The sequence below is a fragment of the Xiphias gladius genome, chromosome 21, assembly GCF_016859285.1.
Source record: "Xiphias gladius isolate SHS-SW01 ecotype Sanya breed wild chromosome 21, ASM1685928v1, whole genome shotgun sequence".
Lineage (NCBI taxonomy): Eukaryota > Metazoa > Chordata > Actinopteri > Istiophoriformes > Xiphiidae > Xiphias > Xiphias gladius.
In genome coordinates this window covers 28,042,143-28,186,321 of record NC_053420.1, presented here as the reverse complement: position 1 = coordinate 28,186,321, position 144,179 = coordinate 28,042,143, and the positions used below count along the sequence as shown (strand labels likewise).

Genomic DNA, 144,179 nt, shown 5'->3' with positions numbered 1-144,179 from the left:
AACTTGTTGGTTTTAACCCAGACGACTGAAGCCCCAGGGTTGTGTAACATACTCTGACATGCATACATAAAAAAAAAATTAATAGCAAAGAGGCCATGTGGTAGACACAGTAAGGAATCATTTTTTACAGTTAGGACAGGCGTTCCCAACCATTGGCTATGGAAACATATTGAAATATCTATTCTATTAGTTATTCTAATCACTGACTTCTGAAGAACAAGCTAGATGAGTAAGCTAGTAAATGTTTAAGGGCCAGCTCATATCCAGTTGTCACCGTTCTATAAAAGAAGAATAGTTTGCAGACAATTATGAGACAGGGGTCAGTGGTACAAATAACGTATTTTGAATAAAACTGAGCTTATGGTCCCTTCTCAGCTAATGAGCTAACTAACGGTTAGTTAGCTCATTAGCTGCAAAGCTTTATTTTCTCTCTTCAATAACTTATTGATTGGAATGGTGTACAGTAGTAAACAAAATGCCAGGTGCAGTAAACAGAACAATAGAGAGAAAATAGAGAGAATCTCTGGGAACTATTGTGAGCAAATTTAGATATTTACCCAGCTGGCTAGCAAGTGCGCTGTTAGCTCACCAGCCAGAGCAGTTCAACAACTTTCTGCACAAGCTAGTTGCTAACATTGTATGCTAGCAAGATAGTGTAAAGTGGTAACAGCTTATTTGCTGAAAACAGATGCCTTTGGATCAAGTATGTATGTTGCTCATAATTTGCTATTTACTAAATAAAGTTACTTCATTTGAGTAAATTAGCATTAATATAAAACATATTATTGGTGGAGCCCTAAAATCAGCCCATTTTCAACACATTTGTTGTCTGTTACGGTTCCCGTTTTAAAATGTACAGTGTTCCAAGGATGACACATAAATGTGTTAATAAAACATATATTTTCAAAAGCAAATTTCCTAAAACAGTCATTCATTTACCAGTGACATAATCACAATTGTCCCAGACCAATGTCCCTGGTCTCTCCTACATTTGGTGTGTTCCTTAAACCTTGCATTTATCATCTCTTTAAGCATCCCCACTTTTCTCTTCCCCCTTCTTTCTTTTCGTCTATCTCTAATGTTCCTCGTCTCCTCCTCTACCTATTTTCCACCTCCGTGTCCTCCTCTTCCTCTCCTCCCTCCTTTTCTTCCAGTGAGACTTTGTCCCCTACATGTCTAAGCCTGTGCTCACCGGTGTTTGATGTCAGTTAATTTGCTGCAGTGTTGACAGGTGGATGGCTGTTCAGCACAGCATGTGTGTGTGTTTATCTATGTATTTTCATGTGCGTGCTTGTATGTACATTAAAGTATGAATGTGAGAGAGAAAAGGTAAAGACAGACAGGAGAGCGAAAGTAAGTGTTTGAATTTAGGCATGTGTCAGGACTATGTACGTATGCGCAAAGAACATTAAGCTGTGCATACAGTATGTTATACAATAGTGTGTGCGCGTGTGTGTGTGCGTGATTAGGTTCCCAAGCTGTTCGCTGTGGTCTAATTGCTGCGTCTGAATTCGCTGCTCTGGATTACCACAATTTACTCCCAAGGGAGGGCCGAGCACTGTGGGAAAACCGTAAGCAAGAGTGCGTCTGTGCGCACGTGTGTATTTGTGTGTGTTTTAGCTCTGTGGGAAAAGTGTGCTGTTGCAGAATGAGGGCACAATACAGCCTTTTCTCTTCCATGCACATCCATGGAGTCATATTAAACTCACTTACCATAATCCTATAGTGTCCTTTAACATGCAGGGGTCTCTACCTGTTTTATGCAGAGCTCATATAGTTCCAGTGGCTACTGTGCAAGTGAGTGTCTGGCACATTTGCACAACAGTTGGTTAGTTACAGTGTTTGGTGCAGGAAATTAGGACAAGGTATCCTTATCATTGTTTTTACTGTGCTGAGTGTGTGAATGTTTCTACCGGATTTGGAAAACACCAAGATGCACCTGTTCCCACAAAGAGAGCCTAAGCAAGTGTGAGAAACAAAAAGCTATGCTGAAAGAATAGCGCCCCCTTCGTGCAAAAAAGCAATCCAGCAAATTTCCTATCGAATCTTAGTTTCTGGATGGAAACTTGTACTTGGCTCCCAACACCTCAGAAACATGTTATCTAATGATATAGTTACTCTAGATGGCTTTGCCCTGGCCTCCAGCACCACTTTTAGGAATCTCAGGAGTTCTCTTTGATCAGGATATGTCCTTTAAGTCCCACATAAAACAAACCTCAAGGACTGACTTTTTTCACCTATGTAACATTGCAGAAATCAGGCACATCCTGTCTCAAGAAGATGCAGAAAAACTAGTCCATGCTTTTGTTACTTTTAGGCTGGATTATTGCAACTCCTTATTATCAAACTGTCCCAACAAATCTTTGAATGCTCTCCAGCTGATCCAGAACGCTGCAGCGCGAGTACTGACAGGAACTATGAAAAGAGATCATATTTCTCCTGTGTTAGCTTCTCTGCATTGGCTCCCTGAAAAACCCAGAATCCCCCCCTCAACTACAAAGCCCTTAATGGTCAGGCACCATCATATCTTAAAAAGCTCATAGTACCCTATTACCCCACTAGAACACTGCACTCCCAGAATGCAGGCTTGCTTGTGGTTCCTAGAGTCTCTGAAAGTAGAATGGGAGGCAGAGCCTTCAGTTATCAGGCTCCTCTACTGTGGAACCATCTTCCAGTTTTGGTCCGGGAGGCAGACACTCTCTCCACATTTAAGAGTAGGTTTAAACCTTCCTCTCTGATGAAGTTTATAGTTAGGGCCGGCTCACGCTTGGCTTGAATCACCCCCTAGTCATGCTGCTATAGGCCTAGACAGCAGGGAGACTTCCCATGATGCACCAAGCTCCTCTCTCCTCATATCACATTCATATCGCATCCGTGCTTGTTACTAACTTGGCTTCTTCTCTCTCCCATAGTTTTGTGTTTTCTCGTCTCTCTCCTCTCTCTCCCTGTCGCTTTCTGCAGGTAAATCCTGCCCCTGGTGCTGCAGAGTCTGGATCTGTGACTGTAAACTACCTACTGCCCCCGTGATCTTGCTCAACACCCACGGCATCAATTATTATGATTATGATTATGATTATTATGTTTAGTTTTATTAGTATTCTTATTCACCTTATATTATGATTATTAGTTTTATTATTAGTCTCATTATTATCATATATATTTATTTGGTACCTGTACTGTGCTATTTTCTCTTTCCTCCCTTCTCTCTCTCTCTCTCTCTCTCAACCTAACCGGGTTCTGTTCAAGGTTTCTACCTGTTTAAAGGGAGCCTTTCCTTGCCGCTGTCGTCAAGTGCTTGCTCATGGGGGAATGTTGACTCTCTTTAAATGTAACTATAAAGAGTACGGTATAGACCTGCTCTATATAAAAAGTGCCTGTTATGATTTGGCGCTATATAAATAAAACTGAATTTAATAAAATTGAATTGAAACTGTTGCCAATCTTCTTTTTATTAATTTATGTTAAAATGTTTGGTTTTAACTTTGTTAGACTGGATATGTCTTGTCAGATGACCAAGATGCACAGTTGTGAATGTTTTTATCTTCTTATTCACAAAAAACTTTGCTTTTGTTCAATATGTACATGCTAATGTAACTTCCCTAAAACAGGACTTGTTTCATATGATTTTTTTCTCTGATTTTAAGCAGATAATTTATTTTATTAGTATCGCCTAAATCAGAGACATAAAATGTATATTTAAAATTTATGTAAGATAGATTTTTCACAATAATGTTACAAGAAAATAAATGGATAATAACTAGTAGGTCATGTGCTGCTCTTTTTGAACCAACATTGTAACGCTTCCAAATTCACAGCCATCCTCACAGACATTACTTTCAGTGCTACAGCTAACTGACAATGAGTATACACTGGCTTCAGGTAACCCTCACGCTGCACAGTGGCTAAAGAAAGTAGTAAGATTCCTTTACTTTTTCCACACACTGTTCTGTAAATTTTATTTTTAAATGGAATTTGCCATTTTTGCCCATCAATCTAAATTCAATACCAATAATGAGAAAACTGAAAACAATGTTTTATAAATTTTTGCATATTTATTAAAAATCAAAAACTGAAATCTCTCATTTACAAAATTATTCATACAACTTGCTTTTGTAGTCCAAATTGTGGTCTGGTGCATCCTCTTTGCTTTAACTATTTTTTGAGATGTCTTTTGAACTTGATTGGAGTCCACCTGTGGAACATTTGTGTATAATTGAATTGATTGGACATAGTTTCGAAAGGCATACACCTGTGTATATAAGGTCCAACAATTCACTGCCTGGCAGGACAAAAACCAAGCCATGTAGTCCAAGGAACTCTCTGTAGACCTCCAAAATAAAATTGTGGTGAAGACATAGACCAGGGCAAGGACATAAAACCATTTCTAAAGCTTTGAGTGTTCCCTCGTGCGCAATGGTCTCAATAATTGTGAAATGGAAGAAGTTTGGAACCACCGGACCTCTTCCTAGAGTTGGACATGTGGTCAAACGGAGTAACCAAGCAAGAAAGGAGGTGACCAAGAACCAAAAAGTAATTCTAACAGAGCCTCAGAATACCTCTGCAGAAATGGGAGAACCTGTTAGAAGGACGTACATCTCAACAGCACTCCAACAATCAGGCCTTTATGGTAGAATGGCTAGACAGAAGCCACTTTGAGTAAAAGGCATATGACAGCATACTTGGAGTTTGCCAAACAGCATATAAAGGACTCTGAGAGCATGAGGAAAAAATTCTGTGGTCTGATGAGACAAAAATGGAACCCTTTGGACAGAACTCCAAACACTTTCTTGCAAACACTGCTCATCACCTGGCTAATACCATCCCTACAGTGAAGCATGGTGGTGGCAGCATCTATGCCATGGGGGGTTTCTCAGTAGCAAGGACAGGGAGACTTGTCAGAATTGAGGGAAGGGTGAATGCAGTCAAATACAGAGAGGTCCTTGAAGAAAACCTGCCCAAGAGTGCATGTGACTTGAGACTGGGGGGATGGTTCACCTTTCAGCACAACAATGACCAGAAGCATACAGCCAAGACAACTCTGGAGTGGCTATGGGACAACTCTCTGACTGTCCTTGAGTGGCTGGCCATAGCCCTGACTTAAACCCCATAGAACATCTGTGGTGATACCTGAAGATGGCAGGTCACGCACACTTCAGATCCAATCTGATTGAGCTTGAGAGGATTTCTGTCAAAGGGAGTTCTACAAAGTACTGAAATAAGGGTTTGAATACTTTTGTAAATGAGGTATTTAAATTTTTGACTTTTAATAAATTTCCAACAACTTTGGAAAATAGGTTTCTCATTTGTCATGACCGTTTATTGGCTGTCAATTTATGGTCAAAAACAGCAATTTTATCGATTTCTTTTATTGATCTGCTGGGAACCTCTGTAGACTTTACCGGTAATACTATGTAGAGTAAAATGACAAGATCATTTGACATCAGCAAAAATATTTGAAGGGATAATTCAGCAGACACACCCAAATCTATGCATATGGCTAACATACAGCAATATATACCTTGCATGTTTAAAGCCCATATGTGTGGAGTTGAACTGTGGACAGTGAGAATGGAATGGTTGAGAGCAACACATAGACTACAGAGGTTATCACAAGGAACGTCTCATACTATTACAAGCAAAAACTTAAAACCAAAAACAGTAAACATGCATAAATCTAGTAAAAAGTTATAGAACAAAAGACAATCCTTATAATACCTCCAGAACCTACCTGAGAATCATCACATTGGTGAGATTTTTTCAGTATCAAAGTAATCCAGTGTTAGTTGTGTGTACATCATCAATATAGTTTAAAATAAAGGACAGGCAGTTGACTTGATGTTGTTTGAGAGGTTCCTAAAGTGTCAGGTGTCAGATTTTTGAAAACTCCTGGCCTCTGATTTTCATTATGTAGCCTGAATTAACTTTCAGCTTGGTTTCTAACAGCTTCTATCTAGGGAGCTACTGTATGTGGAACCAGTGCTGGGGCCTGACTGAAGAACTGACCCCATTCCACAACATAGATGATGTGCAACAGCGCATTATTATTCTTGTGTTTCTTCTTCTTGCCATCTGAGGACGTCTCTGGGCTTTGTTGATTCATGGCAACACTAAAAGAGGAAATGACTGATTACTTTACAACAGTCTATATCATTTTCTAAAGTTGGTTCAGTGACTCTCCAACAGTCTCATCATTTATGGGTGGCAGCAGCTGACAGTAGCATGTGAATAGTCCGTGATGGCATGTGTTTTTGTATCAGTGTTTACCTGGCCACTAAAGGAGGTCTGCGTACCCAACACAATAACAAGACATATGACAGAGACCTACGGCTTGGGAAACACACACACAAATGTGAGCATATGCACATTTCTTAAACAAATGCTTAGCCCTGGGAGTCCAGGGAGATTTGGAAACCATTCAGAGTTGTGTTCACAAGGCACCAGCAGCCTTTATCCTCCGGTGTTTGTTAAGGTCCTTTAAAACAAATCTATTAGGATCAGGCGCCACAGCGTTTCACTGTCCACTGTGGGCACACAGATGGCCTGGCTCAGTTTCAGACATACACACACACGTTATGATTGGCTTGTTCAGGTACAGATGATCCAGACCCAGCAGGGATCTTGGGCTGTTTGGACAGGATGACTTCTCAGGGTGGATGAAGCAAGCCAGAGAGGGAAGATCAATGGAGAGGAACTGCCAGGAGAGGAGATGTGCTCATGGGAGGAGAAACACCACAAGAGAGACTGACTCATTTAACCAACAGAAACCGAAAATACCACTAAGTCGGGGAAATAGTCCAGCTTACATGCAATGCTCTTTTCATAAAACTCACTGCTCTAAGAATAAATCCATACAACTTGCTAAAATCTAATGATCATACCACTGGCCTGATGCAGTTGGATCCTATTAAAGTTGCGGGCAACTGCTAATCTTCAAAAGAAATACATCAAACAAATTATAGTTTTTTTTAAATGTTTCATGCACAAGCACACACTTACATAAAGTATGATTTTTTTTCTTTTTTTTCTTTAATGTTGCTCCATCCAGGAGCCATTTGCAACAGCTGTTAAATTCAAACTCAGTTTAGTTTAGAGGTTCCCAACCTTGGATTAGCAGCCCCTTAAGGGTCACAGAATAAACCTGAAGGGTCACAAGTTGATCAACAAGAGTAGAAATAAGATAATAAACATATTCTGCTAGATATTTTTTTACATTAATTTTCCTCATCTTTCAATTACAAAATACTTCTTCTTCATGCCTCTAAAACCAATTCATATAAACAGTCTGAAATAATACTTCATATAGTTTGGTTGGACTGCTCGCAATTCATAGACATTTGTAACCTGTGACAAGGTCATTAGGGTTTAAAAGCATACATAGCTTTATTTAAAGGGTCATAGGTCAAAAATTAAATGAAGACAGGCTGTGCCAAAAATAAATAAATAAATAGTTCTTGCATTGAGCAACCTTTTCCCCCAGGCTAAATGACAAAACTTGCTAGCTAATACAAAAGTCCGAGACAACTTTCCCATTCATGGGAAGAAATCGGATATTTTGCACTCACTCTAAACAACATTAATACTAGTAGTTCTGAAACACACATATATCTCCATGTATGCATATACAAATAAATAGCATAGTAACTGTTATATCCGCATTATAAATATTGTGTCAGGTAAGGTCGATATGTCACTTGGATCCTAAATCTAAAGTTGCAGCATGCTGCAGCTCTCCTCTGTGGCCCAAAAAGCATTTTCCTCATAGACCACCATTATAAAAGAGATGTCTGTAAATTGTTGAGAGGTACCCTCAACTGCAAACAAGGTAATTTATTATTCTTTGTATTATGAATTTTTAAACCACAAAAGTTTTATATTTGTAAAACTTTTTGATTTTCTTAAAATACATCCATGGTGATGCAAAAGTGACTTCCTGTTTATACATAGTTGATTGCTTTTGATAGGACGGCACTGCAGATGTTTTTTAGCACACAATTTACAAGATTTTGCTACCTCAGAAATATCTTTAGTTGTAATGGTGCAACGTGATTTAGTAAATAATTCCTTTGACGGTACCTACTAGTTACTAAGATATTGAGAAGGACTTTACACATGAACTTAGAAATGTATTTAAGAATAGGTGGCATATGCACAGTTAACTAATTACTTTACAGTGCATGTGTTATGTAATTTTGAGTGTTACAGTGTGCTTCCTTTAACCTCAAAATTAGGGATGGAAAATGTGCAGAGTCCAAAGAACAATATGTTGTTTGAAAGGGAAAACAGAGACCAACCTAAAGAAAGCTTTATATCTCATAAAACACATCTGTCTTAATGGCTGCTAAAGCAGGTTACCTGGCTACAGCAGCGGGAATCCTGCAGGACAATAGCAGTATACCGGTGTGTGTGTGTGTGAGAGCGATTGGTTGGTTTAGTGAGGGCAAGTCATTCCTCAATGGTCTTTAGTGTCCACTCTACATCAGACTTTTATGACCTTTTCATGTGGGGTTCAGAGCTGCTGCCCTTTATATTCACATAAAATTTATGGCTCTAATACAAATGGACAGATGGGATTGACACTGTGGTCACAAACGGCCAAAAAAGACTACCCAGGCCCATTCACAAAAATTCCATTGAGGAATTCACTACAAGCCCATTTATGGTGAACTGAGAGAACATCATCCAGCCATATAGGACTTAAACATTCCCAGTCAAACCGAGTTGAAGCAAACCAGCACAAACCAGGACCCACTTATACAAACATATCAAACACGATGTTGCAAATAAATTACAATAGCTTGTAACATTTAATATATAGTACCAACAAAGGAAATGAGATAAATTCATATTTGTGCACATTTAAACACCCATTAGATTGATTTAAAACAGCTTTTCCATGCAGTGACTTTACAAATGCAGAATCCCTGATGGAAGCATGATTTCTTCTAAGGGGTTACAACAGTCTGTGTCACCAAAATGCTGCTGTCACATGGAAAGATCGTGTACACTGGTAACGGGGTTGGGATTATTCATCATCATCCATCTTTGAGAGCAAAATAGACTAAATGCATATGAACACTTCAAACTGGCAAAAAATGCTTTCACTTCTATAGATACTGAAACTTAAGATAAAACTGTGAAAATCTTCAAAATAAACCATATGTGACCTCTTAATGTGAAATGTAATGAAGACCAACATTCACTGATGGTAGTGCCTCCATAGCATGCAGCCAAATAGAGGAGAGTCAGTCATACCTCATCAGCTTTAATATATTATGGAATTCAAAATCCTGATCCTGTCATTATTATAATATAAAATGAGCTGTGTCACCCAAAAAGTATTATGCTGTTCATGGGGTAGTTTGTTTTTGAAGATTGCTGTCAGTATAGTAATTTCCCCCATGACTTGCATGTCTGTGTTGATAGGTAGGCAATATCAGTGGGCCAAACTAAAATAACTAACTTCTCCTTGTTTTGAGAACACAGGCATTTACCTGTCAATTTCCCCTCACACAGTATCTTTGCCTCATGTGTCTCCTTCCATCAACATCTGAGCACCAGTGGTTGTAAATTTTGAAATGGACGCCTCCTCCTCCTTTCTGTTAACCTGCTTGTTTGGACTGGTCAGTTTGAAAGGAGGAGAAACGGCACTGCTCAACTGCCATATTCAGTTTTCCATCATTCAGCAGTGTAGCACATCACTGAGCTGTTTCTTGTGTTTTGTTTTTCCTTGCAAATGTGTACTATCTACTACAAACATAAAATACCTGGAAGTGTATATACTTAAGACAGAATCACTAATCAGCAGATGCATTTGTATGAATGATTGAAGACTGTTTTAGCATCTCTGAGACTTTATTTTCTTGTCTTCCTGTCTCCTTAGCTTTCCTCAGGTTGTGTACTCTGTAACCTCTCAGTTCATTAGTGTCATTTATCATAGCTGGATTCTGCAATCAGTCTCTCTTCACACTAGTATTCGCCAAGCAACACATCAACAGCCAAGTTGAGGCTTGAGAGAGAAGAGTGTGAGTGTAAGCAAGAGAGAAGGGGATGCTGAAATATAATGACACCTCTATCTCAGTGACGAGTATAAATAGTCGTCTACTCCTTTTTATCTTATTGCTTCCAAGGGACTGGTGTCTTCCTCCCTGATCCAGACAAATTGCACATCCTCCCGACATCCTTAAATCTGTAGATCTACAGGTCATAGCTGTAGACCTGCAGGTTTTGTGTCTATCTGTGTACGCACTGTGTACCTAATCTGAAGTGCCTTTATCTCATAAAGACAGGCAACAAGTTTTTTGCCAGTTTACTGCCAACAGAAACCTTCCACTCACCTTCCACACATGTTAAGATAAAGGGCTGAGACCGACTGACATTAGGGAGAATGCAAATACGACATGATGACGTCATGAATATGCGTATCAGCATATTACATCATCTAGTGACATTTAACAACTTTTCAAGCAGGCTTTAGCTACTTTCCATTGAAAGTAGTTTTTTACAGCGGTGCCACAGTAGTTTTCAACCACATCCTCAATTTCGCACAATGACGATATATGGTCCAGCCATATACTAGGTTTTGACCTAGACTTGTTTAGTCTTGTGTTCCCGCATTACTGACTGTGTGATTCTCAGTTTGTTTTATACCCCCAAAACTGCGCCCCCCAAAAACTTTTTAGCACTGACCATCACTGCATATAGTGTTGAAGAAATCAGATAAAGTCCTGTTCCAAAGTTTGCTGTGGTGGGATGTTTATTGCTATACCGGTACACCGCGAGCTTACAGACACAGAGAGTGGGTATGGGAAGTTAAGTCACTCAGAGTATTGGCAGAATACAACATTTTATACAGGAGATGGAAGGGTAGGGAGGGAACAGTTCAGACTAGTGTTCCCTCACAACTGACAGTGTGATTTTACGTTTGTTTGCCATCCCCAAAATTGTGCCACCCCAAAAAAATTTTAGCACCAGCTTGCCACTGCCTACAGTATAAGACATTAAGGAGTGCATGTGCCAAACTAACTAAATCAAGGATTTTTACTGTAGCAGTTCATGGATCCCAGGTCATTTTGTGATGTCAAACTTCAATACCATTTACAAACACGTTGGGAGAGTGGTGATTTATAAATCCCCTTTGTGATGGGATGCAGTTTAAAATGCAAAGTTAATAATAGGATATCTTTGTTATCTGAAACTGACTTGCAAATCCATAGGCGGTTTGCAGGTGCTGGATAATAAACATAATTAATTATTATTATAATAAATGTATTATCATAAACCAGGACTGGACTTACCTACTGCATGCTACTCAAATCGCAGTTGACCCAATCCAAATTCTTTTAAGTTAAGTTCTATTTTGGGCCCTGTTCACTGCATGCCTAGCCAACATGAACGACTAAATAATGTGATCATCACTGAGGATGTTTTAAGCAAAGGTCATCATCTAGTTGGGATCAGGGTGACATGATAGAACTGCACCTGATGTTCACTCAACAACATGTGGGAAGATGTTTTCATCACCATTTATTCACACTATGTGAGAGCAGTTACAATAGCATGATGTTTCCTAGCCCTTACATAAAAATAATAACAAGTTAATACTGAGAGATGTGCACTGTAAATTTTCAAATGCACAGCAATTCACAACCAAATACATAAGTAGAAATAGTAGCATAGCAGTCATGAAGCCTCCTTAATGACTGCTATGCCAGCTGCATGTCAGCATACCATTGTTGATGAAACTCCTAGAGATATCGTCAGTCATAACAATGAGAACCGATTGTTGGTTGAAAGACAGTAGGATACTCCCTACTTCCTGTTTCCTGTCAGGCAGGGCAGGGCAAAACTAAAGAGAGAAAAAGAAAAAAAGCAAGATTATTCTTCGGTCTCTGCTTCAACTTATTTGATAGAGGATGCTTTCACAGCAGAAATTTAATTTAAATATCTGCCTCAAGATGACAAACAACCTGAGATATGTCATTAAATGAATACTCTACAAAACACTTTTGAGTACGAAAAGGTCTGAAAAGTTTGCTGTAGTCAACTTGGGGTCATAGTGCAAAAAAAAGAAAAAAAAAAAAAGCAAAACCAACATTCACACACGTCTGTCAAACCAAGCACAAGCCTTGCACAATCCTCCATAAATTCGCACCAAAATCAAAACAGAGGTTATCTCAGGGCACTTTTCATGTTGAGCAGGTCTAGACCGTACTTTTCATAGTTATATTTACAGAGAGCCAACATTCCCCCATGAGCAAGCACTTGGTGACAGCAGCAAGGAAAAACTCCCTTTTAACAGATAGAAACCTTGAACATATGGTGGACGGCCTTCTGAATCACACATAAATAACTAACTGTGCTATCATTAAACATGTTATGTTATGTGAAGTTATGTTATGTTATGTTTTAGTGTATCTTGGTGAAAATGTTTGGAACATACTGAGCGTATGCCCAGTGTCACCTTTATTATGGGTCACAATGGGTCACATGTTTTCTTTTCCTTACTGTTGCTCTGCAGCTGCTCTTGTGATAATCTCTGTTGTAACAATTTGTGGAATCTCTGACATTTTAGGAATCAGATGAAGACAGACTGCATGTGGCAAAATCCAGATATTTGTTGGGGCTTGTGAAAAGTGTGTTATCTGTTCATACTATTCAAAAAAAAAAAATATCATGAGAAAGACCAGTGTACAGCCAATACACAGTGGTATTATTTTCAGTTATATAACTTTTAATAAAAGCTTTTTTTAGCTTCCCAGTTCTGTCTTAATAAATGAGTTTTACTTTGCAAATACATATCCCCATTACTCAACCACCACATACAAATTCACACACATTTATGTATGTATATTATTATAGTTGTAGGAACCTTTTATGACAAGATGAATTCCCTCAGTCCCAACCCTATTGACCTTGTGCAGCCCGGCCCTCTTTTCGTTTGTTCCATTTCCGGTTTTGTCACTTAACTTCCCCTCGCTGTTGCTGGCCATAGTATACACATGTCAAAACTTGTGGCCCTGATTGGGCCAAACAGCCTACTAGAGATTTCTCATCGTTGGGAACACACGTCCAAATTTATGAGGGAGAGGTTATACGGCCGGACAACACCACACTCACCACCGGTATCAGATTAAAGACAATCTTTGGCACAAAGTTACATATGGCGTTAACTAGGTTACAACTAGCTCAACCAGCTTATTGTATGTTGCAGCAGCAGCTCGATGTTCTATGGTGTCAACAGCTGTGATGCTTAACTTAACAGTACAATGATGTGGGTTATTAAATTATTAATATTATCTGGATCGTTCAAAAACAATCACAAATCCAGATGATTTTTACTCTATTGGGCTGGAAGCTGATTTTTTCATTCAACTATGCAACAAATACTTAATTAATAACATAATTTGAAATAATCAGCTTGTTACAAAATAATAAGCCCATGTCATAGAAAAACTGGACTTTGTGTAATAGTGTAACTAACCAAATGAGTTTTCACTATGACTATGTGTATTAACAGTTTTGAATTGCCACTCGGACAACTTCTGCTATGACATCATATTGTTATTAACACATGATAAAACCAACACATTCTGGCCAATCACAGTGACTACTGTATCATCAAGGTGACCAGCTGATCCTGGCTGTGTGCGGGACAACTGAAAGTGTTTCATTTTCTTCCAGCTCTGTCGTGCCTTCACGCTGTAGGTTATGATATAAAACTGATCAGACATTTGTCAAAATGCAGGAGCAAGGTGATCATAAGCAGCAGATGTTCACCTTAGTTACACAACACAATCACACTAAATTTCGCATAGTATCTTTTTTCAACTCTAACTCAAACTTAAACAGGACAATTTGATAGATTGAGCTTGTTGATGGCCATACGCCGCTTGGCACTGCTCACGGCAAAGAACCTAAAAACTGCATGAACCCTGCTCCCCATGTGTTCAGGAGTTCACAAGCATGCGGCAGTATGTGTGTGTGTAGTTTGATTCTGAGGATGATGAAGTTGGAGTCGGGCTCTGTGTGTTTTTCAGTGAGAGCTGTCAGGCTCTTGTGTTTCAGACACCAGACAACAGAGACGTGGATGTTGTATGTGTCTCAACCACACTGTGTTACAGAGTGAAAACAGGAACTAGGACATCCCACTGACACGACATACTTGGCCCTGTTTTATACAGTGATCATCTGCATATGTGTATACATATATATGTGTGTGTGTGTGTGTGTGTGTGTGTGTGTGTGTGTGTGTGTGTGCTCAGTATCTGTATATTTGTACATATTTATGTACATGTGGTGTACATATGAGTGTGGAGTATTTCAATATCTGTGTTTGTCTGTATGTGAGCTTTGCATATGTGATTCCCCGGGATAGTGCGTGTGTGTCCATGATTTTATTGATATTTTGTGTCTGCATGTGTGTTCATGTGCAATATGTTAGTTGGGTCTGGAACACACACTCATAGGCTCACACATACCGTGTGTATCCTCTCACTTGGGCACATATTAGGACGTGATGCTCTCTCTCAGCATTTACGAGCAAGTGGCTTTGCATGTGTGTGGCTTGGATAGTTGTCCCTTTTTTTTTTTTTTTTAACTATCTTTATTAGCATGTGACAGGCTAATTGAAGGCATTTGCAGGCAGTGTTGTCTCTTTAGTTACGTTCCTGAGGGTTTTACAACCTCACAGCAGATTCCTATTGTCTCAGAAAGTCAGTGGGGAGAAGAAAGGCAGTCAGACAGAGACAGAGGAGGTGAGTGCAGAGAAGTGAAGAGTGATAGCACTCAAAGCTCCCCAGTATCCTCCTTAACCAGGACAACACATACCAGGTTGCAGTCTGCTTTTGGAAATTCACCTTGATCCAGTGCTGGGGCTGAATTATGTGCGGAATTTCACACATATGTTGACCTGTGATAAACAGCAGATATTTTATTGTTTAAATTTAGCAAAACCATCTGTTTGTTCTCAGCTTGATTTTACTGTTTAAAGCTGCACTGGATGCTTTGGATGTTTGTGGCTCCAAAACTGCAGGACATTTTAAGACTTCAATACACAGTAATCCTGCAACATGTCATGTGTGAAAAGGGCTTCTTTTTTCAGAAAAGCTAATGTGGCAGTTTACTTTAACAGAACCTTTTAACATTTCCATTAAAATTTACCTCCGTGGTTCAAGTGTGAATTACCCAGTTACAGAACACACAAGGTGACGTGTGCTAAAAGTCATTCATGCCCCTTACACTCTAAATGGAATTGTTCCATGTCAAGTCCACATGTTCCAAGCCTAACAAGTCTAATTAGGCAGTGGCTTGTTAGTTAGTGGTATGCATACCAGACCTTTGTTGTCATGGTAACAATAAAAAATATGCAGTTACGGATTGTGGAGCAGTCACGGTTTGGTTCAGGTTTAGTCCCACTAAAACTACCTGGTTAGGTTTAGGAAAAGATCGTGGTTGGGGTTAAGCACTTCCTTATGATTACGGGAACTTTGTGATCATGGATACGACATAAACGCGTGATTAAGCTTGTGGAACAGTCATGGATAAAAGAAACGTTGACTATCAGTTTCACATTAGAAATGAATAGCAGTCTCCTGTGTGAAAGTCCTACATTTGCCTTGTCCTCTAAATCCAGACCTCGTCACTCTTTATACTTTATTACCTGACTTCCTCCTTTGCTCCCGTTATAATCACTATGGACGCTAGAGGTCGACTAACAATAAAACATTGCTGTCTGTTGTAATACTCTGCTTGACCAGACGACCCATGGGCTCGTTTTTACAGGACAGTCCCCAATTAAAATTAGTAAATCGATAAATAAAGACAAGATAATTTTCCTTCTGTATACCTTCCATGAAGCCAACTTAAAAGATTTTGTCCACTGAATTTTTATCTTATATAGCCTGGAACAGACCATTTGTCCAGTTGTTGACTTGTCCTCGAGAGCTGCACTGTCCTCTAGTCTGATTTACCACCATAGCTACCACTGAGGTTCCTGAGGACCTCTGTAACTTTTACCATAGCCTTCTCTTTTTTTTTTCTTTCTGTTTTTGTGAATGAAAACTGATGATTTATGTAGGCTAACTAACATAATTTTACTTGGCCCCTAATAGACAAAGCCTATTAGGTCTTACGATTGTAAGAGAGTCATATAATTTCTTAAATGTGACAAATACAGTGTTTGCATAGGTTTACATGTGTACATAGATATGCAGTGTAAATATACAGTGTTTCCCTGGATTTTAGATAAATAACCTGCCTCATGCTGCTGTAAAATGTGATGTGGCTGACTTGAGAAGAATGGTGTTGATGAACGATTATTTCCATTTGGTGGTCAAAAGCAAACAACTGTCAATATGAGCAGTAATGTAACATGTATCAAAATGTTTAATAAACTTTATGCAATTATTGTCTGACATAAAGCCTAAACAGGTGGTTCTTCAGTTGGCTAAACTGAATTTAGGTTAGTTTACTGGAGTTTAGCTAAAAATGTATGATAAACATCAAATGTGATGCCCCTATCCTTGTATCCTTATCCTACTCTCTCACTATCTCTATCTCTGTCTCACACTAAAACACACACACACACACACACACACACACACACACACACACACACACACACATACACAAATCTCAGCATGCCATCTTTTCCTTATGGCTGTTGTCCTGTTGTCACAAAGGCCCAGCCTTAGATGCTTGTCACAATTCATGGGAACGCCACAAAATGCCTTTACCCGACGACGTGGTCGTCCATGGTGATGGAACTCTGACTGTGGTTGTGTGTGTGTGTGGGTGTTACCCAATATAGTTTACCTTCCCATGGCTGGGGGCGAGCAGTCAGTTAGGGTCTTATGTGTCAATGTAAAATCCTACCTGACTGTTTCACCCATACTCATGTTCACCTAAAACTCTTAAAGTATCTCCCTGTTGGTCTCGTCATGAATTTCTCTATAACTATTATAATCTGTGATGGAATGGAGTCTTGCCTCAGTCTTCTAGTTTGTACATGCTCCAAACTATTGACAGCATTTAAGGAATTTTGGACTGAGTTCCTTCTACCTGCATTTTTCCATTCCTTCCCAATTCTCTTTCTTTCTTTAACTCCTTCACTCCTTCGTCTGCTTTACGATGAACTAGGAGACAACCTGATTTAAATAAAGAAAAATTGAAAGCTTTTGTGACTAATGGGTGTGTAAAATCTCTTCTTACGACTGACAGTGCACTGTTCAGTTTGTTCTTAAGCTAACTTTCACACTGATTTACAGATAACAGAGGTTTGGTTCTCAGTAACTGACACCCTGCAGAAGAAAAATCACACACTAACACACACTCCCCACATGCACACAGATGGAAATCCCTCTGAGGTCAAGCATTTTCAGGCTCTTTAACACGTCACTTCCCTCCAGGGAGCAGGTACTCCACCATAAAACACACACACACACTCACACACTTACATACGCACATTACTCTTGATGCAGTGATTAATATCCTGGGCGACCACCCGGAAAACGAACAGGCAGAACTTTGATGAGACACTCCGTCACAGCAGAGATAACAGCAGTGTGTGTGTGGGTGTGTGTGTGTGTGTGTGTGTAATGGACAAGTGCAGCAGGGTTACACTGTATGCATGCAATTCTTTGCTTAAACACACTCTCAGACACACATACTCACACTTTCCACAAACTTTCTGAACCCCCGACAGATGCAGACTGACAGATTTCCACCCTGATTGTGTTGACTGTTTTACAGTATGCACTAAACTGTAATAGTTTCCCATAGAAGCCAGAGAGTGTGTGTGTTATCATTGTGCTGGGTGGCTCTGGGTGTTGCCTCCGAATCCCTGTGAGGCTATTTGTGCAGCCTGTCAGTCCCATTCCCAGGCTTCAAGTACAGGCTGGTTATTGAATTGCTGTGAACTTGTGTGTCAGTGAGGATAGAGGCAGTGGGTGTGTGTGTGTTTTTGTCTGTGTGTGCACGCATGGCGCAATTAGTGCATGTAGCTTTACCAATTTTATAGGTCCTTCTTGGGTTGTATAGTAATGCATGCCATACAGTTGCAGCTATTTTTTTTCATTGTAAATTAACCTAACAATAAATTTCTCAATTAATCAATTATCACTTGGTCTATTTACTGTAATAAAATTGTGAAAAAGATAGTCAGGGTGTCAATTGCAGAATAATGTTAGAGCTTTGGGTTATATAAACGGGAAGTGTAACGTTGCATGGAGTCAGTGAATTAACTCTGGACTACGACTTGAGCCCTGTTTTTAAGTCTCTATTTTTTTGTAAGTCGAAACCATTGAATGTAAACCAAATGAGCTATTAGCAGTTCCTCTTTGAAATGCCCCCATGTACAGACAACTGTCGCTGGATTACACTGATACTTTAATTCTCAGGCAAGTTCTGCAATTATAAGGAGCGTCTTTTTCTATGATTTCCGAATGGATACACTGTAAGGACTTTTATTTGCAAGGGAGATTCTGAGATAATGAATTCCCAGAAAGGTCTGAGCATCACTGAATCTAAAAATCTTTGTATCATCTCTGTGTGTTCAGATTTGACTGAGTTCTGACTCCATGAAGGAGTGTGATTTTTGACGCAAATTAGTAGCTTAGCTGCCTCCGCAGTCTCACAGCCACTGCTGCTGCTGCACCTGCTGACCGTGTTGATAAGCAGTAGCCAAACTACAATTACCAACTTTCTGTTGTTTTTACAAGGCCGGCCTGCACCTGTCCCTTTCACCTCACGCATGATCTTTGCCCAATGTCTCTCTCACTCCCCTCTGTGGCGGTGCACCTCACAGTTTGAAAACCTTTGGATTATTCTGTTGAGTCTAGCCATCCACCATCTTTCTGGCAGAGTCATCTTTTCACACTTGATTAAACAATAGAAAAAATGATTAAAAATGATTTTTGGTGGACATATTGTAATTGTTTTGTTTTTATCAACTAAAAAATGGTCACAAACCCTGACCATGATCATACCAGATTTTATAAATAAGGGATATCTGCATTTTCTTTACATATTATTGAGGGAATGAGAAACATATTATTCTCACAATCTGGATTATTGAGTATTAGCTTTTGTTTGCATGTGTGTGATCACTGTTTGCCTCATAATGTGTGAAGACAGTGACATTCTCAGATGAGGGCTTGTGTGCTTATGGGAAAGTTCGTGGAAAGTCTTCAAGCCATGCCCCTCAAGCTATGACCTTGTGATGTCAAGATTTAAAAGTGATGCCAGGGTGTCCATGGCAACAACGCACCAACAACAGCGGGTGATAAAGAAAGGAAACAGGATGATATAACTGCAGTGATCACACACCAATGGCACACAATAAAAAAACCACACAGAAATATGTATGTACAGAACGTTACACATTCCCTCTTTATTATTTGAGAACTTCAGATCTGGTTTAAATCCATATGTGTCCATTAAATGAGCTAATCACACTTGTATGTATTTTATAGTGGGTTGTTTGTCTGCAACTTTACGTTTGTTTTAATGCGTCTGCCTTGCCTAGAACTCTCTTAAGAAAAAGGATTTTTAAAAACAGAGGCCTCACATACTTAGATAAAGGTAAACATGATATGAATAAGTCAAATTCTAACAGTGATGTTTTTGTTCCATAACAGATTATAGACTGGAAAGTGAGTTCTAAAAGCCAGAAATCTCAGCATCTAGCAAAGAAACGGAGTCAGTGGTATTGATCTCTTACCTAACCAATTGCCTACAGTTATATTTTGGTCATTTAGTGGTATAAAAATCTCCAAAATATATACTGTTTTGAGTTGTTGTTGTTCTTTGTATCGTTTTTACTTCATTTGACTGTGGAAACAGGCAAAAAGCATGGAAAAGGAAGAGAGAGGAGTGACTCTGCATGCAAAGAGTTCCTGGACGCAACAAATGGGGGACAAAGTTTCACCTGGCCTTATTTCACCTGGATATGTTTGGTAAAATTCTATATTTTCCTTCTTGTCAACAAATGCTATGAATAGACCAACAACAATGAAACACACCAATGAACAAGTAATGTCTGTCAATTCAACATACACATACACACATTCCTGTGCCCTGGCACAGGAACTACTCACTAGACCACCAAGTGTGTATTAATCCACAGCTGAAACTAGTCCCTCACAAACGCTCTATTTACTTCTGTTAGAGTAATGTTTGCTAAAAACCACTTTGTCCACCCATTTTTGCAAATAATTATTTAGCCATTTTTAAAATGAAACTATATGTTACCTGTTTTTTAAGTTTTCCGTCTTGATTAAGAACAAATGGGCTTGGGGCTGAGCGCCCCACCTAGGCTGCAGAAGTCAGAAAGTACTGAAAGTCAGACTAACAGTTAGGTTTTGCTCTTTTCATGCGATTTGTTAACAATAACAAAAATAAGGTGTATTGCCAGCCTTACCCTTTAATTATCTGAAGCCAGCTGCACCACTTGTTTTTAACCTGAAACTTAGCTTAGTTACAATCTAAGTGTTCACTAAATAGAATTTTATCAGTCAATTACAATGGGTTGTACCACACAAACTAGTCCTTACACAGAAATGAGCCGTTACTTAATATATACATATTCTAACTGGCAGCTGTAACTGTTGCATAGCTAAATGAACCATCTGACAAAGCTACTGCTAGCATGCTAATGTAGTATGACGCATTTAGATTGAAAAATAAGAGAGGCAGTGAACTGTGGCTGATATATCTGACCTTACAATTGATCAAAATTATGTTTAAAATATGAGAAGATGTTAAATTACATTTCACAAAAACATTATACACTTAAAATTACAAGTAATGCCCATGGAGTTAGACTAAATGACCCAATGTTGCTGGGTAAGTTAGCATAATCATATATTTCCCACTAATTCTAAAATGCATTTATACTACTTCTCTGAAACACACATATTTCTCCATATGAATGTGAATGAATATATAATTAAAACAAATTCATAGATACATTTACAGAGGACTGGCTGTTGGGTTTAATATATCACTAATATCTATGTCTATCTATATCTCTATTTACTGTTTTTATTTTGCCGAGGAACGTACAGAACCTGAATATGACCAAGGACTGGTCATAGGATAGTTATCCTGTGTAAGAGTCTTGCCTCCCATGAGCTCAACATCTCCTGGAGTTGTCCTGGTACCTCTGGCAACCGTAATGTAATCTTTGTGATTATCCTTAGCGAGGAGGCTAATATCTCCAGTCTGGGTGAGAGCTGGACTCCTGCTAATAAGGCTGAGTGAGAGCAGTGTTTAAACAGTGGGAGAATGATCGCTCTCTGGCACTACTCCCTATGATTTATGACCTCCTTAATGAGTCCCTCTCCCCTCTGTGTGTGTGTGTGTGTGTGTGTGTGTGTGTGTGTGTGTGTGTGTGTGTGTGTGTGTGTGTGTGTGTGTGTGTGTGTGTGTCTGAGTTTATCACTAGAATATATGTAATTTTGCTCAAGTACCTCCTTGAGTTTCACCTCTTTCTTCTGGCTGACACTTGTGGTAACACTTGAGGGACCGATTCACGTTGAGCTCCCCATTGCCTAAATACTACAGCGGGTGGTATTTTCAAACAAACACGGACAAAAAATATTTCTTGGGTTGACGGCGCATTCCATTAAAGGTGACAGTGCACGCAATATGGATACAACAGACCGCAACAAGAATTTCTGACAGGACACGTGTCACATTTTGAGTAATCAGAATTGCATCCAGAGTAAGTAATGCAGTTGCAGCAGCATAAGTGAATGACGCAAAGTAATTCCAGTATTTCATCATCAACAGAAAAATTGTGTTTGACTGGTGGAGAATTTGGGAACAAGACAGAGGGACAGATAGGCAAACAGAGTAATGAGACAGAACAAGGTGAAGGGAACAGCTAAGCCAGGCTGTGTCAAAGAGCTAGAATCCAACACTCACAGATTGAGGAGAAATCAAAATAAAGTCTAAATTAAGACCCGGAGCTGTGTGTGTGTGTGTGTGTGTGTGTGTGTGTGTGTGTGTGTGTGTGTGTGTGTGTGTGTGTGTGTGTGTCTGATGGTAGAGTATAGGACTGTTTGGCTTGGCTGCAGCCACTCTGTAGAGCACAGCAGCCAAGCAAGACGGCAAGGCCGGCCTCGTAACCACACAGGCTGAATGTGCAGCGGCTGAGTCTTCATGTCCTGCTGCTGAGTGGCCCTAAAACCTCCCAGCGCCTAAGCAGCGACCTGGCTTACCCTGCACTCTTTGCCCTTTCTCTTGCATAATCTTTTCCCTTTTGTCAAAAAGGCTTATATTTGTAGCGCTGGCTTCGTCAATCTGCTGTATCTCTTTATTTCACCATAATTACATGGCAATGAGGGAATTAGATGATGGACTGTGACAAATGGAAACATTCTCCATGTGGTAGGGTTGCCGCTGTCTTTCTTCTAATACTGTTTGGGAGGTAGAGGTTTCTCAAGAAAGCATGCTGTGATAGGCTTTTCTCAAACTAATGCTGTCCTCTGTGCAGTGGGAATGAAAACAGCTTGTGTTGCTACCTGAGAAGCCTCACTGCTGTTATCGGTGGCTTGGCACAAAGCCCTGTTGTGTTCAGATTAGCTTTTGAATGCACTACGCCATCTAGCCTCATGTACTGGCGCTGCAACTTGGGGTCATGGGATCATGTGTGGTTACTGGGCACAACACATTTGTGTGTGTGTGTGTGTGTGTGTGTGTGTGTGTGTGTGTGTGTGTGTGTGTGTGTGTGTGTGTGTGTGTGTGTGTGTGTGTGTGTATTTGTATGTAAGACTTGATTCAGTTTTCTGAGTTAGACACCAGCCCCGCAAAAACCTACGCACAGTATTTCTATTCCCTTTTTTTTATTATTTCATCCCCTCATCGGGTTGATTTATAGAGCGGCTGTACTCATGTAGAGATGGATGTTTGAAGAGAAATCTAAGGTATGCAGCTCAACTCCTCTGTCATAAATTCTGCATGTGGCTTGGTGAGCTTCAGGACCTCACACTAAGAAGAGGGTGAGAATCAGGGAGAGAGAGAGACCTGGATATCCCAGAAGTAGATGCCATATATTTTGCCAAGACATAATCTTGAGATAAATTATTTGAACAAAATGGAAACACTGCTTTTGGTTGCTTTGGGGAGTTAGAAATTTCTATTGGTGCAGTTTAGTTGTTGATATTAAGCTAACACAGTCATGTTTTCCAAATTGTACTACAATGCACTGGCATCCGCAAATCAAAATAAGTCTTTACTAGTTTTTCCAGACATACACGTTAACTAAAGAGTCAGACTAACAAAAGCAATCCAGTCATCCATCTTTCATTTATTCCAAAGAAGGACGAAGCAGCAATAAATTAATGCTTTAATGTTGCTTCTTCTTTCATTGATGCATCCTTGTATGATATCCCAGTAGCATGTTAGACTGTGTGCTAAAGCTGCTTTTTTTCTTTCTGTTTCTCATCTCATCTACCTTTATTAGTGCCAATGGACATAAGAAACCCATTGAGAATCTCCACATCCTATATTTAGAAGGCTCTATATTTGTTTTAAAAAATGTAAACACACAGGTGAAAATCTGACAAAAACAATCAATTTAAAAGTTAAAGTGAAGGCCAAATGTTTCATACTTTGTGTTATTACACAGTTTAGATTTAAATAACTGCCTATAGGAGTCTGCCTGATCTGCAGCTTACTCAGCAACTCTTTCAACAACTCATCTGCTCTTTTTTTTAGAAAGTTGGATTTTTAACTCGATTGTTAAAAAACTGAAAAATAGCCACTGCAGATATCAATGGTGATCTACAGGTCTTGTTGTGGGTTCTCTTATTTCTCTTTGTGCTGCTCTTATTAGATAGTTTGGCCCTGTCTAACACCTGAACGCTTTGCAACCAAAAGCAGCCTTAAATTTAGTGGTGAATGATATGTAGTTGTCTATCACGTCTTACAAGTAAAGCTTAAGATATCAGATATCATCTACACATCTAAACTTTTTATACTAATGTTATGGCTAATGTTCGCTAACGTTAGCCTATAAGTTCACAGACTGACAAAACAAACTGCTGCTCAGCTGTATATGTCAGAATCCAGCTCTATCCTGTCAACATTGCAATGTACAAGTCTGGAAAATTGTGTGCACAGTCAGCTAATACTAGATTGTACTATGTGTGTACAGACACATGCATGTATATGAAAACAATAGCAAAATTAGTAATTTTTGGCTAATTTACAGATAGACGTGGATACAGCCTATAAAATCTAAATGAAAGGCCGGCTAGTGCATTGATCCTACCCTTGATTTTATGGGGGACAATTGGAAAGTAAATTGTGTGTGTATGTTTACATTGAATGTTTTAAGAGGGCTCATTGTCAAAGGTGGACTTTGTTATCTGAGCCAGGTTAGCTATTTCCCCATTTGCAGTGTGTGCGCTAAGCTAACTGGCTTTTCACGGTAGCTTCTTATTTACTGTACAGCCATCAGAGGGGTAGCTACCTAACTTCTTACATAACCCATGGCTAGAAAGTGAATAAGCATATGTCCCAAAATGTCAAACTATCATTTTAAATGAATAACAGTGTTCGATGTCTAAAATCTCAGTGTAGTTCATATTTTGTCGTTTTCTGTGACTAAAACAGACCGTTGGTATCATATAGTGGTTGTAGTCTTTTCCCAGCATTACGTCCCAGATTCCCAGCATCAAATCCTGACCCAGGGGAGCTTTTGAGCACCTAAACAAAATGTTACTACCCACTTAGACTTAAACCCTGTCTGACTTCTCCCTTTTTCTCTCTGTAACACTATGTTCTTCTCTGTTTTTCCCTCTTGCTTACATCTCTCTTAACTATTTTTGTCCTCTTCTCATCAGCCTGCACCTTCATTGCCTAGTTCTAAGATAAACTAACTAAACCCCCTTGTGAAACTCAATACTTGACAACACAACACCGAGAGAAGTACACCTCATAAAAGGCATGGGGGGGTTTATGCACTTCAAACAGAGGCAGGGATTAAAAGGCCATGTCTGTTTACTTACAACCCTCTCTGCAGCTCTTTAGATTCCCACAACTTCCTAATTCAATTACAGAGGTAAGCTGAAGACAAGGCTGAATCTTCAAGAAACACTTTGACCTGGAATTTCCCTCCGTCCTACTGACTCACATTACAGGGTCATTGGTGGCTTTGTGGGAGTCATGAGGGTCTGTGATGGGAAAATTTGGCCTAGGTGTGTTTGAGAGCTCAATTTTGGATGTTTTAGGTCCATAAATTTAGCACATAACTACAATAACAGTGATGAAATCCTTATCTGATTCATGAAGTATTGTGTGTTTGCTCCTCCAAGCACCTGGTGTCTGGTCGGTCTTTCCAAGGAACAATCATCTGGAACATAGGAAGTGATTTGTTTTACTTTTATTGTTTACATTGGAAAGACAGGGAAAGAACTGGACACTTTATGAGAAACGACAGCCACCATGACTGAACAGACAAGAGAAAGACCGCCACCTCCTGAAGAAGTTGGAAACAGAAAATCTGCGAGAAAGACATCTCTAAATGGCTGGAATAGTCCAAAATGGACACGGACAATTGACACATAGTCACACATTTGTTGGTGTGGTTATAAATTTTGGGCTGCACACAGACATTTACACAGACATAGACATTTGTAGAAAAGGGCAGATGATGAAATTTTCGTCCTGCAGACCCTCGCAGCCATGTGGACCAAAAAGTATAAATTGGGCTGATGCCACATTCACGTCATATGGATAACTGATTGCAGAGTTGGACCTGTGAGCATTAAATATACTGTGTGTTGAGAATTTAACTCTATGTAAATTAAATTTGGGTCAATTATCTTGAATGATGTCTGATGTAACCATCCATGTTTGACCCATTTACACTTCACTTCATGCGTCCTAGGCAGATCGGATAGCCTTCTGATCCCAAACAAGCCAAGTGTAAATGCATCCAAAAAGCATTCCGAGGAGGTGGTTAGAGAAATTTGTCTCTCCCAGACACATACATGGGTAATTCTTCAACTATGGTTCATTTTGGTCTGGAAACTTTTGAAAATGTAACATATATTTAGAGAAATGTATTTATAAGTTTTATTTCGCCATCCTCTGTAGAAATGCTTCCTGATAGTCGCTGTAATGAAATTATTTAAATAATATACAATTTTATTAACTTTATTCTAACTTATTTATTCAGAGTTAGCATTAAACATACACAAAATACAAAATAAAATGTTAAATTTTCTTATTATTTGTACATTCAAAGGAAATAGACACAGTCAATAAACATATTCTTGATTTAACAAAGATTTACCTTGATTTGTTCTTCTTTCAGAGCTAACTCTGTCCTCCACCCATGTGATCTCCTGCCATATGACTATGCTGTAGTCACCAAGTATACAAACCCTAAAAACTGCCTGAATTTACATTTTGTACAGAGTGGCCAATGACCCCAAGGTAAAGGTGTTCTTTTTATGAAAAAAGAAACAAAATAATAATATATCTTACAACACATGATACTGCACATATCATTAAAATATGCATTTATGTGTCATTTGTATTTTAAGTTAATACTGGATGAATATTAAATTCAAAATTAAGCAGGATTGAATGTCGTGGCTCAGGGACAAAGGAAAAGCCATACAAAAGGCCACTTTTTATATAATAAAAATAATGACTGACATGTCCTCCTGTACATGTACTCCTAACATGTAATTTTTGTATGTTCCTTTTGGTGTTGAGTAATTAAGACAAAAATAAAGAATAAGAAATTTTGTTTTTCTTATTTCTGTCAGGCACACAAGAATTATGATAGATGCAGAATCACCCACATAATCTTTACTCCTCAAATAGTGGATCTATGTCAGTGAGCAGTCTGTGGAAAAAGCCACTTATTGTCTGATTTTCTTAATACATCCATGATGTGTCTCCTCTGTTCTTATGATAATCGCAGCTAAAATTACACTGAAATTAGCCCTTGTTCTCTGTCTTATTAAAGAACCAGCGTGTAGGATTTAGTGGCATCTAGCAGTTTGGTTGCAGATTGCAAACAACAGAGTACCCCTCCCTTTCCTAGCATGTGAGAGAACCTAGGATGGCCTTCAGGTAATGTAAAATGCGAAAGGCCATCTCTAGAGCCAGTGTTTAGTTTGTCTGTTCTGGGATTCTATAGAAACATGATGGTGCAAAATGGCGGGCTCCGCGGAACCGGACACACTGCCTATGCAGATATGAAGGGCTCACTCAAAGCTAACAAAAACACAATTCTTATGTATACACTAATAAAAAAATAAGTATGAATATTATGAATATGAATATGAATATTCCCCGTAAATCTAACAGACTTGTCCTTTAAAGCAACAAGGAGAACCGACTCCAGCGATTTCTACATGTAAGATCAAATACAAATGATCTGATCGCTGTCATCGGTTCAATGACTGAAGGATCTGTATGGCTATAGGAGTGCCGTTAAAGCTGTCAGAGACGATACATTTTTTTCCCACTCATAGTCCATAAATAGGATTCATTCATGTGTTTGTGTTTATCAGTAGTTGCTGTAATCAGTAGACTGTTGTAACTCAAGTTTCCAGGTTTAATTACAACACTTGTTGACAAGAACTGGTAATTACAGTAAATCCAATATGTGACGTGAGATTAAGGGACACACAGAATGACACATGACTCTCTGGGTTGTGCAGTTATTAATCAGTGAGTGCTTAACAACAAAGATGGAGACAAAATAAGTTTTAAATAAATATTTGTAGGTTATCACATGAAATTATCAAATCTTAACTGTATATTGAACATTTTTAGATAAACGCTTGTTGAAAAGCTAGACAAACTACAGAGAAGTGGGTCTGCATTCAAGCTGCTCTTTGTTTTGCAGCAACAGGCCCATATTCAGTGGTGGCATTGTGGGTAGCATTCAGAACAGCGACAGCCCACAGCAGCTGAGAAAACACTGCTCATATGTAGCTCGGTAGGATGCTCGTATGGCTGATATTAGCATAGCTGCTGTTTACTCTGTACTGCTATGGAGCCAACCACATGCACACACACGCACACACACATTACACAGCAACTCTGCTGCATATCCTCTGTTTAACCATATGAGAGCCAAACCCAGAAGATTTGGCCCTGCATGGAAGTGAGACCACAGGCTGTTAACCTCTGGACACACACACACATAAACATACACACACACACAGCTGTATCGTTCAGGTCGATCAGCAGTTCAGTAATGGAGAACATGGTGTAGGTGTGGGACAGTACTGTAAAGTGGAGTTCATGTCAGCAGTAAAACCTGTGATGAGTGACTAAACTAACGACCGGTGGACGGCTCATTGAGGACTGTTGGTTAGCTGACGATGATTTAGCTTCCAGTTAAAGGAAAAATCCACAATAAAACAATTTAACATTGTAAAAAAAAAAAAAAGTATCCTGTGTTCCTGAGTCAACTTTGTTGCTTGGTGGTGCACAGGGGCAGCTTGTGGCATAGGCGACATTGGCGGTAGCCTAGGATGCAGAAAGTCAGGGTGGTGCCATGAAAATGCCACTAACACAATTTGATATTAATCATGGCTACAGTGACAACATTATCAACAAAAACAGCCTTTTAATTACAATGATAAACATACTGCGACCCCGCCACTGTCAGTCACTGGTTGACAACATGATGGAATAAACACTGCTGCTCCTCACAGTTTTTCATCTGCCCTACAGATGTACTGGTAGCTGTGTGCACTGTGCACTGTGCACTGAAGGGGGGGGGGGGGGTACCGTTTGATGCGCAATTGTGCATCACTGAGCCCATGACCTGGACGTTACACTGACTGGGTGTGGGAAATTCTAGACTGGAGCAGCTGGAGGGATGCTTCAATTATTATTAGCTCAAATCATTTCATAACGAAAAGGTCCAGGCCTTCAGGTGCGCAAGCACGAAACAGAGAAAAGAGGAGGAGGAAAAGAAAGCGCAATATAGATGTATTTTGTCTTATGTTAACATTTAAATGCCCTTTTGTTTGTAGATGTTTCATTTGTAGTAGCTAGCTAGCTAAGTAGCAATAAAGGTAATGCTAGATAATGATGCTATGATAGCTGCCAGACTCAGATACAGATTGAACGATATGAATGTAAATGGCAAGTCAGCAGTGGTGGAAGAGGTATGCAGATCCTTTACTTAAGTAAAAGTACCAATACAGCAATGAAAAAAAATCAAAAAAAAAAAAAAAAAAAAGTATTAACATTGTTATTAGTACATTAATAGTAGCAGCAAAATGTAGTTAAAATATTAAAGAGAAAATACTGGTTTGGTCCTTCGGACTGCTATATTATTATATATGACGTCATTAGAACATTAATACGGAAGCAGAAAGAAGCAAAAACAAAGTTCTGTTAACAAATCATAGACATCTGAAATGTGACCCTAACTACACACTGCTTTTTGTAAAACGTCAGAATCGAAAAAGGTTGTAAACCACTGGTTTAATCTTTAATAATGTGTTACATTTCAAAAGCTTGTTATATTATCCATTGTGTAAAATCTTCATCTTAAAAGTAAGGACTAACTAAAGGTGTCAAAGTATAAAGTAGCATAAAATGTAAATACTCAAGAAAAGTACCTCAAAATTATTAATCCTTAATCTTAATCCTGCCTAAGGCACCAAAATGGCTAAAGCCGGCCCTTGTGGTGCTGCTGGATGCGACACCCCGACATTAGTAGCTACAATACAGTATAAAACACCAACTGTAAATACTAGCTTAGAAAATAGTTTTGGTGGCTTTCAGAAGGAACTATTTTTATTCAGTGTTTCATCATGAAGAAGGAAGAAATTCAAGTTCCTCAGTAAAACCAAAAAACCAGGAGGCATTGCAGCCCATTAACATTCTGCACTTTGAGTTAAAAACTGCAATTGTAGAATAGATCCAATCTATGGCACTGTATATCAAATGACAACATTTATGTTTAATATTCTGCATGGTCCCTTAGAGGGGCTCACTATAATCAATGTTTTTTGTTTGTGCTTGTAGTGAGGAGCCCACAGTGAATAATCACCTGACTCAGCAGTTTCCCTCAACTCTACACAGGGTTTCAGCATCTGTCTAATTTTCTCAGTTCTCCATCTTACGACTCGACGGCTTTAGTTCAGATTCACCACTATCTTCAGTGTCGTTTACAGTTTGCTGTTTGCAGTGACAAAGCTCTAAAAAGTCACTACCTATTACACTACGCTGCTTGCTCAGGGACCAAACAACAGAAACACAAAGTTAGTGTCTAGCTGGTAAATATAGTGGAGAGCAAAAACCAGTTGAATACAAATGAATGACAACATTGCTCCATTTATGTTGGATGTGTAAATCGGCACCTGTTTGCTAACAAGTTCGCCATATCAACTTTGTAAGGAGATAATATGTCTGGTTAATGTAGGTTTAAATAAAATATCATAAAATAGATTTTACGTTGTCTTGCTCTCTTTCTCTTTTGATGCATAGGTACCTGTAATCTTTTTGCTGTATTGGTACTTATAAAATAAACTGAATTTAAATCTACAACATACCCGGAGCATCTGACAAAATACCCTCAACGTATTGTTCCGTATTTAAGCTCACACATCTTGACACAGGTTCATTGCAGGTTGACACATGTCAATTCTCCAGAAAAGCAGCAACTTGTTGCAAAGCAGCAACATCACATTTGCTTCCCGAGATTGGAAAAACATGGCTACAGGGACTGTCACCTCTTATTCGAAATTAAAATTACATTCAAATGGGGGAAAAATTATATTAAAACTTGTATTTGATGTTTTAAAATCAATCTGAATTTAAAATTTTCAATGTATGAACGCATCAGGCCATGCCTAGTACTCTAGCTGACTTGCTAAAACGCACTGTTAGTTTTACCCAATGTGTGCCCTGCAGCACTAGAGTAACAAGGCTATTGATGTTACCTTTACTTACATGAAATGGAGAAAACTAGTAAGCCATGCTAAACAGATAATCGTGACAACTAACCCTCTGACAAGTAAAGTGAGGAGGTATTATAGATTCAACAGAACAGTCATAAAAAATCGCAGATCAAGGTTTGTGGACTTGCAAGTCCTTAAAATAACGTTAGCTTGTCTATCATGTGAGCAATGCAAATGAAAGGCACACCTTAATTCTACAGTTTTTTTTTAGGATAGGCTGTGTGGGTTGTTTTCGGTATATTATGCGTTTGTTTGAATTTGTTCAAAGTTGATTTTTCTGAGGTTTTTGCATGACCAAGGATGCCAGATTGGACAGACGAAAAGTAGCTCAAGCATCATTTTTATTGATTATTTAGTAAAGGCTTACATATGTATATATATATATATATATATATATAGATATAGATATATATATATAGATCTATATCTATATATATAGATATAGATATAGATATATATAGATATATACAAACACATATGCATACTGTACATACTGACTGCTATGACTGAATAATAATTGGAGTAGAAAGAAATGTTTCAGCTTAGTTGTAATAAAGTGTGTTCATCTGGTGGCTCACTCCTCTGAGACATGTCAAGCCTAAGAGTGAGTTGCGACAGTTTCATTAATCAACCAATAAATCAAACACAATTTTTTTTTACTCCGTACATAGAGTGAGGCAGGGTTAAGTGGGAAACCTGTGTCAGCAGAATATACAGTAATCTCCTATTCATAGCGTCCCATCCAAACCGCATATTTGTGGATCATCCGCAAAACAAATCATATCATCTTTTTCGTATTTTATTTGGCCTCATGCAGTGTCAGCGAAGCCAATGCTAACCTATTTGGCCGGCTCTGCTGTCAACAGACAGTAAAATGGAGAGAATTGATAATCCGTAATGTAACTGGCATATGGGGAAACTTCGCAAGGATCTATACCAGATCTCCTACAATGAGTTGAGACAGACCTCTGCTGACGTCTAGGATGACCGAAACAACTAGACAGACAATCATGACTCTGTACTAGAAAACACCAGAAATAATGGAAAAGGATACTGATTGTAACCTCTTCCCAGGCTCAAACCAAAGATGTGTGAATCGTACATCAATTTACCATGCAGCATGTGTGTCTGTGTGTTTGCATGTATGAGAGAGAGAGAAAAGAAGGCAGTGTGAAAACATGGATTGGTTTCCAATAGCTCAGCGTTAATTTGACTGATGCTGCTCTAACAATGTGGTACTTGTGGTCAGTGTGTGTGTGTGTGTGTGTGTGTGTGTGTGTGTGTGGATGTGTATGTGTTGGTGGTGGTGGATATCCGTAGTCCCAAATGCAAAAAAACAAGTCTCATTGGAAATCTAGTTACATGCACTTAAATCATCATTTTGGTTTGTGAACGATGCTAAAACAACAGACATGGTCACGTACACACACACATACACACACACACACACACTGTCTCTCACACACACTCAAGCTCTGGTTATATTCAGTATCCTATTAATATGTAGTTGCTGTCAGAATCTGACCATGCAGTTTTAATCTAGTTTCCAGTGTGTGTTTGTGTGTGTGTTTGTGTGTGTGTGTGTGTGTGTGTGTGTGTGTGTGTGTGTGTGTGTGTGTGTGTGTGTGTGTGTGTGTGTGTGTGTGTGTGTGTGTGTGTGTGTGTAACCATCTGTGTCCCACTGCTGGTTAACTGTAATTTCATGTCGGTTTTAATCCCGGTGTGTCAATCTTCATTCCTGGATAATTCTGAGTGGAAACACATAAAGTCAGCACATAGCTATTTCAGTAATCACCTTCTCAGTGTCTCTGTGTGTATGTGTGTGTGCCTGTGTATTTCAAGTTGTAAACAGCACCATTTCTCAAAGCAGTAAAACATTTCAGTAACTTTATGTCTGAAATTGATTGCTATTTGACCCCCACCCCTAACCTTAACATAATTCTTAATCATAGCAAACCCCTCAGACTATAAACCTGTTAGCTTGTAATGTAATGACTAATTCAATGGACTGGCATTTTTACGACTGTCAAATGTTTGTTTGATGCATAGTGATGCCTTTAGTCTACTGTGCCTCCACTCTAGAAGCCAATACAGAAAGTTATAATATGACCCACCTAAGTAAATACTTGGGTTTAACCATAAGTATATGTCTAGCAATAAGCCCTACCCCTACCTTTTCCTAATGAGCTGGGAAAGGTTCGGGGAACAATGAAAATGGCTATGTTTTGGTTAAGTATTTGAATGCTAGGAGGAAGTAAACCTGACACCGAACCTAGCTAAATGCGGACAAGTTGGAACTTGGAAAAGGCGACTTTACCTATTTGGGAAACTTAAATGTCCATAGTTTGGCCTATATCAGCTACAGTAGAGTAAATTTCCTCATCTCTCCAACTAGACCAGAGCTGGTATGGCAGGCTTGAACAGAGGTTTCAGCAAAAAAGCTCACCATAATTGCTAATTCTTTAAAAAACTTGCTCCAAGGTTCAATTAGTGTGTTCTGATATCTTTCAAGTGTGAAAAAGTGAATACACTCTTGGTCGTAGTTCCTATTCTAAATGCTCCTGTTTGCTATGAAAGCTAATGGTACTGGTTCTGCAGCTGTTTCCAAAGGGATTTGCTGTGAGTAGAGCATCTGGTCAGCAAGCTTTTTGGAAGCTCAGTCATCGAAAGCCGTTTGAGCAATTATTCCATATATGTCCAACTAGTGTGTATATATATATATATATATATATATATATATATATATATATATATATATATATATATATATATACACACATGTCCAAGACCCACCTAGTGAAGGAACTGTCTGATATCACAGATATGGAATAAATGCTTCAACAGCTCTCCATAGCTCACTAGTTGACATGTGTTTGCAACCACTTAACTAGTGAAGTGCTGCAACTGTCATACACGTTAACTAGTGAAATATTATCACATCACTAGTTTAACTAGTTGAGCACAAATGTCGACTAGTGAGCAGTTTTGTCGAACTAGTAAGATGTAAATGGCAACTAGCCTGAGGAAAATATCAACAAAAGTCCAATATGTTAAAAAGATGTCTCACTAGTCATGCACAGTCGCTCACTAGTGCTGAGCAAGGCTCAACTAGTTAAAGGAAAGGCCGAACGTGAGAAAAATGTCCAACATGTTCTGTCAAAGTCTTTACATGTTCAGTACAAAATATCCTCTACTAGTAAACTAGTGAGGAAAACATCCGTTTCACTAATTAACTATTGACCCTTTTTGGACCCAACTAGTTCACTAGTAAGAGAACATGTGCGTAACTAGCTTTACTAGTAAGGTCAAAGAGACCAAAACTAGTGTGACTAGTGAAGTGAGGAGCCAATAGGAAGCCTCAATGCACTCTTCTTCCCCACCTCCTCATTAGCATTTCATGCAACTAATGTGACTAGTGAGAATTTTGGTTGTCACTAGTTCAACTAGTAAATATTTTTAACCTCACCAGTTGATTAGTAAGGTCAAAAGAGACTAACTAGTTAACTAGTGAGAATTCAGACTCTCACTAGTTCACTAGTAAGGGAACGTCAGAGTAACTAGTTACTTGTCAGGTTAAAGAAGACCCAACTAGTGTAACTATAGGACATTTTGGCTCTTACTAGTTAACATGTAAACTGCAAAACGCAGATTAAGATCAATATGTTGTGCTGGTGGACTGCATGCAAGTGAAGCAGGCAGGACAAGGATTTTGATTGGCCTGTGTTCAAATTGTGTGCTGGAAAGTGTCCATTCTGAATTGTGATGAGCTAAACCTTTTAGCAGCATTTTTTTTATGGCATAAAAGAATTATTTTAGCAGCTTGCCATGATAAAAACATTATGTTTGATTAAATGAGGCTACATTATATTATTCGGTCATGAAGAAGTATTGTTTCCAAAATAAAGCAGATCTACAATCCCACAATAAACCCCAAATGTATTGAATGGCAGCTTTCCAGTTCTACCCGTAGCTGTGGCTCATATCAATTTTTCTAAACACATCATAAACCAATAATTAATTGTAAAACACAACCCTTTGTTTCTTCAAATTAAAACCAACTACGGAAGTGCATACACCAGAAAACAGAGTACGTAAAAAAAAGTAGACAAACCAATAGATATTTAGAAGACTAATTGATACTGTTTGCAGGAGCAGAAGGATCAGGAGTATATGAGGGAGCAAAGTTTGTTTTATTGTCGCTGACTCCATGTTATTAGTAACACAGAACCTTTTCGACAGCAGTGTCTTTACCACCCTCCCTCCGATGTGAGTGTGCATTTGTGTTTGCTCTTATGTTATGACACCGTAAATGGGGGATATCCTTAGATATGTCAAATAACCTTTTGCATGTTTGGAGATGTTGTGTACTGTGCCCGCTCTATTTAATTCAAAATTTGCAATTTTCGCTGCTTGACAGCTTAACTCTTGCATCCGTCTCATGGATTTGTTGGTCATTTAGTCTCTGTAGACAGCTAAGGGAGTCTGGGTCAACATTATATGCTGTATATCACAATGAGGAGCCCATTAAAACAAATGCTGATCTAGTAATGTTTGATCCCATACAAAGCTTGGTTTAGGGAGTAGGCTGTTGTGTTGAATCTGCAAATTCCAAGTATGTAATGACCCACAAACATAAATAACAGCATGACACTTCAGATACCTGTGCCAATTTTGCTATTAAGACAGTTCCCCAACCTTTCCCTGTGTTTTAAATATAACAACAGCAAAGACTGAATAAATAACTGACAGCATTCTCGTAATATACATACAAAATACATAATACAGCATTTTGAGGTCAATTTTAATTATTACTGTTGATACTTTTGTCATAATTTCTTTGATAATATAACTTATGTTATGTAAATGGTTGTGATATCACTGATTTAGCCATGGCCTTATTTGTTTCGATATGACAAGTTTTCTATGGAAAAAAAAAAAAAAAAGAAAAGAAAAGCTACTCACATCCTTTTTTGTCATTTTGCACTGCCACTGGCAACAGTAAATCTCTACAGTGGGGTCTAAATGTGACCACTTTCCCATGGGAAAAAAGCTGTAAAATGTTTGCAACACGTTAAATCTAACCTCATCAGTCATTTCCACTGCTTTAAGAAAATAAAATTAAAGGCCCAATATGAAATTGCAAATTTATGCTCAAGATCTCAGACAGCCACCTGCTGTATCTATATTTACGCTCTGCTTTATTGTATAAGCCGTTATTACATTATGGATGTATTGTATTATGTTGGCTGCTCAGCAAACTTCCTGTCTCTAAGTCATAATGAATGGAAGGTCCCTTGCTAGTACAAAGTGACAGTAAGGGGTGATTTATCCATCTCATTTCAGGATTGCTATTGGCTCTGTGTGTGCTTGTGTGCTTGTGTGCTTGTGTGCGTGCGTGCGTGCATCCTGAACCTGGCTTTCTTATTTCTTGACTCACTGAGACAAACGACCTGATGTCACCCCGGAGCTCTGAGGGGTGTCTACTACTCTGGGTCTCGCTCAAGTTCCATAAGTGGAGGCTCTTCTTTATGAGAAAATATTCTTATATCTTACAGTGATATAATTAATGTAGTTTGAACACTCTGGTTTACCCTCTAGTTGTAAACCATCAACTGCAATGAATTTGTTAAAAAATTTGGAAAATGCTGTATTAATATCTCTCTCAAACACACGCAAACTAGACTGTGAGATTCTGAGCCCTAAATACTTTTTTAAAGCTTTTATCCCCCTGCCTTGGTCGGTATGTCTGGCCTCTTCTAGTATCTCATTGTGATGTTTTTTTAAAAGATTTTATTTTATTGACAGTATCAAGTCTAGAGAAAGTAATTAAACAAGGGCAGAGACAGAGGGGTATGAAATGCAACAAGGGACCGCCGGACGGAAATTGAAATGTGGACGTTGCAGTTATGTGGTATGCACGACAAGCATTAGGCCACCGGACACCTCGTTGTTCTGATGTTGATGGTGGCCGATGGAACATCTCCACTTCATTGCTGGCATTGGGTATGTATTTGAGTGGAGTGTATGGCCCGTTGAGTGCTTCTCGTGATCGGCTCTGCATGTGCGCCTGCAAACCTCCGCAATTAAATTTGTGCATAACTGGACCCATGCGCATGCCTTTCAAATTCTGAAACATTGCAGTCTGCGGCCGAGCCAACTGTCCATAGCTCCTTGATTATGATGGTACCCCCGATCCAGTCACTTCCTTTTCCACCTCCTTCCAAAACACACCAGTAAGCAGAAAACAAACATATTCATATGACGAGAAGAACCAAAAAACAAGATCCAATTGATCCAGTGCAATTCCAATTGTCCATACATCCTCCACAGGTCATCTGCTGGGGTTTATATTGAAATATGAACATACCATATTAAGTAATAATAAGAAACTGGTAGTATAGTCGTGTTTTTAGACTTTTGATGATAAGGAGATTATTCTTCGGCTTATTAATGACTGACACCTTTGTGCTTGATTGCTAGCTATTAGGGCTATATCTTTTAAAACATTCAAACTGCTGTTTGAATATGGTAAAAAAAATAACATATTCAATCTGTAATAATTTGTCAAGAGTCAGACAACTGGTCCACCACTTCGGTGCAGACTGAAATATCTAAAAAACTATGGAATAGATTGCCATGATATTGTAAAGACATTCATGATCCGCGGAGGATGAATCCGACTGACTTTGGTGACTCCCCCTGCCTTTTTAGTGCCACCATGAGGTTAATATTTTTGGTTTTAGTGAAATGTCTCAACAGCTTTTGGATGGATTGACTTAAAATTTTGTACCGACAGACATGTCCCCCTCAGGCGGAATTGTAATAACTTTGAGGATCCCTTAACTTTTCATCTTGTGCCATCATCAGGTCAAAATTGCAGTTTGTCTAACACTTTGGTTTAAGACCGAAATGTTGGACAAAACCAATGACTATAGCATCAGCCACAGCTACACTTTGTGACTAGTGTTAGTTAGCAATTGACAGCATGCTAACTGAATTAAAATGGTGAACATAGTAGACATTACACCTGCTAAGCATCAGCTTGTTAGCATTGTTATTGTGAACATGTTAGCCTTCTGATATTAGCATTCAGCTGATGGGCCAGAATAGAACATCTTATTGGTGCAATGTAGTTAATGTGTGGAGGTGACTAGTGAAATTACAACAGACATGACGAAGCTGCAAACTGTTTTGAACCACTATGATCCATGTATCATAGGAAAGAATGGTGATGAACAACATATTGCCATAACCTAAAATATGTGGCTGTTCACCAGAGAAAGTTCTAAAGAAGTCATTAAATGAATAATTAAATATTTTATTTAATAAATACTATGTGTTGAGACTGACAAATCAATAGCTGTCATTTCACTATTGTGAATTGTATGTGTAACAGAAAACAGAAAAACAGAAAATGGAACACTAAGCTAAGCTAAGTTTATGCATTGGAGCAATTTGCCAGCCCGTAATGCAGACAGCAGCTCAGAAATCCTGTTCTTACCGTGTAGTTGCTGTCTTTGCACAATGATTTAATGCTGAGAGAGCTGATTCTTGGCTGTATCGGTGGCTATTTTTATAGCTGTTAAGAAATGGCATGTCAGTAAAAGTCAGTTTCGATGTTCTCAAAAGGTATTTTACTTCTTTTTCTGGAGGCTAGCTAAGTGTCTGCAAACTAAACATCATGGGCCTATCTTTCTGCTAAACACAGTTTAAAATAATAATAAAATAATGTGTTTGTCTGACTCACAAATTGAAGAGTGTAGTGGTTGTCTGAAAAGTTAAGCTGATTTTCAACCTAAAGTTCACACACAAAAATAATATTGAAATTTTTTTTTTTACAATGTTACAAGTGCTCTCAAAGATAACAGCAGAAAAACGATTACTGAGAACAAAACACCTGGTACCCACGTAACCTATGATGACTAAAATAGTGCTGGCCAAAAAATTAACAAACTCATCTTTTCTATTGGTGTTTTTTGGGAGTTTGATACGCATCAAGTTTACTGTATGTACTGTTATGTACTGGCTCCAGGAACTATATGCCCACACTCTGACACCAACAAAAGCTTTCAACAAAAGCGTTCTCCAACCTGCCCACCTTTTATATGTTATGAAACTAACTGCTAGCCATACATATGACAGCATTACAAGCTTAAATAGTGTTACAAACTGACTTGAGTTTGACTGTGTGACAAAGTTTAGCTTTAAGCAGTTAGGTAGTGACTGACTGATACATGCGTTGCCCTTGGGGTTTACCGTAGGTGTGTGCACTCGCTGCTGAGACTGTTCAGTACAACAAACCTGTACAAACTGAGTCCGACTTGGCTGCTGCTGATACCAGCTCTAGGACAGACTCGCTGATCTTGACACTTCCGCTACATGCTGAACTGCAGCACGTGCACCACAGAATGCTGAAGACAATGCCTGGGAGCTCCGGCGCTTGCCAGATTGGTTCATGTACCGAAGTCAGACAGTAGACTCAGTGCTCGTTAGGCTGGTAGCCTGTGGACATTATTCCTGATTTTGGTTGCCTTCGGACTTTGGAGAGACTTGCTGCTAGAGTTTACAACAAACATATGAGTTGGTAGAGCTTTCTTCATTTATTGTAAAAATACACACATAGCATCAACACGATTATCAGAATAAGTTAAGTAAACACTCTTCTTGATTTCATAAGCTATCAGCTTTATTTAGCCTACAGCTTAATATTTTGCGAGGATAATTTAGCATATTGTTTTACTTCCCCTGTGTTGTACCTCAAAGGTGCGCAACACCAAATACTGGAACTCAAATACTTGACGTACTTGATACATTTAGAGGCCGAACACGGGATATACTGAGGGAAAAAACACTCAAACATCCCAGCACAAGGCTGCAACTGTGTTCTCATTCATTAATTTCAAATGAAATGTGCTATAGAAATAAAATTGCCTTGCCTTTAAATTTAAACATGTCATACAAGCAGTCCATACAAGGGAAAAAGATAAATTTGACTAATATGGAGCTGAAGGGACTCAGTCTGAGGGTCTCAGTGGAATGTGTTGCTGAACATGAAACGGTGCGATGGAATCTCATTCCCACCGTTCAGCGTAAATAACTTGGCATACCACAGTTGACCGAGGTTGTGTGTTTGGCGGTGGGACGAGTGTTTGTATGTGTATGTGTGTGTTGGGCAGATATACCCTACAAGCAAAGACCCAGCAATACTCTTATGATAATATGTCAATGTCTGACACATTATGTCATGGATGTCAAATTATTCACAGTAACGTAACAGATGTGAATCCTACTGTACCAACTATATCTAGAAACTTAAATTTGTGTGAGTTTTGAGGGAATTACACTTCCACCCACACCAAACCAGACTGAGGGGAAAGCTGAGTGGTTCATTCATGAGGAGGTCCTGGGGGAGCTAGGTTGTGCCCGGCTTCCTCATAAAGGAGGGTTTATAGAGTGCCCTGCAGCCTGTCTCACTCTCTCTTAAATGTTGTGTCTTTCTCTGTGCCTCAAACTCTAAATATCAGACAGAATAACCATTACTTGAAACGTGGTTTTTTAGAATACTGCCTAGAGAAAAATGTGCCCTACTCAAAACCCCACATTTGCTTTTCCTTAGCAGACCTGATTGTGTTATTGTTTATACAACTGACAATTTTGATTTTAACTATCCTGGACTGCTGACAGTTAGATTTATCGCAGAGCACACAAAAGTTTCATCACCATTAGTGATTTGTGACAGTGAGCAGGAGATAATGGAGCTTGAGAAAAAAAGTAATCTGAACATGAAACAGCAGAATGTAATTGATGTGAATTACATAAACTTTGTTAATGGGAGACAGGGTTGAGATGAGAAATAAGATTAAAACTGACCTTTCCTGTGTGGAAAGATTTACTTTACATTCACCATTGTACACAAGAATATCAACATGTTTTGTTTCCTTACCCAATAAACTATATCACTATTATTTTTTAATGGAAGTACAGGATGAGTGACAGAAAAAATAAAATTAAAAAAGCAATTCTGACAAATCTCTGGAGCAAAGGAGTAGTAGCTGAAGTAGTTACTAAAGTAGCTCGACAATCTTAGGGAAGTACATCAAGCTGAGTACATTGCACACAGGTACAATGAGGTCTTGTCTAGCCAGTGAGCAATGTTGATCATGATTGAAAGCTTTTCAGTGATGGGGCCAACTTCTTGTTTGTGTCACTACTGCCAACTTCTTGACCGGCAAATGTTATGCAATAACTTTTATAAGTGTTTATGACAGAACTGCAGGAATGTTAAAACTCGACAGCCACTACTGTACTATGACTGATAAGCCTTTTTACTGTAACGGTCTCATATTGCGACTCATAAGCAAGTCAATTTGTCTACATAATTCATGCTCTAAACTGTTGGATCATTTAAGAAGTTGAAGTCCAGTGAATTATTGGGATGAACTGGACAGAAGGGGGAAAAAATGCAAGCTACAAGTGCAACACATTCTTGGGAACTTCTGCAACAGTGTTTCATTTCCATTGTAGAAAAAACACCACAAGTGTGTTTAGCTGCTGGATGAGTCAAAAATGATGACTTTAGTTCCAACAGAAGATTTCATGATTCCTTTTTAGCTGTACTTTGTGTTTACTGCTAATTACCTGCTAAACATCAGCTTGTTCGCATTGTCGTTGAGAGCCTGTTTGCATACCGATGTTAGCATTCAGCTCAAGCACAGCTAGCACGGCTGTAGACTTGGAAAAAAAGAAATAAAGAGAAAAATATAGAAAATAATTAGAATGGTGCTTGGCACCATAATGAGATATTAGTTCTTTTTGAGCAGTGGGCCAAACACTAGTCCACTGCAGGCTGCAGTCATTACAGCTCACTTATCATAGTCATTCTAACTCATTTCAGGGAGCAGAGACATGATGACTTATCAGCATGTGTTTGCGTCTACGTCAGTGCTTGAGTAATCAGGTGAAAGGGGTTGCTGTGACCGTGACACACTCATTATGGAATGACCTGAAATTGAGTGTGTGTGTGTGTGTGTTTGTGTGTGCGCGCGCGGGTGTGTGTGAGAGAGAGTGAGAGATGCAGGGTCACAGGGTCATGGTCTGAGTCCTGTCCCAACAACACAGCGTCTGTGTCCTCCACCTTCAATAAATAGAGACAGTCATTCATACATACCACCCATCCATCAGAGCTCTCAACATATCGCCTCAGAAAAAAAGAGAGAGAGAGAGAGAGAGTTGGTTTGTTATTGAACCAGACTGAGACCCCTAAATGAAATACTGCATTAAGGCTTTCTGTGATTAAAGATTTTATTTATTAATGAAAAAGTGATTTTTTTCAGGTTTCAGAGACTCAAACAGAAAAAAAAAAATGTCCTGCATCAGAGAATAGTAGTTGATTTTGTGTCAGTGTTACAATGTGTCTAACTACACTAGTTTCAGAAATGGGCATATACAAAACTATTTATGCTATATTCTTAAAGCCAACCCTAAAATCATGTTAATTTTATACATAGAGACCTGACACATTATAATGTATAATGTTGTACAGTATTTGCATCTTGACTAGCACTGTCCTTTTACTGCCTTATCTTTTACTGATTTTGTTTAGCATCTTAAGAATATTAACTGTAAATACAAAAATGGATTGAATTATTCAGTTTTTGCCTGAGTGGTGTCTGAAGTCTGTTTGTGGAAGGCAAACCGGCGAGCAAAAAAAAGTCAGCTGAAAATTTTACCAATGCTTGTTTAACTTGTTTAACTGTTTTTGAATGCACAATAATAATTGAGGTGACTTACGTACATGAGTATATCAAATTTTGTATCAATTCTAAACACTAAAAGCACAATGTTGACAAAAATATTAATAAGGAAATCTAAAAAATAAAACAAAAATGGCTGAGTACATTGTTTCAATTGTTCCTCCCTCACCCTGGAGTTGACATTTGTAACCAGCTCACCATGCATGCTGATATTTCATGGCTCTGAGGGTAATCTGAGCCAGGCTTGAAGTAGTAAAGCTGCCCCTCAAACTTCTTCGCAGCTATAGTACTCTGACCTCTTTCAGAGAGCTCAGAGTATTATAGGGAGCACCGGAGGAATTTATGATATCTTATTCATTAATCATTTATTTATTATAAGTATTATAGGGTTAGGGTTAAATGCTGCACAATTATAGATATGTTCATGGTTAGTGTTTAAAATACAAGCATGCTAGCTGGGCCACTCTCAGCACACCATAATATTACAAATACCCTTCCCAAGTTGATTCTGTGCTTTAGGAAAATAATAAATGGCATCAACAATTAATGATTCTCTGTAGCAAAACAGAAGATGTGTATGCATGGAAATAAAATAGGATCAAAGAGCTGTATACTCTTATCTGTCAGTTGGAAGTACCTTCAGTTTCTCTGAGCTACCAGAGCTTCATGATGATCAACACATGTCCAGCCAAACTCCCAAAGTACACACAAATTATATATATGGATATTTATTCCTGTAGCATTATGTAAGTGCAACTTACTTGAAACTGAAACACTTGGCTGTTTTTAACTATTTTGGATGTTTATCGAAGAAGTTATTGTGTGTAGTAATAAAATTAAAAGAAATGTTACTTGCGTGAACAGTAAACAATGTATATTATATATATATATATATATATATATATATATATATATATATATATATATATATATAAATAACACACACACACACACACACATATATATACACATGAAGAACAGACTTACAGTATACGTGGTCTGTTGTGAAAATGTGGAGGTTGGCCAGGACTGGGCTTGATTTCTGGCCTGAATTATTATCCCAATCCAGCCCTGATATAGTTCAACTGATAAATCAAGAGGTTCAGCTTCTGCACTGTCCCCTCTTCTCCACAACAGTCAAGCCCAATGCCCACTGTTTCACACAGCATCTTGCCCTCACTCATACCAAAAAACACCTCAAGATACTTGAACTTTTTCACTTCGGACAGCAAATCACTCCCAACCAACTGTGGGCATTCCATTGTACTACAGCAGAAAAAGTATGTCCTCAAACATGGAGGCGTAAGCTCAGTGATGTTAGCGTAACACTATAGCTTAAAAAAAAAACAAATCCAGTAAGGGCAGTTAAAAGTTGATTTTGAAATAATATGTGAACACTATCACTTTGATTAAAATATGGGAAACGTGAAATCACTGGCCCCTTTCCCTAGTAACATTCATTACCGGGTCCAGTCCTCTCCTGGCTGAGTGGCCTTGGTTTGAGAAAGTAATAAAATGCATTCCAATCATTAAGACATTATTTCCTTTATCTATTCCAGGAAATGCTCTTTATGTGCTGCCCCCCAACTTACATTTTACTCTCAGTGTCTCTGCCAGGTACAATTATAGATCAATCCAGTCACACAAGTACATGACATGCTGTCTGACTCACACAGACTTTAATTACTTTTACAAGAGTCAAGAAGGTTGATGAGCTTGCAAACCACGCACTATGTATATCTTCAGAAAACAGAGATGATAATGATGACTCCTTTATTACTTTGGATGAGGTCAGTGTAATATCCTAGGCTGTAATATGTCAGGTTATCACATTAACAAGGCTGTACGACACTATGATCATGATCATATCATGCTGCTTCTAAATCATTTCAAGGGAGTCAAGGGAGGGGTTGGACAGGAGAGATGGATTGACTCAACCCAAAGGATTATTAAAAATGGGAGAATGAGAGCGAAATCAAAAAAATTTGTCATCTGAATGTGTGTATTTAAAAAGTATTCACCTCCCTTTAACATCTGGCCCATGTTTAGTATCTTTGTGGATTAGCTTGATCTTGGGAAAGAAGTTCTTTTCCCATGCAGGTAGAAATGCAAGGAAGATGTCAACAATTTTATAGCTTTGGAAAATGTGCAAATAGTCAAAACGGGGATTAATTCAGAAATATTGTGATATTGTTTAAATACAATGACGACGGAAGAAGACATTTTTAGACAGTCTTTCCTTGAAGACATTCATAGTGTAGCACTTGGTTGGATAAATGAAAAGGGCAACAAGTAGTTAAGTCAAGAACTAAAAAAGAGAGAAGTTCAGCCCATGGCTCTTTTCTGGCGTCAACACAGCTTGCTAATCACTGAGTGAAGTGGGTCTGTCACTGTCAGATGAACAGTTTTGGAAGGTTACCGAAGTGATCGGACACAGACCTCCCTGATCCGATGTCAGAAAGGTGTAGGGGCAGGGGGTTTCTGATGCTACCTGTTCATTCAACAAGCACTTCCGGATATAAAACTAGCTTAAGTGTGCTAAAACACTGACAGTAACAATGCTAAAATGCTGATGTTTAACAGGTACATTTGTCCACCATCATAGTTTAGGATGTTAGCATGTAAACATTTACTAATTAGCATACAAATACAACGTACAGCTGAGGCTGATAGGAACGTCATTAGTTTTGCAGGTATTTGGTCATAAGTGAAAGTAATGGACAGTCAGGGGATCACTTAAGTTATTACAATTCATCCTAAGGCGAAAATGAATGGGTATAGCAAATTTCTTTCCAATCCATCTAACAATTGTTAATACATTTCAGTAAAAACCACAAATGTTAACCTCATAGTGGGGCTAAAGGTAGGCTAAAGGGAGATCACCAATGTCAGTAGGATTCATCCTCTGGGAGCCAAGAATGTCTGTACAAAATTTCATTGCAAACTGTCCAGTTGTTGAGACATTTTAGCCTCAACCAAAATGGTGGAGCAACGGCCCGACCAACAGACCCTTCGACAGACCAACGTTGCCATCCTTAGAGCCATGGTGCTGAAGGCTAAAAATCCTTAAAGATATTCAGTTATAGTCCATTGATAGTCCATTGCACACAATGAGAAGTCCACTGAGAAGTCTGATGCCTCAAAGATTTTAAAAAAACAGATGTCTTTTTTTTAAACTTAATGAAATCAATTTTCCAACTGAATTTAGCATTAAGTAGTTGTGTGTTTACTAATTACCATTTTCATCCCATGAGGTCATGTCTTTTAGTGGCTTAATTTATGCTGCTGCAGCTCTCTCTGTAGTCCTGTAACGGTCAAAACCTCTCCCATGTCTTCAGCATGTACAGATCATAATTTAACCAGTGTCACATGCATTAACCACATCAGCCCAATTTTAAGATTATTATGCTGTTATATACAAATGCCAGCGCAGATTTAGGTCAAGTCAAATCATACTGTCAAACATCACGTAGCAAGGCCCTTAATTTATGTTAGTTAAACTCAATAGTAAACGAGCTGTGCAGTATTTACTGTGTGCTCTTCTATCAGCGGGGCCTTAGGATAGTGATATATCGGCTGGACAGTTGGTCAGTTCATCCTTCCGTTTAAAACTATGGTCCAGAGCAAAATATCTCGGCAGACCCTGAGCAGATCACAATGACATTTAGTACTAATAGTCGTGGTCCCAAAATTACTCCTTATGTATCTGGTGGTATTACAGGCAAGTAATAAATCAGTGGCCTAATGTTTGTCATGCTGCTTAGTCTAGACATACAAAGACCTGATTACAGAGACCTGAGAATGTTGGGTCTCTGTAAATATGACTATCAAGAGTACGGTCTAGACCTGCTCAACATGAAAAGTGCCCTGAGGTAACCTCTGTTATGATTTGTCGCTGTATAAATAAAATTGAATTGAATTGAATTAAATCTCTCTGGGATGTAACAGGTTAGTTACACTCACATGCTCACACATAATCATAACTTAGGAGAGATGGCATGGTTTGCATGTAACTCAAGACAGATGATTTTAAATGATCCTCATAAATACCTCTATGCTCTTCCCTGCAAAACACACACACACCCAGAGCCTGACAAGGTGAAACTTATTGAAAGTCAGGGAGAGCGAGAGAGACGGAGAGGGAGAGACAACCGTTCCAAGAGGATGTGTGTGTGCATGTGTGTAACTCCTCCAGGAGTCCCAATTTAAATCAGGCCTTATTAAAAACAGCCTTGTTTCAGCCACATTCAATCACGGCTGGACTCCCAGGTTATCACAATAACAATAAACCCCATTCACTGTCTGGCCCTACAGACTGCTATGTGTGCGGGCGTGTGTCTGTGTGTCTGTTTGTGTGTGCGCATGGGTAGGTAACATAGTGTATCGGGCCTTGGAAACTCATTAGGAGTTGCCCAATGCTGTCCACTTTAGGGAGGAGACTGCGGTTGCCACGGCAACAAGTCATTTGTTAAGGGCGTCAGAGCAGATGAACCCAAATGCAGACACAAACAGGGAGGCTGGGAAGCAGTTAAAGATGTTTATTGCAAGTTCACAGGAAGTTAGTGCTGGTAACTGGGGCTGAGGCCGGGGTTTGGCAGTTAGGTGCAGAGGAAGCTGTTCCAGAGAGATGTCTGGGGAAACGTGAGAGCAGGAGTCCAAAGGGAAACAGCCAGGAAGAGGCAGCGCAGCAGACTTGGCCAGGCGAGGTCGGAAGGCTGGGGCTGGAGTCAGAGGCAGGCGTGATGTGGCAGAGACTACAATCTGGCAGAGTGGCAGTGGCAGAGCTGAGTATTTGAAGAGGCGTCATTACAGAGATGGGACGCAGCTGTCGAAGCTCTGCTCTGACTCCGACACACCTGCAGGCAATCACAACACACACCGCGGGAGAGGGAGAGAGCCACTCAGAGAGTGGTAAAGGGCTAGAGAGAGGAAGACTTGGAGGTGGATGGTACGGCGGTGGATGTCCCAGGAGTGGATGTAACATCATTTGGAAGCTTGAACCAGTTAACTCCCATGAAGAAACTGTGACCTCCTCCCACTGTGCATGTGTATATGTTGTGTTAAGTCTTGATTATCTACTGTCCCACGTCCACTGGGCCTCAAAATTGTGATTATGTGATTATAACAGAACCAATGCTTTAGGCACACAGTGGGCTGAGTGATTTGAAAAAGATTAAACTATAGGTCTGAAAAACTACTGCTCCTAGGGTTTTTTTTTAAAGGGCTTTTCAAAAGTTTAGCCTACATTCAGTAAGATTTTATATTAGTAGTTTCAATAATTTTTAGTATATATTACAGCCAGGCCAGCAGTTCTGTGTCTCATATTTAGGCACAGTGGTGCTTTGAGCTAAATGCTAATGTCAGCATGCTAATATGCTCACAGTGACATTGCTAACATGCTCATGTTTGCCATGTTCACCATCTAAGTTTAGCATGTTCACACGCTGATTAGCAGTAAACATAAAGTAAAGCTGAGGCTGATGGGAATTCCATTTTCCGTTTTGCAGGCATTTGGTTATCACACAAAGTATTGGACAAATTATAATTTTGAACTAATGATGGTGCTAAATAACAAGTCAAGGCATCACCAAAGTAATAACAATTCATCCTGAGTTGTAATTTTCATGTCAAAAAAAAAAAATCCATGGCAATCCATCCAGTATTTCAAATTTGACAAATGTCACCCTCATGGTGCTGCTAGAGGGAAAGTCAACCGACGGACATGATCCCCAGATCCATGCCACTTGCATGGCTAAAAATAGTCACAACATTCAGATATGGCATGTGCATAGATAACATAACACAGGTATTACATAGTGAATTCATACCTGTGTATTTATTCCTATGGTAATACACAAATTCCGGGTTAGGACCCGTCTGACATTGTGAAAGTTCTCAGTTCTGACTGACACTCCCAGAACATACTGTTGATGGCTCTGCACTGTTGACTGACCGAGCTAACGTTAACAGACTGGCTAACTCACAAAGTTAACTAGCTAACTAACTGCTGCTGAAACTTTGCTGAACCTTGTGCAGCTTGTTGAGTCATTGTTAAAGGTAGCCTCTCGATTTTTCTTGTCAACACACACAATTATGTCTTTTTGAAACATAATAAGGCCTGATTTTCCAATTCCACAATTGTGTGTACCCTTGAGGTCTAACGGTCGGGTTGAATGCATTTCCCATCTCATAAAACATTAGCAAAGCTAAAAAAAAAAAAAAAGCAATATCCATGTTTGCTTGCTAGCACTCTTCTCTGTCACGTCCTTTGCTTGGTAGAATTTCCTGTGTTTGATACTAAAAATGATTACTCATTCAGCCATTCAACCCCAGGCACCCCAATATTTCCATAGAAACAGGAAGAACACAGGAATGATATCTTCACCACCTGTTGGTAAGTTACTATTGTGACGACTAAATGCTGCAGAAACACTTAAATAAAGACATGATCTAATGGTGTCTGTATATTCAGGACACAGCATTCAGGGCATGGGAAGAGGCTAGACTAGACTCTCCTCCTCTTGTCAGTGCACTGTGGCTGTGAGTGCACTGCTTTTAAAACAAATGAGAAGAGCTGATTTGATTGGACATGAATGATGACCCTAACACATCTACCAGTAATGTATTTGGCCTGACTTATTCCCTTTCAAAACTGCACCTCTGCTGTGCCAACAATTCTTGTCACTACTAACGAGAAGTCTGTTGGACATTGTCTGCTTTTATGGATCTGTTGCATGCTCATAAGTTCTGGTTAAATATCGGTATTTGTCTTCCATCCTGTCCCAAGGTGGGTGTAGCACATTAGGTTAGAACCAAGAAGGAAGCATGGGTCAGCAGTTCAAACCTTTACAGCTTCTGCTTCTTGAAAGCCCTCATCACAGTTTCTATATGTTGCATGTGTATAGGCGTAGTGGCCACACTTGACATTGCAACTTCCAGCAGCACCACATGACAACTGGACCAAAATGTACTTTTACCAGACATAATCACTGGAAAAGGAGCAAAGTTGGTGAATATGTTTTTTCTGAGGGTGAAAAACACCCTGAAAGAATTTTTTGTATTTTCAGAATTTAATACATTCAATCCAATAAAATTAGAAAACTCTAAAAGAGCTGTATGATTAAATAATTATACCCCATTCATATCTGCAAGTGGCCAACAAGAGGTCAGCCACTTTGTCTCAATCGTGCATGCTCTCAGCTGGCTCGGATGGGAAACAGTGAAGAAGTGCAAAACAGAACTGTCACTGGAAAATAAGTAAAACTCTCAACAGCAAAGAGAATATCTCCGTAAAACTATTAATCACTCTACCATGTTTCTCCATTCTTTCACCTCTATTAAGTTTTTCAAATTGTGATTTGAGCCCTGCAAATTTTTTAAGTATAAAACCTATGATTATGAGAGAACCTGACCTGTAGCAAGCTAACCTCCCTCCAAAATATGACATTATATCAATTGATCTTAATTCTTGGGTCTGTTGCACAGTTAAAGACTTCCGGCATCTCAGAAAGTCTGGTGAAATATCAGATAATGAAGAGGATGCATAGTAAATAAAACATTTCGTACCATTTTTTTCACATAAAAATTAATCAAACAACATCACTCACAACCACAACCAGAGAGGTCTGGCATTGTATCAGCTTGCACAGCCAGTAGTGGTTGGCAGTAATATGCTAGCACATTAGCTCACTAGTGGTAGAGCTAGCTCAGCTACCGCCAATTTATTTTCCACCATGTTTTCTGTCTTTTGAGTGTTTTATTATATTTTATTCTCTTCAAATGTATATGCTGGGTTTTATTTAATTTTATTGTTTTTCTTTTTTAAAGCACTTTGTTTTAAAACATAGTTTTTTTCAAAAAAGTACTATTATTATTATTATTATTATTATTATTATTATTATTATTATTATTAATAAAAATAATATTTATATCATTAATTATATTATTACACCAAAACAAATCATCAAAAAACTGAATCGAACAAATCTGGAAAAAACAACAATTTTAGTGGAAATATAGTTCCTCTTCTTCCCTAGCTTGGTAATTATCTCACAATCGCTTGCATGGAAGACCTTGTTATTGGTTATGGGTTCTTTATCATATGTACTTGACTTCAGATATATGATCAATGACTTTCTTTGAATGATTATGATAATAATGTGTGAATTATGTGTTTAAAGAGTAAGTACATGTGCTGATGGGTTCACACGTGTGTTTACATTTATAGTAAGTGTTCACGTGATTTTTTTTATATATCATGCATGTGTGTGTGCGTGTGTGCGTTGGGTCAGTGGAAGCCCTCAGATCTATTTTCAGCATCAGTGTTCATTGTTCCGTCTGGAGCCAATTAGATAACCTGAATGCAGCACAGACACTGTTTTGATACAGTGAAGCTCTGTCCTTTTGGTGTCAATGATGAGATTCTTGAAGAATGCGCACACACACTCCCACACACACAAACACACAGAAAAGCCACATGATTACAAATTCCTCATAATTCTGTCGCTAAATCACACTATCATTCTGTCACGCATCAACCCTTTTTTGCCCTGTTCCACTCATCCACCCAAACACACGCACACACAAACACACGTACACACACACACACACACACACATTAATGTGCTGTTGGCGAAGGTACTGGTGATGTTATTTGACAGAGTTCTGATCTGTGTCTGCCACACGCAAACGTCTGTGGTCCAAATCAAGTAATCTATCAAACATGTGTCCTTGCACAGCAGAGAACAAGGCACTTCACACACACACACACACACACACACACACGCACAGACGCACACAACAGTCCTAAGCATAAACGATATCAATCTCCTCATTGGCATTCTTACATTGTAACATATTCTCCCACAATAAAACTGTATGTGTGGCTGACCACAGATTCTGTGGGCCAGAGGAATGTAACAATATCCCAGGGAAATACATTCAGGTCTGAAACACATAGCCAGACCGACAGTAGTTAACACTTCTATTATGTTGTTGGTCAGTATGACCCATCTCTGCTTTTGAGTTTCTGCCCGAAATCCTTGGACTTTTCCTCATGACCTTGGGTATAAAATGTGAACATAATGATTTGTATATGTTGATAATGTTATGGGTCAATTGGACCCAGATGCCTTACTGTCCGTAAATAGTTTGACAGACATAAAATAAAAATGTGTCTTTGATGTATACTGTCGGTATTGACTGTTTTTATTGTGTTAACTGGTTCTGATCGGCCTTTCAGGGTAAAAATGACATTTCCCTTCCTTTTCAGTACTGCGAACGATTTTGCCAAAGGCAGAGGCCATAAAATGAGCTCAGAAAGACTGAAGGCTGAACATGCTTCTGCACAAATCCAAATGCGTGTGGTGCATCCTTCGGAGATGTTGGCTTTTTCTTTTATACTTGTATGTACAACTTGTGTACAGCTTATGATTTTTTTTTTTTTTTTCATCTGTGTTTCGAACCTGCCTACCGACAGGAGTTGGATCAGATTAGCTTCCTTGACACGTAGGTGTACACGACGCGTGGCTGAGATCTGGGAGGGTTTTGCATCGCTCCTTTGCAACCTACTGCTACCGACAAGACCCTTTTCTATGTATGTTTGCAGAGACGTTTACATGTATTGGATGTGTCACCACCAACACTGCTAAATGTAAGCTACATTTAGTGTAACACTTCATAATGCAGCCCGCAATTTACGGTGTAATTTAGTTATATGAATCAGGTACCAATAAAATACTTACTAGTTCCTACTGGTACTTAAATGGAGGTTTGGTGGAAGAAAACAAGATTAAGCAGAACAAGGAAGTAACAATTGGCCATTTTAGACGGGAAGAAGAATAAATTATAGTATTAAAGTTAAAGTTAAATTAAAGTATTTTTGTAAATACTGGGTACTTACAGGGTACAGTGGTGGGGAACAAAACTGAAATTTGGGGAAAATGGTGTTAACAAATTTGTTCTTTCTGTGTATTTAGAGTCATAAGGGGAGAACAGCCACACACAATATTGTAGACCATGTACCTGGTTCTTACTGTGTCATGTAAGACACATGGGTTGAAGTTTTACAGGTGTGCCTTCTGCAGGCAAGCTAAAGCCAGACTACAAGGATTTACTAGTATCTCTTTTACTTCACTGTATGATTTAATATTGTCAGGACATACATGATAATGAAAAGCCGAGAAATGATTCTATAGCCTACTCTTTGAAAATCTGCTCCTCGAAAGCATGTCTGTCCAGCACTGCAGAAAGAAAACAAATATCCCTTTCTCAAGTGCACTGCTAGGGAGGGCTTCTATTGTCATCCAAAGAGGACAAAGGACCACCTTATTTGCAGGTGGAATAAACAGCTAATTTTTAAAGTGTAATGAGGAACCTAATAAATATTATTTTAACCCATAGGTACCCATTATTTATGGAAATAATCACAGTATCATTTATTTCTCCTTTCCTCTCAAATTCCCGATGGTTGCTCCTTTGTTCAGCGTGTTTTTGTCTAATTATTTTGTTTTCTGAACGCTTCATAACCTGGTTTTGAAAAGCCGATTATCAGTAAATATAATCCCGTTGCATCAGCAGAGAGAAACACCTTATCTTGTTTCACGTCTGACGCTGATTACCCCTGTGGTTACACAAGCAGACACAAAGACACACATACAGTATGCATGCACGTCAACAGGTAATCATGCACACACAGATACAAGCATTCACCCCCGCAAAATTGCAACTGCTTGTTCACGTCAGAGGTGTTTACGCTGGCATGAATGGTGCCCGCAGAGCTGCAGGCCCTTACTGCTGTTTCTCCACCCAATAAAACACAAATATGTTGACATGGGTCAGGACTTAAGTGCCCCAATATAGACATGCTGTATACTGTATATACATATGGAGTTCATAGAGTAGTTTCTTGTGTAAAGCTATTTCTACATGTGAACAAATTGAACAGATTTAAGCTTAAGTTACATGAAATGTGTTCATCATAATAATTAGTTAAAGTAATATTAGGTCACATGTTATTGTCTATCAGTGTCGATTTCTCTTTCTCTTTTACCATTATCATGTTCAACAAATGCAAGCTCTTGGAAGTATAGTGCAGAAACACCAGAGCAGTGAGCTTAAGCAGTTTTTGATGAGGGGTGGGGAGGCGGAACGCAAATCACTTTTACAGAAGGTGAGAGCAGTTGTGGTTGCAGTTACTTTGTTTATCTTGCTTTATCTCATTATCTCAAGGTAACAAAGTTGTTTTCTCATGATAACGTGTTGACTATCTTGTTATCTCAAAAAAAAAACCAGTTGGTTTTTAGACAACTCATTATGTGAGGTTATTTTCTTGAGATAACAAGTCCATGTTATCACGTTAGCCCAATCAGTCCTCATCATTTAAGGAAAAGCTACAGCTGAATGCGTTACAGTGATCACTCTGAATTTAACGACTTTACTACTATAAGAGGCGCAGTTTAGTTAGATAACATGCGCCATAGTCAGTGCGCAGAGGATGTGGCAGCATGATGAGCGTACTTTTGTTGCTAGTAGTGATGGTGCCCACCCAGGGCACAGGTGGACAGAGGGGACAGATTTGATTATCATAATTACTGGGTGTGTTAGAGTTTGTTTTTTTTAATACATAGTTTAGTACATAGTTAAATCAATTGAAATAACTGTGATGATCATTTAATTTTTGATTTTCTTGAGATATTCCTGTTTGGTCATGTAACACCAGTTATCATGTATGGCGCCCCACGGCATTCCATATTAAATCAATAAATAAAGTTTTATGAAATAAAAAAATCACATGCATAAGTAGTGAAAAATGAATAGATGAAACAATAATTTGTGAAATAATTTAATAAAATTTCATTCAGTTATGAAAATAAAACTCATAATGAAGTAAATGTTGTTTCACAATACAGAATTAAGAATACAGTGGTGAGCTGTCTAGCTCCTGTTGTAAATAAACACAAGGCACGGATACAGAAACTAACCTCTCCTTTAAATCATTTCACTTAACAAAGTTGCACCTGCTACCTACCTACCTGTGAGCTAGGTGGGTGTCACCTGGCTCCGGTCGGTTAGAGCAACCGCAGAGAGAGACTATTCGTCTCTATGGTCCTCACAGAGTTGTGTGTCTTTCTCTTGCAGGCCTCGGTGTGTCTTTGAAACTATTAAAACTTTATTTGTATTCACTGGTAAATTTTGGTACTCTGTAAGTTTGGTAAATAGGCCTATATTTGTATACAAAGTCATTGTAACCTATAGATTTCATGTATTTTCAATGCATAAGTTGACCCTTGTAAATTTTTAGAGGTGAGTCAAAGACGTTGGATGCAACCCAAAAGCAACATGTTTCGGAGGAAGTACTCCCTCCATGGTTACTGGTTGCCATGAGCAGTACCAGCCTCATCAAGCCTGTCATCTCGTCTTGTGCCTGAGCGACAGCACGACACACACACACTGGCTCTAGCAGCTCCGTATAGCAAGCCGGTCAGTCGGGCCATCTGAGGAGGTTCGGATGGCCGCTGGCCTCTCCTGGTTTCCCATGGTTCAGTGTTTTTACGAGCAACTGGAAGCCATTATGGAGATGAGAGTGCTGAGCAGAGTGGAGCAGTCCTCTCCCAGTGATGACAGGTCTCTCAGTCTGGGTCCCCTTCCCTCCCGGCGTAAATTAAATACAAATGGCCTCTGTGCTGTCACACACACATTCTCTGGAACCAGAGTAATATGCACATGTATTCACCCAGAAAACATGCACAGTTCCGCATTACCATGCAAACACTCTGTCTACAGGTTCTATAAGCAGATCTACAGCGTCCAAGAATGTTTCACACATGACTAAAGCGAACATTTGTAATGTATGTAGCATAAATGAGTTTCCTGGTTCCTAAACTCAAACAGCATAAAAACTGAACGCAAATAACTCTGATATATTTTTCTTTCTTTCTTTCTCTTCTTTCTTTCTTTCTGTCACTCCTCCTGGTCTGGCCTTAATCATGAAAGCATCCAAAGCTATGATTCCCAATAGAGGACAAAGTGTTTCCAACCATCAGTGTGAAGATACCAATGTGCGTGTGTGTTTTTGTGTGTGTGTGTGTGTGTGTGTGTGTGTGTGTGTGTGTGTGTGTGTGTGTGTGTGTGTGTGTGTGTGTGTGTGTGTGTGTGTGTTGGAATGTGTGTGGCTTAGCATATCTCTCTGAGCTGATCACAGGGGTAGATGAGTATTTTTGGAGGTGGTCTTTTTTTTTCCACCCAGCCTCATTTGTCTCCATGCACACATATCCACACACACACACACAACACACACACACACACACACACACACACACAAATCTTTGCCAGTGGTGATGACAGTCATCAGTACTGGTGAGATAATAATAATGAGATGGCAAATTAAAATCTACGTATGTAGGGAGTTTTTAACAAAGATTCAAATCAAAGATTATTTTTTAAGGTTTGAAGTGATGCAGCTTCATTTAGTCTGATTAATGTTATGTTAATATTATAATTATAATTAAAATTAACGGTAGTCTTACAGTTTACCCAACTTTAAATCACGTTCGTTGGTGCAGAGTTTTTAGAGACGGTCCATAAGCACAGCATCAGTGAATTCCCTTCATGTGCATGAAATATTATGTTTAAGGAAAACTCCCCCCTAACAAACTGACAGCTGCTCGCAGAGATGCGTCACGCGCAATGGTTCCTTTCTCAAAAGAAGTGCAAATCAGCGCATCCCAAAATTACATTGTCTGTGTATGATGTTCGTAGTGTCCAAGAACTAACTTCAAACCATACAGTGCTGAAAGTGCCACTGATAACAAGAGCAAGACGAAGCGTCTACCACTATGCGAGCTGCTCTGCGAGGCTGCAGTTTTGGTAGTTTTTAGTTTTGCAAGTATTTGGTCATAAACCAAAGCGTTGGACATATTAAAAGTTTGTGCCGGTGATGGTGCCAGATGAACAGTCAAGAGCATCACCAAAGTTATTGCAGTTCACACTGAGGGGAACGTGACTGTCTGTTCCAAATTACATGGCAATCGAAGCACTAGTTGTTGAGAGACACATTTCACTCAAAACCACAAACATCAGTGAGGATGGCACTAGAAAAGTCAGGGGATTACTGAAGTCATTAGGATTCATCCTGTGGGAATAGCTGCTGAGATCTTTCAGTCTGGACCGGAGTGGTGGACCGACTGACAGACAGACATGACCATCCTTCGAGCCATGCTGATTTTGGTTTCACACTTTTCATGTATCTTATACTACTGCCTAAGCGCCTCTTTCTGGGGGTAGCACAATTCGCATATCTGGAATGGTCATACAGTCAGATTAATCTGACCGCTTTTTTACATTTTCTATTCTCACAGCAAAGCTCTTATATCAGCCATTTTTTAGGCATCTCGCCTCTGAGTGGGATGGTCCCACTGCTCAACATGAATCTACCAGTACATCATCCTGTCCTCTATATACCTGGAACACATTTTGGCTGTCCAAGAGGCACTCTTCTTAACTCTGATGGGTGACTGGGCTGTAGTGATGCCCGACAGAGCTGGAGAAAAGAAAGCAACCGACAGCCAAACCCTTCCTGTGTTTCTTTTGTCATCCATAATCATCAGAATATATCAGGGGGCGGTTGACGTAAGTTTGGCTGCTGAAGATGGTTAGAGCATTACATTCAGCGCTGGAAAGTGGTTTAAATGTCACATACATGCCAAACCTACAAATGATATATGGACCATATGGACAAAAGGCTGAAAATATGCAGAAGTTGAATTTTATAATACATTTTTTCTAATACATTATCCTAATACATTTATCCTTTACTTTTTTGGTTTCAAACGACATACGACATTCCAGAAAAACAACTGAAATAAAAAGACAAAATGGGCATAATGTTACCTGTGACATGGCCTTACTGACCTGTTTTTATATAGTATCACACATATAAGTCTCCTTACACCTTCAAAGAATTCCAATGATGTTTTTGGAGGGCTACAATGACATTTTTCAAGCTACTGATATTTGTTATTCATTTTTTTCCATTAAATAGCCATAATTGTCTTTTTTTTTTTCCAAAACTGTATTATTTAGTCACGGTAGAAAAACCCTAAATGAAACTGAATAATGTTTTGAATCTGATCTGATGAATGTGCTCCATTACAATTAATTCATCTTAAAGGATTTGAAAATTTGTAGAAAAATGCTACTGTGCAAACTACATGATAATGAGAGCCTGACATGGCCAAATTTTTAATAGAAGGCCAATGGCAGCCGTATCATGTATGTCAGTAAACCAACATAAGCCTCAGTGCTGCTATCTCGCAAAATGAAATATCTCTTAGCATTTCAAATGGACAGCCAGCCAGGGAAGAGCTAAGTCTTGGCTGTCTGAGAGAGTCCTTGTTGAAGATGACTGGCTGTGATAAAGCAACGGGAGAAGAGGTGAGACTGAGAGAGTTGGCTGACAACTGGGGAATGTGTCTCCATCCATCACACTGATGAACAGGTCGAAACAAAACAACAGGGCATTCCAGAGGAGAGAAAGTGACAGGACAAGAGGAGAGGAGAGGTAGCAACAGGACGTGAAGGAAAGAAAGAAGAGGGGATGAGAGGAGATAATGGAAGGAGGTGGGAGAGGAGAAGAGAGGTAGCAACAGGATGTGAAAAAAGAGAGAAGAGGGGATGAGAGGAGATAAAGGAAGAAGGTGGGAGAGGGGAGGAGAGGTAACTTAAGGATAGAGGACAGGAGAGGAAAGGAGAAAAGAAGAAAAGACGGGGGACGAGAGGGAGGGGAGATAAAAGAAAATGAAGAGGAGAGAGGAAGAGATGAGAGGGGGGGTAAAAGAACAGGACATGAGAGGAGAGGAGAGGGAAAGACAAAAGAGGGGAGAAAAGGAGATAAAAAAAGAGGATAGGAGGAGGCATGAGCCGAGGAGATGGGAAGAAACAACAGAACAAGAGGAGAGGAAAGAAGGAGAGGAAAGAAGGAGAGGAAAGAAGACGAGGACAAAGGAAGAGTGGAGATAAAAGAAGAGGGGAGAAAAGGAGATAAAAAAAGAGGATAGGAGGAGGCATGAGCCGAGGAGATGGGAAGAAACAACAGAACAAGAGCAGAGGAAAGAAGGAGAGGAAAAAAGTAGAGGACAAAAGACGAGGACAAAGGAAGAGTGGAGATAAAAGAAGAGGGCAGAGGAAAGGAGGAGAAGAGACAAATGACAGACTCAGGAGCAGACAAAAAGAGAAAATAGGCGAGTAAGAGGACAGAACAGGACAAAGAAAAAGAAAACGGAGTGAATAAGAAAGAATGGGATTAGAGGCAGAGTCTATTTAAAGAAATCTTCCAAACATGAAGAAAAGCTGTGCACACTGCTCTCTATCAGGCTCCCAGTCATTGTTCAGACAAACACCATCACTGCTGCTGCCTCCATGTGTCCTGCTGTGTTAATACATTTTGAGGTGTTCCAGACCTCTCCAATATCCTGCCCTAAAGAGGTAACGGGCACTACGCCACACACACCATTCTTATTACTCCTCACACACTAACACACACACACACACACACGCTCAGAGTAAGTTTTATTAGTACTGTGTAAATGAGATAAGGAATTCCAGGCTGAAGAGCAGGAGTGAGGAGATGAGGGGGGAGGAGAGTTCAGGAGATTAGGTCGTATGCTAATAAAGATGTTTGGGAGCAGAAAGCACTCATGTCTTGTAATGAATTATGCAGAAATGTCCAGCCATTCTGGTTTAAAAAAGCAAATAGAAGCCGCTCCGTGATGAATAATCAGCAAACACCATCAAATTTTCCCTTCAAACCAGCTCTTCAGTGTTTCAGCTGCCCTGAATGCCTGCACTGCCCCGACCCCATGACTTCATTTTGAGTTCAAGGCCCATGGACTGATTGTGCGTCTCATTCCTGCAGTGATGACTGTTTTTTTGTTTATAGCGCTGACTCGGCAAAATGCTGCAACACATGAAGAATAATCAAGGGGTGATGAAAAGGCTTTTGAACATATTTAGCACAGATAATTAGAAAAGTTTTATTTTTTAATAGAAGTTGAATGTTTGCACAGCTATGATTCATGCAGAAACTTCAGCATATTTCAGTAGAAATTTTAAAGCTGCAGTAATCAGTATTTTTACATTAAAATGGTTTCAAATGTGTAAATGTGAAGGATATGGCTCGTATTACCAAACCCACACAGAATCCCACCTGACGCTGTCAGCTCACCTCACTGTTAAGTCTCACCGCTCTCGTCGAACTTCACTGTCGTCAACCCTGTTCCGTGCAGCAGCAGACGGCTGCTTTTAGAAGAAAAAAGGGCTCTGATAAATCCATCGTATGCTACCTGCCGGCACCGAACAAACCAGGCACCGGACAAAAGTAGCGTCCTAGCTGAACATCTAGCAGGAAGAGCTAGATGTCTTTCTTAGGGTTAAAGGGAGTGTGAATATCAGCAGGTGACCAGAAACACAGCTCAAAGTGAATGCTAATGTTCCTCTGTGTCTGCTGGATGTGTAAATAACAATTGTTTGCAAACATTTTAACTAAATAGCAGACTTAGTGAAGAAATCATCAATTCCTGACTACTGTATTTATCTCTGTTACTACAAACAATAATAAGAAAAAAAAAGTAATGTTTGCATATGTACACCTATGAATAAACTTTCTCAAAGTATTATCTCTCTTACAGATGTTTTAAGACTTGTAGCTATTTGTCTCCCCAGTGTCAAGTTATTGACTCTTCCAAACTCACAGCTTCCATATATTACAATAAAAAGCAGCCTTCACGCTGCCAGTGGTCACGAAAGCGTTGCAAACTCACTTGATGCTGTCTCAGCAACTGTATCATCGTGTAGCAGTGTCACACATTTTCCACTCTGAGGTTTCAAACTCATTGCACTGAGCAGAGATCATTCAGGTGACTCAGAAAGAGTAAGTGATGTCGCAGCTGTAGACTATCCTAGAGTGACTGGAATAGCATTATTCAACTTTGATAGTAAGTAGCTAGTGAGCCAGTAAGTTGACTTTTATTTCAAACGACAAGTCCAGGACACTTTCTCAAGGCTAATACTTGCAACTTACTTACATTTGTATCATAAAGATAACAGTAAAAAGGGTGTAAGAGAAACCATATCACTGTGTCACTATGTTTTTTGAAGGCACATAGAAGCAGATGGGGAAGAAAGAGGGATAGAAAATGAGATGAAACAAAAGAATAAAAAACAAGTGATGACAGGATGGATGTTGGAAAGTATCATGAAAGACACTGTTTGCGTGTCGTGGTCCCAAAGCGTGGTGAATTTAACCCAGCAGGGAAACTAAACGCTGGCTTCAGTTTGACTGTGAAGCAACAGAGACAGATGTTGCAAAAGAGATGTCAAGTTAGAGACAAAAAACAAACTACTGTGCTCTGAGAGTTTACAGAGCAGCAGAGTTTAAAACATGTTTTTACCTGGAAAATCATGTGTGCGTGTGTGTGTATGTACCTGTTTAAAACCAGTATACGCCCTCTGAAGAGGCACACACACACACACACACACTGAGGCCTGCATGTTCCTCAGACAAATCTGAGCACTGCGTGTGTATCTAAATGTGTGTCAGGCTTTGGTGCATGTGTACGGCATTCAGAGCCCATTAAGCTTGTCATCGCATCCCTTTCGTCTATCTGCATCTGTGTGATTCTTTCTCTCTGCAGCCTGACCTGCTGTCACCACGGATGGAGCTGCGTGATTGGACAGAGACCAGGAAGTCCTCGGGAAGGTCATTAGCATAACGATGTTCATGGGAACATTTTAAAACGAGCGTGGTGTCGTGAGATCGGCAAAACCTCACTGGAACCAGTTTCCTCCCTTCCGCACGATTGTTCCCAGTTAGTCTCCACGATGTGTTATTCATCCTGGGTCTCTGCTGCCTTCAGTGATGAGAAGAGAAGCCACAGTAAGGATAAATAATCCCAGACAACTAGAACCGCACGTACACACAAATTGGAATACACAAGCACGCTAAAGCCATACATTTACTAAATACGCACACAACTCAGCAGGAAACATCGGGTCATTTGTGTGGAAATTCATGTAGTAGTAATATTAAAATCCATTGCAAACTCATCTCAGTGTGATACAAACACACAAACACAAAAACAACATATTCTTCAGGGTGCTAGCGTGCATGGCTGTCCGTCACAGTTTCTTTTCTGACACTACCACTGGAGAACGCTACAGACAGATATTCCACACATAGTGGCTTTAAAGCTGCACTAATCAACATTTTATATTAAAGTTGCTCTATCAATAGCTCAATATCTTTACAGTAACAATGGAGCAAATGACTGTGATGTGAAACAGTCACACATTGTGATGGGTGAAAACACAGAGGATAATCAACCAACTCTGCAGTTCTTTTAGGAAATTGTTTTGGTTTTATGGCAATTTTACCTCATTTCCTGCTGCAGTGGGCAGTTGTTTTTAGTCATGAAAGCTCCACTGTACGCTACTTGTCCGGCACGGCACAGCAGACAAAGTTAGAGACTAGCTGGTGAAAACTTTGCAGCATTTAGCAGCTAAAGAGCCAGATATCAGTAGAGAATTGGTAGAGGAATTGGTAGAGACCAAAACAAAGCTAAAAAGGGAGTGCATATGGGACTGCTGGACGGAAGCATGACTCCAAATGAATGCTTATGTTGCTCTATTTCTGCTGGATGTGTGACTAGGCAACTGTTTGCCAACACATTTGCCACAACAACTCTATAAGGTGATAATATACCAGTGTTGCTGCCCCCAAATGGCCATAAAAATATCCAATTCTATTCTAAGGAATTTGCTCTATGTGTCATTTGTTAGTGCACTGTCAACTAATAGCAAAAAACGATTTCCATGTCTCACTCTGGGAAAATGTTTTACTGCTGTGTCCCCACAAAGGTAGGGACAAAGCTGCATTTGTGGCTTTGTAACAGAATGAGAATGGTTTGAGGTATAAATCTAAGGAGATGGATGGGGTGTTAGCGGCCATTAAATTGCACTGAAAATTGAAATATTGAAGGAGCATTTCTACAGTATAAATAGCTCCTATATGAATAAGTGATGGCATTTCTGTTCATTCACATAACTGAATGTTATGTGTATGGACACAAAGCAATGTACAATTACCATTTTTCTCATCAAAGCTACTTCAATGTGAAACAGGTTCTATTTTCCTTCTAAAAACCTGAATTGTCTGGCATAAACACAGCTGTTTATAATATCAATAGCTGCTACCCCCAACTGAGATTCTGACACTGAGATACTGCATGTTTAACAAGGGGGGATATGAAGAGTCTGCTGTACATAACTGTAATACAGGAGCAGATGAGCTGCAGGGTGATGATCTATGATGATCTGACTCTGCAGGCTGCAGAGGGCTCTTCACGATCCCAGCCCAGCTGTGTAGGTTAGATGTTTTCTAAACTAATAATCCTCTTATCTGGGTCATCTACTGTGCTGTTCTGCTCTCTTCACGCTGCACTACACCTGAGATACACACACACACACCTCACCTGTGTATAACTGTGCACGCTCCAGCACCTTTGTTATCTGATGGTGCTGCGATTTCTCTCTGCGAGCAGCAGAACTGTCACTGGAGACACACAGGTGGTGAGGAATCCTGGTATGTGAGTGGCAAAGTATGTCAACTCACCATACCTCAGCCCATATGGCCAACTTTGACTAACGCCCAAAATAGATTTTTATACCTGTACAGACTACTAGTACAATACTTGAACTTTGCTACATTCTGTACGTCCTACATACAAAACATGTGATAATCTCATAAGATATTTGTTGTACATGACACAGCAGTTTAATAATTAGCCAAACCTCGACCAACTACAACAACAAAATGCTATTTACACATGAAAGCATCTTTAACTTCTCAACCGAAGCTATTAACCCAATTATATAATGTATATAATGAAAAATAATTATACATAATGACAATTTTAACTTTGATACCTTAAGCATATGCTGCTGATAATACTTACATGATGAATACAGGAGCATTTTTACTGTCTGGTACTGCCAGTTTTACTTAAGTAAATGATTTGAATACGTCTTCAACTATTGTAAAAGTCTGAGTGTACAGTATACAGCTGAGTGTACAGCCCCGAGAGTCAAATCATCTTGTGACCTGTCAATAAAATTCAAATTCTCATATTGTGTCTGCATCAATCTAGTTTCAAAAGTGCGACACTGACGTCCAATAAACCCCTTCGCATTCTTACAGTTAAAACTCTGCCAGCAAAGCACGAGCAAGATGACGATCTTAAAGTTGGGGGGCCAATGGCTCCTTCCCTACTTCCAACCCCCCTACTTCTGGCGGCCTTGCTCGGATCACAATCGCACTCGAACCCGGCCTGTGTAGATGAGATTTTGATCTCAACTACACACCTGTAAAGTTTAGTGAATGTATCTTGCACGGTTGTGATGCTTTCCACAGACACACAGACAGTCATATAAACTCCTGCCAAAGTACTCAAAACCTCCTCTGTGGTAGTTCCTGCTACATTAGGTGTCTCTAGGACCACATTTTGCCACCGTGACACGTACACACACACACACTGATTCACAAGGTGGGAAAAATACTAGCCACGTTGTCACAACTAGTAAAAATGTATATTAAACAAAAACAGCATTATAAAATTATTTTAATTGTCATGAAATATTCTAATGGAAAGATCAACGCCCTCCGGGTGCCAGTGGATTTTTGGCCTAGGGCACCAAAATGTCCAGAAACGGCCTAGTCCAGAGTTTCAGTCATGTCCTCCTCCTACTAAGAAAAATACATGCAAATATAAAACATTTAAAAGTCACAATACCCGATATACAAGACATGTTATTTACAGCTACTTGGTGATGCTGACAATAAGACCGTTAATGTCATATAGTAATTGTAACAACCCACTCATTATTTCTATGGCGAACACTTCACTGCAATTTCTATGCTGTTTAATTCACCTTGCCAGACACAACAGCAGCTCTGCAGCTGTGCCAAAACTGAGGCGGAGTGCTGTCTCATCACTTATCTAACACTGTAAATCTCATAGCATGGAGACACCAGGTAATCAGAGTTATGAGAACAGGCCTCAATAAACCCAGTGACTTTCCTTTTGTGAGGAGATGTAAGTGGTTGCTGTGACAGCATGGTGATGGTAAAAAAAAAAAACAGAATCTAAGCTTCCCGTTGGTCGTTTTGCATCAGTGAGAGAGTATGGGGATTTTAAAAATTTTCTGGGAACAATAGGAATTGTAGAGATGAGTCACTCTCAAAGAAAATGAAAATAAAAACACAATGACTATGTTAGATGATGAAAAAAGGTTGACTTTATTATGAAGGGACATGGAAAAGTGTTGAAATTTCTAGGGAACCTTGGACAAACAGCATCAAACCCGGTCCTGACCTTTGTCTCACAGAAGTCACTCCATCTTTGTTGTAAAGAGTGGATGGAGTGAGCTGTGAGAATGACAGTCTCTCTCCAGTTCGTGCTGTTTTTAAGCTGATCTGTAAGGAAATGACTAGTGAAAGGAGAGGCAGAGAGGGCCCTGAAGCTCTGCGCATTACGACACTTATCAGATGCTCTATGACTGGTAGTGGAGCAGCACATGGGGAACATAGCCCTCATGTTGAATATCACCTTACTGTAAACTACATGATAAATGCACAGCAGAGCAGAGGGGAGGAGGGAAGCACCATTTTATTCAGAACAGGTGGCCATGCGTGCTAAGACCAAAATGTTAAGCATCTGGAGAAGTGTGCTCATGCCAACACACACACACACACACACACACACACTCACACATACACACACATGCACAGATACACACACTTTCTCCTGAAATCCCAAGTTTGAAATGGGAAAATGAACTCTCATGTAATATACCCCCTAGCTGATTGGGAGCAAATATACAAAAAGATTAATGAAACAACTAACGCAAACCATTGGAAAGAATATTCATGAAAGATTATAATTAGATATTTTAAGACACGCAAATCCAAATTAAGTATAGAAGAAAATTTAATTCTAAGATGCTGGAGCGGATGTGGTGAGCAGTGACATATTCTGGTCATATTTAGGTATAAGTTGGTTATCAGGAAAACTCTATTAGAGAAATAGCAAACATTTCTGGTATTTTTCTTGAGAAAAAACCCACTTGTTGCACCTGGGAAAATACCAGAAGAGGTCGTGACTCTCACCTGTTCTTAGTAATAAGGGTGGCAATAATTAAACAAATTACAAGGAATTGGTGAGAGGATGATGATTTGATTACCTCCAAAGGGAAGGATCTTGTAATTGAATTGTATGCTATGGAAAATAACCATTAAAATAAGAAAAGTTCATGTCTTTGAAGAAAGATGGGAAAAATGGGTGAGGAATTTGACACACAATGGAGCTAATGAATCTCATGTTAGATGGGATATCTAGGACAATCATATGATATTAATTGTATTGATGTCCTTCACTTGATACATGGGCATACGCAGGAATGTGTGTGTGAATATATGTGTATGCATATGTTTTCACAAATCCACAAAGTGGATCTACGTATATATCAATGGTAACCACTGGCTGTTCCTATATTGGTAGAAATTATCCTAAATTGAATTAAATATATCGGTTTATTTTACTATATGCTATATGATTTGATAATTATGTAATCAGTTAACTTTTATTTGATAACTATGTTCTACAATTTCATAAAATCCAAAAGAAAAAAAACCCCCAAATATTCCAAGTTTGAAATGATTGTCTGTCTTTTTATGTTTTATAAGATGCTGTCTCTTTTTTTCCATCCAGCAGGTAGAATATCAAGTCTCACCAGGCTTTGTTAAAAAATGACTTTGAGAAAAGTCATTTTCCCACTCACTCTCGTTGAGTTGGAACTGTCTGCAAACAAGCAGTAAGTGCTAATATAACATTTAACCAATTCTGACTTGTCCTTAAGATCTAATCTGACTATAGCTGTCTTGAATTTGTACAGTTCATATAGTGCTGCGCAAAAGTTTTTAGCACTTAAGATATTTATATTCTTATCCATCATGCAGTACCATCAGGGAGGCGTTTGATGAGCATCAACTTCATTCTGCAGCATGACAAAGACCCCAAGCATAAAGCCAGAGTCATAAAGCATCTTCAGCCACAAGAAGAACACAGAGTGCTGCAGCAGATGTTATGGCCCCCAAAGAGCCCTGATCTCAACATCATTGAGTCAGTCTGGGATTACATGAAGAGACAGAAGACACTGAGACAGCCTAAATCCACAGAAGAACTGGGGTAGGTTCTTCAAGATGTTTGGAACAACCTACCTTGAAAAACTGTGCGCAGGCTTACCAAGGAGAACTGGTGCTGTTCTAAAGGCAAAGGGTGGTCACAGCAAACATTGATTTGATATAGGTTTCATTCTGTTTACTGCACTTTGTATTTAGTTAATTGATAAATCAAAAGTATTCATAGCATTATTTTTGAAAGCATTCTCACTTTACTTTTAGTGCCCAAAACTTTTGCACAATACTGTATGTAAGCAAGTCTAAGGGTTCACAGCCATGCTAGCAGCTCTGTCAGACTGTAATTATGCACAGTGGTGCTTTGAGCTAAGTGCTAACACAAATTAGTTTAGTATGTTAGCATGCTAAAATTTGACAATTAGCACTAAATACAAAGCACAGCTGAGGATGATGGGAATGTCAATAATTTTGCAAGTATTTGGTCATAATATTCGCAATATTGGACAAATTAAAAGTCAAACTTTTAAGTGATGAAGCTGACAAAAGACTGGTACTGCCATCCCTGAGGCAGTGCCATAAGGAAAAGTTCAATGTTTTAATTGAAATAATATTTTTACATGCACAATGGGTCGAATTACTATATATAATGTAAAAGGGGTTGTTCGTTGCAATGAAGTCACAGAGGATTATTGGACTGCAGTTCCCCTCAGATCTACAGATTATTTTAGTGTCTTTTAGTCCATTGTTTTGGTTTTACAGCCCACAACTTTACTGTTTGGAAAAAGCTGTGAAAAAACCCACTGTATGCTAACTGTCCAGCTCCAAACAACAGATAGTTACAGTTGGCAGCTAGCTGGTAATGGTGGAACACGTTGCAGTTAAATAGCCAGATAATTTTCTTAGGAGCTGGTGGATATCACCCTTCCCCTAATTCAGGAAACAACTACGTTTCCTCCAAAACTTATTTGGCAACGCAAATTAGGAGTGTAGAAACATATTTTAAAGGAGACAAGGTTGCTGTGTTAATTGGATGCTCTACTAAAAACATGGCAAATGCAAATTAGCACTCATGTTGCAATGACACATTTCTCTGCAGTCTGCCCTTAGATGGCCAAATAAAAATGGTCAACCAAGGCAAGAGTACTGAGAGATTTTTGTGCTTTTGGAAGGCCGTAATCCTCCGCTGGAACAAGCTGTGTTCACCAAAACCTACTTTTCTAGGGCTAGCCAAAACTGTTCTGTGGTGTCTTCACTGGGAGGTTTGTATTTATCTTTTTGGTCTTACATTTTTTCTGTGGTAAGGTATGCTTGTAGAAGCTGTTGATTAAATGATTGACATCCCCTACTGTGAGCTCAGCAGCCATGTTCCCATGTTGCAGTCACCTATGGTTTTTGGAGATCTGAGAGCTCTTATCTCCTGCAGCTAGAGCATGACACTAGGGGCTAAGGGCACAGATTCATGCAAAGTCGCTTTCTTTTTTCCCACCTCTCTGAGCCTGTATGAGTGTGTGTGTGTTTATGAAGTTCAGATTGAATGAGTGGTATGCCTGTCTCGCACGAACGACCTCTGAGTGCCAGTTTCACGCTGAAGACCATTCCAACGTCAATCCACTTTGTCAGTCAATTTGCTTAATGGACCTCCTCACCTTTCATGTTGAGCTGTTTATCTGGCTCTTGCCCAGATAACTCTGTTCTTCCATGGCCTGAAGAAACAGACAGTCAGCAGAAAATCACATATATAAACAGAAAAGAAAAGCTTTGAGACTAGTGCAAGGGGCAAGTGTCTACCTTTACTTCCTTGGAAATGTTTTATCATTATGTCACATTTGCATTTGTAATTATATTATCCACCAGGTACTGAAAATTAGCATCTGTGCATGTCAATAGACCATTTCAGACAGCATGAATTTATACCAGTATTGTGTTATTCCTCCATAGCTGGAATAAGTCAATACGTACATAGACAAGCAGAAACAAATAAACCATTAGCTTTGTGAATGCATGTCCAAAGCCTTGATATCCGGCTGCCGTTCTGAGCATCCAATCAGGTCTCTGATCCAGGCTGAAGCTGGGCCAAGAGTAACTCTCTGTGGCTGCTCTGAAGGAGCCAGGCCGTGACTAACATGAACCACCGTCACCATCACTGAGCTGCCAGCCAGGAAATAAATACAGCTGGAGAGGACTGTGGACCAACACGCCTTTCAGTTATGTTTGGTCCCAGGTGAACCTCCACAGGATGGGGAACTAGTACATCAACACACAAACCCTTGGCAGGCTTTTAGAGAAGGTGACAAGACCTCAAGATAATGTCACTCAGCAACTGTTTGTTCACATAACTAAACAAAAACATAACTAAAAAAAATAACTGTGTTATGAAAGGACACATGAAAACAAAAAAAATAGGATTTGAGTATTTAACACACTCAAACTGTAGACACATGTAATCAGTCAAATCACAAGTTCTGACTAAACTGAAACAGAGTGACACTGACCCAGCTTCTACAGTATCATTTAGAGCAAGGAATAACTTTTGTTAGGTATTTTTACAAAGACACAACACAGAATTTTTTCATCAAGATGAATTTACTTGTCATTAGGAGTACAAGTTGCCTCGCGAAAACGGCTTTATAATGTCTTCTGTGGCCTTGGTGGAGCTTTGCCAAGTAACCCTGATGGTGTCATCAGGGTCACCTTGGTTTGGAGCCTAACCATTTTTAATGGAAAGCCTGCATTATAAACAGGGGGTATAAAGTTCAAAGACATGGGCATTTAGCAGGCATGGAGGGTCTTGCAAGGAAACACTACAGAGTTGCACAATTTGAAATCTAGAATCCAGCATTTTTTACTACAAAATCAGGATATCTTCTACTGACCAAATTTTATGAGTATCAGATACTCGGGGGGGTGTATCCATCCCTGTTAAATGATTCACTACGTACAGTATTTCTGCACATTAGTCATGTTTCCATCCAATTTGACCAAATATTTTATCCAAATTTCCAAAAAATCAGCAAAAGAAAATGCTAGTTAATTTGCATTTCCTTCACTACTGTTATGCAAATATTTCAGTGTCGGGCAAACTGAGATAAACAGTTAGTGGCACTAATTCTTCAGTTGGGTGCCATTAAATCTTGTATGTAATGGGGTGACGTAATTAAAAGAGCACCAGTTAAAACCTCAAGCGAATTAAATCAGTGTAGAAAATGGCTTCCTTCCAGAGTGCAGATGAAAGCCAGTTGTTTACCCTTCTGCATTTTTTCCTGCCCGTCATGAAAAAAGTAAGAATAATTATATAATTACTGTATATTTATAAAACCAACAAAAATGTGTAAAAGTTAAGGGCAGAAGTAAACGTTCATCAGGACATTTACAATATATAATCTATGGCAGAATCTGTTGCCAAGTTGGGAACAAGCCCCTCTGATCCACGGCCCATTTGAGCTGCCTGGTGGAACCGTGCTGCCCAGGCCTGTGTAACTGTAGTGTTGGTGTGACCCATGTCCCATTCTCTGTGGGCAGAGCAGAGACATTCCAGCAGCTGTCACGCTCCCATCCTTGAGTAAACCCTGCTGGCGTAATCATCCGAGGGAAGCAGCCAGAAGAGTTGCTAAAACACTGGAATCACGCACTCACTTAACAGTGCCCGCATTGAATGAGGCTCAGTGAGCGAGGCGGCCCAGAGCAGATCTGCAACACCTGCAACACCTGTCCCGTTTAATGCCGCGTTCACATCATGTGGGAGAGTCGGCAGATGAGATTCCAGCTTTCAGTTGTTCACGTTAGAATTCAGCCAAAAAATATCTTTGAACTTAGTTCTCTTATTGTAACTATAGCAAGCTGTGTTTGGCGCAGGAGCTAGACCTCTCCGATGTTACATATTTTGAAGGAAATCCGCAGCTTAGAATAGGAAATTATATGTCCATTAAAAATAACCCCAACAAAATGAAGAGCTTCCCACACATATATGGTGACTCGTATTTACAAGTCAACAAAAGCAAACTGCATTTGTTGTGATTTTCATTTTAAAGTTTAGTTTGACCAGGAACCCTCCATTCCAGCTTATCTTGAATTGGGTCACAGTGGCAGCAGGCTAAGCAAGGAAATCCATACATCCCTTTCCCAGCAACCTTTTTCAGCGCCTCACAGGGGGGGGGGGGTCCTGAAGCGTTCTTTGGCCATATGAGATATACATTATAATCTCTCCCTCATCCTCTGGGTCTACCCTGGTCTCCTACCAGTTGGATGTGCCTGGAGGAACTCCAATAAAAGGCGTCCAGGAGGCCTTTTTAGACTGAAATGTCCCTTTACAGTATGTAGGCAAACTCACATACTGTACATACACACAATGAGCCGAAATGTGTAAATCCCTGGCTTTTAATATGAGTTACAGAGAAGCACCATGCATTGCAGATATTGCATGACTTTCAAATGCCATTAGAAATGAAATTATCTGGAGGCAATCACAGAGTGAAACAGTGAATTTCATTTGGCTACTAGACAGCAGTAAATTGTCAAGAAAAGGGCCGAATGGGCCACCGAAGGATCTGCCCATGTTATTTACCACAGCAAGACTGCTGTGTTCTCCTTGTTCCATACAGTCTTGTCTAACTCACACTTTCTGCCCCTCGCTCCAACACACATACACACACACAGAGGAGGGCCTGTAAGCGTCCTCCTCAATTAGGCATGTTTAGCTTTAACAGTGCGCCAGCGTCGGCTAAGCCACAGTTCCCTTGAGGCCAAGCCGCCAATCTCACTGAGTCAACACATGTATATATACAGCACCCTGACTGCTCCACAGAATGAGGCAGACACGTACACACAATCTCACACACAATTTGCTGACAACAGTATTAGGTCTACCTTGTATTTTGGTACTTCAACACAGACAGCGCCCCCTCTGGAGGCCTCACCGCATGCACCCACATCGCCGATACACAGTCCATGTCATCAGCCTCACCTGTCTGACCTGTGTTTGTATGTTGAGTTAGTGTGACAGTGTGTGTGTGTGCAGGTGGGATACACTACATTCATTCATAGGAGGACACCTGGTTGTCTTGGAGAGCATGTTTCTTTGTGTGTGTGTGTGTGTGTGTGTGTGTGTGTGTGTGTGTGTGTGTGTGTGTGTGTGTGTGTGTGTGCGTGTGTGTGTGTGTGTGTGTGTGTGTGTGTGTGTTTTGACAGCTGGGTCTAAGTAGGCAACACGCTGTCCTCAGACGTCCCACAGAAACCATAACCCTTTGACCTGGCACCTCAGCCGCCACCACACGCCACCAGCTACACACAGCAACTCAAGTCAGCTGCAGCTACATTAAATAACAGAGTCATGTTAAGTCTACTCTGTTATACACAGTTAACAAGTAAGCATTAGCTGGATTCAAGGATTGGGAAATCACTTAACATTCATGCTAAACTGTTAGCACGGGAGCACTGCAGATATGACCAGCTGATATTATTAGGTCATTAAACCCAAGGAACAATGTGCGGTTTTTGCTTTTGTTTTTTTAGAAAGACTGATAAAGGAGATTCATAACAAAAGTTTGATTTGAGTTACACAAGCTCATGGAACAGCTGCTCAGCTAGCGAAGGGGTAACAGGTGGGCGAGTGTCGCTTTAGCTCTCTGTTGCGAAGATGCCGTGACACGAGTCAGAGCTGCTGTCAAATTCAGAAAAAACTACGTTGTTGCAGATGAAAACACAACAGAGTGTCATAGTTGCAGAATCCATCTAACACTGATCTTTAATCCAAAACTAAATCAATCTAAACTGCATAATGTACAGTAATATCAAGTTCCGTTAGCTTTAATTTACCGTAAACATTGTACGCAACAGAATCATGTTTGACTTTTTTTTAAACTTTTTTTTTTTTTTTTTGGCTATTTCAATCAGTATACAGACGAACAGGCAACATGGGGAGAGACAGAGGTATGACATGCAGCCAAGGCCCCTCAGATGGGAGTCGAGCCATGGACATTGGAGGTTGTGGAATGTGCCTTAACCATTAGGCTTTTTCTCAGAGTTAACAATCATATTTTCCAGTTTGAACACACAAGTTTTACTTTTGGAACCCTGGACGTCCAAAATAACCCATTCTACCTTGCAAGTCTAAAGGACCTAAATCAATTACATTTTCTGAGATTTATATGAGTTAGTGGGTCAATCAAGAAATCAATACAGAAAAGGAAAAAAATTAAAGAAAGAATACACCCAGTAAGCATATATGCCGCCCATATATGACTAGCTGTTTTATTGTCATAAAGCCAAGCAGTTTTGTTTAAAGGATCACTGAATAAACTGTACAGAGACCTTCTGTTCTATGTTGGGTATTAGTCCCTTTTTCACAGTTGTTATTTTTACAGGATTCATACTTGCAATAATGTATTTTTTTTTTTTAACAACAGTGTATTTTTTCTCAGGCTTTAACGTTGCATAAGGGGTTCCCATTTTCCCAAAGAAAAGAGTGACTGTTGGTTATAATTCAACATCATTCTGTAACATTTTGACCACAGGGCTGCAGTGTACCTGGACCCTGTTGTGGAACACTCTGCTCTGGAGAATGCTCACTGAATTAAGTGTGTGTTCACAGTCTTGTTGTATGTGTGCGTGTATGTGTGTGAGAAAGACCACGGGGTTTTAACCTACGCACAGCCGTTTTTATAACTGCCGGAGGGCACCGTCGGTATGTGTGTTTACATATGTGTCGTACTGCATGTATGTCTGCATGTGCATGTATCTGTGTATGCGTCTGCCAGATCCTAAGAATGCATGTATTGTTTATCAAATTCTTGGTGTGTGTAGGGAAACAGGCAGAGAAACCTAAACCTAGCAGGGCTGTACGCTCTCTGCTCTCCGCAGCCCGTCCACAGGCTGTCCCAGACAGAAAATTGGGAGGGTTGGGGTCCAAATTACACTTGGTGAGAGAAGAGAACGCTGCGTTTGTTTCTTGCACTGTGTGTTCACCGTGTGTACAGTGGCAGGAGTGTGTGTTGTGGAGTGTAATGACTGTGTGGCATATGTTTTTCTCTGGCTTGGGCCACTGTGGGCAAGAGCAGCCTCACTGTGACAGGCTCTTTAAGGGGTATTATCGATTCTATCTAAACTAAACGGTGTCAGTGTTCTGTAGAATATAAACACAAGAAACACTAGCACTGTGTGTGTGTCTGTGTGTAAAGTCCACAATGCTCTCCATCTTCCCCCTGGGAGAGATGTGTGGAATACGGTTTAAATATAACACAAACCTGAGCAATGTAACGCTCAGTCATTGCTGGCTGAGGACAATGACATTTGCAGTTACAGTTCTGGGGGACTTAGCTGACACTTAGCACATCTACTCTGGTTTCTCTCAAGCCAAACAAAGCTGACTTTGGTCAACAGCTAAACTTGAAGGCAGGGTGATGCATCATCCTGCCTTCCTGGTCTCTCTTCAAGAACTTAGTGTTGTTTGCATCTCTTTGCTCTCTTTAAACAATGAATGGTACAAATGAGGATAATGAGGCACACTTGAGTACTGTCTCTCCTCAAAGGTATTCATTGTGTTGTTGTACAAAGAATGTACAACTGAGTGCAAGTGACAGAAGGAGTTTGGAGCTCGAGAAAGAGGTTTTAGCCCTGACTGTTTTTCACCTCTGCATACCTGCTGTGGGGAGTGAGCATGCTTGCGCAATTGTCAGTTTCTGAACGTTAGAAAATATTGTTGGACGCGGGACCCTCAATTCCAACGTTGGAGAGGTGTGGGGGAAGGGAGTTTCAGATGCTGTGGGATTATCTGACAAGCACTTAATTCAAAGCATATAGATCCCTGTATGGTCAATGGCTCACGAACAGTGAAGGATGCAAACCTAATCTAACATTTCTAACATTAGTACATTAGTCTTTGTGTATACAAAATGCTCGTAATCCACTTTTGCACTGCTTGACCATACATGTCTCAGAGCCACTTTAGCTCCAGTACAGTATATGCCGTGATAATGGCATTGTATTATTATTACCTCTGCCAAGGAGGTTATGTGATCACTTGTGTTTGTTTCTTATTTCTTTGTTTGTTTGCAAAATACACCAGACTTCAGAGAAAAAAATCAAATTCATTGTAAATGATCTGGATCTGCCCCAAAATGTAATGGGTTCTTCCTTGGCCCATGCCACATTCCTCCACCAAGCTCGGTGCAAATCAGGTCAGTAGTTTTTGCGTACTCCTGCTGACAAATCAACAGACTAAGGTGACAACATAACCTACTTAGCGGTTGAGGTAATGAATATTAGATCACCTCATCAACTCTCTTGTAAAGACGAACGCCTCCAAGTAAGATGCAGGTATGATCATCAGAAAAATGTAATTCTCCATTTGGCTTTTTTTACTATGCTATAAATCACTCTAGTAATTGTGTTTAAAGCACTAAATAAAGTTAGAGAGACAATAATGCTGAACGGATTAAAAATGGCAAATATTCTCTGGATTTAGCTTCTAAAATGTGATGTTTAGCTCCTTTCTCTGTTTTATATGATGGGAATTGAATATCTTTGGGTTTAGTCTGTTGATCAGACAAAACAAGCAATTTGAAGATGTCACTTGGGGCACTGTGAGTTTGAGATGGGCATTTTTCACAATTTTGTGACAATTTATTTAAAAAAAAAATTCATTTATAGATTGAAATGAATATATCACATTAAAGTATAATGAAAATCATCTTATAAGCGCAAACTTGTTGAGTAGATGTACAATTCTTCAAATGATGTTCTGAAAGTGGGTAACATGATTTGAATGAAGAGAGTTTACTGCAATAGCAGAAATTGTGCTGCAATAAAAGTCTAGTTTTCTACCAAGAATAAATACACTGATCATAGAATGGTTGGTTATTTTCTGGTGGTGGAATCAGCATGTTTTAAAGAAAGTACTGCGACCAAAAACAATTGCAGACTTTCATCAGTGTAATATACTAACAAAATATTTTTAAAAGGACAGAATAACCAAATAATTTATATGAATTTAAAGTAAATGTTATGAGGCGAGTAAGGTTATATTTATGGGGGGTGAAAATGAGTAAAATATTCATTCCTGGTGTACATTTTCGAATCACCACATATTCAGCTCGGTTAGACGTGTGTACAATCGAAGGGGGTGTGTTTCCACGCTCGGCTAAAGTAAACACAGTGGTGTGTTCGGCTGATCGCTGGCGTTTAGAGGCTCTACTAAGTGGCACCTGGTCATTGCCAAAATAAACAAAACTGTGTGTACGTGTGTATGTGGGATGCATGTGTGTCTGTGCGCACACATGTGGGCGAGCGTGTTGCTGCTAAGTGCCACTGTGTGTCAGCCAAAACAAACAGGCTTAATGAGAAGCAGCTCCTGGGACAGAGAAAGTGAGAGAGAGAGAGAGAGTGAGGGCCGGCCAGGCCAAACACACTGACCCCGCTGTCTCTCTCACATGGACTTAAAGGATACACTGTTCCCCTCCGTCCTCCTCCTATAGCACGAGCATCACCTTCTTCAGCCTCACCCCTCTCTCGGACTCTCACCCTTCGATTCCCCGGTGAGGCGCGAGGGGCGAAGGGGGTGATAGGAGGAGGGTGGCGCAGGGGGGTGTGCGAGTTGAGCGAATGCACTTAGAAGTACGTTTGCGACTGTGTGAGGCCAGCTATGCTGAACAAAGTCGTCTGCAGATGCACCGGCTCGGCAGCTGTGAACGAAGCCGGTGGGGGAAAAAAAAAAACGCAGAGAACTCGCCACAATGAATCTGCATGAGAGAACTTGAAATAGGTACTGACTTAGCCACACAGCCATATTATCTCCCACCATTCTTAATACACATTTTTCACATTTAAGCGTTGATAAATACAATTGTTGCACAAAATAAACATCTGTTACTGACCGCTGATAGGGGATGATAGGCTTGTTGATCACTGTACTATATTCCGGGCTAGGTGGAGACCTTGTGATGTTGTTGGAAACGCTCTGGTTTCCATGGAGGTTTATTAAAGGAGTCAGGGAATATATAACGCATTTTCAAGGCCCACTATAAACTATACACGAGCCATGCACTCAAGCAGGAAAATAGCTTGCTCTCTCCTGTACTTAATGTTGTATGGTCATGGATTTCCGAAGCAGGTGCTGACCGAAATTTCTGTAGTTGGCACTGACAAAACAGTAACTTATGTGAGAGCAGCTGATGGACTAAAGTAGCTCTTGTAATGGTGCCATAAGATGGGTGTCAAAGTTTCCCAATAGATAGAATGTGTTTGTCAGTGTTGCACAACCTGAGAGCCAACAGATTAAATCCTGGTAAACAGCAGGACTACGCTGTTCATGTTATAAACCAGTACCGGTAAAACATACGCTTGCATTGATCCAGTTCACTAGCACAGTGTGTCACTGGAAGAACATCGTATTGATTTAAGCCAGGTTCAGCTTTTTTTGCGGCACAACCCTGCGTCTTTTGTTTTTTTTTCTCCCCCTCTGCATCAGCACCCAGCTCTATTCACGTTTCAGGCTGGGACAGTGACGCAGGTCAAACTCGCATTGGCTGTCTATCTGAACGGGTCAACCTGCGTCGGCTCCTCGCGAGCAGGGTTGAACACGGGTCGAACGCTGCCTGGCTTTGGTGAACTAGCGTTGCGACCAGAAATGTAAATTAATTTAATGATGCCAGCACTTTAATGTCATTTAACTGACCGTCTCTTGGACGAACAATAGAGTGGGCCTGCAGATGAACAGACAGAGGGGTGAAACCGAAACTTTGTGTATTTCTGGTGAATTATTTGATTTCAGGTTTATCAGTGAAGTGTTTCCAAACTACACTGCAGACTGGAGTCCATACTGGCAATGAGAAGCAGAGTGACAGCTGTCGCTATGAATGGGACCAAGGCCCGTTGAGTCGATCCTCATCATATGTCTGAAAGGGGCATTAATGGGCTCAGTGTTTGAAATTAATGAGGTGGCTGCCTTTTTTCATGTAGGGCTAGTGGTGGTCTGACCACACCCTAAGTCTTCTCCATGCCAATACCAGCCAACAAATGTGTGTTCTTAGATAATCATAATTTCATGTATTATTATATATTTTTTTACCATTCCAACAATATTAACAACAAATAATAATACAGCAATGAAGAACTATGATAGATAAAAAGCAAAAAATCAAATAAATATAAATTGCAGATCAAATTCATTATACAAGGCTCTATTTTTCACTACGTTTTCACTATGTCCAGATAGAATTTTAAGTAGGACAAATTTGTAAATTTGGTGGAGTGTATTTGGAATTTTGCTAATAAAGAAATAGGACAGAATTACATTTTGTAATTACATTACATCTTGACAGGCATTTCATCAGTAAAAATACAAAGTAAAATAAATTCAATTCTATATTTGAGTATCTAATTTCCTGTTCAAAAAGTTATTAAGGTCATTCCAAAATGTTTAACCACAGATACAATCCCCAAAAAAATAGTTATAGTTTCACCAGTGGACCTGTGTGTGTGTGTGTGTGTGTGTGTGTGTGTGTGTGTGTGTGTGTGTGTGCGTGCGTGCGTGTGCGTTTGTGGGTGTGTGTGGGTGTGTGTGCGTGTGTGCGTGTGTGCGTGTACGTCGGCACATCCCAGACTGAGTCTGTTTTGTTATGTGAGAGACTGGAAGAGGAGACAGGAGATTAAGGTCTGAAATCCCTCAGTCTCCAGGAATATCCTGATGCTGAGAGGGGACTGGGCGGGAGTCGCTTGTTCAACACAGATGTTCTGGGATTTGGTCGACGTTAGGACGTCCCCTCAGTGTTTGCAAGGAGGCACTATTATCTCTGAGAAGATGGAAGTGGGTCACTAAAATGTACCAGAGCACTGACAGACTCTGCAGCCACTTCTATTTGACCATTTGTTTGTATGGTTGTTTTTGTTTGTTTTCCAGGGAGTTCACACAGCTAAAAGCAACAACAACCTCTAAATCATCATTATCAGATAAATTCTTAATAAAAAATGAATGTTCATGTGCTTTACCCTCATCATTTTGTGTATCTGGTTATTTTAAACTAAATATATTTTTGATATCAGGACAAACATTTTTCAAATTAACATAACATGCCATAATCACACTGTAAAAAAGTGTGAGCATGTGCAAGAGGACTTGATATTTCACCAGATCTGTGCTGGCTGAGAGCTGAAACTTAGACTTGGTCACTGCTTAAAAAAAATGAGGACTGCAGACGAGACTGGGACTTTACTTGACTTGGAGGCCAGTTTTGACCTGGTAAAACTGTCAAAAGCCATTTCATTTTTTGAGGCAATACTGAAAGGCTTACAACTTGACTTGCAATTTGCTTAGAAAAACCTGTGAATTGACTTGAGACTGTTGTGACGGACGTTTGACTCGACTTTGACTTGGCCCCAAAGACCTGAGACTTGACTCGGCCTCAGGGACTAGAGACTTGAAACGGTCTTTGCCTGAAGTACTTGACACTTGACTTGGACTTTCCCCAAAACATCTCTGCGTGTCACTGTCCATTCAATACACGGTGGGATGTTCTCTCTCTCAAACGGCAGCCACGTCATAAACGTCCTCTGTCATTAACTCTCTCTGCCCAGTCACCCAGTGAAAATCTTCAGTTTCATTACCCCCTTTTCATTACCCCCTTTTCTCCCCCTTGTCTCCTTACCACACATCTGAGCAGACTCGGCTGAGGTGCCTTTGAGCAAGGCGCTCATCTCGTTGATGTTCTTTGGTATTCCTGGCAGCTACCCGTAGCTGTATAAATGTGAAGCAGAGTGGTGTTTAAAACCTTTCCTGACATCAAAACATGAACCTCAAATACATCCTGACAGGGTTCAGAGTGTGTATGTCGTCGTGTGTGTGTGTGTGTGTGTGCTGACCCCTGGTTGTCAGGTCATATCCGGCCCATATCTATTTTTTTTTTTTATGCTGGTTGCTGGTTTCTGTTTGCTTTGGCGGCTGTGGGTCTATTGGGGTTCAGGTGTGAAGCGAGCAACGGAGTGCGTTTGCATGTTTGTGTCGGAGTGCGTGTGCATGCGTGAAGGCCTTTGTGCATGCGTGTACAGTAAGCGTATGTTTGTGGATGCGTGTGTGTCCAGTTATTTTTGGGCACAGTCATCACGGTCGTTTATTTTTAGTCCTGAAAGACTTTGTGTGTACGAATACGTACATGTCTATGGGGATTTGTACACAGCGCGCTTACGTGTGTGTGTGTGCGTGCTGTGTATGTGTGTGTGTGTGTTTTTTGGCAGTGGACTGGCGAGCAGGATTAGGAGGTTGTGGTGAGTTTGTGTGTTCAGGGCCGCTGGTGTGAAAGAGCAGTCAGAGCTGTTCTTCCCCCTGGAGAGAGAGTTTAATTTAGAAGAACAAGGCTCCTAACACACACTTGTGCCGCTGCCGGCTCCTTGGCCCTTCTCCCCACACCTCATCCCTCCCCTCTCCAGCCCTCTCTGCCACTCTATAAAATGTTAACCATCTCTCCATCTTCTCTTCCCTTACTTCTTAACCTTTTCATCTCCTTTCCTCCTCACTCTGCAACACTCCTTTGCTCTGCTCCAGTCTGACTGACTGTATAATCAGACGGTGAGGTTTCCACTGACTGGTCAAAACCTCTCAACCACTTTCTTAGCTATTATCATGTTGATTAATACAATGACATGCTCCTGTGCGTGTTTGGTCCTCGGTGAATCGTGAACCTGTGAGGCTCACTCCCGGGACCCGCTCCACAAAAGTATCTTGAAGCTAAGACGATCTTAGCCCGTAGACTTTAGGTGCCTCAAGACTGTGCCACGACAACGATCAAGTTTCTTGCACGTAGCACTCTGCTAGATGGGCCTAATAAAATCTTGGTCTCAATCAGTGTCAGACGGTACAATATCAATTTGATGCATATCAGACTGCGTGATGACTTTGCAGTGAATCGTAGTACAATGATGTAAATAGAAAAAAGTATAAGAGATCCATCCATCCATCTACGCTGCTTGTTTGTTTTCAAAATTGCAGGAAAAAAAAAACAAGCTGTGGAAATGGTGCCGACACTTATATGCACTGAAAACCTTAAAAAATTAGAAGTAGAAGGAAACCTTTTTATTTTTTTTCCTAAGCGTGATGAAAAATGGCTCTTACAAAATGTCACGCCTGAAAGAGGATTCTGTTTCTGTTATATTCTGATTGGCTGGTTTTGTAGGCATGGAGCAAAGCAGGAGTCACATCGAGGAAATTTTGGTAATCATTAATAATGACTCTGATTATTAGCCAGGCTACAGTCAATCAGACCTTATCAAACCACACCCAGGCAGTCCTGGTGAAGCAATCTGCAGAGTTTTTCAGTGTTGACCTCCTAAAATCTCTCTTGAGGTAAGTAAGAAAGTTTTGTTCACAACCTTAATGCTATTTAGTGACTCTTGAATATTTCATGTTATGTAGAATTAAGATTTGAGACAAAATCTTCAGAGGCTACTAAAGGTCTTTTTTGGGCAACATAAAGATATCCGACTCTTAGACTAGAAAGCCAGCGGGCCTTCTCTCAGTTTCGAAAGATGCTAAGATTTTAGTGCGTAATTCGACGTATTACGTCCTGAACGTGAGTAACAATATTACTTGTCCTTCAATTATCAGACGATAAATTTACCATTTCTCATGTAAAATGCCAATCTCTAACCCTCCACAAATTTCCGTTGGCTAATTTCCATAGCTTTACAGTCCCTGCTGTTTGCTTAATATCACTGAACCAATTCTCACAAACGCCAGCTGTTCTAAGAGAAAAGCAGCACATATAAAGTCAGCGTTAAATCTCCTCCCGAGCCCGTTTAACATCATCTGCACGATATTCACAACATCTCAGCAGCTTCATTACTGCGCCATGCGGTTGTTGATTGCACCTGCACCACCTTTTTCCTGTGATTTGTTGCTAAGTCTGGTTCTGTCATTACTGTGGTTGTTTGTGCTTTGCTCTTCCCAGAAATCACTGTTCAATCAGACAGCGTGGTCAGCACTATGACGTCTTTCACCTTGGATTTTCTGGGGGTGGCGCACTTTTCTGACAGCTGATGACTTGCTAACTGCCCAGTTTGTCTACTGTTTAATTCAAATAAACTAAAGCTACATGGGACGCATCACGTCTTAAAGATGTTTTCCCCAACTTTTCCAACTCTGGCGGTTTGTGACAGCTAATCTACAAGATTTCATCAGCTATGTTGGGTCAAAATAACTTGGGTGTTAATTAACTGCTGACAGAAATCAGCAAAGCAGACCAAAAAAGTTTCAGATTATCACTTAATATTGTGGAAATGCAACTTTTAGATGCAGGGATTTCAAACAAAAACACAGATATGTAAGTTGAGGGACCACATTTAACACCTGCTATATTGCCAGGCTTTATATAAGTGTGTTTTTCCTGTAGGCTGCTGTGCATATGGAGCAGCAGGTCTGGCTGTTGTCTGCAGCATTCAGCAGAAGTTGTTCTTGGCAGGATATTATTCCAAGGGAGAGCGCTCCCCTGTAGTCGGAGGATAAATCCAGGTAAACCGTTGGTATGCCGTGCGATAAATCTCTGTGGCGTAGCGCTGCCAGAGGGCACACATGCACACATTCAGGGCTCAAGTTCACAACAACACCGGAGACTACCAGTGCTGTCAGGTAGTTTGGTCTGAGAGGATGATTTCCTCACTTCATACGTGAGAGTGTTTAGTTGTTCTGTCCCTTCATAATGACTGTTTTTGTTTCCGAGGTGATAAATGGGTTCTGGACCACCCTTAAGCGAGTGTCAGGCTCACTCCTCACTCAGCTGATTTATGATTTACTGAAGAAGTGCCCTGAGGGGAGTCTGTGCAGTATGTTTACATGTATATGGTCTGAGTAATGCTTTATCAGTTGTCTGTTCTAAATCCAAAGGGAAAATACGGGGAAAACACTTAAAAAACAGTCTGGTTGTCTAAAAAAAATCATTTTTGCCCCATAAGCAGGTGTGTGTGTGTGTGTGTGTGTGTGTGTGTGTGTGTTGGAGGGGTTCTAAAGACTTGAACAGGATTAGTTCATTAGAGGCTCTCCTGTCAAACTTCTCTCCTTTCCACATGCACCCTCACAGTCAGACGCAGGCATCACATTAACGCTGAATCGTGTCACATGGCCAACGTATCTGCGTTAATGCAAACTCACGAACTCTGCTACAGAACTGTGTCGCCGGACTGTCAGACAAGGGCGACATCTTGTGGTCAGACCTGCCTGGAGGGGAACTGCAAAGCCGGGATTGACTGTGGTCACTCCGGAGCTGGTCACATAGGTATAACAGTTACATTTACTAAAATCCATCCCACTTGGCCCGTGTTGACAGTGAGCATTAGCTGCTGCTACCTTACAAAATGACCCAAAAAATACATTTAAATTTTTTTTTTTTTTTTTTTTACATTAAGTGTCAAACCTGGTAATATCTGCTGCGCCTCACAAAAACACACAGACACTTTGTATTCCGCCACGTTAATTGTGGTGTGAATACATCAGGTTTTGGCAGGTCCACCTCCTCAACGCAGTGGCGTTGAGAGGTGCTTTCCTTGTGGTGCTCACAGGCTGCTGCAGCATGTCTTCCCAGAAACGACTCCTTTTGCGGTTACTCAATCCAACATAGGTGGCTGGAACTATTTTCATTGGGAAGTTTTCTCTTCAAAAAGTGAGGTAAACCAGACGTAGCTGTGGTAAAAACTGAGATTAGTGGATGGTGGTCATCCCCTCGAACTCCATACACTATTTGACCGAATTATCTTATTGAGCCTAGAGAAGCATTAAATAATTATACATCTTAATCTTTGAACCACGGACATTGTGAACAAGAAGGCGTCTTTTTAGTGGATGTTTTAGTGCACCATATGACGTGTAAAGAGCTTGAGATAAGATTACTTTAGATTAGATGATTATTCTATCATTTTGATGACAATTGACGTAGTCAGGGCAGTGGCGAACTCCAGTCACCACCTCGGAGTACTGGGTGGCGGTAATGCGCAGTTAAGTTGCCGGTTAACCGCCATTACAGGCAGGAGAAGAACAAACGGAACCGGAACATTTGTACAAACGATTTGCTATTCAACTCGGATTTGTTTACTGGTGACACTGGTGAACAGCTGTTTTAATTGGCTAGTAGCTAGCTTCGGCCAACTGACTGGCTAATTTAACGTCAATCTAATTATATTACTCTTTGCCACCTTTTATATTTCCCGGGTAAGTCTGCCATTATCTGGACTCAGATGTTGCTGTTGGTGGAATGTTACTCTATACAAACTAAGCGACAGCTAGCTAGCGTTAGCTAGCAAATATGTGAGTCTCTTGAACAACGTTTAATTTACCAAGGATTAATCCTAGACGTTTGGCAGTTGGCTGGATGGAAACAGCTCTTTTGCATCCGTGTAGCGTGGAGGACTTGTCCTAGAAAATAATGTTCAAAAGCTATATTGCTACGAAACATGTGGTGTCACTAACGTTACTTTTTGTCCATTACTAAGTGAGAGCGGGACGCTAGCTTGAACGTAAGTAACGTCACAGTCCCCGAGAAGAAAACAACATTACTTAGCTAAATGTGGCCACAGTAGAACAAGACTGAAGGCTTGTCATGAACTGTCGCGATTCTGCACGATGCCCCTCTCCCATTCAACACGCACTACGTTCCCGAAACTGTTAAGATGTTGTCTTCCCCGTTTGTGTGTGTGTGTGTGTGTGTGTGTGTGTGTGTGTGTGTGTGTGTGTGTGTGTGTGTGTGTGTCAAGTTGTGTTAATCTAATCAAGAGGCTTGGTTGGTGACAGTGTCAACACCGTCAGGCATCTCCTCTCAAACCTCTCAGGCTGATTGAGGGCTGTCACCATGGAGCCTGCCTGCCGCAAAGACAAGCCAAAGCTGAACTCCACCCCGACCAGAGGAGACAGGGCCAAGCAGAAATCTGCACAGCAAGAGCTCAAACAGAGACAGAGAGCAGAGGTGACAGAGTTCATCCCTCCTACTCATGTATTTTTAATCCTGACACAAATGCACTAAACTCCAGGGGGAATTATTGTAGAAGTGTGCCAACTGAATTATGTTTCACGTTGCCCCTCACTCCTGTGTGAACAACTGTTTTTGCTCTCTTGCCTTCTTCGTTTACAGATTTATGCTTTGAACAAGGTGATGACAGAGTTGGAGCAGCAGCAATTTGAGGCCTTTTGTAAACAGATGCAGTCACAGGGAGAATGAGTCCCGCCTGCTCTGCCGTCCTCTTTCATCTGGACCACGACCTGTCAACCCTCCCAAAATACCATGTATACACACTGTTACATACACAATTATATTTACACAGATATTTTGGTAGATTTGTGGTGCTCTCTTACTTCCCCAGAAGACTAAAAAATACTACTTGTTTTCTGACGTGGGATCAGACAGTCTTTGCCCCTGATGTTTTTACTGACTTGAGTTCCTGACTTAAACATTGAGAACAGGAAGCATAGTTAAATATTTCCTACAGACACATCAGGCCACTGGCATTACCTTTCCTTGAATATCAACCTTTGTAACATTTAAGTAATGGTTAAACTGAGCTTGCATGCTGTTTTTTTTTCCTCTTGTGTACTAATTCACATTTATATGTTTCAAGTTGCCAAGGTCAAATGCACATATTAACTTTACATGAAAACATTCACAGGCACCACAGTGTTGATAACTGAAAAAACGGCCAGTTAAAAGCACACCTTTGCTAGGCAGCTTGCCTCTGTAGATCTAATTGAAGCTGTATGTACCACTAGCAGACAGAAAGTGAATCCACAATAACCTCATGCAAAGAGTCTTGATATGTGATCTCAGTCCATCACATTCTAATTGGCCTACATTTTGATACATTGGCTGATGTTCCTTGTGTTGTGTGTGCGCACAACATGACCATCCCACTCAAGTCCTTGCTGTCATCTGTTTGAATGGGTTTGGTACCCCTCTAGCTGTGGATCGAGTCAGAAACTCCTGAGAGATATATCTGGGTCTGTATTTATCAAGCGTCTGAGAGTAGAAAATCACTCGTAACTGGTTAAAAATCCTCTCAGTGACGCCCTTTCAGGTCCTATTTTTAGGACTTAGTGTAAAAGTATTGTATCCACTTTCTCAGCTTATGAAATTATTCCTATCTCGGCTCAAATTTAGGAGAGCTCCAGAGGAGTCGTGACCTTTTAGGAGTCACCAGAAGATGGCAGGAGAGATGTTTTGGGAACGCTTGCTGACAATAAGCCTATTTTGACAAAAACTGAGTTATTTTTCTAACTGACTTTGTGAGAGGTGCAGAGGAGAACATAGGCTCTTCCTGCAGAAACCACTGTCCTCGCAGTGTTACACTTTTTTTCCAACAGGAAAATCGCAGCTTTGTGATAATTCTGTCAGAACCAAAAATTTCAGGACTCATTAACGGAACTTTGAATTGTCTTCCAATGTATCATAAAAATAAAGCACTTGACTCAGGGGTCATGTGCAATGTTCAGTTGGCTTGTTAATGACTCAGCACAATTAAACTTTCAGTGTACAATGGCGCTTAATCAGTCAAGCTCCCTTGTGTAGTCGTCTCACGTCAGAAATACATCATAATCTTCCGCCAGGAACAAGTTTTTGGGAGAAGGTTCAATGTGCCTCTGACTTCTAACATCCACTTGTGAAGATAATTCAGTTTTTATCATTTACTACCATACGTGCTGAATGGTGGTTGAAATTTTTTTAATTGTTACCTTTGTCCCTGAGGCTGCAGTTTGTGACTATATTGCTAACATCACTACAGCTAAATCTCATTTTTGTTGGCTCGGGACCTAAATGATGCGGTGCTAAACTGCTTATCACTGGCCATGATAAAGACCACTAGTACACTAAACTGACAAAATACTGGGGACCACAGCTACTGTTTAAGGACTGCAATTCATCGCCACAGCCTCTGATTCTAAGTTGGAGTGGCAGAACAAAAGGGAATTCAGTGATTCTTAAACATTGCTTAATGTAGCTTTAAACTAACAGTGCCCTTAATATCAGTGTTAATGGTGCGCGCTTTGAACACTCATGTCAGTGACACGCAATGCCAACTGGCCTGTATATGAATTTTTATTGCATTTTATTGTTACAGTCACCAGTTTGCAGTCTGACTTCTATTTATGGCTGACAGCAGCAAAATATTTATATTGTATAACACAGTATGTCAGCCGATTTCATTTCCGCTATACAATTTTGATTTAATAAAAATAAAAGTGAAAGTGAGTTTTTAAAAAAAAAAAAAAAATGTGTGTTTCTATTTGATAGTGTCTGCATTTTATACGAAGTAACACAGGAGGTCATGGTCCTAGCTATGTACTCCTTTGTAACTCATGTGTCCTCTTCATCAAATGTGGCTTATCCAATCAACCTAACAAGCTCTTATTAGGTTTAGATAATCTCAATTGGCATCCAGCAAATTTGAATCTTTGACACAGTTTGAGGATTGATTTGTTAATCCTGCATGACGTTATCTTGAATAACACTGTGCTGTTATTTTGAAATTAAAGCAATACGAGTAAAGAGTTGAAACCATGATCAGCATTCATATGACATTTCTCGATAACCAGTGTTCTCATTTAAAAATCACATGTCTAAGCCATTTGTGTCTGAAAATGGGTTCATATTTGGGGGTTCAGCCTAACAAGTCTTGATCATGATCCAGCTAACAGGGTATAAGCCTGCACTTTGGCAGGTTTGGGCTTAATGACTTGTTGCTCAGATAGGGACTCTATAATAATACTGGGTAGGGCCTTCCTTTGCTCTCAAAACAGCCTCAGTTCTTCATGGCATGGAGTCCACAAATGTTGGAAACATCCCTTTCAGATTCTGGTCCATGTTGACATGTTGCATCACATCGTTTCTGCAGATTTGTCAGCAGCACATTCATGCTGCTTGTCTCCTGTTCTAACACATCCAAAAGGTGTTCTGTTGGATTCAAATCTGGTCATAAAGGGATGCACATGGTCAGCAACAGTACTCTGATAGGCTGTGGCTTTCAAACCATGATTGATGATTGGTATTAAGGGACCCAAAGTGTGCCAAGAAAAACATTCCCCGAACCATTACACCACCACCACCACCAGTCTGGACTGTTGACACAAGGCAGGTTGGGTCCTGGATTTATGCTGTTGTTGCCAAATTCTGACTTTAATATCTGCGTGACTCAGCAGAAATCCAGATTCATCAGACCAAGCTACACTTTTCCAGTTTTCAACTGTCCAGTTTTGGTGAGTCTGTGCCCACTGCAGCCTCAGATTTCTGTTCTTGAACGACAGGAGTGGAACCAGATGCGGTCTTCTGCTGCAGTAGCCCATCCACCTCAAGGTTCGACATGGTATGCATTCTGAGTTACTGTAGCCTTTTTGTCAGCTCAAACCAGTCTGGCCATTCTCCTCCGACCTCTCTCAGCACCAAAGTGTTTCCATCTGCAGGACTGCCGTTGACTGGATGTTTTTTCTTTTGTGCACCACCAAACTCCAGAGACTGTTGTGTGTGAAAATCCCAGCAAAATCATCAGTTTCAGAAATAATCAAACCAGCCCATCTGGTACCAACAATCATGCCAAGGTCAAAGTCACTGAGATCACATTTTCCCCTTTCTGATGTTTGATGTGAAAATGAACTGAAGCTCCTGACCTGTATCTACCCGATTTTATGCGTTGCACTACTGCCATATGATCGGCTGATTGGATAATAGCATAGTAGCATCAATGGGCAGGTGTACAGGTGTTCTTGATAAAGTGCTCAGGGAGAGTCTAAGTTTCAGCACTTAATTACTTCCCACCACTGCCAACAAGAGAGCCATTGTGACCACATGTCTAGTTGGTAAAAACTGTGTGAATATCCCCTAGCTAACAACATCAACCACTGACAATCTGTTTCTTGTAAAAGAGGACGAACCACAACCACACACCACTGAAGTCTGTGCTAAGAGTAACAATTCAAAAATCTCGGGATGAAAGATTTTCACATTCAGTTGATCTTAGATCTTTACATGAAAGTTCAACTTGACAAAACAGACAGTACAATAGATGACAATTTATTTCATCATTTTAATTACCGTTCGAATGATAAACCTCTTGATTTCTTACAACACCCCCACCCACCAAACAAGTCATTCAGTTTAGCCCCAGCATAAGTCACTGTGCAGAGGTAGTACTTAATGCATAATTGCAAGTGTTTTTTTTTAAGGTTAGTAAAGCCAAGCTGCCACCATGATATTGTTTTTCTTGGTGTTTCGAAGATTAGTAACTGCTGTCTTCATAGCAGCTGTACATTTCCACAGCATGAACAGCAACATGCATGATATACAGTGCAGGGGATTCAGAAAGTATTCAGACCCTTCAGTTTTCGCACATTTTACTGTGTTGTAGGTTTATTTGTAAATGGATTAAATTGCCATTTTTCCCATCAATCTACACTCAATAATCCATAATGAAAAAGTGAAAAGTTTTTAGAAAATTTTTTGCAAAATTATTAAAAATAAAAATCTGAGACTTTCATTTACAAAAGTATTCAGACCCTTAATTCAGTGCTTTGTTGAAGCCCCTTTGGTAGCAATTACAGTTTTGAGTCTTCTTGGGTAAATCTCTAATAAGATTTCATCACCTGGATTTGGGCAGTTTATCCCATTCCTCCTGGCAGATCCTTTCAAGCTCCGTGAGATTGGATGGGAAGCATCTGTGAACTGACATCTTCAGGTCTCTCCACAGATATTCCATGGAGTCTAAGTCTGGGCTTTGGGTGGGACACTCAAGGACAGTCAGACTTGTCCCGACACCGCTCCAATGTTTTCTTGGCTGTATGTTTCCGGTCATTGTCATGCTGAAAAGTGAACTGTCCCCCCGTCTCAGGTCACAAGTACTCTGGAGCAGGTTTTCTTAAAGAACCTCTCTGTATTTGGCTGCATTCATCCTTCCCTAAATTCTGACCTGTCTCCCTGTCCCTGCTGCTGAGAAGCCCCTTCCATAGCATCATGCTGCTACCAGCTGGTTCTCCCATTTTCTTACTTTCCACAATTAATGAGGCCACTGTGCTCCTGGGAACACTCGAAGCTTATCCGCAATTTTATCGTGGAGGTCTACATAGAGTTCCTTGGACTTCACGCCTCGGTTATTATCCTGACATGCAGTTTGAATATGGGACCTTGCATACACAGGTGTATGCCTTTGTAATCTACTGTATGTCCAGTCACTTCAGTTTGCCACAAGTTGACTCAAGTTCTAGAAATATAGGGATAACTAAAGCAAACAGGATGCACCTGACTACAGTTTAGACTGCCACAGCAATTGTAAATGAGAGATTCCAGTTTTTGATTTCTAATGAATTTGCGAAAATGTTTAAAAACACGTTTTCACTTTGTCATTATGGATTATTGAGTGTAGACGGATGGGCAAAAATGACAGTTTAATCCGTTTATAATGAAATCTACAACACAAAGTGTTCAAAAAGTGAAGGGGTCTGAATACTTCCTGAAGCCACTCTACAGAGGTGTGAGCTACAGTAGGTTCGAAAGGTAAAAGTGCTCCTCTTGAAATCTTGAACCCTACACTCTGTCACTCTGGTGCCCCCAACCTCCACTCCCCTTCCTCCTTCAGCTTTCAGTAGTTCATACTCCTTAGTTCCCTTCTCTTATCACTCTTTTTCCTCTCGATCAGATATCGACAGTAACAGAACTCCCAGTGACCCGCACTCCAAACCAACCATCCCAGAACTTGGTGTCTTGTCCTCCGTGTTCAAAGGAGATGAAACGCATTCCGGGGCCGTACTCAGAAAATGTATGGCTGACCTGGAGTTCATACAGAGAGAGACAACCACTGTGATCTGTACAGTCGGGTGTTTGTGGACCCTGTAGTGTGTCCTCACATATCTAATGTTGTGAGTGTACAGAGCACTCTCCTCTCTGTTTACCTGTTTCCATGAGCAGTCGTCACAGTCAGGGTCAAGAGTCACCGGCTCGGGTTGGAACTCCTGTATGACCTCTTGATTCTCATCCAGCAAACACACGGTCATTTGATAAGTGCAGCCACAGTCTGTCCTCCCACAGTACCTGCAGGATGAGCCACAGATTAACCAGTGACACTCGACACTTACAGAAGGTGTCTACATGCATGTCAGTCCATCTCTGTCTTACCAGTCTTCCACTTTGACGGCTGGCTGATTGTCCAACTGTTCACAGGAGTATGTCTCCGCTAACAAGTCGATCACCTGTCTCTTCAGACACAGCCTTGGACACACATTTTTTCACAAACTGTGATGACTTTGCTTGGGATTGATGAAAACAGTCAACTCAGTTTGACATGAAATGACAAGCTATATAATCAAGAAATGATAAAACATACTGGGATATACTGTATGTAACATTCAAATGATAGATGGAATTTTTGTGATTATTCACTTTCATATTGTCATCTTGAAAAACCAAACAAAAATCTAAAAATACAATAACAATAATAATAATAATAATAATAATAATAATGTAAGCAAGCTGACTTTTGGGTGGTGTAGGGTGATGCCAAAAGTTCAATACACATTCAGTTCTTTATTTCTTAAGATGTAAGTTACGGCACATACTTTTGATTTTATTATGAAACGTTTTCTTCCATCTTCTGTCATGTCCTTGTAAGTCCTTCTTCACTTACCGGTGATTTGCTCCATAGTTTGAATTTTCCCTTTTATTTCTCTCCAATCATACATGCATGGACACGATTTGTGTAACCATAAATAAGTGGTAACTTTCGAAGCAGAAATCCTTAAAATTTTAGCTAAATATATATCATTCTTTCTTTTGGTATTCTAGTAAGTGAAGCAATTACATCTACATCCAAAATAGAAGCCTTTCTAATAATTTTTTCAGTCTCTGTAACTGCTTTTCCCAGACATGAACAACATTGGGCAAAACCAAAAAACATGACTAATTGAGGCACAATTTTCCCACATCCTCCCCTGTATTTTAATTTCACTAATAAATTAAAGATTGTTGAATTGGTGCGATAACTGTTTTTCCCCCGGGCATTATCTGTAGAAATGGAATGCTGTAGTTGTGTGTGTTGTTCTAAAAATCTCTCTCCTAGATCTTCTTCCAATCGTCTTTTAGCTTGTACAATACTGGTCAAAAGTTCTAGTCCAACCCCTTTTTTTCCAGTTTTTATTGAAATTTCAGCAGTTCAAGTCTAGTGAATAATCTGAAATGGTACAAAGGTTCAGCGGTAAACTGCCCTAGGAAAGAAAAAAAACAGCTGAAAAATCATGTAAATTTCATACAAAATGTCCATTTTTCAAGGATTAAGAAATTGGTTAATTTACAGCTTTCCTGCACCACTGGAAGTAAATGAAACCTTGAAGTTTAATGCAAACAATTCCTACAGGAGCCCCAACTTTTGCTCATCACTTACAAACCCTCTGTCTGTACAAAGACAGTGTTGGAACAAAGTGAGTTACTACACCCTCTGATGCATTATTAGGGCGTGCTGTACTGCAGGAAGTAGAACTGTATATTGTTATCAGAATGGTAAGGAAAAGAGAAGTAACACAGGAAGACAGACTGGTAGGTCAGGGGTTCATCCCACAGCAAGATTATGACCCAAAACGTTAGAAGAAAAGAACTAGACGGTGGCTTCAAATGCTGGAAGACCAGCACAGTCTCCAGACTTAAACCCCATGGAGCTGGTTTGGGATGAACTGGACAGACGGTGAAGGCAAAGCAACCTACAAGTGCAACACATCCGTGGGAATTTCTGCAACAGTGTTGGGATGAATTTTCTGAACAATATTTGAATTGTAGGGAGAACACCACGAGTGTGTTCAGTTGCTGGATGAGTCAAAAATATTTGATTCAATTTAGTTCAACAGGAAGATTCCATGATTCCTTGTATTTAAAATCTCCAATTGCTTATTTGTTCTATGCTTTAATTTCAGAAGCACCAAGGAGTTATGTAAATTTAAACAGTTGGAAAAATGGAGGTGTTCTAAAACTTCTGTTAGTGTATATATCTTCATGTCCTTGTTCTAAAATTTTATATATGCTTTAGTATGATCTTTTAAAAAATATTAAGATAATCATTATTTTCATTAGTTAATTCTGAGACGTTGTAGAAGTGGGTGCAGGTCATTTATTGATAGCTCTCCAAAATCAAGTTTGTAAATAGCTTCTTACCTGGAGAAACTATCTAAAAAAGCGTATAGTCCGTAATTTAACTCCTGTTCCTCATCAAAGGAAATTATTCTTTTTTCACTGACTAACTGCACAGACGTATTTATATTTATATTTTCAGACCATTTTTCAAAAGCATTGTCTATGATTTGGAGTAAAATTTGGGTCTTTGCTCATCTCTATTAAAATGACTAATTCTTTATCACCAGAATCTAAGTGTGTCCTTTAGACTGATTTTCAATTGTTTTCAATAGTTCATTAATCTGTGGGTAAAATATTAATGTCTTTATCAAGTTGTTTTCTTGTAGCTAATCTCCATCTTGTTTGTGAGTCTTTATTGATCCAAACTCTGATACCTTCATTTCCACCCATTCCCTCTTCCCATCCCATATAAAACCACCCAAATGTTTATCTCATTTTACAAACTCATTTGGACTGATAAATATAGGTAAAGTCTGAAATAACATAATATTTAGATATCTATATTGGTAAAGGAACCATTTTCCATCTGTTAAGATACTCATTTGTTTTTCCAGGGCTTCATAGTTCCATTCGAGACCTATTTAAAAAAAAAAGACCCCACATGTCATCTGTGCAAGCTTTCAGACAGGTACTGCTGTCCGTTTCCCATGTCAAACCAATAGTCAACATTATTCTCTTACCCATGACTGTTCCACAACCTTAACCACATGTTTATTATTGTAACCATGACAACGAAGGTCCTCTAACCTTAACAAAGTACTTTTTAACCCGAACCACCATCTTTTCCTAAACTTAACCAAGTAGTACAGGTGCCTAAACCTCACCAAACCGTCACAATATGCATTTATGCATTTTTTTAGCCTTTAAATTTAGTTGTATAACTACACATACAATGATAAATACTCACTCAAACGAGGTTGCAAAGTACTTGGTCACTCCGTCGTTGCTGAAGTCATGGCCACAGTCTCCTGGCATGTCCTCCACCTTCCACTGGCTCCCACCATTCTCCGTTAAATCCCAGAATTCCAGCTGCTCTGAGAGGGAAATGCACAATCTCAAGATGCCAATAGTAGTATCACATATTTTCTACTCTGGATACTATGAGTCAAGCTCAATTCCAAGAGCAAGTTTAAGTTTGACCATCCAACAAAAGGGCTTGAGGCCAAGACCAGAATTGAGGATTTATGGGACAGTTCAATTTTGACCTTGGAAATGGCACTTTCACAAAATAATGTTAGTGCAAGGTCCATTACTGGCTTTTTCCGAATCATTATCTGCATTTCATTTGGTGGAGCTGCTCAGTTGACATCTGAGAGAATGAATTACATAAAAGGATCGATACCACTCTCATATTTGTATGTTAAATATTGGGTACAGTAAGTAAGCTTGAAGGGTGCAGCTAGGTGAATTTTAGGCTAGCTGTTTCCCCCTGTTTCCAGTCTTTATGCCAAGCTAAGCTAACCAGGTGTTGGCTGTAGCTTAATATTTACCATACAGACATGAAAGTGGTATCTATGTTCTCAACTGTCAGCAATAAGGTGAATATGCGCATTTCCCAAAATGTCACACAATTTGGTTAAGAATGAGCACAGATTAGCTTTGTGTTCAATGAAGTGTAGCAATATATCTGAAAAGTACATTTTAGACCATAAAAAACTACACGTCACCTTCATTGAGTTAAACATCCAGTTACATAATTGCAGATACTTTAATGACATCTTACCTTCCCCACTGGGATTTTTCAGCAGGTTTTTGGCCATGATTACAGCTTATACAGAGAGGGCAGGGCCTGTACAGGCAAAACAGGAAAAAGCAACTTGGATCAATATGCTTCGATCACGCTGTCCACCCCCACAAATCAGGTCAAAGCTTCAGAACAATTGAAATATTTGTACTATTTATTAGAGTTAAAAAAAAATGACTGTGGGTTTGAACAATGGGTCTTATGACAGATATAGTGTTGGGTCCAGCGGTGTTGAAGAGGTTAAAAATAAAACAGCCCATATGAAGGAGACCCCAGAGTCCAAAACCGGGCCAGGTCATCTCCACAGATTCCAAACCCAAACACTATAATACCCTGTCTGCTGACTCACAGCACAGCAGATGGGGCAAAAGCCTCCCTCTGTCCATCCTGAATGGGAGGTATCACAGAGGATCAACCAGTCATCAGATGGACATCAGCCAGCAGGAAAGCAACCTGGGGTAGCACACTACCATTGAAACAATGGTTCAAGGGGCTAGTTTGATTTGCCTAATTTTTGCGTTCTTAAGAGTCAGTCATAACACAAGCAATAGTAACTATTTTAGAAAGTAGAAATAGCAGTTTTGGCTAAAGGTTTACTCTATCCGAGGCAAATAGAACAGAATTGTGTGTTAAACACTACTTAGCTGCATATTCGTTCTGCATTTTAATGCTCACTAAAGCTCCAAATAGAAACAGCTGAGTCATCTGCCCCTGCAGACTCTTAAGTTGTAGGCACAAATGATGCAGTACATGCACATTAATGTCATGCTATAATGTAAATGACACACTCAGCTCTGTCTAAACACATATGAGAGCAGAATGTGTTACTCACAGCCAGGGGAAAGCAAGTGCAATCTTCTGTTTCCTCTGTTTCTTTCTCGGACCGACACTTGAGCTTCTCTGCAGGGTAGCACCCTCATGACAGTGGCTTTTATAACCAGGGAGCACACACACACACACACACAAACACACACAGTAAAAGAGAGAGGGAGGGAGAGGGAAAGAGGAGGAGAGACAAAAAACACCCAATCTGCAGGTTGGGAGGGAGCATCCGTCCAGCGGAACTCAGCAGAACCACACGTGCACACACTCAGCAAAAATGTGGGTTATAGCAAACACATCACCAACAGTGGGAAAAAAATTCAGTACTCACATTAATAAAAGGTCAGAGTTTGCTTTAAACACGCAAACAAAACACACGTTAACAAACTCAATTACAAAGAAACAGTACAGAGAGCAGCAAGAACTTAGAGGTTTATATATACAGGTTAACTTGTTATATATATATAAATCGATCAGCCACAACATCATAACCGGTAACTGATTACATACATTCGGTATACATACGGTATATATATCTACATATATATATATATATATGTAGATATATATATATATACACACACGTATATATATATATATATATATATATATATATATGTATGTATGTATGTATAGCTGCATGAAAAAGTTCTGGCATAAAGGTAAAGATGAACCATTTCTTTATTATTTTAGGCCAGATTACTTTCCTTTTACAAAAAAGGAGAAGGACCTGAAACTAAATTTTGGAAACCCAGCATGATCAGTACTTATTCACATGCCCTTTGGCAAGTACCACAGCTTGTCAATGCTTTTTGTAGCAGCTAAGAGTCTTTCATTTCTTGTTTGGGGGATTTTCACTCCTTCTTCCTTGCAAAGGGCATCTAGACCTGCAAGATTGTTTGACCATCTTGCATGCACTGCTCTTTTGAGGTCTATCCACAAATTTTTGATGGCAAAACCATCAAAAGCTTGTGCCTCTTGAGGTAGTCCATTGTGGATTCTGAGGTGTGCTTGGGATCATTATCCTGTTGTAGAAACCATCCTCTTTTCATCTTCAGCTTTTTTTTTTTTTTAATTTTTTTATTTAAAAAAAACAAACAAACTATGATGCTTGCTTCGAGAATTTGCAATTATTTAATTGAATCCACTCTTCCCTTCACCAGTGAAATGTTGTCCGTGCCACTGGCTGCAACACAAGCCCAAAGCGTGATCGTTCCACCCCCTTGCTTAACAGTTGGAGAGATGTTCTTTTCATGAAATTCTGCACCTTTTTCCCCCCCAAACATATCTTTGATCGTGACAGCCAAAAAGTTCTATTTTAACTTCATTAGTCCACAGGACTTGTTTCCAAAATGCATCAGGCTGGTTCAGACGTTTCCTTTGCAAACTTCTGATGCTGAATTTTGTGGCGAGGACGCAGGAAAGGTTTTCTTCTGATGACTTCCATCAAGGTCATATTTGTGCAGGTGGCACTGCACAGTAAAGCGTCTTTTGTATGTTTTGAATGTCTTTTGTAGTCAAACGGGGGTAAAAGTTATCTGAGAGCTCAAATCTCTTGAGGTGCCCAAAGTTTTGTATGGTGCTCCTTTCCTTTTTTCCCCTCTAAAACTGGACATCTCAAATATACCCACACACACACACACACACACACAAACAAACAAACACACACACACACACACACAAACACACACATATATATATATATATATATATATATAGAGAGAGAGAGAGAGAGAGAGAGAGAAAGAGAGAGAGAGAGAGAGATGTTAAAACTGGCAACTGCGGTAAAATTCCTGTATTCCAGCTTCTGTCCAGTTCAAAATCAAATGATTGTCTTATGTGTGTACTGTATTGTATATTTTATTCTGAATTATGTAGACTTAAATTCATTTGTCCACAGCAATTTTTGCTATCATTAACTGAAAATGTAGACTGAAGCCTATTCAACTTATGTAAGAAGTGGATCATCTTTTGTTTTTAGTACTGTGACAGAGTTCAGTTTTTGCTTTTTGCTGTTATTAATTGAAAAATGTTGACTGAAGTAATTTTAGAGGACATGGATCATCTGTTTGTTTCTGTGTGGTTCTGTGGCATGTAATGTAATTTCTAAGCTCTTAATATGCTTTTCAGACTTAAATGTCTACCTTATCTTGAGGGTTCAATACTGATTGTTTTGATGGATTTGCAGACCAGGTTTTGATGGTTTCTGTTAGTAATTCAAAATGTGGACTAAAGCCTGTTACAAATCATTTGAAAAATGTGATCATGTATTTATTGCTACGAGGCAACTCTCTCCTACATGGTCATGCCCCCCATATGACACATTCGGCACATACAGCACAAATGTTGAGATCCATAGAAGGTCTGTTGCAAGGAAGCCTGACAGAGCTGGATGAAGAGGGCACTGAAGCCTCTCTACTGGCCTCTTCCGGACCTGCAGCAGAGCCACGGTTGCACAGATACACTGTTCAAAGACCAGTCAGTTGGTGACACTAAACCCTGCTGCAGATTATTTACCTTTACCTTCAGTGATCTTAACAAATTGCTCAGTTTTCAAGGGAAGAAAATAATTTTCACCTTAATGTGTTGATTTGGAGACCAGATAATAGGAGTGAGGTTCTGGTTAATAATTTTGTGATGTATTTATGAGGATGACTTATCATGATGCGCTTTAATTTTTATTTATTTAGTAAGTTATTTTCTTTTTTGTTGTTGTGGTTGATCATTTTCCTGAAAGTGTTGTTGCCAGGAGATCATATTTTGACCTATACTTGACCTCTGTGAGCTCTTTGCAGGGTGATGCTTCTAAGTCATCTGCTGCCTTTGATTAACTATAATTACCGACAGGGAGAAACGAACATCACTCATTGCTGAACGGTGATTGTTCTGAGGCCTTTTTGGATGAAGAGGATATTCGTAAGTATGCTTAAGATTTGAGCACCACAAAAATCACACAAAGTCTAACGCCATTAGACTAAGTAACTGCACACACTGTAGTGCTGACAGTAAAATGGACCCTCATGCATTAAAGTGCCTGTAGTGTGCTTTTGCATCATACAGTCCCCCATAAAAGATGCAGATAACATCCTGAGAGGAGAGTGTAACAGAATGCTACATTTCCTTGTAAGGTGGTTTCTTTTTGAATAGATTTCCACCCTCCAGTTGGTCTTTGTAATTTTTTTTCTTCACTAAACGTAACATGTCTGACATTCAGTGGCCCCCAGCGATACAGAGCTGTGAACAGGACGCCCCAGTCAATTACAGTAAATAGACATATGACTTTTTTTTAATGCACATGAGCTATCAGAGTTTTCTCATCTGCTGTTAATGTGAAATTGTTTCTGAGTTCTGGAGGGAGAACAAGACTCAGATATCAGTGTTCATCAGTTTATGACCTTTGAAGTGTACAGAGTATCAGCTGTACAGTAACTTGGAAAACTGTCATGTAAATTTGTGAGAACGGCTTAAAAGGTATTTTTGCGTGAAAAATACGCTTTGACCTTTAGCCTTGATGGATTTTGACACGTTATTTATATGACTTGTGATCATTCCCGTAACATTTTGAACTGAACTAAAAAGGGTTGAGGTCTGGCTCAGCGACACGCGCCGAACTTGCTTGTGTTGTCCTCTTTTTTTTTTTCTTGTTTGTCAGTTTTGATATGCAGTATGTATCTTTAGTTGAGGAGGGATTTTTGCATGACGAGACGCCCAGATACTCATCTCACAGTATGGCCTAGTTAAAGGTTTTTCTGTTGTTTTCATCCCAATCTGCCCCAAATTTCCCAAGATGTAGCTTGTAAGAGCATATGTGTTGTTGCTAAGGACCAGTTTTTCCTGTGCCCCATGTAGGTGGTCTCTTTGTGATTCCTTACATCATTATCTTTACATCTTTGTGACAAGACATCTTTATCCCTTGCAGACCTTTATCACTACGTTCACTCCTAAATTTGGGAGGGATGTTTATGCTCCCTGTGGTTCTAGACTTTAGTATATTTACTGGAGGATGCAGTTGTGATGTAAAAGTAACTGCTGACATAAGGGAGAGGCTGTCATGTATAGGAGACAGTCTGTGATCAGAAACTTTTAAATTATTATCTAATGGGAAAAATCTCCAAATCAAAGGCAAGCCTATTTTCTTACACAGCAGTAACAGCATACTAACATTGGTCTCTGATTAATCATGGACAACATCAAGATCTCTTCCATAGGTGTATCCACAGGAGGTCCAGTCTGGGGTATAGGGCTCCCCTATTGTTGTGGCTCTCACTCCCGCCATGTGAACTCTGTGTGAAGCAGAGGCTGAGGGCATGGCCCTCCATGGTGGGCCTCCATCTGCTCCTGTGGTGGTTAATTCCCCAGATTGATGGCAAGACGATGAGTTTATGACATGTGACAGAGGATCCGTCCCATCGGGGCTGCCGGATGACCACTGATCTCCCATTTGTAGCTGGCACTATGCCGCGGCTAATGGAAGGCGTGATCACCCTGCTGAGGAACGGGATTTGTAGATTACAGCTGGCTGGTAATTCAGGACAAGGAGCTAATCTCTCTGGTTTCTGTCTTAAGACTCCGTGGTGGAGGAGCGGCATCAGTGTACGTTAGCGTGCCTTAGACTATGTGCCTGAACCTGAAAGAACAATAACCTACGGTAAAAGCATGTGCATGCATCCATAGAAACTGGCCTTCACTGCTAAATTTGAACGAGTTGATAGTTGCTTTGCTGCCAGTGAGCCTATTGCATCCTCTCTTCGGAGAGACTTTATGAAGCCTTCTAAACTGGTCTCTGATGTCGCCCAGTTGCCCCAGCAGCGCTCCTTTCGCCCACCTGTCAAAACTTCATCCTCCATCACCAGCTATTATTTTGTTAGGCTGGTTCTTTTCTTGTTGTTTGTTTATTGCGTGTTTAGTCTGCATTGTGTTGAAAAAATAATGTAAACTATTTTAAATGCAGTAGAACAGCCAACGGGTAAAAATGTACCTGTTGCTGTTTTTCGATTGTATGTAACTTTGTTTCAATGCAAGTCCCCCAGTCTTTGACTTTTCCTAAAAGTGTGTTATGTAGCACCCCTTATTGTTAACAAGTTACAAGATAACACCAGATTTAAAAAATGTCCATTTATACCTACAAGTGCCAGCGGGTAAAATTTCCCCCTATTAAAACACTACACCTACACTTTCCCTACACTAGCCTATTGTTCAGTAACAGTGATTGTTATACATTTCTTCATTGGATAAAAATCTACTTTCAAATATGGAACTGAATACAATCGTTTCATCTTGACAAATATTTTTCGTTTGGACTTTTAAAAGTTTGTATGCGTAAGTGTTTGGATGCACGCAAGTCCAAAACAAACAAGCAGGAAGAACACCTAAGATTCTTATTCTACATTATTATTACTATTATCATTGTTCGGATGTAAGCCTATAAAAACACTGCGGTAGTCAATAGTTGTTTGTTTGTTGTTAAAATGTAGGTATGCTGCATTTACAGTTGTGCTTGAAAGTTTGTCCTCCCTTTAGAATTTTCTATATTTCTGCACAACTATAACTTAAAACATTATTAGATTTTCACACAAGTCTCAGATCAAGCAGATCAAGAGAACCCAATTAAACACAGGAGACAAAAATATTATACTCGCTCATTTATTTATTGGAGGAAAATGATCCAATATAACATGTCTGAGTGGAAAAAGAATGCAAACCTTTGCTTTCCGTATCTGGTGTGACCCCCTTTGTGCAGTAATAACTGCAACTAAACATTTACGGTAATGATCAGTCCTACACGTCGTCTTTCGAAGAATTTTAGCCCATTCCTCCTGACAGAACAGCTTCACCTCTGGGATGTTGGTGGGTTTCTTCACATAAACTGCTTGCCTTCAGGTCCTTCCACAACATTTCGATTGGATTAAGGCCATTCCAAAACGTGAATTTTATTCTTCTTTGCTTGAATGACTTCTGTGCTCAGGGTCGTTGTCTTGCTGTACGACCCATGTTCTCTTGAGATTCAGTTCACCGACAGATGTCCTGACCTTTTCCTTTAGAATTTGCTGGTATAGTTCAGTATTCATTGTTCCATCAGTGATGGCAAGCCGTCCTGGTCCAGAGGCGCAAAACAGGCCCAAACCATGATACTACCACCACCATGTTTCACAGCTGGGATAAGGTTCTTATGCTGGAATGCAGTGTTTTCATTTTCTCCAAACATGACACTTCACATTTAAACCAAAAAGCTCTATTTTGGTCTCATCTGTCCATAAAACATTTTTCCAGTAGCCTTCTGGATGGTCCACATGATCCTCAGCACACCGCAAATGGGTAGCAAATGCTCTTTTTGAAAAGCAGTGGCTTCCTCCTTGCAACCCTGCCATGTGCATCATTATTGTGCGGTGTTCTCCTGATGGCGCACTCATAAACAACATTAGCCAATGTGAGAGAGGCCTTTAGTTGCTTAGAAGTTACCCTGGGTTCCTTTTCGACCTCGCAGACTATTTACCCACTTTGCTCTAGGAGTGATCTTTGTTGGTCGAGCACTCCTGGGGAGGATAACAATGGTCTTGAATTTCCTCCATTTGTACACAATCTGTCTGTCTGGAGATCAGACTTAGGTAGATCCCTGTTCTTTAAGTAAAACAGGGCCCCCACTCAAACCTGTTTGACATCCCATTGATTGAAAACACCTGACTCTAATTTCACCTTTTCCTCCAATATATAAATGACTGAGTATAATATTTTTGTCTCGTGTGTTTAACTGGATTCTCTTTATCTACTTTTAGAACTTGTGTGACAATCTGATGATGTTTTAGGTCATATTTATGCAGAAATATAGAGAACTCTAAAGGGTTCACAAACTGCACCACTGTAAATTCACTGTGTTGCCAGGGAAGTCTGTCTGCACTCACCTCAAATCTGATGTCACAACTAGTTTAGAAGCCAATCATGGTCAAATATGTACTTTACACAAGTGCGATTTGAAAACGTGAAACCTCTGATATCTCATAGCACTTGGAGGCATCAGAGGACAGGCACCACATGTGCCACCTGCAGAGGGAAGTGTTGGGCCACTGATTAACTTTGGTTGAGTGGAGAAATCCAGTCTCAAAACCCGAGATAAGAAAATGTGTAAATGTTAATGTGTTAATTCCACTCTGGGTCTGATACCTGTCATTTTTACACACTGTTAAAAACCGAACCAGTTTGAAAGACTCCAAATCTGGTTTCCTAAATGTTAATCTAGTGGTGGCTTAATCTTTGTGATCTACAGTTAGTATTGCCCCCAATAGCAAAGGGTTCTCTCTTATCTCCGTTTACCCGCAGCTAGCACATCAATCAACATTTTGGATGGAGATACAAAATTAGGCTTTATTCTGGGCCACAACGCCAACAGGTCCTAACACAATGAATACATTACATACATTACAACACACAAAATACCTCCCAATATGGGAGAGGAATAATTCAAGTTAAACATTGCAGTTTCACCAGGATTGTCCTGCAGAAAGTACAGTACAACAATCAATAGGCAAACACTGTGCCATAAATAACAAGTGGTGTATAGATCATACAAAAGCAGGAATTTCAAAAGATATTAAATGCTGTGATTGCAAGTGTGGCTTACAAAACACTTTTTAGGAATAAAGGAATACTGCAGCATTTGCCTTTGTTGGGGGTGCATTTGTTTTCCAATATTGCGTACTGTTCGTTGAGTATTTTCCAAAGAAACATTTTTCCACAGGGGAGCGCTTCTAAGGAGGAAGTCCTTTTTGTTTCTTTTTCTGCAGAAGCATAAATAAGTCATAAATCTCACCCTGATTGTATGTCCATAAGAGCAGTGCATATTCATTTGCATGCCCCTTGTAGTCTTTCCTGCTTTGGCATTTTAGTGCAGCACCAGATATTTTGTGTTCCAGTGATACGGCACCCATAATCGTCCTTTCATAAGTGGGTTGCCTGCTTATCGTTGGCAAGTTTCCCTGTGTTTGGAAATGTGACAATAATTCCAGTTCCTTGGAACAGCTGCAGGGGAGGCTCCGTCTTGGACCTAAGCTTCAGAGGACGCCTGGGGTTTGAGCTGGGCCTTCTCCATGGTTGTGCCGTACGGATCTGACCTTTTAAAGAAGCCCATCTGGAGGGAAACAGAGAGAGGGGAAGATCAGATACAAATCCAACTGATAAAGTCTAGATTTTCAAGGGGGAATCTATAGAAATGAATATTGATATGACTTTCACAGCTTTTACACTCATGAGGGTTTCTCTACAGTTTGCTAACATGTTTTTGGATAAAAAGTCTTTTCGAACATCAGCCTATCAACCCGTGGCTGGGTTAAGATATAAAAAGCTGATTTCAGTAGTGCAGACTCAGTATATACTAGTCAGTATATCAACTTCAAAGTGCAAATGCATGGACACACTACATGCTACATGTGTGTACAGTCAGATTTTCCCGCCCAACAGGTGCCCTTTGTAATACCGTACTAAGAAGTTTGTTGCTTTCATATTTAGATCTTTTTTAATGCTAAAACACAGCGTTGATGACAGCGGTGAGACTGGACCAGATGGTAAAATCAAAACAGTCAGCTGAAAGGCACTAAAACAATTACTGCAGCTTTAAGGAAACAACTACTTCATACTTAAGATTTCAGTTTATTCTGTTCCCATACTCACATCTCTTGTTAAGTCTGCGTTACCAAAACATAGGTAGCGTGTAGTATAGTCAAACACATACAAAAAAAACTAATTGGTTCTGTCTGTTGGCTGAAATGGGTATCACAGATCTTCTTTCCCTCAGTGTTGACTGGAAGGACATTTTCTCACTTCTTCAGCAAAGCCTAGATCTCCCCTTCATATAGAAAGACTAACACATTTAATGGTAGTGAACTACTTTGTGTTATTGATACCCACAAATGTTGCAGTTGGTTTTATTTTTTATATGTTAGAAATAGCTTTGGAGCCAGCATAATGACAGATACCTAAAGACAATTACACTGTAAGTGGCCTACTTAGAAAATAGCTACTGGCTAATTGTGAACGAGGTCTGTGACTGGCAAAATTAAAATTAGGATGACAGCCCAAACCTTTTTGTAGCAGTCTGGCAACTTCAGAGAGACCTCAAAATAAAACTGAAAATGTTAATTTCATATTTCTGGTCATAATTTATTTTTTTTAAAAAATCTAACTTCAAGCATCTTGAATCCTCAAACAGGCTCATGGTTGGATTATGAGACAATGGGCCCCTGGGCACAGACACTTTACTGAACACATGTACGGTTGTGAAGTGAGAAGAGTGGTTGGTGAGACCAAATAGCTTTCAAAAAGTGTGTATTTTGGTCTCTATAGTGACATCAACTGATCCCCATTTAAATTATGCCTGAAGTGCGCTAATATTCACTTTTAACACGTGCCAACCAGTCAGAAACCATTAATTTCTGTGGTAACGGTATTAGCAGGGTTATTCCTCAGCACATTACCTTGTACAGTAGATATATTAGCAGGGAGAGTAACAGCAGCCCAGCCAGAACAGCCAGGATGATGATCCACACTGGAACAGAGAACAGACTGTCCGGCTTGTTCCACATCACAGCCGTCACCACCTGAACAACAGGAAACCACAGCATTCAATTCAGCCCCTTCGCAAGGTTGCGACATTGTACAATCCAATAAAAGAATTAGCGGGAGTTACCTTTTTGGATCCCAATGGCTTGAATTTGGGAGGAATAGAGTAAGGCATCCTGTCTACTTTGTACTGAGCAGAGCACTCCAGTACATACTGCTTATACGCCCTCTGTGGACACGCAAAACACAGTTAGAAAAAAAGACATTTTAATGAGGGGCCAACATTTGAAGGCTACTTATAGCTGACATTTGTGTAGTAATAACGAGTATTTTTAGGGTTTATATTTTTTGGGATTTATTCCTAAAGGTTACAGCTAAACACTGACCCCCCCCAACTCTGAAATGATTATATGCCGTAGTGTATTCTAAATAGAATTAGCATGTAGTATGGAATTGGGACACACCGTCTGTAATTTTGTTTGGTTTGGTGACCTCCAACAGAGGGCAGTGTAAGAACAGAGACTGTCTGACCTGATGTTGGTTCTCTCATCCATTCTAGATTTTCCTGTTTGCCCAGAGTTTCCCGTACTAACGGTATAAATGACCGATGAGCAGAACGACCCGTAGTCTCACCTCCATGAAAGTTTCAGCCCAGAGTCTGGAGCGTACAGTCAGGATAGCACTGGCTCCTCTCTCCAGAAGCCCAACATTACACTGCAGCTGCCAGCACTCCACTGTAGAGCAGGTCTGTGGAGAGACAGAGCCAAACGGTCAATGTAGCATTCAGCACTATTGGTTTGGCTGATATTCACCTAAAAGCCTCACAACAAAATGATCCGTTTCAGCTCCTTCTGCAGGAATCGCAGACACATGGAAGAATTACTCCCATTCATTTGAACCCTTTGATAGTTTTTTCAGCTGTTTGGTAGAGCACATTTTAGCATTTTAGCTGATATTTTGTAAAAAGAAACCAAATAAATTAGTTCAGTGTCATTTTTTGGACATTTTTTTAGATGTTTTCAATGAAAATACAGTTACTAATCAGGTAAATTTAGGGTGATACTGATAATGCTGGTACTAACGATTCAACAAAATCAAATTTAAGCACAGTTATAGTTGTGAACACTGACAAATCTCACTCAAATCACTGGGGCAGTGCAATTCCACCGTCCAGAAATCACCTGTTAGTTTGGGACATCTATTCATAGGATTATCTGTTAAGGACGCTGGATTTTTCTGTAGGCGGCGCTCATTCTGTTGTCTCTTCAGCCTGTTTTCGTCATTTTGAACAAATCCAAGACGCGGGCATTGATTTAAAAATCTGAAACCAGGCTGGGATATCACTCCATTAACACATTAAACTGTTTCAAAGAAACAAACCTGTATAACATGTTTTGAATGTTTATTTCGCAGAGTAGACTTGAGACTTAAATGTAGAATCTGTCAAAAATCAGTCTAAATCAGTCTACAGAATAAAATAAATTGTCCCTTTAGGTTGGTACTGATTTAAAAGTTACTTCACTAATTAAATTAAAATTAAAATTTCAAACAGGGAAGAACGGATGTTTGCAAACATCTTTTATGTGGTTGGATTATGCAATTTAAAGATGGTTCATCTGAATACCAGAAGAGATGAGCTGTCAGTGACATTACAGTCAGTGACTCAAGCCGCACCAAAGCGACCCACTGAATCACAAACCTAATTAACTTAATCTCAGAAACAATTACAGCGAGCAGCAGGAGATGTCGACCAGAGCTCATTATATCTGCTCCCATTTCCTCTGTTGAAAGACATAATCTTGTAATAATTTAAACCCTTTTCAAGTTCAGAGGGCAGAGCTACCTCTTCCTACGACCTGATTGGACTATTTTGATGTAAATGTACAAAATAAGTGTTGCAAACCCACTCAGCAGAGCCACACGGACGTCACATAAGAAACCCAGTGGGACTGAACAGTCAACACAAGAGCCATTTACTTTATTTAAGAGCCTCTGTTGTGGTGTGTTTGGAGTGACTGGCTCTACAGACTCGCATCATCATGATTCCCTCCACATGCGGAGTCAAGGAGGAAGGAGAAGGGGAAAAACAAACACCTCCTGGGGTCTTTGTGGGATACATGGACTCAACTGTTCTATCCTGATGAGGAACAAATGTTCTCTGGAGGTTAGGAGAGAAAATGTAAATCCACCCAAAATTAGTAATTTTGTCTCCTTACATATGAAACCGATATCAATCCTATCTGGTTTAAGGTTAGAGTAAAGGTTAGGCGTTTGGTTCCGAGGGGGTCGGTAGATTAAAGGGAAAATCCACCGATATTACAAATCAAACAAGTCTGTTTCCTGGTCTCGTGGAGTACTGCTGAATATGAGAAAAAAAGTTGTATAAAGCCTTTTGTAGCTCCAAATCTGACTAATTTTATATTGTGTTTATATTAGCCGCTACTAGCATGACACACCTGAATCTCGGACGGAACTGTTGGCAGTTAAGTTGCATTGTGGGTAATCTAGGTGCTAGGTTTTGGCAAGGAAGAAGAATTCGTTGAATACAAACTACTATATCTCAGCTGCATCGATTCTGATCCTTTTTTTAAACTGCCCATCGTGAGCTGAACAATGCTAACAGAATGCAATGCTAATGCAATGCTACTCTTTTAATGTAGTCAACAGAAATATAGTTGTATATGTGTGTCCCTGCATACACAGGCAGCAGCATTAAAAAGGCTTGGCAGAAAATGTATTTGTGTGTGTGTGTGTGTGTGTGTGTGTGTGTGTGTGTGTGTGTGTGTGTGTGTGTGTGTGTGTGTGTTTTCCTTAAAGGTTCTTTACAACTTCTTTACATATTCCATGGTGTCTCACCAGGTTTCCTTGTTCGGCCAGAGGATGTACACCTCTGTACACCTCCCTCCTTCGGACGTGGTGCTCAGCGTTGGATTTCAATAAAACGGGACCCTCTGCCGCTGGAGGCTGGATCTGCAAACATAAAGACATTGACGGAGTAATTAACAAACATAATCAAATGTTCGGATACAAGGATAGAACAAGGGGTAATGGCCTCACCATGTCAACCAAGCTTTTTGAGTGTGTGTGTGAGTGTGTGTGTGTGTGTGTGTGTGTGTGTGTGTGTGTGTGTGTGTGTGTGTGTGTGTGTGTGTGTGTGTGTGTGTGTGTGTGTGCGTGCGTGTTTGAGTGTGTGTCCTCACCTTGAGTTTCAGTGCATTAATGGTTGTTTTGGAGGAGCAGCTGAGTGGCCCCTCCGTGACCACCTCCACAGGGTAGAGCAGCTCCTGGCCGTGAGCCCTCAGAGGACATCTCACCTCTAACGTTGACTGGCTGACCACACTGGGACCATTATTCACCAGCTGAGGGAGAGAGAGAGAGAGAGAGAGAGAGTTTGAACTAAGGTGCTATTTCTGTTTAAACCTGCTTAAGAAACACAAAGGTTTTTTTGAGGTGAAATAAATCTTCATTAACACGGCCGCGTTGCATGTCAGATGGAGGTTATGTGAAGATAAATCTGCTTTTCTTACAGTGTAATAACAAGGCTGCATGCTACCTACCTAGTTGGCTGCATAGCGAGGCTGGGTTTTGAGACACAGTGCAACCTTAGCATTCATTTCAAATCGTGTTTCTGTCCGCCTGTCAAATGTACGTTTAAAATCCTCTCTCCTTTTAGCTCTATGGATGTAACACAGTGCACAGACACAGACTCCTAACACTTCCTTTCATTTATGTGGCTCAACCTGGCTGCACATCCTACCCCGGCTAGGTGGGGCTGCGAGCTTGGCTCCTTACTCAGCATCAAAGCAGCAGCGTTTTGACTCTATACCTGTTCCTACACACAACTTTGTGAGGAGCAAAAGGACGCATCGTCTTTTTCTGTGGTGGCTCTCACCAACAGAAGCCAGCTAACCCTGCTAACACTTGCTCTTCACTTTGATGCTGCGCAATAATGTCAGCTCACAACCTGAACTTTGATCCTATGATCAAAAATTTTCTGCAATTCTGCTTTCTGTTATGTTGCTGAATGAAGGAGCAAGAGTACAGGCTTGTGGAAAAAAGAGATGGTCTTTGCTAGAGATAACATCAGTAATCACCATTTAGCTCCACATGCATTGTGTTTCTCAAAACTGACATTTGGGTCCTACTCGCTACTTGTTTGATTATTTGTAATGAGAAAAATAAAGGCCTGGTACAGAGACAAGTGTGTTACCATTGAAAAAGACATGAAAGCAATCTAGTTTATGTAAGTATTTGATCCATTTTTTATATAATAAATCTCACAAGGGAAGGCCAAAATAAAATATAAATATGGGGTAAGAGAAATGAATAAGATCTACCCCCATTCACCAAAATACAAATAACAGCACAATAACAATGACAATACCCTCCCCTCTGTCTGACACGCCCTCCCGCCTGATAATTTAACAGTCTCTTAATAATCTTGTAAATTTTATACCTCCTTTTATTTTAAAACACCACCGAAAACAAACACACGTGTGAGAGCAGTAAGAATTGTGCATATAGTACATAAAATCTCAGAACATGTAGGGTTTGTAAGAAACGACGGCTTACCTCATAGACCTGCTGAAGCTCAGGGCCGACGTCCTGTTCCTCCGTCAGACTCTGATGAACGGTCCAGTTGGGAGGGGGAAAGAGGACTTTGTCTGGCCGAGAAACACTGCAGCAGACACCAACACGGAGTTTAGCACTTATCTTGGAAGGAATCGCAGCGATAAGAGCGATTATATAACAGTAACGTAACGATGTAGTGGTAGAGTCAGCAATGAAGCCTCACCCCTGCAGAATGACATCGGCCATCGCCGCCGCCTCCAGCTCATACAGCACCACCTCACTCTCAGAGTTATTTGCATTTTTACTACAACAGACACAACAGAAAAGCGAAACGTTAGATGTTCCAGAAACATCATCTGACAAAATTGAATTTTGTCAAGATATCAGTAATTCCGGAATCAATTTCGTCAGATTCTGACAGAAAATTACTAATATCGATCCCTAAATTTGTCATTAACGTTAATTTATTACTTGGTAACGTACTAAATGCAATCTGAAAAAGAATTTAAGGGGTTTAAAAGCCAACATAAAAGTGCTGTGAGCTGTGACCTACCTTCGTATTCGGAGCTCAAAGTGTACAGTATTGTGACTATCCATCAGTCTGGGCACAGTGAACCGAAGGCCGCCCCATAACTAGGAAATGACCCACAGAAAATGTAAACAATGAATCCCAGGAACATGAAAAATGAAATAATTCTCTGCATTCTCTCCACATTTTTCAGCTGATCTAAAAATGGCCTCTCTCCCCACATTAACTTATTTAAGTCCATCTGACTCTGTTGGTGATGATGAAAAGTTGACAAGCAGTTTTCATTTTTAAGGTGCCAGGAAGATTTTTTTTTTCTCACTATGAACAGATAGTAAATAGTCATGAACAGAGCCTGGGCTCTTATTCTGGGCTTAGTTTTTCCCCTTCTTTCGGAAACATGGGATATTCATTTTACATAAAGTTTGATTGACGTTTTGTATGTTTTATCAGGTCAGTATGAAAACATTTTGAGTTTGCTTGTGTACGTAACACTATGCAAGAACAATTTAACTTGAATTAATTGTACTGAGACACAAAAACTGAAAAAGGCCAAAAGCAACATGTGGGCTTTGTTGGATCTTACACTGGTACCAGGCTTCATGGGGTTTCCCAGATCACACACAAGATAGCGGGTCTGGTTTTCTGCTTCATAGCTGCACGTCAGCTGAGTAAAGCTCTGGAAAGGACAGAAAAACAGCAAATAAAGTTTTTGCCTCTGATATTAAGATTACTAAATAACTTAAAACATAACCTAAAGTATTTTGCTTTTATAACAAGGATTACAGTGTGTTTTTTGCCAAAAGATGATTCCTTTTTAGTTTTTTTTTTTTTTTTTTGGTGTATTTTTTATATTGTGTTTTTACTCTGCTCAGATCCTGGTGGTAATGAGCACAACGTGGGTCTTCCACACTGGTGAATTTACAGCACGGGAATAAAATGCCACTAAAGTAACAAGTAAACACGCTGTACATTCTTATGAAAACCAGAAACTTGTTATTTGTGCTCAAGTTTGAGAATAATCATATTTCTGTAATAAAGAAATGATAATAATTACCAGGATCCATACACACAACAAAAAGCCCTAGCTAAGGGTATAGTTACGGTGACAGTTGTCCTCCTCACCACATTGTTGCGTGCTATCCCACTGTAGTCGGCCTCTGGGGGAAGCACCACGTAGAGTTCAGCCTCATACGCCCCTCCCTCTCCCTCGTTCCTGGCATTGAAGGTCAGACTCAGGGAGTTTTCATCCCCCAGGTAAACCTCTGTTCTGTCACTGGAAGAGAAGAACCACAACATCATCCCAACACTTCTTCTGAATGTTTTACAATATAATAATATATAATATAAGGCCCCTCAATTCAAACTGAGTACTCTGTTTTCCTATTGCATATATCACAGCTAAGAGATGAATACAGAAGCCACAATGGAGGGTAAATATATCAAGTTTAATATTCTAAAAACAAATTAATTCATTTGAATTTTTACCGCTTGTGTTAAATTTAACATTGAGTATTCATGTTATAAATTAATAAAATGAATCTCAAAACAGATTGTCATATTTGCTAGCTAGCTAATTAAAGCAGAGCTCAAACTGAAATATCCTGTTAAGTGTTAATGTATTACCATCCTCACGATTACATAATAACATCAGAGTATGCAGATTTTTTGGCTCAACTATATCAATTGAATATAGCAGTCCTACATTGTAAAACCTGCATTCATAGATTTTTTTTGGCCCCTTTGGTGCAGTACATTTAACTGTAAACGCAACATTTGATATATTTTCACCAATTTAAGTCACGTTTTTACACATTCAGGAGGTGACGTCTTCATCAGCTCCGGAGGGAAATATTTAACCCTTTAACCAAAGTTAGCTCGTCACTAACTTTGTCTATCTGCTGTTTGGTGCTGAGCAAGCAGTGTACCAAGGTGTGCTTTTTTAGAGGTTTTTCGCTGAAAACAAGTGCCTGCTGCAGCTGGAAAACAAACACTGATGGGAGCAGTGAGAGTAAAAACAGTAAAGCCACAGACCTTAAAAACAAAACATTGAGCTGGAAGACACAAAAATGCTCTGTAGAACTGAGGATAACTGCAAAGTCAATTGACAATTTTCTGTGGGTCAAGAAACTCCCTTCACGTTAACCATAATCTTTTGATTCATTGCTAATATAATAATATTGGTTAGTGCAGCTTTAAAACTACTGACAAAAAGGTACAGATGGGTCTTGAAACTTCAGTGTGGATGGTTTGTTGCAAACACAGCAAGTGTGGGGTTAAGTGTTTGTGCCATTTGTGCTGACTGAAACATCTGTCTTTTTTTAACATTAACACTAGGTTTCCCCAGTCAGAACTTTTCAAATCCTACTGTACAGGGGGAATTCAATTCGTACACCAATGTAATCAACAAATTAAGAAAACAGTACGAGTAAACTCTTTAGCTTCAGAATGAATCTTTTACGGCCATTAGTTGTTCAAGAGGATCGGCCCTACTTTGGCATTCCCCTAACATCACCACCAGGGACACAATTCAATTGATTGAATTTTGTCAAAACTACGGGATGGATCGGAATGAAGTTCGGTACAGACAGCCATGCCCCCTTCAGGATGAATCTTAATAACTTTGATGATCCCTTAACGTTTCGTGTAGTGCCATCAAGTCAAATTTTCCATGTCCAATACTTTCTGACTAAATACCTGCAAACCTAATGACATTCCCATCAGCCTCAGCTGCTGTACTTTGAGTATAGTGCTATTTAGTAAATGTTAGCATGCTAACACTATAAACTCAGAAGGTGAACATGGTATATATCGGTGCTAAACGTCATCATGTTAGAATTGTAATTGCAAGTATGTTAGCATGCTGACATTGGTATTTAGCTCAAAGCAACGCCATGCCTAAGTCCAGCTTCACAGAGTCACCAGCAAGGCTGTAAACTCTCAGTCTTGATCTTTTTGAAAGCTGGATCTTTTTAAATATGCCATCACATTTTTTATTGTCAGTCTTGAAAAACCCATTTATGTGGGACAATGAAAAGGAACAAAAACAGCTGCTTCCATTACGGCTTCTATACGCTGGCACAGTTTAGTTTGTGCTATCTCTGTTGCTGAGTCAATTTTAAGTGAGTCTGTGCAGGGTATGACTGAAATGCTCAAGAAGCGATTGTAAAACGTAATGAAAAGCAGGGACGAGAAGTCTCTCCACACAATGCATCTCTGTTTTCGGCAGTCCCCAAGGCCATTTTCTCCTGCGTATCTGTCCATGACTGACCTGGGAAATGACCCAAATCTGATCACCGTGATTTGTCTCAGGAAACCGACCCCCACCTTATTCCGCATGTTTACAGTGACGCCCCTGAGTGTGCAAACACACTTTCAGCATAGTGATAAATCCTCCCGACACCCTCCGGTCCCAGCCATCCCCCAACAGCTACACTTCGTGGTAGTAAACTCCAATTTCTATAGAGCAGAAAGTGAGACTGGAATCTGGTTGAGGGTCAGAATCAGGGTTCTTCTTTCATTCCCTGTTTCCTCCTCCCCTCCCCCTCTCCTCACAGAGTCTGGACACAGTGACCCCTCGCTAGGTAGGACAACCACCAGATGATTTTAATTAGGCTCGGGCAAGTTTGGCGAATGCAGAGGAAGCAACACTGATACCCTAACGCCAACACTGAGCAGATGCGGACTACGGACAGGAGTCTGCAGTGTACAGTTGAGATGTTAAACTACATTTTCATTTGTCGGGAAAAATGTAACAGTGAATCATAAAGCTCATAAAAGTGTAATTGAAGTCACTGAAAGACCAGTAACAGACTTCTGGGCTGTGAATGCTTAACATCCCACTGTTTACGAATTCATGCCCGGCTAGAGAAAAATGCAGTGTCTTAAAAGTACGTCTGTGAAGGGAAATTCTTTTTAGTGAAAGTGCTGAATCGTTTTGTCCCGTGGCAACTACAAATGCAGATCTTTGAGTTCTCATGGGAAACTTTTCGCACTGAGTGTACTTCTGCAGCTAAGAGAAATCATATGGCCGTGTAATAAAAAGCAGAGCTGGCTGGCTCGGAGGAGAGAGTATAAGCGTGGGTTCGCTTTGTGAATGGACTGAGACATCGCCAAATATTTGGCGGGCATCCATTCCAAAACAGGGAAACATAATTAATTAACAACTTTATTGCGTGTGGGCAGAGGCAGGAATCTTTCCTCTGCATCTGTACAACAGTGTAGACAGGTTATGAGCTGTAAACAGCATCTTATCATTCATGTCTTAATGTCTCTGAGTCACAGACTCATGTTTATTCCTTTGTATATCATTCCTAAACTCCTTCTCTTTGATTATTTTTCACCAAACTCCCTGTCCTATCTGCAAGTAACCCTAGTAACAGTAGTCCTCTGTTATTCGGTATCACTATTTAACTCACTGGGGAACCTATCCCGGAGCTTAAGGGTACCCTGTAGAGTTTTGTTGCAAGAAAAGACACTGATGTTTGCACTCATTGTTTCCTGACCAAAACTAGTTGTGTGTGTGTGTGTCCTTGAGGAGAATCGTGTTTTTTATTCTGCACATTGTGCAATATCATTAACTTTTGAGATGTTTAAAATCATGGATAACTGGGGCATTCTGCTCAGCTCATAGTCAAGGTCAATACCATATGACTGCAACTGCCATGGTCTCAATCTGGCCTGGGGACCTTTGTTGCATGTCATACCCCTTTCTCCCCCCATGTTTTCTGCCCCTCTAAACTGTGGTTGTCAAATAAAGGGAAAACATGCCAAAAAATTAATCTTAAAAAAAAAAGAAAAAATCATGGATAACTTCACTACCATTATATAGTTGTTGTTTTTTTTTCAAGTGTTGTGATTATATTTATTCTTTGTTGTTTGCATCCAAGCCCTTACAGCAGTGCTCTAAGGTGTCAGTTCAGTGGGTGGTCAGAAAAATGACTCCTAATGATTGCTAATGTTTCTCTGTCTGCTGAATGTGCAATACACAAATGTTTGTCAACACATTAGACATATCAAATTTATGTCAATTTAATGTTTACAGCTGGTTCTGCTTCCCTCAAGTGGCCAAAACTCAAGTAATACTGCTTCAAACAGTCTGGCCTCTGCTGTGGCAACTCTTTTGTGTGTGGTTCCTATAAGTGTTGTTGTTTACTTGGTTCAGCCAAGACGGCAACTATGCTTTCTTCTTGTTTTACATCCACAGTAACCAGAACCATACAATGCATCACTTGAAATGCATCAGACGAACGATCCACCAGACACATTGTCTGTTGCAGATTAGGTTTGCGTAGCTGGAGGGTTTAAGTTTTGTTTGTTGAATCAGGTAAAGTAATATAAAGGTGATTTCCTCTCACCCAGTAACGGCCAGTTTGAGGTCAGGGACACAGATGTTGTCCTCTCCGCAATCCAGTTGAATCCCGGCCTGAGAAAGAAAGAAGAACAGAGATAAATAGGGGGGGAAAGAGAGGAGTGATAGATGGATACAACGGGATGGGTGAAAGAAAGAGAAGTACCCAGGGAGTCCAAATCAATGGAGAGAATAAAGCTTTGGAGGCAGAGGATGTTTACAGAAGCCAGTACACTAGATTCATGATTTAATGAAAGGATAAAAGAGGATATAGACTATACATATCCTCCATATATGCACAAAACTATGCCAATATTTGTAACAGCCAGATGCCAGGAGGTTGTGTGAAAGCAGAATCCTTTCTTGTTTGCAGGACAGAAGTAATACGTGCTTTATATGTGGGAAAGAAGAAAGGGAAGAATAGAGAAACATTGTGAAGGTTTAGGAAGATGAAAGGATGAAGAATTCCCTCTACTATTATGAGTATTACAATTTTGTGGAAAAGGCTCAATCAAAAAGAGTGAAAACCTTAAATTTAAAAGAGAATTTAGATTAATCTGCTCTTTGGTGTTTCGTGACAGATGATTTGGTAAAAACCGCAGTGGAAGTACATGTGATTTGATTTGGCGGCATTGTCTTTTCCAGTGTGTCCCTCGAGCTTTTCCTTATTCTCTGTTTGCTGTCTCCACCATTTCTCCCATGTATGTCCATACTGTCATTGTTGCCATGGCCCCATCTCTCCAACATATGGGAAACATTAGATTCCAAAAGAATGCTACAGAGGGCTATGGAGAGCAAAGAATCAGCCTGTCAATGGTTAACGGTGTCTCAATGGAGATTCCTCATCCAAGTCCCTGGTTTTATATTCACTTAGGACTCGAGAGGCTATCGGCCATTTAACACCAAACAGACAGGAGCACACACGCTCTGTAATAGACTTCCCAAGATCAAGTGATGAGTCCCAACTTATCTTCACTTCCTTCTAACCACTTTTCATTTCTTGTTCACTTTCATCTCTTCATCTTCCCATACCTTTGATCCATGTGACCCATGTTTCCCTTCAGCTCTTAAAGAAATAGTCCATGCTGTTGCCCTTTAGGCCTTCACGAAGCAATGAAAATAAAGACAATATTATACAGGGTAGACCAATGACTTCCATTGCATGCAAAGACTATGGTTCAGTGAGGGGCACTGCCAGATGAAGAATCTAATTTAAGAATTACAGCAATAGTGAAACATTTACTATAAATGCCTGGTAATGGTTTATCCAATTCCGTGAGTATCCAACCCATTTATATCAATGAGGGAAAGTTAAACAACAGAAACACCTCTCTGTATAACACAATACAGTTCAACAGCACCACAAACTACATTCTCCAAAAATGATCAGAAATTTGAATCAGCACCTCTCTAAAACCGTCTCAACAAAAACGGAACATCAGAACCTCTTCGACCTTAAAGATAGTAAACTTTGAAGAGACACTGGGGTCAAATATGCGAAATATGACAGAATAACGTGAGAAAATGATTCTATTATTCTATTCTGAATTTATTCACAGGTCTTTTTGTTAAAATTTAACTACATTCATGGCGATCATAGTCATTATTTTAAATTACAAGAAAATCTTAAAATCTAGAGGGTAGGCAGTTTGAATCTTTTGCAGCAAGGCAGACTCTGCCAGTAACAATAAAAACTAATAAAAACAATTACAGGATGTAAATGCATGAATTGGTTATTAGTGAAAGACCATTAATAATGTGAATAATAGGGTGCGACTTAAAAAAAATCTTAAGCAATATAACTATTGGTGTGGTCAGAATTGTGGTCTATTGCACTTTGACCACACCCAGCAATGATCTAAGATGAAATGCGCTACAGTGAGTTTGTTACATCACTGCCACAATATAAAATTTCAACCGGTTGGTGGCAGGAAAAAGAAAAACAGGATTTTCAGCTGTCATTCCCTCGATCCTTCACTCGGCTGAAACCTATGTAACTCTATGTGGACTCTGCCCAGCAGAAGGCGGTCGAATCCACTCCATTTAAATGCATGCATTCGATTGGAGGGACAGAGCAGCAAGGCCCAACACCTCAACTATGGTGTCTCTCAACATAGTATATGCTAAATTGTCCGCACGGAGCCTCGCGTCACTCCACATGTACTGTAAACTCAAATGTTAGCATGAACAAAAGGTCTTCGCATCCCACAGGGGTAGGGGAGAATTACATGTGGGGTGGGGGGAGAGATGCAAGGCCATAGACTGTATATAAAAAACAAATGTAGATATTTATATACAGTCTGTACGTGAGGCAAAGATACTGCATGAGATGGAAGAGACTATTGAGTGAACCATTCGCTGTCTTATTATACAGGGAACAGTGGACGAGGGAGAGACTTCAGACACAGCAACCGACTCCATGACAATATTATAATCCCTGTTTATGTCATCATAGGAACTGTAGTTCCATAATTTAGAGCGGGATTATTCCCCAAACAGAAGTAAGACAAAGAATAATAATAGATCTCTTTCCCCCCTCGTCCTCTCTTGCTTTCTCAACCCAGCCGGTCGAGGCAGATCCCCCCAACCCCCCGCCCCCACCCACCATGAACCGGCTTCTGTTAAAGGTTTCTACCTGTTAAAAGGGAGTTTTTCCTTGGCACTGTCACCAAGTGCTTACTCATGGGGGAATGTTGGCTCTCTGTAGATATATCTATAAAGAGACTGGTCTAGACCTGCTCTTTATGAAAAGTGCCCTGAGATAACCTCTGTTATGATTTGGCACTATATAAATAAAAATTGAAATCGATAGTAATGATAATAATAATAACTGGTACAAAACCATTAATAATAACTTTTGTTACACTATTAATACATTCTTTTAATATAACTAAGACTCAGAATGTCCCATCAATATGGTTGCTATATTCCTGGTACACTGATACCCTCCTGCTATCCATTCACATTCATATCTACCGTGTCTATACAGTGTTGAAAATCTGTGAACATACCAGTAAATAAAGTCAACAATTTAAAGTTGTGCCAGGGGGGCAGGGGTGGGTGGGGTGTTGTGGGGGGAGGGTGATGAATGGATGAAAAGCCTGTTGATTCCTTTCACGTTAGGTTTCTGGGCTGAAGAAAGTCTGTGTATTCTGTAAAAAAACCAGCCACTTGCATGACATACACACTCACACACCCACATCACATACACCCTTTACCTTATATCACTCACATAAACATGTGCACATTTTCAGGCTCTGGCTCTTGCCTCGGTGGAGGAGACCACTGACAACATACATAAACAAACCACAACCAGATGTCTGCGGGCTGAGCGCCGCCCCACCCAAGCGGAGCTGTCAGTCCTCCCTCTGTGTTTTTGCAGAGCCATGACTCACCAGTCCTCTATAAACCTTCCAACTCTTCATATAGGAAACAAAAAAAAAAAAAAAAAAAAACCCCAATGGAGACCAGAGTGCTGTAATCAGCTCTTGCTCTATTAGGCCTGACCCTCAACCTCTGACCATATGAGGTTCAGCATTAAAGCCCTTACATTTGATGCCAGTTTTAAAATGGCCTTTAACCTCTGTCTTTGCCTTTCAAATAAATTCCCTGCATGCAAAATGTAAACAGTGGGAGATTTGCTGTTTGGTAGGGAGAGTACAGTTAAACACATATAGTAATTAGAACTGTGTATATAAGAACCACTTGTACATGATTTTAGATTGTTTTGAGAAAATATTCATCATACAATCAGTTATGCTCTCTCTCTCCCACTGTTACGCGACCATCTGTTTGGTCCATAAAATGCAAGGCGTGCAGCCATATGAGTGGTGCAGTCTAGAGGTTTAGTGTGGTAATGTAATATATAGATGCACTTCATATGCTTGGAGATTTCAACTTCCAAGGAGAACTCAAACAGAGCAGTGCTTCCAAGGATTGGAAATTTAGGGAAGATTTCTCAACCCAGATATTTATCACATGCATTTATTCCACATCATGTTTAAGCAGCATACACTGTAAGTGCCAACCAATGTTACTTTTAAATGCTTCAAATACAAAACTATACACAAATCTAAACACCGCCTGACCTTGACTCTACTAACCTACAGCTGATACTGACATTTGCAAGGGACTTGAGCTGGAACACACAGAGATAGCAACTAGAGCTGCAACTAGCAACTATTTACATTATCACTTAATCTGCCAATTATTTTCTCCAATGACCGTTATATCTATTAACTGTCATAAAATAGTGAAAAATACCCAATATAGTGTTCCCAAGGAAATGTATTCAAATTGCAAAACGTCACACTTGAAAAGCTGGTACCAGAGAATGTTTGGCATTTTTGTTTCAAAATTGACTAAAAAGGTTTAAAAAAAAAAAAAAAAAATAGTGGCTGCTGGAGCGATGAAAAATATTTGTCACTGTAAATTTTTGTTTTGATACAATATTGAGTCTGGGGCATAATTTTCACTTTCCAAAATCCTATTTTTTTCCCCCTGACTTGTTTCAGTATAATTTACTCACCAAAGTCTCTCTAAACATAATCTTTGTACTCAATGAGAGGAGTTGATACAAATGTTGATATTTTCATCCAAGTACTATTGTGAGCTCAATGATTGACACTTTACCACCAGCGGCGAGTAATCTGAGGATTTTTGTTGCCCCGGGTTTCGCTTCTCAGGCCATATAGAGGCTACTGCTCTACCATCTGAATGGTGAAGGTTGTATCTGCAGGCACAACTCAGGTCTGCAAAAATATTGCAAACACCTATGCATGTTTTTCCAGCAATAAATTAATTAAATGTTATATACTATTATTAGTGTCTGTTCTCCTGAAAAGACACTATTGAACTCACTCAAAGATGATTATTTGCTATATTGATTTCTTTCTTTTTTTTGTTGTTTTTCTTAGTTTTTTAATTGATCACAGTGGATATCCAGGCGGGGTGGAGGGGCAGTATGATGGAACTGGGCATACTGTGTGGCCTTTGAAGATACTTACCTTCTGCTCTATAAGCTGCTCTGTTTGATAATTCAGGATTGGTCTGAGGCCATGCTGGGCCACTGTGGCTTGATGATCCAGACTGAAGTTGAGACTGATGTAAATGGGAGAGAGTTTATCCCGAAACTCTTCTTCACCCTGCAACAAAGATGCAACTATCTGAGTAACTGATGTTAATGACACAAATCCACATATTGTCTCCATGGACTGATAAATCTCCATCTGGTGTATTGATGTGTTCTTTTGTTCAATTTCAGTAATTGAAATAGGTTGACACTTCAGATGAGGTGCAAACTATCTAAGATGGTTAGAAATTCGGTCAGCAGTGTAGATATCCTCCGTTTTTTAGTGAAGATTATTGTGAAACCCCTTTTTTTTATTGTGAAACCCTTACTCAGACCATCTCTTATCCTGCCAAAGAGCAAAGTGCTCTGATCATTATGCCCTTAGAGTGAACATCTACACATATGACTTAAGTGTTTCTGTCAGACATACACTTTGATCAGGTCACCGCTGAGTGACGAGAAGATTGGTACCGTAGACGTTTCACCACAAAAAGCACTTCAAACGGAAACTTCAAACTCTGTCCATTACGAAATGACTTTGACCTCTCTCCTACCAATGAGGTAATTGCATTCACCTGGTGCTGCAGGTGCAAAACAGTCTTGACGTAGACGGCACGAATGAAAACCAGCAGGGCTCTGGCACGGGGATTAAGAACCAGAAAATTTGTGAAATATATAAAAGGCATTGGCTTGAGATGCCTGGCCTGAGGAAACATAGCGCACAATGCTTTTATGTTTGTAAATGATCTGTGTTTGTTTTCATTTTCAGATGACAGCATGAAATATGACTGAAATTAAAGGGAAAAATCAGTTTACTTACAACAAGGGGCTTATTATCATACTTTTGGCCATGAACCCTCATGTGCACTGTTTTTACAGGGACATGAGCAGCCATTTGGAAACAGCTGTAACACCAAGCAGGTACAAGTTGATCAAGTTGATGATCAAACACGTGCAAAATGTTAGCGTGTTAGCGTTGTCATTGTGAGCATAACAGCATGCTGATGTTAGCATTTAGTTCTGAAGTACAGCTTCACAGAGCTGCTGGCATGTTGCTTAATTATTTATTCTTGTCTGCCTCATAGAAATATATACACCTGAAAGTATTTTGGTATATGGAGCATTTCAAAATTTTACATCCAATCTGCTTGACATTGAGGTATAAGCACAGCTAGTGTGACTGACCCGTAGATAGATCATGGTGTCATGGCACCAGCGTTCTCCGTTGGTGAGGCTGAAGGTCTTCACCAGGCTGGGCTGCTGACTGTCCAGGAACAGAGTCCTCCTTGTGGATTCTTTCTGGTTTTGCTTCATGCTGTCCAGCTGGACCTCCACCACAAAGCCTTGAAAATACACACATACAAAGACACACTCCCGAGGTAAGAAAAAAGTTTATGTGCATCTGTACATCTTTATGCCTGTATTACAAACAAAAATGCAAGTAAATGTATGCATTGGCACACAAACACAGATATGCTATATGTATGCCACACCTCATACATACACACACGCACATACAGTGATAAACATTATTATGGTAAAGTACCTTTATGTACTATTTTGTTCTCCATACAGTATACTGAAATATACTGAATGGGGTATGCCTGCGGCCCGAATGACAACAACTATTCAGAGAACACAGACAATACATACCCACGCACTTAAAATAAACACACACACACTTTTCTAAACTGCCAGAGCCCACCAAGTTACCCTTTATTTACATGATTGTTCTTTTATCGTGATCTTGACTGCCAAATTGACCACAGTGAGGTCCAGCATACTTGTGGCTACACAAAGAAAGCATCGTAATAGGGACCATCTGTGTGTGTGAGGGACTGTGTGTGCGCGCCTTACCTAGATGAGAGGGGAGGTGCTTCCCATTAGCCAGCAGGCAGAAAGTGATGCTGACACTGCAGGATGAACACAGACAAAAATATGAAAAAGATATACACACTGAGCTTACAGACGTGTGTTTAGACTGATTTGGGGTACTTCTATGTATTTTTCAAGGTTATAATCCTGTCCACGAGGGATCCCTTGGGAAACAATGCATACATGTAATCCAGTGTTACTGTAATTTTATCTGACTGATTTCAGCCCCACTGTTAACCACTCTCTTTACATCATGTCAGATCTGAATTAAGTAACTGCTAATGCTAACGGGACATTCTACTGACGCTGCTTCACATTGAAAACTCTCCACCGGTGCGCTGACTGTGATTTTTCATGAAGAATGCGTATATAAAACCAGGCAAGGGTGATTTTTGGAATTTTTTTTGTCAGTGGATAATAATAATAAGAAATGTAAATATGTGCAGCTGTCGCTCTTCTGGCGTATTTGTGAGGAGGTAGCTGTTCAAGGCGTCTTTGCTGTTCTATTAAACCACACTTGCTGTTACCACTTTAACCCTGGTTGTCGCCAAATCAAATCAGGACTGAAAATCTACTGGATTACAACTTTTAAGTATCCAATGCTTCAGAAAACCAGTAAGCAAACACATAAATATGTATGTGGTCGTATAAATGCTCACATGAGTCAAGGGTAAGTCTCAGGTTGTGTAAGGAGTCTTGCAGATGCCGAACAATATCTGATTCATTTCAAGAAAGTTAATACCCTTTTCCAACCTTTTCAAAGCTCAATACTCCACTCTACTCTCTCACTGCAGTTTCATCTTTCCACATAACTACTCAACCTTTCTCCCACTTCCTCTTTTCTGCTCCTTTGGTCTCCATTTTGTTTCCAAGGAAGCAAAAACACCAATAAACATAAAAACAAGATTTACTTGTATCAACCTACCCGGTAGATATACCAGCCAGTTTGGCAAAAGCCTGTCAGAGTAGTCTAAAAATATTCCACATTTAATACGATGGTTAAACTGAGCTTGTGGAAAGAGCCTCATTGAGACTGAAAGCGGGGTGTAGTTTCCCTTCTATTTCACTGGACCTAAGAATACTAAGTGTGTAGTTCAGAGCAACTTGGACAGGAAACTGGTAAACTTGAAGTCATCTGACATTCTCATGAGGAAAAGTTTAGAAAACTGAAATTGAACTAAGATGTGTTACATAACACACACAAAGACTTTCCGTGTTCTGTTATTCTGTCAGAGAGCTCATTATCTACTCTTAAGCTCTTATGCTTTTTGTTCAACCGTTAAAGATATTTCTGCTAAAGTGACAAATACTGTATGTTGTATAAAACACTTTGTAATCTTCCTATTAATATACAAGTGTAGATGGACTTTACCAAGATACATCAGTGGTTTCATTTCTAGTGATCAGCCTACAAGTCTTCTCCTCCTGGTTGAACATGGTTGGCTGCACTGTGAGAGACGCGCTGGCACTCACTATTGGGCGAGCCCTGATTGAAGACACACATGGGAGAATAAGAAAAAATAGAATGGTCTAATTATGTGTCATTACACTGCTGAGAGCGTTAACATACCTGTAAAGCACTGCTTTATCAACCCCAAAAGCACCGACAATCAGATCTGCACAGAGGGAAAGTGAGTTAAATGAAGATATCAAACAGGAAGAGGTAATAGAGGTCTGGTGGTGAACTGTTTTCTGCAGTACCTGGGTACCCGTTTTGATCCAGATCTCTGTTGCCACGCAGAGCAAAGCCAAAACTGGCTGGGAAAGAGCTGGAAGCCCATTGGCCAGAGAGAGTCTGAGTAGGAATGTCCATAAGTCCTCCAGCATGACCGTTATAAATGAGAACCAATCCCTGCTGGTCGTCTCCTCCATAGGGACAGCCAATGGCCATGTCTGATGGTAAACAGCAGCAACATACTGTGTGAAGAATTTCGTGTTTTCACAAACTCTGTATATACAACCCGTACACATATGTCTATTACATTCAGAGCGGCTTACAGTGAGTGCAGCACAATATGCATATATTCCTAAATCAGCAAAATTATAAGCAATTGTTCTAATGGACAAGGGTAGGAGTCAATTGTGGGCCAGTAAAGAAGTTACTGATTAATATTTTGTGTGGATTTGCTTTGATCAATGGTGATTTACTTCATTAGACTTGGCTTAATCATGATTAAATAAAATGCTGACTCTTCCAGTACCTCAGTTGGTGCCGCCAAATAGTTTTCTACATTTGAAATAGTATCTGAGCTAGTTCTAAATGAGTGCTGTAACATTAAATCAGTTAGTTGAACATTTTGATCGGCAAAATATTGACTAGTTCCAGCTTCTTGAATGTGAGGTTTTGCTTTTCGCTGCTGTGTATCAGAGTGAAGTGAATATTTTTCTGTTTTACACAGGGTAAAACAAAACAAGCAATCTCAAGAGTTCACTGTGGATTCTGAGACACTATGATGCCATTTTTCACCATTTTCTAAAATGCTTCCCTTATTATTCCCCCTTAAGTAAACCTAAGTTTGTCATAGAATAAACCATCAATTAGAGCTTAAACGATTAACGCTTACTTTCACGAAAGATTATTCTCGTTATAATTTCCACAGCCCAAGATGTCTGTTGTTTTATATCTTCCAATGGTAAGATATTCAGTTTACTTTCATGTTTGACAGACAAAAGCAATAAATCCTCAAATTTGAGAGGGTGAAACCAGTAAATGTTGATGTTGAAGCCCCAATTTAACCATCATGGCTCATTAAAATACTCCACTGAGCCTAGACCGCTGAAATTTGACTTTCATTAGGTTAGCCTCACCTAGTGAGTACTATAAGAATCTTTTGGATAATTCATTGTGGAATGTATCCCATAGACCTTCATATAAAGTTTTAGTTTGAAAAAGTATTGCGAAGTTAAATGAATATTAGAATATGCAAACAAAATATAAAAAATGCTGCTGTCCAATTAATGGTCTTGCTATCCAACATTTAACTCATGCTGTATGTTACACAAGTACCATTGAAGCCATCTTGGTTGAGATCACCCAGCGGAGCCAGTGAGGTGCCGAAGCGGCTGAAGGCCTGTGGACCAAGGAGGTGGGACTGGCTTGCCTCGACCAGCAAAGGGCCCCTCTGGAGGTACACATACACCTTGCCCAGCTCCTCCAGACGCCCATTGGACCCTCGACGCATAAACATTGGAGCTCCCACCACTAGGTCATCCAGACTAGTAAGGCAAGCAAAGGCAGGAGTAAAATACTAGGGAAGGAGAAGAGTAATCTAAACTGGAATTTAGGGGCCAAGTGTCTTATTTGGCAATTTACCCTAAATTAACCCTTTGACAGTTTTTCCCTTTTAGTACTCTCCCCAAAGACACAGTGAAAGGAAAAATACATTTTACAAATTCTAATACTGTGTTATCTGTTGTGTTATTTGTGTTATTTGTTCTTTTATCTCTTACCAAACGTAAAAATGTATTTTTAAAAAAACTTTTTGAGTATTTTTATATCAAAATCCCACTCCTCTCTTTTCCTGTACAACATAAAAATATTTTTGATTAATCAACTTGTGTCAAATGTGTGAGAAATTAGAGAAATGAGAAATGAGAAGATGTCCCTTTGACTCGCTGATACTAAATTAATAGCAGTATAACAAGACTAGGTCAAACTATTATATGGCTGGACCGTGAATGGTCAAGTTGCGAAATTGAGGACATAGTTGAAAACTGTTGTGGAACCGCTGTAAACAACTACTTTCAGTGGAAGTCTAGTGTCAGATGGTTTCAGCACTTCATCTGTTTGCTTCTCTCCTACTCTCTGTGCTCACATATACAGTAATTTATTATAGCTGAACACCCAATAAAGCTGCTCTCATTTACATTTTTTTCTGTTTCTGTTGTCAGAAAACGGAACAAGTATGGAATTGTGATTGAAACAGGGCCCATTAAGGCTACATGTTAACCAGCAGTCACTTCCAAGCCATTTCCAAGCTGCTCGTCTGTGCTGCTAAAATCCTGATTGACGTCGTCTGAAAAAAATCACCGTACAAATAAGTTAAAGACAACAGCTTTTAGGCTATATTTACTTTTACAATAAGAGACAGTCCATTCACGACATGAAATCCATTGAATGAGACCAGAGAGAGGTGTGCCTGTGAAGGGAAAGCCTGACCTCATGCTCATGTGGTACTAGCGACTCTCTAATGTTTGTCTGAAAAGTCACGAGATTTGTCACTAAGTGCTTTTGGGGAAAAAAAATTGGCTAAAAGGGTCTGAAATGTCAGTAAATGTAGCGACAAATTCTCTAAACGACTGGCTGTAAACGCCCCCTGATGACGTATTTGAAACTGTTGACCAATTCAATTGGCATGAACATCTTCAATGGGGAAACTCCGACACTCGGCCAGCCGACCAAAGCTGTAACTTTTCTCACTCTATTACTCACGAACATTTGCATTTATAGGGCTGGACCCACTGTTGCAGTCCAGCCATAAAGACTAAATAACAGCATATAGGGTCAATTACTGGTAAGCATTTTAAAATCAAATATAATTTAAATTACTGCAATGCATATACTTTGAATCAGTTCAAAATAGTCTTTGTCATAGTCATAGTGCTACACTGAAACTTTAAAAAACAAAAAGAGTTCTCACAGAGTTTTTACATTCTAACAGGGCTGGAGAAGTGAAATTGGCAAAAGAGAGCTTTACACAAAGAGGAACTATACATAGAATGAGGGAACAAAATATTGTAACAGAAGGAGGGTAAATTTTCACGACATATTACAGAGCAACACGGGGCGTTAACGAGCATGGGAAACTTCCAAAAAGTCCTACTGTTGACCTCTGTTTCAGTGACCTCACGCTTTAATTTTAGTTTCTAGACTTCTCTCCATTTTCTCTCACCCATGTCAGCTCCTATTACCTATTTTTTGCCAGCATCTGTGTCACCATCCCACCGTTCACTCACCCATCATTGTTGATGTCGGTGGCTGCCACTGCATAGCCAAAGTAGGACCCCATCTGGAAAGTATTACAAACAAGACCCAGTTAGCCTGTAATCACAACATGGTGTATAGAGCCGTTTTTTTTTTTTTTTTCATTTTCTTTCTCCATGTCCTTTTTTTCCCTTTTGTACCTTTCACCACCACCCCCAGAAGCTTTCTCTTCAATTTCTCAATCCCACAATCCCCTGAGGTCTCCTCTTCTCCCTTTTTATGGAGCTCAGTGTCAGAGCTTTTGTAAGCTCGAAGAGAGACAGGAGGGTCTGGGGATGGGGAACGCGAACTCTTTTTAAACTCACTCCGAGAAAATACTCATGGGGCTTGGGTATTTTCCGGTTTAACTTCATACCATGTATGACAAATTAGTGTTGGGTGACTCTCACTTCAAAGCAATCTGTAGTGTAGCTACAGAGAAGTGAGTTTGGAGACCCTTGTGTAAAACAAAGCTAAATATTGGTGTTGCCTGCCTGTACCACACATGCAAAACAGCTCATATCAACATACATCAGACTGAGGCTCAGGACAAATGTTCCAATCCTCCGTCATACCCTATAGGAGCACTGCTTTGCCATATACATTCACACTCAGACATGATCAACACTCTGTAGATTACCAAGCTAAGATCCACAGGTGAATTTTCACATTCACCAACCATCACTGATTGCATTCCCATGATTCTTTTATTTCAAATGTGTCTGAAATGTTTTTGAAAAGTAGTGGCAGTAATACTTAAGCATTTTTATCTGATTGATTCCAGAAATAAATCTGTTACAACTATGTCTGAAGAACATCCGCAACCTTCTTTAAAGCTGCCCTAATACTAATACTAATATTTGTCATACTAACAATGACTCATACAACCAAATGTAAATTTTGAATCAATTCAAGGATATATATAATCATATTACCCAACCCCTAGTATTAAGTATGCAATTTGGACACAACATGGATTGAGAATCGGAGAAAATATCAATGTCTTGAAAACGACACTTTGCTTAATGGCATAACAAATGACAAAATGTGAAGTTTTATTCACCAAATCAACAGGGCCTCCTGCACAGAGACCCTCCGGTGTGTTTTTGCAGCTGACTTTGACACCACAGTCCAAGCAGTCTGTGGGTGACCAGCATTCACCCGCAGAGAGCAGAGAGTGAGTTAGCCAGGAGTTTACCTCAGATCACAGTCACTATGACAGTATGACAGTTTACTCAGTGCCCTCCACCCTGAGACTGACACCTCTGAAAAATCACTGATGACCTCCCAAACTGAACACACACAGCCACACACACACTCGGACACATGCTTTCCCATGGTCACATGCTCTTACATGTTACAATGTATACACGTTGAAGCCTTGTTACATTACACAAGAAAGTAAGAGACAAGTCAGTTTCCCAGCGATGTCCAAACCTAAAGGATAAGTTCACATTTGTTCAAGTTTATCTTAAAACAATACACACATGGCCATATGTACATTAAAAGAGTTTTTAGTCTCCATAGTCCTCCTGTCAGTACTGGCTGTGAAAAAAATCCCTTCCTAAAGCAATTTCAATGTTAGTGATGGGACCTTTTTTGTTTAAAAATGGATTCCACTGTCCAACCAAAGTTAATACGAGGGTTCAGAAGTCTAGGTTAGCAAAACTAAGTATGTATCCTCCAAAGTTAAAGTCACATTTATAGCAAAGTCCCGCTTTTCAATTTGTGCATAAAAACCTGAGCGGAAATGTTGAAAATTAAAAAACAAAATAGCAAAGTTGGTATATCAATAAAAACAAAATGCAACAGAGTGCAATGGAAACATGAAATTCTGAATCGTTAATAATAAAACAATAAATCATGATGCACACAAAACACATGACTTGAATGTGACGCGTCACATAACAGCTGAGGAAGCATACACACATTCATTCATATTTTAATTTGCCGCTTTTTTGGAAACCGGCTACTGTGGAAGCACAAAGATGGAATTTCATTATAGCTTTGAAAGGTAGCCACTGTATGTGACTAACTCAGACTGTTGAAGGTCAATGTATTAGCTTTACAGAGGGATCGCTTTGAAACCACTTTTGTCAGGTGGAACAATTATAATGACCAATAACCCTTTTCAATTTGCTTCCAGAGGAAGTCAAGTTGGTGGTCAGCTGGTGGCTGCTGAGTTAGTGACGTTTTGTGCAAAAAAACACCTTAAATGTGTACCCACATATGAAAATAGGGGCCAGACTAAAGTACAGAAAATCTCCAGCCAGATGTGTACATACCTGCTCCCCTGTCAAGTTGTGCAGAGACTTCAGATTCTTTCCATTTAATATGGACACCTATTTGGAGACAGTCAGAAGTCATTATTGATTACAAGTTGTGGTTCATAACGCCAAAAAGCATGATGATACTGGGTTATTCAACTCAGGTTTATTCAGCTTCATTCAGTTGTACTGCTTGTATGTTTATAGCGATATGATTTTACTTTTATGTTTGTTGACTATTTGCATTGTAAAATGGTGTAAAATGAAAATACGGGAACTCCTTACTAAACCATACAGCATGAGTCCTTTTGGAACTCCCGTGATGAAATCTGCAAGAAAGCACAAGGCAAAGGGTGAAGCGGGGTAATTTCAAAACAAGACTGATGACTAATAACGTTGTATAAAGCTTGTAACCAGCTGCCATAAATACAATTATCTTTTGTTTTTTTTTGTTTTTTTTGGGTTTCTAAATGTCCTTGCTTCCTGAAAGACTTAATAATCCATTTCCGTTACAACACAATCATGTGTGCCGAGACTGAGCTGTTAAATATTACACTTGAGGGGGAGTCAGCAAACTCTGTACTCAGCCATGCATTTGGGCTCTCAGTACTGTAAATATGACCCTCACCTTCCTCATCATCCCCACTGAACTCCCCACCAGCGACAGAGTAGCCTGCAGGAGAGATGAAGAGTAACGATAGAGTAGGAAAAGAGAAAAACAATTAAAAAACAGAGGCGGATACAACATCACTGACATTACAAGTTACATTACAAGTCTGACACATGGGACTCCCAATAAAGGCAGATTGCAGGGTGCGGTACCAGGGAGTGCCAATCCGGGGAAGTGAATATTAAAATAAAATTGAAACAACTACTGTGTGTCAACACTGGAAAATTGGACAGCGACATGCAGATGCATATCAAGGACTCCGTGCTAGCTTGCACAGAAAATAATGGATGCTGGTGTTTTGATGTGCATCATGCACCGCCATAGTCGTGGAAACATATTTTTAGAAGGGGGTGCTGCATGTATAAGCAAAAAAGCGCTGTACGAGGTTATTACAATGCTGTATATCCCATTTTGAAAGCATAACTACATTTTAACTTTAGTGTTTTGTTCATGGTGGTGAGGCTGATGGAATCCATGAAACCCTCCTGACACAACAGAACAACACAGATATAACACTATGAGACACTATACAAAACATAAGCCAAGAAACAATCTTGAAAGCTCACGCCGCTCGCAGTAATTAAAACAAAAGATAGTGTGGTTGGCAGAGACCAGGAGAGGTGGTAAAAAAAGTCTCTCAGTTTGCAGTTTTCTGTGTACAAAGTCAGGTGTTAGTAGACAGCCAATGAGGTACTCCAAAATGGAAAGAATACATTATCTGGGGAGCATGAATTTGATGAGAGAATTGAAGAAATATCTGTAGGTTACATTTGGATACAAATGTAACAAGTAATATTTTGTCTAGACGGTGGCAGTAATGGTAAGGCCAGGGGGTCACCAGAAAAACATTCAAATACTCCGTGGACCATGCAAATGGGGGGGGGGGGTCATTTATTTCTCAGACATTATAATCTTCGAACCATGAATATCCACATTGAATTTCATGGCATTCTGCGATTGAGATATGTTGCTTGGCCCAAAATGTTAGACAGACAGTTAAAAAAACCAACCAAGCAGGATCATGAGGTATAAAAACATACAACAGCAGTAAATGTAGTTGTAGCAGACACTCTATAGTGGCAACAGTAGTATTTGTCGTTTTAGTAGCAGTAGTGTTAAGAGTAATAGTATGTGTACATAGTAAAAATAATACATCTAATTTTATTAAGTCTAGTGTCTCATGTGTACGTCCTCACCCAGGTAACTGTCATCGTAGCTCCCCTGCACCTGTTGGGTCTGAATCTGCCCGGCAACTGCCAGCAGAAAATAAGAGGGGTAGTAGGCCTTCACAATCTCTTCTGTGGTGGCCGATATCAGTTGGCCTACAGGATGGAAGGTTAACAAAGGGTTAAAGGTTAAAATAAGACTGGGACTTTTGAACTCTGGCTCCTGAGTTGTTCCACTGTAGTTCATTGAGTGGTAAAGATGATGGATTGATTTTCTGGATCCCTCAAAGGAAAAATCCATTGGAAGATATTGCTGTTCCACATTCCTGCAAGCTTACCTTGCCAGTAAAAGCTCCCTGGTCCTCCAAGCACAACTCTCCCGTCCTGTAATACACACAACAGTAGCCAGAGCAAAGGAATCTGTGTCACCAGTTTCATCATGAGTCTCAAACAAACTCTGCAAGTCTGATGTACACAGTGTAATCTCCACTGCTGACATCAGCCAAAAACAGAGAAACTGTGACTATGTGATAGGTAGAAACCAGCAAAAACTCAAATATTTTCTCTTACCTTAGTGAACTCAGCACTAAATCCACCCTGACAATAGCCCTGTCCAGCAGGTCCATGTCTTTCTGCAGTGAGCAGCACCATAACAGAGGAAACACTAATAAGTTTTCTGTTTCGTGAAAACCAAAGGACAAAACTTTCTGTTCTTTTGAAGGCAGCATTCAGCAGTGTAACATTTGTCACATATTGTATTTGTTCAATATCCCAAAGCTGAATTCCAGATGAACATCTGAACAACATGAACAAAAGATGAAAACACAAAAAAGACAAATCTTCAGGGAGACCAAATATCCCAAGCTGCCACAACCATTCCTTTGGTTCAAACAACATTTAATGATCTGCTTTCAACAGCATCTGTGATTATACCTTTAGCTTTACATGGTAACAGGTTTGGCTGTCTGGCTCTGTTGGTGAATTTAAAGAGCTGACCTGAATTGTAGACAGAAGCCTTCATAAGATATGCAGGTAGGGGTATTCTGAATATTCAACACAAACACATTTTAGGCCAACTGTAAAAAAAATGCCAGTAAACTAATAAAATCAAAAAAGACTGTGCAAGACTAATACCAAACTACAACTTTTTCTGTTCTTCTATATGTCCACGGGTTGCTTTTTAGCCTGTATTTGTTTCAAGTCTGGCAAAAAGGCACCATGGCACCACGCATCACCCATAGCAGCACCTGTTTGCAATGTACCCACTTATGTACAGAAAGCTATCACAGGATTACTTTGAGAGTGAGGAAAACTTAAAAATGTGAGGTAAGTTTTATTTAATGATTTCTAAGCGATGGACATCCGATGAGCATTGACGATAATCATATCCTCAGGAAGTGTATCTCACACTGAACCTAAAAACATCTGAATCAAGTCTTTGTGTATTGGAGCAGTGCTTGTGTTGCTATGTGTCGCACTGGCCTTATCAACTTGGGGGTGGCTGTGTATTCCTGCCCTTGAGTGTCATCAATGCAGCTTTAAATCCCCTGGGGATTAGCTATAACTGCAGTAACTCACCTGTTCGGCAGGGGGCGTACTCCACAAACGTTTTGAGGCTGTCTACAGAGAGGTAGCAGGTTCCTGTAACATCAGAAAAGGGTGTGTCGTGTTCAGTCCTCCAGTAATACCTGGGAGCACAAGCCTGGAAAGAACAGAGAGACAGTTCAGTGACAAAAGAGACTGATCGTGTTTTCTAGCTTAGAATGTTAAATTGACCCTAAACTTCTTCCTTGAGCATCAATGGTGCAATCGTAGCTTAGCAAGTGTAATTAGACAGAAAATCCATCAAAGTTTTCAAGTCGTCTCAACCTGCTGAAGCGGTCTGATGAGAAACCAGCAAGACCGATATTCTGTAGGATTCTGTAGTTTGAAGGGGTTGAGTCATTTTTTGGCAAAAATCCAAACAAACAAGACCAAATGCAAGGTACGGACAAGACAAGAATGGAGCAGCATAACATTAGCCAACCACACATTGTAGGCTGGCACATGTAACCTGCTTAGGAATGGCATATCCACCCTTTGGGAGCCAGTCTCAAATGTTTACCATACATTAGCCAACTTTTATCCTTGTATAAGTGACACAGATTGTTTGAAATTGCTCACAATAAACAATAACCCTCGAATTGCGTTAGTATCTGAGGCAAGCTTACAGTACTAGCACTAACTAGTCCTACAATACAAGAACAGTGCTGTCCCTTTACTTCCAAGTCCCTCTACACGAACTATCAACCGGTGACAATGCTGACTTTTTGTTTGTGACACGTAAGGTTTTGCTGTTTTTGAATTCTGAGGAGTTCACACCGTGCACATGTGTAAACTCAAGGGTCTTTTGCAGGGTTACTGGCAGCAATCAGTGCTCTCTGACTCTAATTGCGACAACATTGCCAGAGAACGAAAAGCTTAACACAGACTATCCGACATTTTCTGCACCGTGGCAATATAACCCATCGTTAGAGAGTTATCAGTTTGCCACGTGAGTTTACTTTTTAAATTGCATTTTGAAAGCACAGATGGATTCAGTGTATTTCTACGACGTGGTCTCTACAGTGCATGAGGCTACCTCACATGGAGCCACAAAACCCCATACTGAAAAATTCCTGCTAGCCTGATACCAATGAAAGTCTGTTGTTTGAGTATAATTTGCACTAAAACATATCAACAGTAAATTTGTTTAAGAAACTGTTCATTTTACAAGTAATGCACGTAAATCACCCAAACTGACCAGCTATCATGAAACCATTCTTACCAGGATGCTGTTGCCATGGGAACGCACAGTAGCTCCAAACCACTGATGGGACTTGAACTCAACCTGAGTGTTCACGTCATTAACATAAAAATATCGATCACCTGGAAGAAGATAGAAGAAAAAAAAATATGTGAAAATCCCGTTTATGTTGTAAGCAGCTCTTTAATAATTAAAAATGTTATGAGCACCACACTTTTTAGTTCTCTGGGACTTGGAAGAAACTTCAGTGATGTCAAGAGTTGCTATTTTAACTACGTCAAAGATCCCCCTGTAATCGGTGTTTGATTTTTGTGCTGTCAGGGCTTCATTTGAGAGCGTTCCCCAGATGTTTTGGGGTTTTTACATGGATATTTTATGGCCTTTTTCCTGGGGTCTGCAGTCTAAATCCACCCTCTATGCTATGTGAGACATCAAACAGCTCAAAGGGACTCGGGCCTTGTTGTTACTGTAACCCAAACGGCTGTACTTCATTGTCAGGTTCTGTTTTAAGAAGAGGCCCTGGCAGTACGAAGGCAAGGAGCAGTGATGAGGGCGGGGGTGGTGGAGTGTGCGTGTGTGTGTGTGTGTGTGTGTGTGTGTGTGTGTGTGTGTGTGTGTGTGTGTGTGTGTGTGTGTGTGTGTGTGTGTGTGTTTGTGGTTGCCTGCCAAACTGCAAACGGTTTTAATTTTGCAACTTCAGCAACATTACACCTACATTATTTTTACTTTCAACAACATACTGTTAATAATTCATTTGGAAAAATAAGGCAGTAATATTTCTACTTTGATTACTATTCCTGGTCCACAAAACTTAACCCTTGCGCCAGGTTGCCTTTGTGTCCTAAAAACTGTTCCCATCCTTATCCAAGTGGTAAATAAGAGTGTGTGATGTTGGGATTTGCTGTCAATCCTAATTTCTTCCACACCTTGGATATTTGTAACACCTACAGTGAAAACAAAGTAATCATCAAACATTTTTGTCATTCAGCATCCTTGAAAAGTCATTTAACAGAAACTGATGCCTTCAATGTGCCTGAAAGAGAAAGGCTCTGTCTTTGGTCCTTGTTTTAGCACTAAAAAATTTAAATCATACTAAAACGTGCCTGTAACTGTGTAAGCTTAACTGTGGTATATTTTTTGATATACTGTACGCGCTTGCTGTCTGTATCGGAGTGGTGACATTAAAACTCTCCTGGCTGCAGCTCAGTGCGCCTGTTTGGTTAATGGAGTCTGGCCTGTGTCCTCAAACACACCATGAATCCTGAGGCCTGTAATGGGAAAGGCAAGACTACTGAAGGTAAAAGCATGTGTGTGTAGACATTTGTGTATGTGAACATGCTGTTAAGTGCAGTTCTGCATGCTTTTTTTCTACAATGTATCACATTTCAGAGACAGTTTGTGTTTGTAAACATTTTGTAGGTGTGTATTTATGTAGGCAGAGTTTACAGAGTCGCAGCTCTGAGTCTGATTAAACCGCCATTCGATATCAGCGTGCGGCCGTGTGTGATAAGTTCGACCCTGTGATCCTCAAACAGTGCTCCTTATCGCTTCCTGCATTTGTGATGTAAGTGATTATTTTCCTGGCATTGCCGGGGGCAGCCCAGGTCCACCGGGATCCTTGTCCCCACCATGACTCGGCCCCTAATTAAAGAGCGCTCACAACATTGGGCCTGAGTCCAGCAGGAAATCAAAGCACTGTGAAAACACAGCAGACACAGTTCATGCCCCAACATGGAGACCTCACGGAGGAGTGGAGTGTAGCAAAGTCTCAGCCACCATTAAAACACAGGGGCGACATCAAAAGGGGGGTTTCAATGAAAACAGAGAAGCGTTGGATTAGGAGCTGTAGATGGCAAGAAGCTGGACTTCTGACCTGAGGGTCAAGCACGGTGGTGCTTAACGCAGGGAGGGCTACCTATAGCTTCTCTCAGCCACTTTTATGGCTGGTTAGAGAAAGCTGGGAGTTTACAACACAGTTTTGTCTCAACTGTTTAACAGTGCCGTCGGGGAAAGGGACATTTTTATATCCTGGAACAATGTGAGTTACCAACCTCTGCTGTGGTTATGATCCAGGGAAAATGACCTCCCTTGGATTTTTGAATATTGAGCTTTGTTTTCCTCGGATCACCTTTTTATCTGTGTGGGCACAGAGAGGCCGGCCATCAATTGAGATTTAACAAGACACCCTACCTTGCTTGTCAAAGTTGATAATGCTGCAGTTAGTTTGGCTCCACGGGCACAAGTACACAGCTCCTCCTTCGGTGATGTCGGGTTGGCTGGTGTTGGCTTTCGGAGCACCGATCAAAATACTGATAGGAGACGGGAGAAAAGACAGAAAAATGTTAGGATTACACCAAGAAACATCTGTTAAAAAATAAATCAATAAATTACAATTCAAAGGTTTTGGCACAGACACTGCTGATGAAAAAAATCTTATTGCTGCTCCTAAGGTCAAACATCTATCTGTGATTAACAATGCGTGTTTACATAACGTCACATTACGTTAAGCATAAGCTCTGCTACCTCAGCATGAGGTCTAAGTCCTTTATCCTCAGCTAATGACTGAATTTAATGACCAGTGTAGCCAGAGGAGTGTTTGGTAGAAGCCAAAAACCCTGGGTAGTTTCTACATGATGCCAAATAAAGAATTATCCTTCAGAAACAAAGCCATAGCGGTGTCAACTTCCTCGATGTCTCAGTGTCTTGTGCTGTGTAATGAATCAAGCAGAGGCAGAATCACTTTGCATCCTACTTTGTGCGTCACGTATAAAGTGTGGTTTCTACTCTCTTGGACCAACTCCTGAGTGAAATATCTGACTTTTTAGCTGCTTAATGCTCCACCACGTTCACCATCTAGTCACTAAGCATGTCCATCTGCTGTTTGGTGCTGAGCAGGTAGCGTACAGTCAGTTTTAGAGCTTGTTTGCTGAAGACAACAGCCTGCCGCTGCTGGAAACACTGCTAATGAAAGTCGTGAGAATGAGCCAAAACAGTAAATGAGCAGGGCGTAGAAACAAAACCATTATCTGAAAAACAGTCAAACTCAGTGGAGCTGAGAGGGATTGCAGAGTCGTGTGACGATTCTCTGGGAGGCTGCCACTTTTGCGCAGTTATTTCATCCATTGTTAATGTAAAAAATATTGACTAGAGCAGCTTTGACGTTAGCCTGCTATAAGTTTGCTACATTGATACTACTGCAGCAGTTGGATGAAGGATTACATGTCATAGCCATAGTGGGCCTCTGTGAAACTTGAATGGTAGTGACACAACAGAACGCGCTTACCTTAGCTCTTTTTAGCTTAATGAATGGCAATCATCCCTTTGCAATTCTTGTTTGGTGATGGTTTTAGTCTTTGTTTAGGTTACACAGTCCCCGAGACATGGTATGTGGTCATTTTAGTCGTCCTACAGTGAAGAGGCTACATCATGTGAAATGTAGCTCTGCAGCTGCACTATGTGCACACTTCTGTTCCAAATCCATCAAGTTTTCAGAAAATGTACACGTCGCAACCGCCCTGCCAAGATAGCCACCTATCTGCTGGTCAGCTAGGAAGGTGGTGTGAAGCATTTCTCCAGATGGGTTCGGAAGAAAATGTGCGAGCAAAAGACTAAGCAAGAACTGTCTGGAGATATTTCTGCATATTTTCACTAAATGACAGCTTACTAGACCAAGATAAAGCAAAACATATGCTACAGCTAAACATTATCTTTGTATTTGTGTATCTCTGTATTTGTTTGCATGGATGTGAGTTTGACGATATAAATGTAAAATGATACAGATGCAAAAATAAATGTGCAAGTGTGTGTATATATGTGAGTGTGTATATACACACACATAACCAACTGCACTTTCAAGGTTTTTTAGACAGCCCTGCTAAAAAGGCCTGGCCCGGAGAGAATGGCACAACTTAAGACGTTGGTGACTGATGACATTCGCAGAGATCAGACAGATTCTGTGCTAACCCCATCCCCCAAAATGTCTGGAGAGCAAAAGAGGAATATTTACATGGCTGGATAAGCTTCCCTTATAAACCACTCACTCCACAGCCCCTCAGCCGACCAGAGTCCAGGCTTTCAACGGCTCTCTCTTTCAAAGGTACACCACTTTAAACCACCCACCACCCCCTGTGATCTCTGCACATGTGGCGTTGAAATATATACCCTGAGTCAATTAAAGGCACTCATAATGAAACCCTAACATCCAACAATAGCCTCCTTAACAATATGATTGTATCCGTGGGATGATGGACGCTTCTGTTGAGACCTGAAATCAGGATTCCTTTCCTTTAACTCACATTCAACATGAACATCTGCAAACAGAGGAGTGGTTTATGGACACGGCTAGTTCAAAGATGCAACCTATACTTTTTACCTTAGGATTTATGAGCTCCACTGAATGCATTTACATGACCACATTATTCTGAAACAAGTCGTATCCTAATGGTAGGTCTTACTCAGTGTGACTAGTCATAGGCATCTTAACCTGCTCAAAACGTTCTTCCGCATGAAAATATGTTTATTTTTTAAGACTTTCTCTAATTACTCATTTTCTCTAAAATACTGAGTTTCTAAAATTATTTTTTCATAGAACAATTTAAGACAGGAGAATCGGTGAGGAACACAATGTAGGCCTCAAGATTCTACCTGACTTATTACAATGAACAGGATATGATGCTCATATGAGCCAGATCTCCTGAATATCTGCTTAATTAGGTTAACATGTAAATACACTCATTAAACTCATACATATGTAGGTGGCCCAGAGTTATCTGACAAAGTACTCAGTTAGTGTGTTTCCTTTTCTTGCTGTCCTAGCCATGAGACCAGGACTGAATCTCTATGAGTAACTGGGAGTAAAAAGCATAAATAACAACATAGCTGCGATCATTTCTGTATTTTTTTTTTACTCAAATGTCTAATGTTGGCTTAACCTACATTAAAGCTGCACTTGCCCTTTGGTGTCCTTTAATGCAGAGCTCACAGACAGGTTGGTAAACATAAAGAAGTTCACTGGCATCAGCTCACAGGAATTCAATAGCCATGTCCCATTTCCATACTACATTCTAATTCTAAGCAGGTTGTGAGTATGTAGTGTGTGACAGTATCATGTATACCCAAACAAAACCAGGGGTGTACAGCCACGCTAGCAGCTCTGCAAGGCTGCACATAAGCTTGGCTTAATGCTCACGTCAGCTTGGTAACATGCTCACAATGGTAATGCTGGCTTGTTGATGTTTATCAGGCATAATGTTTACCATTTTAGTTTAGCATGTTTGCATGCTGATATTTGCTAATGAGCGATTAACGCGAGAACAGCAGAGTCTGGTGGGAATGTCTTTAGTTTTGCAGGTATTTGGTCATAAACCAAAAAGCACTGGACAAACAGAACATTTGACCTGAAGGTCAGGGGATAAAAGTTTTTACATTTCATTTTCTGGAGACAATGAATATCTGTACCCAATTTAACAGCAATCCATCCAATAACTGTGGAGATGTTTCACTAAAAACTAAAAAATATCAAGGTTGTGGTGGTGCTAGAGAAAAAGCCAGGAGGTCACCAGTATCAGTAGGATTCATCTTCTGGAAAACCATGAATATCTGTAGAAAATTTCATGGCAATCCATCCAACTGTCAAAAGGTCAGTCTGGACTGTACAGTAATGTTGTCCCACAATGCAATGCACAGATGCAGAAAAAATGAGTAAAGTGCATTTAGTGGTAAACCAGCCAAAGGAAGATCCTGGTAAACAAAAAAACTAAGTAATAAATCTTTACTTTTCTCTCTGTGAAGTTTAATTGGCAGTGACATTCTAAAGTTGCAGTTTGACTGATACTGACTCATGTATTGTATTATTTCATATTAGTACAAAATGGTAAAGTATGTTGATTTTCTGTATCCTAACCGCAAAAACAGTATACTATGGCAATTAGTATTTAATACATATTGTAAAGAAATAAATATCTAGTACAGAAATGGAACCCGGCATAAGTACTACAGCTCATTATTTAAGGTGGATTTTCAAACCTCTCTCAGTCCACTTTTGGTCAAAGTTACGGAAAGCACAAAGCACTGACTATAATAGTAAAAATAAACATAAAATGTCTTTTTTTTTCCCCACTAAAAAAAAAAAAATTACTCAGTCCTTATTTCCAGTCCAGTTAATATGCTGAAACATTCCAAACCTCACTTGTTTTTTGCTTAGTTGTGATTTTCTCAAAATTGGGCAAAGTGAACTGAATGAGTTTTGGAAAACTTCTCATCAGTGTTAGCATGCAAGCTGCCAAGTTCAAAATGTCTCTCATTACCACCTGAATACTTGCACCGTTCTAACAGAAAACATACTTCTCTTAAACAAATGTTTTTACAATAGCCTAACGCATCAGATATGGGGGAGGCAGCAGTCCTAACACACTTGATGCCTGCCTCCTAGACGAGACCCAGACAGTGGAAACAGAGGTGGCATGGTGAGCAACAAGAGCGTCTCTTAACAACGCTCCCTGCAGCCAAACAACCCAGTTATTGCCAGAATGCATGACAACCAGCAAAAACAATCCCATCAGAAGGAAGAAAACATCTCGCTCACACAGGAAAGCATCGTTTTCCTGCAGCGCTGTTTACCCACCACAAACTACATTCCCATGGAGATGTTCAATAATAATTATGACCTGCCAAAAAACAGGGATTTGGTCAAAGCGTGGTATTGTTCAGTATAAGCTAAACTATTGCAGGCAAAAAAAAGAAAAAATGGGCTTAGTCTGTACAAATTGGTCTAAATCAAAATCTCAGCAATTACTCCACATGTCCTCTAGAGGCTTAGCCAAGCAAGCTGAGAGAATCTTAACCAATTTCCTCAGGAAAATACCTACATGCATTAGACCAACATCACTTTTACCCTGTGAGCCCTCGAGGACGTCAGTGTGTGTGTGGGGGGGGCTGAGGCCCAGAGCGTTGATACGCTGTAACTCGGGTTTCCGCATGCGGCGGGAGATCTCAGGGGCTTAACCTTTCACAGGAGCCGCTGTCCCTTTTTCCAAATAATGTCCTCTACATGCTGCTCTTCAGCAGGTTGTCGTGCAAGACAAGAACGAAAAAGAGCCCCCAGGTGATGTAAAACCTCCTCCGGAGAGCACCGCAGCTGTGAACAGCTGGCTGCGACGACGGGCCAAGATGTTTTTGAGCATCTCAACAGAAGCGATGAGTCGGGTTGTTCTGCGTTTCGTGCAGCTTGTTAGCCAGGATACATATGAAGAATATTCAGCACACTCAGAGCAGAAACTTCGGGGAAAAGCGGCTGTTTTCGGCGCGTTGCGTTCTCCACTCGTTCGCCTGACATCCCAGGGACGTGAAAGCATCAATCTACATTAACTTCTGGGTGATGCTGAGCCCGAAAGCTCCATTATTTTATGAGCTTGTGTCGTCCGAAGTACCAATAACGGCTTGAACGGAGGCCACCGGGGCCACACGTGACAATCATGGGGACGGTGGTAAATAGTAAAACGTGGTGGGACGAGTAGTAACATCAGCAAACTGAGTCACCCAGTCACTCACTCTTATAGTCTCAATGAGGCGTTTTCCACAAGCCTCAATTCAGAGTGCGGACGGTTTTATTGTGTTGCAGTAGCAAACACTCGGGAACAAATGTACTGTAGGAGACTGAGCATCTTTAAAAAAAAAAAAAAAAAAAAAAAAGGAGCCCTGTAAGTTATAATTTAACTATACAAACTTCCATCCGTCCATTTTTGGATATCGCATTTTATGAGCTTGCACCTGTCATGTATGACCGTAGCCTTCCTGTCACAAAGCTGAGCACCTGGTTTACCCTGAAAAAATGAACACCCCGCCATCCTTTTTAAAACGCCCTTAAAAATCCGGAATCCTCAGAGACTCTTTTAACCACATGGGCAAAAAAGAAAAAAAAAAATCCCTCTGCTGCAGGCCAGAAAAAAAGATCTCTAACCTGTGTCTCAATTTCCTGTCCAGGTAACCAGGAGTGAGATACCACTGCTCCTTATGTATGTGTGTGTGTGTGTGTGTGTGTGTGTGTGTGTGTGTGTGTAATACCGATGATCTCGGAAATTAACTGAGCCCCTCAACAACCCTCTGGGTTTTTCAGAGGCTACCAGGTATTTATTTTGTGAAGAATCCGATGCAGAGCTCTGCGACTCGAACGTTATGGCGATATCATGAGGAGCCATCAGCTTTAGCGGATATACTTCACACCTCATCCATACCCAGGCTACTTTGGATTATGACCGTGTGTGTGTGTGTGTGTGTGTGTGTGTGTGTGTGTGTGTGTGTGTGTGTGTGTGTGTGTGCCGTGCAGATCCCACACTAGTACCCAGAGGGGAGCTTTCCTCAGTGAGTGTAAAACAGATGATGGCACTGCACACATGCTTCGTCTGTGAAGGAAGAAGAGCATGTCTGATCTTCTGCTACTACTGGTAGAATATTCACAAGAAGATTAGCACGTGTCTTCCTTTGCTGTAGGATTAACCCCCTCCTCACACACAGACTTGTATGTCTGTTTCCAATCATACTTGGACTGGAATCCAGAGTGTGTGTGTGTGTGTGTGTGTGTGTCTTTGTGTGTAATGAGACAGTCTAAAAACCCATAGTAAACGTATCAATTATTTGAGGCTGCGGTGTCAATGCATCAGGAATCCTAAAAGTATATTACGACACGATGACGGTAAACTGAATATTGACTACCCAAAAAAGTCTTTTATAGGATTCTCACAGTTGTAGACTGTGACATATTACAGCTACGGTACAATATGTAGCAGCACAGACACGACTAAAATATAGGAACATTTGAGTTTGTAGTAGTATAATATTACAAGGATGCCACAAAAGAGAGAAAAAAAAAAGGTGAGTGTTTAAGACTGTATAAATATGGGGATTCAACAAGGGAAAAGATTTTGAGGTCAAATTTGGCTTTAATTCATATTATCCCTAATCCCTATTGTTATATGAAAAGAGTGTTCTAAAGTAGTGAGAGAGAGACTGGGGGAGAACCTCAAGCTTTGGGATGATGGATAGAGACTTTACCTGGACGAGTTACTGAAGAACTCCACAGAATAGCCGAAGTAACTTCCCCGCGGTCCGGTGAAAACGACGCGCGCCTCGGTGTCCAAGTTAAAAGCTGCGCAAAGCTCGACCAAAACCACCACTACAGGTACGACCAGCACGATGTAAGCACAACGGTTTCCCCGTGACCGGGAGGGTGAAAGTCCAGGAACGGTGCCCATCTCTTCTTTTGCGCGTCTCTTCTTTCATTGAACAGCCGCAGCGCAAAACACATCATCCGTGCTGTTCCCTATGCGGGACAGTTCGGGTCGGAATCCCAAACTGGTCTCCTGGATAATCCCCCTTCAGCTCCCGCGGGTCCAGTGTACGGATCCAGAGTCAATGGTGAAATGTAAAGAAAGAGAGGACCGAGGCATAGAGAGAGAGAGAGGGAGGGAGAGGGGGAAAGGAGGAGGAGGAGAGGGGGGTGTCATTGCAACCTCACTTTGGGGTGGAGCTTTAGATATTACCAGACTGGCTGGTAATATCTAAAGCTAAAAAAAAAAAACAACCCAAAAACGGCTGTTGTGCTGTTAAACACGACAAGACACAGAATCAAGAATATCACGGCAAAACTTCCAGTCTGGGTTGAACTCTTCCATATCAAAGGAGACAGAGGAGTGGAATGGAAAATGATTTGGTCAATAAAACTCATCATTAAGTATCAGAAACACATTGTACATTCT

The 144,179-nt window shown here is 40.1% G+C and overlaps 3 protein-coding genes across 11 annotated transcripts; 1 reads left to right on the top strand and 2 right to left on the bottom strand.

Moving 5' to 3' along the window:
• The first annotated feature begins 83,467 nt into the window (after window positions 1-83,467).
• Window positions 83,468-87,454, top strand: LOC120783438 (small vasohibin binding protein). Of its 9 annotated transcripts, none has more exons than XM_040116465.1 (3): window positions 83,468-83,592; window positions 84,750-84,883; window positions 85,049-87,454. In XM_040116465.1, exons 2-3 carry the CDS (start codon window positions 84,770-84,772, stop codon window positions 85,133-85,135), a joined length of 201 nt encoding a protein of 66 aa, XP_039972399.1. In that variant the 5' UTR covers window positions 83,468-83,592; window positions 84,750-84,769; the 3' UTR covers window positions 85,136-87,454. The 9 variants fall into 9 exon arrangements, with proteins under 9 accessions (XP_039972399.1, XP_039972391.1, XP_039972395.1 ...); XM_040116457.1 differs by having other exon boundaries at window positions 83,469-83,592; window positions 84,675-84,883; window positions 85,049-87,453; XM_040116461.1 differs by lacking the exon at window positions 83,468-83,592 and adding an exon at window positions 83,948-84,132.
• Window positions 87,455-89,387: 1,933 nt separating this feature from the next.
• Window positions 89,388-95,755, bottom strand: fbxo2 (F-box protein 2). The gene is made up of 6 exons (XM_040158705.1): window positions 95,644-95,755; window positions 94,791-94,856; window positions 93,975-94,101; window positions 91,067-91,159; window positions 90,844-90,982; window positions 89,388-90,721 (listed from the first exon to the last, which is right to left on the bottom strand). The coding sequence occupies exons 2-6, from the start codon at window positions 94,825-94,827 to the stop codon at window positions 90,587-90,589; spliced, it is 531 nt and encodes a 176-aa protein (XP_040014639.1). The 5' UTR covers window positions 94,828-94,856; window positions 95,644-95,755; the 3' UTR covers window positions 89,388-90,586.
• Window positions 95,756-101,277: 5,522 nt separating this feature from the next.
• Window positions 101,278-143,825, bottom strand: LOC120807542 (integrin alpha-5-like). Its single transcript, XM_040159719.1, has 30 exons — window positions 143,476-143,825; window positions 136,618-136,736; window positions 134,449-134,549; window positions 133,221-133,344; window positions 132,213-132,274; window positions 131,981-132,026; window positions 131,673-131,798; window positions 130,435-130,479; window positions 130,092-130,135; window positions 129,825-129,881; window positions 127,533-127,585; window positions 125,584-125,792; window positions 124,278-124,469; window positions 124,147-124,192; window positions 123,949-124,062; window positions 122,559-122,614; window positions 121,887-122,044; window positions 120,637-120,774; window positions 115,638-115,705; window positions 111,406-111,556; window positions 110,867-110,959; window positions 110,308-110,387; window positions 109,978-110,058; window positions 109,755-109,860; window positions 108,383-108,541; window positions 108,039-108,152; window positions 105,816-105,929; window positions 105,310-105,411; window positions 105,098-105,220; window positions 101,278-103,755 (listed from the first exon to the last, which is right to left on the bottom strand). Exons 1-30 carry the CDS (start codon window positions 143,673-143,675, stop codon window positions 103,672-103,674), a joined length of 3,165 nt encoding a protein of 1,054 aa, XP_040015653.1. The 5' UTR covers window positions 143,676-143,825; the 3' UTR covers window positions 101,278-103,671.
• Window positions 143,826-144,179: the final 354 nt, after the last annotated feature.

What these genes read in the sequence shown, in the direction of transcription:
- LOC120783438 (XM_040116465.1), top strand. Translation starts at nt 84,770, where the DNA reads ATGGAGCCTGCCTGCCGCAAAGACAAGCCAAAGCTGAACTCCACCCCG. An exon ending in AACAGAGACAGAGAGCAGAG is followed by an intron (nt 84,884 to 85,048) that starts GTGACAGAGTTC and finishes CTTCGTTTACAG; the next exon opens with ATTTATGCTTTGAACAAGGT.
- fbxo2 (XM_040158705.1), bottom strand. Translation starts at nt 94,827, where the DNA reads ATGGCCAAAAACCTGCTGAAAAATCCCAGTGGGGAAG. An exon ending in TACTTTGCAACCTCGTTTGA is followed by an intron (nt 91,160 to 93,974) that starts GTGAGTATTTAT and finishes TGTGTGTCCAAG; the next exon opens with GCTGTGTCTGAAGAGACAGG. An exon ending in GCCGTCAAAGTGGAAGACTG is followed by an intron (nt 90,983 to 91,066) that starts GTAAGACAGAGA and finishes CTCATCCTGCAG; the next exon opens with GTACTGTGGGAGGACAGACT.
- LOC120807542 (XM_040159719.1), bottom strand. Translation starts at nt 143,675, where the DNA reads ATGGGCACCGTTCCTGGACTTTCACCCTCCCGGTCACGGGGAAACCGT. An exon ending in GCACCTCCCCTCTCATCTAG is followed by an intron (nt 122,045 to 122,558) that starts GTAAGGCGCGCA and finishes TGTATTTTCAAG; the next exon opens with GCTTTGTGGTGGAGGTCCAG. An exon ending in TGGCCGAACAAGGAAACCTG is followed by an intron (nt 105,930 to 108,038) that starts GTGAGACACCAT and finishes GTCTCTCCACAG; the next exon opens with ACCTGCTCTACAGTGGAGTG.